Source organism: Haliotis rubra, unplaced genomic scaffold, assembly GCF_003918875.1.
Source record: "Haliotis rubra isolate DU_JTF1 unplaced genomic scaffold, ASM391887v1 Scf132, whole genome shotgun sequence".
Classification (NCBI taxonomy): domain Eukaryota; kingdom Metazoa; phylum Mollusca; class Gastropoda; order Lepetellida; family Haliotidae; genus Haliotis; species Haliotis rubra.
This window is the reverse complement of record NW_025765248.1, coordinates 569,724-713,902: the sequence shown is the minus strand read 5'-3', so window position 1 is coordinate 713,902 and position 144,179 is coordinate 569,724. Positions and strand designations below refer to the sequence as shown.

General features: G+C 39.5%; 3 protein-coding genes across 16 annotated transcripts in view; 1 reads left to right on the top strand and 2 right to left on the bottom strand.

The window, feature by feature from the left end:
• The window catches only part of LOC124267552 (probable tRNA(His) guanylyltransferase), a 41,691-nt gene extending 9,242 nt beyond the window's left edge, over positions 1-32,449 (bottom strand). The window contains exons 1-3 of the mRNA XM_046702492.1: positions 32,358-32,449; positions 9,371-10,112; positions 2,195-2,377 (exon numbers count right to left, since the gene is read on the bottom strand). Coding sequence (XP_046558448.1) covers positions 2,195-2,377; positions 9,371-10,032 — 845 coding nt within the window. The 5' untranslated portion in view covers positions 10,033-10,112; positions 32,358-32,449. The remainder of the gene's footprint in view (positions 1-2,194; positions 2,378-9,370; positions 10,113-32,357) is intronic.
• A 1,047-nt stretch (positions 32,450-33,496) lies between these two features.
• Positions 33,497-51,636, top strand: LOC124267551 (ras-related protein Rab-24-like). Of its 2 annotated transcripts, none has more exons than XM_046702491.1 (8): positions 33,497-33,585; positions 36,863-37,009; positions 39,254-39,322; positions 41,952-42,098; positions 42,637-42,736; positions 45,620-45,670; positions 46,745-46,807; positions 50,453-51,636. In XM_046702491.1, the coding sequence occupies exons 2-8, from the start codon at positions 36,887-36,889 to the stop codon at positions 50,515-50,517; spliced, it is 618 nt and encodes a 205-aa protein (XP_046558447.1). In that variant the 5' UTR covers positions 33,497-33,585; positions 36,863-36,886; the 3' UTR covers positions 50,518-51,636. The 2 variants fall into 2 exon arrangements, with proteins under 2 accessions (XP_046558447.1, XP_046558446.1); XM_046702490.1 differs by having other exon boundaries at positions 36,863-37,015.
• A 4,690-nt stretch (positions 51,637-56,326) lies between these two features.
• On the bottom strand, positions 56,327-115,924 carry LOC124267549 (protein hu-li tai shao-like). Of its 13 annotated transcripts, none has more exons than XM_046702476.1 (19): positions 115,793-115,924; positions 88,209-88,299; positions 77,277-77,528; positions 76,346-76,494; positions 73,701-73,931; positions 73,158-73,301; positions 72,606-72,704; positions 71,637-71,807; positions 71,006-71,148; positions 68,651-68,780; positions 67,884-68,003; positions 67,607-67,699; positions 67,187-67,373; positions 66,685-66,771; positions 65,458-65,547; positions 62,677-62,742; positions 62,111-62,170; positions 60,543-60,652; positions 56,327-59,386 (listed from the first exon to the last, which is right to left on the bottom strand). In XM_046702476.1, exons 2-19 carry the CDS (start codon positions 88,273-88,275, stop codon positions 59,273-59,275), a joined length of 2,313 nt encoding a protein of 770 aa, XP_046558432.1. In that variant the 5' UTR covers positions 88,276-88,299; positions 115,793-115,924; the 3' UTR covers positions 56,327-59,272. The 13 variants fall into 13 exon arrangements, with proteins under 13 accessions (XP_046558432.1, XP_046558436.1, XP_046558435.1 ...); XM_046702480.1 differs by having other exon boundaries at positions 60,543-60,649; XM_046702479.1 differs by having other exon boundaries at positions 67,187-67,370.
• Positions 115,925-144,179: the final 28,255 nt, after the last annotated feature.

The following is a 144,179-nucleotide window of genomic DNA, read 5'->3' as shown; positions in this document are numbered from 1 at the left end:
AGTTTATACCAATCTCCCGGAACACGTCCTTGATGCCATGGACTGCCTCCGCCCTCTGGCTCAATCCCAAGCTGCATTATACCAAAGCATTGAAAGATGGTAGGCTATTTTTTTGTTATCTTGCCTGGTGTTTGGCACTAAGGGACTAAAACAAATACTGGGGGCTCGGTTGGTTGGTTTGTTGTTCAACGCTGCACTCAGCAATATTCCAGCTATATGGCAGCAGTCTGTAAATAATAGAGTCTGGTCAAGACAATCCAGTGATCAACAGCATGAGCATCGATCAACGCAATTGGGATACGATGACATATGTCAACCAAGTCAGCAAGCCTGACCATCCGGATCCTATTAGTCACCTCTTACGACAAGCATGGGTTACTAAACCAGCTCTTCATGGTGCCGGGGGCTCGGAGTCAGCATACTTTGGATGGGTGTTTGATACTGTATCAACTGCAGCGTGGTGTATCACTGGTCCAGCAATATAAAACTGGCATTAGTCCTGAATTGTGCAAGCAGCCAGCCAGCGAAACCAATAAAACAAACATATGTAAGTGTTCCATCCTGCCACCTTCATCCACAGGCCCTCGTGTCCTTGCGAAGATTAACGATGAAAAAAATATTTTTGAGATGACCCCCGACTCATATGCTACACAGTACAATACATTATGACAAGGCTGGACACTTCGGTATACCCCACCCACTTGCTTTGCCGATCGCTACGCTACCATCGCATGTACTCGATTAAAACTTTATGTGAACATAATCATGGATGATTAGCCTATCGAGCACCAATCATGAAACCTAACAATTCTATATTGTTATTTCTGTAAGTCGATTGAAACCCGATTTTAACTCTTAACTAAACGATCTTGACACAAATGGATGAGGATATGTCCCCACAAAACGGGGGTGTGATCAAAGCAAGCCTTCTGATTGGTCAACGCTTGCAAATCTGCAATTCTTTATAAATTTGCGAGATTTTTTTCTTTCATTTACTGTTTAATGTAAGAATATTTTTTCAAACAATGGCTTCTCAAAAGAAAGCATCAGTTGTAAATGTCTCCTAAAGAAGGATCAACCAATCAGAGGGCTTGCTTTGACCACACCCCTGTTTTGTGCAGACAAAACGTCATCCATTTGTGTCAAGATCGTATTGTTGGGGGTCAAAATCGGGTTTCAATCGACTTGCAGAAATAACAATAAAAATTTGGTAGGTGCCATGAGCGGTGCTCGATAGGCCAATCATCCATGATTATGTCTACATTAAGTTTTAATCGATTGCATGTGAAGGTATCGTAGCAATCGGCAAAGCAAGCGTGTAGGGTACACCTAAGTGTCCGGCCTTGTCATGATGTATTGTACAGTGAAGCATTTCGAGTCGGGGGTCATCTCAAATGTCATATGTTTTGTTAACATCTTTAATCCTCGCAAAGACACGAGGGCTTGTGCCTTCATCCTAATCCTTCCATCCAAGCCTTCAGAAGCAGTGTCCCACTCCAGCCTCCCTGCTTTTCCATTCTACCCCCTCCACCAATACAGCCCTTCCATTCCAACCCAGCCTCCCAACTACAGGCCCGCTTTTCCATTCTACCCCCTCCACCAATACAGCCCTTCCATTCCAACCCAGCCTCCCAACTACAACCCCGCTTTTCCATTCTACCCCCTCCACCAATACAGCCCTTCCATTCCAACCCAGCCTCCCAACTACAACCCCGCTTTTCCATTCTACCCCTCCACCAATACAGTCCTTCCATTTCAACCCAGCCTCCCCTTACAGCCCCACACTTCTACCACACCCCTCATATACAGTTCCACACTGACGTCGGCCTACCAGGGCTGAAACGATGCATCGAACTATTGATGGATTGCAATTGTTGAGTCTCCGATAGCAATTAATCGATGGCAGAAACGAAAAACTATCGATGCAATGATAGTATGTGTGACTATTGATAGACTTCTGTTGATAAACATGCAGCGCAAAATACAGGAAGTACCGGAGTTATCCACCCCTGAAGACTTGCAGCTTCATTGAGTTCATGTTTTAACTGTTTACTTGATCTGCAATAGTTGGTCGCAATAGACTATGGTCATCACAATAGTATGTTGCAATAGGCTATCGCTAATCATATTTCTGTCATGTAGTACCAATAGTTGTTTCCCTGTCATCAATAATCACCCATAGCTACTTTAGAACCTACCTTCCTCGGTGCGGTTGTACATCGTGGTGTGTTTCTTGAAGACGAAGCTGTATTCATCACTCTGCCCGTACGCCATGACAATGTCCTTGAAGTCTTCCATCACAGCTAGGGCAGCTCGGGTCATCAGACCAAGCGACCTCTCATCATTTGGTTTGACAAAATGGTGAGTGTCAGAAAACCTGCAACATCAATGTTTCAAATCCTCCACTACTAAAGTTCAACCTCTTTTCTCAAATAAATTTCATACCCTGAGCAAATATTAGGGAAACTTCACCTGATATGTACTCAGTGTTGAGCAGTAGCCATTTGTACATCATGTATACTATTCACACTTTGCTAAGGATCAAATCATTGATTCAACAGAAAACTATGATGTGGGGTCTAATTTGGTTTAAGTATCTGAGCTTATTGTAAGCATGGATCCTAGGTTTCAGTATGTCACTGCATCTTGTGGATCCCATACCTGCTACTGACAGGTGTTGTGTACTTGTCAATGACTCATTCCATGATTTGCAAAATGGTTGATTGGTGCCATGAAAACCATTTTTATGGTTACTCATGTATCAGCTGCATAAGGTTAGATTAAAGTGGCTTTTTGTCTAAAGAAGGGTTACCATATCATTATTTATCCAGTTTTAAATGGATACAATTTCAAATTATAAATCTATGTTTAAGTAAAGTTAGCAAAGTTGTGATCCTTAGCAAAGTATGAGTAGTATATATATAGATATGCATGGCATGCATAGATATAAAGGATACAAAACAACGGTCCGTGTAATACCATTTTTATTAAACGAGTTGATGATTTGATATCAAATGAGCGAAATCTAAATCTTTCATGAGTTTAATAAAGATGGTACTAATAATTGGAAGCGAGTTTAGTATTCTGTTTATTACTCTACAACATAAATTGATAGAAACTGCTTACAGTGTGATGACTCTCAGCCTTCCGCGAGATCTAATACCATTGTGACAGAGGTATTAGCATTGTGACGTCATAACTGTAAACCATTATGATGTCATACATCTAGCGGCATTAGCGGCATTACACTAGTGTACTATTGCTGTACAAATATTACACTGCAGTATCTTCCGAGGGTGAGTAAAAACACTTTGTATGTAACAATATGCTGTACATTAAGCCTGCGAATGAATCCACTATGAGGAGAATAGGATACATATCATGAATACTGGCTAAAAAATATGAAATTTGGGTAACGAATATGACTGACTGACTGACTGACTGAGTTTGGTTTTTACGCCGCTTTTAGCAATATTCCAGCAACATCACGGAGGGGGACACCAGAAATGGGTTTCACACATTGTACCCATGTGGGGATTCGAACCCGGGTCTTCGGCGTGACGAGCCAATGCTTTAACCACTAGGATACCCCCACCGCCTGGTAACGAATATGAATATTGAGAAACAAATATGAATATTTGGTAACGAATACGTATATTGGGTAACATAAAAGTCAGCAGTTGATGCATTATTCAATACAGTCATCCCTTGCCATGACACGGATCTTGGGGTCCATGGATGACTCCCCGCGTTAATATACACCCGCGTTATAGTAACTTACACATAACACAGTAATAACGCCAAGTAAAATCGTATTTACCATGGACATAACAGAACTACTATTTTGTGTATTGTGCCCAGTCAAGGTACCTACACCAAATATAACCAGAAACCAAGCATCAGTCAAAACCGAAGCCAAACTCAAATCAATACACTTCAAACAAAATCACTATTCAAACATTTGATACTCAAATCAAAGGAATTCTGACTATGGTACCAGTGTACTTTAATCACATTGGTAGTCATAGTCTAAATACAGGCTTTCAATAACTCATTACAGCCAACCACTAATCTCATCAACAGTGTTTTCAAATCCACACACATGGATTTTATCGTAGCAGTGATACGAATGGTATTACCCAATAGCAGGGCAGTACGACTGATAGTAACCTCCTCCTGAAACGCTTCAGTGTCCCCGTCAATACTCTGCTATCAGCTTGTAACTCGAGCAGCGGTCCAAGTCTGGCCTTACGCCAAACACGCCACTTTATATTTATGAGAAACCTACAAACTTCAATGTTTGAATAATCTCTCCTCTAACCCACGGTGACAAAACATCCCCGCTAATTTCAGGCCAGATCAAGACTAGATTTGACCCATGTCTTGCACTAGATCTGCTCTACCACTTCAGAATACTGACTCAAACACTGGCTTCCTTAATCAGAGATCATATTTCAGTCTTACCTGCAATATTGCCAGACTTTCCTAAACATGAAATTTTTCATGGTGAAAAACGTCAATGCTGTACGCGAACTTCGGTATATCACCTGTCATATTGTTTACCTTGTTTACCTCTATGAATATTGATCAGCTTTGCGGATTTAAGGTCATGCCAACAAAAACTTGAACAATACTACTTCAAACGACGACATGCTGTATATATGTATATACTACAAAAAAGAAGTTAAGGGTCACCTGGTTCCTTCATATTGCTATAGTCAATCTGTCATACCAATCTGTCAGGTTCTGTTGAGTAAGATATATTGCTATCTTGCGATATTGGTCTAATGTGATCCTGTTGAACTAAGTACTTATGTCAGTTCAGTATATTTCTTCTCTTATTTCTCATTGTTGTTACAGAGTGAGTGAGTAAATATTGCTTAATGCTGCATCAGCAAATTTGTCGTTACAGATGAATGACTTTTCTAAAACTAACAGCTGTGGAATGTTTGTTTATTGCTGAACTGTTTCCGTGGGTTTTTAACATATTTCCATAACATTTCACACATGACTGCTTGGTTTAAATTGCTTTTATGACATCTAATGAATATTACCATAATGAATTCTTACTTAAACCATGACTTCATTATCACATGGTCCAAGACCACAGTTCAAATAGCTATTTACAATATAATCAATTCAATTTACAATCAAATCATTTAAGAGTGTTCAATGATTAAAGCACTCCTAGTTATCAGTTCACTTGTTATGAGATAACAATGCATTTTGAATTGTCCACAATTGTTTTCAACAAATACTGAAAACAATAAAAGATAAAAATAATGAAGCAGCATTTAACATTTGTTTAACTTACTCATGAAAAGATAAAAAGAACTAATAAAAATGTGACAATTTTCTGAATAAATTTTCTCAAAGTTATTAATCTTTTTCCTATCTCTAGATTACCTCAATGACAACTTCAAAATTGAAATGTGTTAATTTTTTAGTTGACAGTTGAAAGATCAAGTAAGTAACCCCATAATGACCATAATTACTCTGTCTCCCTTCCCTGCCCCAATGGATCTCTTTGTTCTTTACTCCTCACTGACCAAAAAATTAAAAAATTAAAAAAATAGTAAATATAGATATTCCATTCTTTAGTGGTGGGGGACATTGCAATATCAGTGGCAAACACTTGTTTAAAACAAAATCATAAATATTCGGTTCCAGTGGTCACAAATAGCGTATACGCGAGTGAATTATGTGGTGTAGTTTGATCACCTGATCATGTTGATAAAAGGGCAGAGGGAAGCCTAGTGGTTAAAGTGTTTGCTTGCCACACCGAAGACCTGGGTTTGATTCCCCACATGGGTACAATGTGTGAAGCCTTATTTCTAGTGTCCCCGCCGTGATATTGCTGGAATATTGCTAAAAGCGACGAAAAACTAAACTCACTCACTCCTCACCCACAACCCCCCACCCCTTAACTCAACCACCACCACCTATGGGAAAACCCTCTTATAAGATATCAGAATGGGCATCTTAAGGTATTGATGTATGTTGTCTGTAATCCACACACTGTAACCTGTATACATCAGTCATTGATCTCTTCATTCTATAACCCAAGCAGTCTTTATGTTATGAACTGGAATTTATATAAAGCATTACACTTAGGGAAGACATGTACAAGTCATGCCAGTAGTAACCCCATGTACACGCATCTAGAGCGACTTATCACCAGGTGTAAAGTATGTCGCTACTGTAGTATTCTATGTTGTACACATAGTAAATATGTTACAATGAACTTGTAGCTATTCACATGATTAACATGTTATCCACATGCAGTCATTCAGTTTATATATAATGTATGTTTAGAAGATCAATAGGGAACAAGCATGCACGTCTTTCATTCATTCCAATAGACTGCCCTAGTATTAGCCTTGACACAGTGACATTGTACAGCTGTTTAAATGTGAGCATAACTTTGGTAGGAAACTGGTAAAGGAAACTTCTATCATCTTGTATAAGGTTTTACACAACTTTCAGCAATATTCCAGCAATGTCATGATAGGGAACACCAGAAATGGGCTTCACAAGCCCCGTTTCTCAAAGCTCTCGTAAGCCTAAGATCTCGTAACTTTTCTCGTAGCATTAAGTAGTGAACCCCTATGTTACAGTATAGGAGATTCGAATGCTACAGCTGAAAAAAAAGTGGCGGTGATCTTAGGCTCTGAGCTTTTTTGAAAGGAGGCCCTGGTCTTCAGCATGATGAGCACTTTAACAGTTTAACTAGGTGATCAAACTACACCACATAATTCACTCGCGTACTCGCTATTCGTGACCACTAGAACCGAATATTTATGATTTTGTTTTAAACAAGTGTATGCCACTGATATGGCAATGTCCCCGACCACTAAAGAAAGGAATATCTATATTTACTATTTTTTTTACTTTTTTGCCTGAAATGATTGATGTCTGCATAATCATCAATGTAGGCTGTCAACATAACTGAAAACATTAGGCGCAATGTTGTATGAGATATCGCGTTTTTATTAAATAAGTTTGAAAAGTGGTCAAAGTGTCGTGGTGACCTTGAAGATAAGGTCAAGGTCACCCAAATCGACTGGTGTCTGGGTAATCCCCCAATGTAGGCTGTCACCAAATTTGAAGACATTGGGTACAACAGTTCATGAGATATCTAGTTAACAAGAATCAGGAAAGGGTCACGGACAGATGGTCAAGGACCCAAATCGATGAATGGGTAATCCCCATTGCTGTCTGAATACATTGTCCCCATTCAGCGATATCTCGCTAAAGGACCAAAATGGAGTGTTTTTACTTGAATTTGAGTGTTAGTTATCAAAGCGAAATATGGAAAATGGAATATATCTAAGCCAGTCAGTATAATAATCAACACTCATATATTTAATTTGACAGTAATGTGGTGACTGGTCATAAATTATGTAAAACAAAGTCAAATAAATTTTGGTCTTGTTTAACTGAATATACTAACAAAATGCATCGACTGCTGACATGTTACTGTATTACTTCTTTGATGGGCATCCTAGAAGTTGAAGAGATGAAGAATGAGGACAATTTTATGGATAAACAACTTCTATATTCTGTACAGGCGACTTTTCAACATAGATTCTAATGTCGCCACTTGCTTGACAACAACATTAGAATCAATGTTGAAACGTCGCCTGTACAGAATAGAGAAGTTGTATATCCACAAAATTGCCCTCATTCTTCATGTTAATGTATTGCCAATATTCATATTTGGTGCTAAGTAATCGTCATGTGTATCATATTCACCTCACAGTGGGTTCGTTACAGCCCAGCATGTAACTGATACCACCACACAGACATGACAGACACACACACAATCAGTAGCAGCTACTGAGCTCCTGACTTACATCTGAGACGTCAGTTTCAGTAATCCCTGTGGCGGCCATATGTCCTGATCATGCTTCCCCCCAAACATCTGCACAAAACCTACTTATATCAACTTCAACATTAGCCGGTGAAACCATGATCTTATTCTGATGCAACACTAACATCTACTCCAGGTATATCACTAACCCCTCCCTAATTACCTCACCCATACATATAAACTCACCTCAAGCCCATACCTGTTTATATAACACAGACCTTACCAGAACCCAACAATAATCCGCCTATGTAACTACAACCATACCAAACCCTCTCCCATTTCACTACCCCACCAAAGACCGCCTCTGTGGTGTAGTGGTTAGAGTGTCCGCCCAGAGAGCGGAAGGTCGCGGGTTCAATCCCCGACCACGTCACACCAAAAGACGCAAAAATATGGTACTTGTTGGTCCCTGCCTGGCGCTCTGCATTAATGGGTACAACAAGGACTGGTTGGCTCGGAGTCAGTATAATGTGTCTGAGTGGGGTATTCATGCTTCACTGCGGCATGGTATCTCAGTGGGCTAGCACTATAAAACCAGCTTAAGTATGGGCTAGTACAAGCAGCCGCACATACATATACACACTCATGCACATCGTCATATGAGCGAAATATTCTCAAGCACGACGTTAAACCCAATTTCACCTCACCTCACCCTACCAATAAAATAACCCTCCTACCCACAAAAAAAAATAACCCTCCTACCCCAACCAATAAATAACCCTCCTACCCCACCAATAAATAACCCTCCTACCCCACCAATAAATAACCCTCCTACCCCACCCCTCCTACCCCACCCAAAAATAACCCTCCTACCCACCAAAACCCATCCTATTTCACAACCTCACCAAAATAACCCTCACTCATATACAAACCAAACTCCACAAATACAAATAACAACTCCCATACCACTGCCCCACCCATACCACAATCCCAGCCAATTTATAATTACATCACAATCCACAAAATTATCCAACCCTGTAAACCCTTCCCATTCATAACCCTACTCACACCCATAATTCTACCCATTTCAATACTACCCCTCACATTCATGTGTGACCCACGTCAAACCCATCTATCTCTGATGAAGCCTGATCCCCATACCCCCATCCACCTCCAGTCACCCACACTAACACTGCCCATCAACACCCACAGGGCGGTGGGGTAGCCTAGTGGTTAAAGCGTCCGGTCGTCACGCCAAAGACCTGTGTTCAATTCCCCACATGGGTACAATGTGCGAAGCCCATTTCTGGTGTGATATTGCTGAAAGCGGTGTAAAACCATACTCACTCACTCACTTACCCACTTACCCAGGGCGGTGGGGTAGCCTAGTGGTTAAAGCGTTGGCTCGTCACGCATTAGACCCGGGTTCGATTCCCCACATGGGCATAATGTGTGAAGCCCATTTCTGGTGTACCCCGCCGTGATATTGCTGGAATATTGCTAAAAGCAGCGTAAAACCATACTCACTCACTCACTTACCCACAAGTGCCAACTCACCTGTGGAATCCCTTGCCGTCTATCCTGATCACAATCCAGCAGTTAGGCAAACACTTGTCCTCCTGCTCAAACTGCTTCACATACTCGAACTTGGATTTTGCCATTACTGCCGATGAGTGGAAACAGCTCCTTGACTTAAAAGTTTCACAATATCTCTTCCTTCCAGAACACACAAGAAATGACTGATCTTTACTTAAGAACTTTCGAACAAACTTGAGATTTCTAGTTTTAGTTAGTAGCTTTTCACCAGTTTGTGAATTCCGACTCTGTATCTCAATCTCCTCTACACCTACAGGCAAATCAGTCTGCTTTAAGTTTCTTCCATGGAAACAATCCCACTTTCTACAATGTCTCCTGCCTTGTCCACTAAAGCTGAAACAATCTGATAAACAACAACTCCGGTGCAAGTATCCATACAATATATCTAGTTTCTCTGTACAAGAATCAGATCCTAATGTCCATGTCGCCTGTAATCCCGCGTCTCGGAGTTGTAAAGCTGTTTGCTGACTGGTCCCAATCTCGCCGTCTGCTGCTCTAGTCACAGCCCTGACGTCTGCTCCTTCTACAATCCTGACGTCTGCTGCATGAGAGAGCTGACACAACTTGTCGGTCTTCCCTGTGTGTCTGATCAACACTGCCCACAGTCCCGGCCGCGGTCTCATGCCCCCATTGTCATGCGATCAACAAGGGGGTCCTATGGTCACAGTACGATTTAACACTTGTTATCTCAGCTCCTCTACACCTGAAAGAGGGGAAATAAGGAATGTCACACACAACACGACTTCCACTTGTCTCTGTCTGGGTTATGGTACTTATTCATATCTCACTCTCCTGTCAATGGAATTATAACAGTGCTCAAGTCAAACAGACTCTCTGAAGACAGACATTTATCTAAATTGACAAAATGATTGGGTGTAATGGCTTTCAGAGGTAAATAACACATCTATCCCAAATGCACATATTTCTTAACTGGATCAAAATAATCTCATTGAACATGCATTACCAATACTCGGAGGCATAACTTTAGTTAGCACAGACCTTTTTTTTGGTAACAGACACACATACACTAAGATAATTTGAATAAATTCAATCAAAGTAACTTTTGCCCTAAAACAAATATCAGCAGCCTGTCACATCTGATTACAATACTATTCTTTCTAGCACTGATGCTTGTTCGATGAATACTTTTTATTTAAGACACTGGTTATTACTGTTACATGTATACAGATGATCAGTAGAATCTCACCCTTGTTTCTTTTGACATGAGATATACCAACACTGTTCACTAAATATACAAGCAGTTTTAATCCGTTATGTTGTGTTGACATATGTGATACCAACAGTCTGGTGAGATTCCTTATAAGTTTGATTGAAGAGGCAGGAGCTCTATCTCAAATTCCATATTCCTTATCTGTTCCCTGAATATGTTTTCTTTAAATCTTCTAACCTGGATTTCAAAAGAAATGTCCTTGGAGTATCTTTCTGTACATAGAGACTGCAAATGGTCTAAATATGGCATGTGGGTGAGTGAGTGAGTTTAGTTTTACTGCAAACTCAGCAATATTCCAGCTATATGGCGGCAGTCTGTAAATAATCGAGTCTGGACCAGACAATCCAGTGATCAACACCATGAGCATCGATCTGCCCAATGGGGAACCGATGACATGTGTCAACCAAGTCAGCGAGCCTGACCACCCGATCCCATTAGTCACCTCTTACGACAAGCATGGGTTACTGAAGATCAATTCTCACCCGGGTTTCATGTCATTGTGGCACATATGGCATGTAATGATATAATTTGTCAGATGGGCAGCACAGACGGGTAATCAATTCTGCTTACTCCAAAGAAACTCTGCACCTAGAATCATTATGGATGTAGAAAATCAATACCTTCCAGGACCAAACTCACAGATCCACCACTGCTTGGAATAGGGGTGAAACGGTATGCTCTCAACATGGTACGGTACGTATTGTGGTACAAGGCTTTCTGTTCGGTCCATTTCGGTTCGGTATATTAGATATGATCATAATGCAGGTAACTGACAACAAAGCCAAACCTTACATTGTCTAATAAGGCCAGACCAATTTTATTTCTAGTTTTATGGATTTTTGTCCTCGGAAAACCTAAAGGCAGGAGGGAAAAAAATAAATAATAAAAATCACTAGTCAAAATAATTTTCTTTTTAAATACTAAAAGTATTTTATTTTTTTGAATTTATGAAGTTTATATAGGGCAAAAAACAATCAAAAACATTATTTTTGTAAGTTTACATTTTGGGCCAATAAAAACATGAGGATTTTATTTTTTGAGCTGGGACAATTCATTTTTTATTTTTTTCTTATTCTTGAAAAAAATACCATCGGCGGATCCGTAAAACAAGAAATAAACTTGGTCTGGCCTAACATGGTTAAAAATTATACATAAGCTTTGTTACTTTGAATGAACAAAACTGTCATTTTATGACTAGATAGAAATGTCAGTAAAAAAAACAAAAATATCGAATTTTTGGATTGCATTACGGTATACCGAACCAAAGGCAAAATACCACGGTTCTACTAATACCGCGGTATACCGTTTCACCCCAAACTTGGAAGCTGAGAATATACAGAGTTCTGCTGACCAGGATATATAATGTCAAGGTTTTGAGAAACCAATCTCTAAGAAAGGGAGACTATGTATTTTAAACAGACTATTAAAATTATTTATTATTTTTACATGAGCACAAGAACTGTTATATATATCACCACAGACAGTAATCTATTGTCCCCACAACAAGAGAGCAACCATTCACGAAGGTCATCCAGTGCTTCCATTACATAGGCCAACTGAGCACTCCCTCGTAACCTGGCAATGATAGACTCCCCACGTGCTTCTGCATGAGCACACCATTGTCACACACCTAATTAATGCAGACCTTTCCTTGACGGATATTTGGGTTTATATCTTCCAAGAAATGTAACAATAAGTGGTCACAGCTTTGGCTTAACAAACCCTCATTAATACTGAGCCAGCAGCCAAACAGGCCCCATCTGAACAAGGATATACAGATTATCCTATAGACTTATTTACCTCTTGAGAGACTCACCAACCAATCAGAATCTGTTGCTAAGCATAGTACAGCTATCAAGTATACAGATTTATAAACTATTTCTAAGTATGTTTTGGGTTTGTTGTTTTAATGCCGCACTCAGCAATATTACCGCTATATGACAGGTATATCTTCGGCAACCCATGCTTGTTGTGACTAACAGGATCAGTTGGCCAACCTGGTCAACCTGTTGATCCATGTCATCATATCCCATATGAGTAGACCGATGTTCATAATGTCGACCACTAAACTGTCTTGTCCATACTCAGGTATTGACAGACATCACACAGCCAGAATAATGTGTTGCCATGGAAATGCCAAAAATATTTTATTCAGAATTCCAAAACTACCAAAAGGCACCAGTACACCACCAGACCAATCTATGTGCCAAGTTTGGTGAAGAAATAGTGAGCGGTTTTAGAGTTCAGCTCCGAAAAAGTGTAATACCACCAATTTCAGGCTAAGTCGAACTTGTTGCCATGGAAACGCCAAAAATATTTTATTCAGAAAATTCCAAAACTACCAAAAGGCACCAGTACACCACCAGATCTATCTATGTGCCAAGTTTGGTAAAGAAATAGTGAGCGGTTTTAGAGTTCTGCTCCGGAAAAGTGTAATAACACCAATTTCAGGCTAAGTCGAACTTGTTGCCATGGAAACGCCAAAAATATTTTATTCAGAATTCCAAAACTACCAAAAGGCACCAGTACACCACCAGATCTATCTATGTGCCAAGTTTGGTGAAGAAATATTGAGCGGTTTTAGAGTTCTGCTCCGGAAAGACAAATGTGCACGGACAGGCGGACGCGATGCCACTGGCGAGTCCATTTAATACCCCATAAAACGCGTTGCGGGGGATAACAAACAAACAAACATCAGCACCTTAGGCCACTGTACTAGTGCACCAAATTCTAATTGGACCTTTAGAAATAATTCAATAAGGAATTCTGAAAGAGGTGAAACTTATTCCCTGTGCTCAGTCCACACAGCGATCTTAGCGCACAAACAAACACAACTCCCATACTCAACATAGGTTTATGGCAGATGTTGTACTAAGAAAGTTTAGTAGAACAGAACAGCTTGATGAGCCAGTGATTTAACCACTAGCCCAACATTACCTGAACAGCTTGATGAGCCTGTGATTTAACCACTAGCCCAACATTACCTAGAACAGCTTGATGAGCCAGTGATTTAACCACTAGCCCAACATCACCTGGAACAGCTTGATGAGCCAAACATCACCTGGAACAGCTTGATGAGCCAGTGATTTAACCACTAGCCCAACATTACCTGGAACAGCTTGATGAGCCAGTGATTTAACCACTAGCCCAACATTACCTGGAACAGCTTGATGAGCCAGTGATTTAACCACTAGCCCAACATTACCTGGAACAGTTGATGAGCCAGTGATTTAACCACTAGCCCAACATTACCTGGAACAGCTTGATGAGCCAGTGATTTAACCACTAGCCCAACATTACCTGGGACAGCTTGATGAGCCAGTGATTTAACCACTAGCCCAACATTACCTGGGACAGCTTGATGAGCCAGTGATTTAACCACTAGCCCAACATTACCTGGAAAAGCTTGATGAGCCAGTGATTTAACCACTAGCCCAACATTACCTGGAACAGGCTTGATGAGCCAGTGATTTAACCACTAGCCCAACATTACCTGGAAAAGCTTGATGAGCCAGTGATTTAACCACTAGCCCAACATTACCTGGAACAGCTTGATGAGCCAGTGATTTAACCACTAGCCCAACATCACCTGGAACAGCTTGATGAGCCAAACATCACCTGGAACAGCTTGATGAGCCAGTGATTTAACCACTAGCCCAACATTACCTGGAACAGCTTGATGAGCCAGTGATTTAACCACTAGCCCAACATTACCTGGAACAGCTTGATGAGCCAGTGATTTAACCACTAGCCCAACATTACCTGGAACAGTTGATGAGCCAGTGATTTAACCACTAGCCCAACATTACCTGGAACAGCTTGATGAGCCAGTGATTTAACCACTAGCCCAACATTACCTGGGACAGCTTGATGAGCCAGTGATTTAACCACTAGCCCAACATTACCTGGGACAGCTTGATGAGCCAGTGATTTAACCACTAGCCCAACATTACCTGGAACAGCTTGATGAGCCAGTGATTTAACCACTAGCCCAACATTACCTGGAACAGCTTGATGAGCCAGTGATTTAACCACTAGCCCAACATTACCTGGAAAGCTTGATGAGCCAGTGATTTAACCACTAGCCCAACATTACCTGGAACAGCTTGATGAGCCAGTGATTTAACCACTAGCCCAACATTACCTGGAACAGCTTGATGAGCCAGTGATTTAACCACTAGCCCAACATTACCTGGAACAGCTTGATGAGCCAGTGATTTAACCACTAGCCCAACATTACCTGGGACAGTTGATGAGCCAGTGATTTAACCACTAGCCCAACATTACCTGGGACAGCTTGATGAGCCAGTGATTTAACCACTAGCCCAACATTACCTGGAACAGCTTGATGAGCCAGTGATTTAACCACTAGCCCAACATTACCTGGAACAGCTTGATGAGCCAGTGATTTAACCACTAGCCCAACATTACCTGGGACAGTTGATGAGCCAGTGATTTAACCACTAGCCCAACATTACCTGGGACAGTTGATGAGCCAGTGATTTAACCACTAGCCCAACATTACCTGGAAAAGCTTGATGAGCCAGTGATTTAACCACTAGCCCAACATTACCTGGAACAGCTTGATGAGCCAGTGATTTAACCACTAGCCCAACATTACCTGGGACAGCTTGATGAGCCAGTGATTTAACCACTAGCCCAACATTACCTGGGACAGTTGATGAGCCTGTGATTTAACCACTAGCCCAACATTACCTGGAACAGCTTGATGAGCCAGTGATTTAACCACTAGCCCAACATTACCTGGAACAGCTTGATGAGCCAGTGATTTAACCACTAGCCCAACATTACCTGGAACAGCTTGATGAGCCAGTGATTTAACCACTAGCCCAACATTACCTGGAACAGCTTGATGAGCCAGTGATTTAACCACTAGCCCAACATTACCTGGAACAGCTTGATGAGCCAGTGATTTAACCACTAGCCCAACATTACCTGGGACAGCTTGATGAGCCAGTGATTTAACCACTAGCCCAACATTACCTGGGACAGCTTGATGAGCCAGTGATTTAACCACTAGCCCAACATTACCTGGAAAAGCTTGATGAGCCAGTGATTTAACCACTAGCCCAACATTACCTGGAACAGCTTGATGAGCCAGTGATTTAACCACTAGCCCAACATTACCTGGAACGGCTTGATTGAGCCAGTGATTTAACCACTAGCCCAACATTACCTGGAACAGTTTGATGAGCCAGTGATTTAACCACTAGCCCAACATTACCTGGAACAGCTTGATGAGCCAGTGAATTAACCACTAGCCCAACATTACCTGGGACAGTTGATGAGCCAGTGATTTAACCACTAGCCCAACATTACCTGGGACAGTTGATGAGCCAGTGATTTAACCACTAGCCCAACATTACCTGGAACAGCTTGATGAGCCAGTGATTTAACCACTAGCCCAACATTACCTGGAACAGCTTGATGAGCCAGTGATTTAACCACTAGCCCAACATTACCTGGGACAGCTTGATGAGCCAGTGATTTAACCACTAGCCCAACATTACCTGGGACAGTTGATGAGCCAGTGATTTAACCACTAGCCCAACATTACCTGGAAAAGCTTGATGAGCCAGTGATTTAACCACTAGCCCAACATTACCTGGAACAGCTTGATGAGCCAGTGATTTAACCACTAGCCCAACATTACCTGGAACAGCTTGATGAGCCAGTGATTTAACCACTAGCCCAACATTACCTGGGACAGTTGATGAGCCAGTGATTTAACCACTAGCCCAACATTACCTGGAACAGCTTGATGAGCCAGTGATTTAACCACTAGCCCAACATTACCTGGGACAGTTGATGAGCCAGTGATTTAACCACTAGCCCAACATTACCTGGAAAAGCTTGAGTTTCCAGTACAGGGCAATCTGCTCATACTCCAAGTCTCCCATAAACAAGATAAATACATTTGAAGCACACCCAGCAGTCACTCAGGACATAATGTCATGATTTCCCCAAACACTGTATGATCCACTTGGCAATCGCAAGTCTCATAAAGTCAACATAAATACCCAAGCACCGCACCTTACCTGACCAACAGTTTAAACTCAAGTGCCTTGCAAACAATCCCTTACGCAATACAGTGACCCCACACAACTGTCTGTTTGATCTACTCATTAGCTTGACTGAAAAAATATATTAGGTTTCCTTTTTTGTGCATGAACTAAGACTGATTGTCAATATTTCAGTTACATATAAGAAACAAAACAAACCAAACTGACTCGTTAACATGATGTATTTGTATGAACATTTAATCCAGTCCTAATTCTAGTTGAAACAGTGGGGTCTTGGGTTAATGTACAGGAGAACTATGTTTAGAACGAACATGCAAAGAACTGATTGAATGCATTTGTGGTCCCAGCCATTTGTTGAACATTTTAGTTGAAATGCAAACACTGAACTAGAGTCATAATGAACTAAAACTAGTGTCCCGTAGAGTTTGTTACAATTGCAGTTTACTGTATTTGATATTTTAGATTACTCTGGTCGCATTCTTTGAAACAGTTTGAATGAAAAAGCAGAAGCTGAATCACAAGTTTTATATCCCTCTTGCCTGTTCTCAAATATATGGCCTCTTTAATTGTACGTAGACAATATAATTGCTATTGACAGATTCTATCTCTTGTATCTTCTAAAGGATTTATGATATAGTTAACAGCACAGGAGAATGCAATCCATGAATTCACAACTGCTCTGTACAACATTGGGTAAGGTAATACTTCACTTTTGGGCTAGCTAATACAACCTTAGGAAACTGCTATCTAAAGACTACTGTAAACAACATTCCACTGACCTGAGTTTGTTGCTGGTTCTGCTTGAACAAGCAAAAATGTTTATTTATTTACATTTTCTGTCACTATTATTTACTTCCATTTTTCATATTTTCTGTTAATTTTACTTATTTCCAATTTATAGCAAAACTGAAGCACTGGTTCAGAATTATAATATTACTTATGATAATAATACATGCATTTATAAAGCGCTGCAATTCACTATTATGGCTATGGAATGCCATTACTCCACAGGGGCGGTGGGGTAGCCTAGTGGTTAGAGCGTTGGCTCGTCACGCCGAAGGCCCGGGTTCGATTCCCCACATGGGTCAAATGTGTGAAGCCCATTTCTGGTGTTCCCCCGCCGTGATATTGCTGTAATATTGCTAAAAGCGGCGTAAAACCCAACCCACTCACTCACTCATTACTCCACATGGAGAACCATCATTGGATTTCAGTTTTCAGTTGTTTGGGAAACTAAGAAGCTACATAAATATTTGTTATAAAGAAGGATTGTACTTTGTGCAGTGCAGGATAAGTAAGTAAGATTACACAAAAACAAACTCCCATCACATCAACAACCATTGATTAACAATACCTCTTCCTGATGGGCATGCATGTTGCTATGACAACACATTACAGGATTACAATCATGAGCCCTTTATAATAATTACCTGAGGTAAATCTATTGACAATTTGTACTTGAGAATATACTCAATATGCACTCCCCCAGGTCCTTGTCCATGACCTCCTCAAAAACCTCTAATTTGGTTGTTTTTTATGAATATACTTACACACTAAATTTGGTCACTATCAATCAACACTGGTTCAAAGGTAAAACTTAATGAACGAAAAGATATGAAATGAAACAGAGCACATTTGTTCAAATCAAGTACATATGCTGCACATATGAGAATCCATATGGAAACATGCAAAAATGTCTTCAACATGATCCAGGTTGGACTTCCAATATGGCAGCCATGAAATCATTATTGTTTGACGTTTAACCCCCTAGCGGTTTGAGAAATAGACACTGCTAAATGTTGTCCAAAGTTTGTTATGCGTTAAAAAACAGTAAATTTATCTGCTTTTTATCACGCACCGATAAAAGCACTGTGCTACAAATTTTTTAATGTGGCATCTTTACATATACATGTAGTGTGAGCGAAGAAAATACAGCCTGATATCTGAACGACATAAGTGTATATGAATTGGGTTTATGTGCTTGTGCATAACGTTATACACTCAACATTAAAAATGGCTCGCAATAAATGTCAAAAATGGATTTTCTTTTATGACGTCAAACGACGACAGAGAGGTCATACACGTATAATGGGGGCATAACTCCGTTATGCATAACACTAGGTCAATGTAACTCTGATCACTTGGAGAGAATTTGTTGTGGATACGGACGCTATATTTTCGTTATTTTATGTTCATGGTGAACCAAACTATTCCAATTCAACTTCCCCAATGTGAGCGGATGCAGTTTGGTAGTTTCACAATTTACAAGAAAAATGACAACGTATTACATGTGAAAGCACGTAATAGCGATTTGGATGGCCCTATCCGATATATAAGTTAGTTCTTTGATTCCCATATTCTCCTGTTTGTGTAGATGTAATTTGACTAATTTTGCATTGTTATTACCAGAATACTAGCCATATCTTCAAATGTAATGAAATTGCTGAAAATAATACAACATTTTAGTTGACGTCATTGCTTGTTTTATGCATTTTGCGACGTCGGAAAAAGACGACAATGGTATGCTGATGAGTATATATCTAAACTAATTTCCATTAATTGTATAAAAGGTCTCGGCTTCTACGTCAGAATTTAACACTCTTTAGACAAAACATAAAATGACTGATTTTTCCATTTAAATAGTGTCCTGAATATATCAACAATTAGATGGTTTGACAGCATATCTTATTGTGAACAACATGCACCTGTTTGGCATCAATTTAACGTAAATAAAAATAATATTTCACAACACCCGAATATTTTGTTTGGGATAAGAATTTTGTTTGTTTATGATTATGTAGCTATTTCTCTTCATATGTATGCAATGAAAGATGCAAAAAGATAGCTTTTCATATATGGAACTATATATTAGAATATGGATGTAAGATTTGTCCGAATTAACACATGAGATGGTATATATATTTTTCAACAATTTTCCTATAAATGTAGTTAGAGTTTGATATCCTGTCATCACAATATTATTTAATCGAATATGAATTGATTATATTATCGAAAACAATGATAGAGAATCATAAAACGTTTCCAACAAACGCGCACCTGGCCGATCAATATGCATCATTCTTTTGTCTAAAAAACGACACAAAATTATGCAATGAACAAGACAATTCCTTTAAATATGTGTGCATATACATTTCATACCATATATAAATCATTTTCATTACTATTATCAGTTTTACATATAAGGTTGAATTAAATCACCGTTCACTAACCTGTTCATATGAAATTGCAATATTAGTCCAAATAAATTGAATATTGTACATCATAGGAACTAAAGTAGTTGCAGTTATGGCTACGTTTGATCTTCTAACACTTGTGTAAAGGTTTAGAACATGGTGTATTGCACTAAATATGTCAATTTCTTATGTAAATATGATTCAAACAACCAAACACTTTCAAAGATTAAAACACCGTAAACCCTATATGCACGTATGATATGATATTGAACAAGGCTAAATGTACATACTGAAGTCAGTTTCATGAAAAAGTATCTGAACTATACGCAAAATATACACCATAATACTGACAGTGTAATTGGAAGGATTGGGCGATTGTGTTTACTCTCGTTCAACCGACCTTCACCTCAAAGAAATTGCCTAATATGTAGAACAATGTTGCAGTCTTTCAAGCACAGCGTTCGTTTTCACACCCAATATGTTTCGTCTCATTTTATCTGGACAGTTGGTATTGGTGACACAGAACAGTTGCAATTTGATTCTAAAATGTATGGGGAATTCAGTGATGCATTTTTCGAAGCTGAATATGAAATATAAATGATGTAATAGGCGTCTCAATACCGGCCTTCGCGAAACGTGATATTGTAAACACTATCCAATATGGCGGAAAGCGCTCTACGGCGCTCGTGTAAGTGCATTTTCGAAAACATCCCAACCGATTCTAGATTCATCGGCAACGGTTTAGAATTATCATTAGCGATTTCATGTAAAACTGATATCAGTGATCATTAATATGTTATTTTTTAGATTCAATACTCCCAGTAATTATCCAATTTTCACATTTCAAAACATGCAGCAAATAACGCTGTGAATCGCGATTTTGTACTGTGACAAAAATGGTGACATATTCGATGAAGCCTATTTTGAAAGGTCATTTTCAGCACTTGAGCTTTGTCTAAAATAATAGTGGATGGTATCAAGAAACAGGAAATTTCCCACAGAATTCGAAACTGTGAAGTGTATTTGTGTGCGTGGGATATTTTGATTTTTATTGGACTTGAAATTGAGGGTTGAAGGTGAAGGACATATATGTCCCTGTGGCATCCAGGGGGTTAAAGCCGCACTCAGCAATATTCCAGCAGAACAGAAAATCCAGTGATTGACATCATGAGCATTGATCTACACAACTGGGGTACAATGACATGCATTAACCAAGAAAACCTGACTACCTGAGTCTGTTAGTCTCCCCTCTTGTTAGTCTTACAATCTACTGAAATGCCAAGATAACCCTGCTGGAAGCAACCAAACAAACTGATCAGTTGAAATAATTGGTATCTATAAAACATGGCAACAGTAACAAATGGCAACATCAATAATGGCAATACATTTTTACCCAACATGGCAAAACCTACACAACACTATTAGGACAGAAATAGAATGTGTCACATGCAAGACCAAACCACAAACCAAACCTTGTTTATTCAACAATTTTCATTAAACTGAGATGTTTTGCTGATCTGATCTGATGATCCATAACGGGTCAAGAACACAACTAGCAAATCAATTTGAAATGAGTTCCATAATCAATTTGTATACATTTCAATTCTTCATGTCGGTATATTCCTGTATTATGGACCGTTCATATGTTATGTCTTGAGGGAGTGATTTTGACTTTTATGGAGAAGCATGTACAATGTAAATGCCCCCCAACCCCACCTGCATGTCATGTACAAAATCAATGACACCCCAATCTGCGAATTACATACACACCCACGGCCATAATTTTATGCATAATATTTTATATTTTTATGTGCAAAATTGCTATTTTTATACACATAAATTATGAACAGTCCCTTAGGTAAACAAGACAACCTGTAATTGCTGTTTTCACTTGTCACATACATATATATCCAAATGTTCCACCATTACACCAATCGACCCTCTCCCTGGGTTGACAACACAGACAGCTATAGACGTACAGATGCACCTTCAACCCCAGCACTATTACCAAAGATCGATAACACTGACACCCGACATTATCTCCCTCAATATCTCCAATACCAATATATTACAAGCCTTGCAAGTGATTACTGGTGGATCACATCACAGCGTACATTAGTTGATCAATGTTTTGTATGGTGGACATGATTGAAGGCTGGATCGCATACATGTCGTTGTTACCAACATGGCAAGGATGAACTGCTTCTAAAATGCACTTCATATTTCATAATATTAAAACACATTTGAAAGGGCATTGAATTCACAGAAAACTACCTGATCACAGTCTGCAATCAATTAAAGATAAAGAAATGCAAAATAGGTCATTTGAATGGCAAGAATTATTCAACAATTTAACCAATAATAGGTGGCAAATATACATTTTGATTTAGAATATGACAACAATGACTTTGAACTGACTAGGACTATTCAAAAACTATGTAGTTCAAACTATTTGCAATATCCCTCAGTTGACATTGTTCGATCTCGTGACTATGAAATAAGAAAACTAAAACCAGAATCCATTCTTAAATACAGACTGAGCAACCAAATTACCATGATCTGCACAAGATCAGATAAATGAATGTTTTATTTGTTTAACACAGCACTCAGAAATATTCCAGCTATATGGCAGCGGTCTGTAAATAATGGAGTCTGGACCAGACAATCCAGTGATCGACAGCATGGGCATTGATCTATGCATTTCGGATATGATGACACGTGTCAACCAAGTCAGCGCAAAAGGAATGTAGATATTGATGTTTGCCTGCAGTAGTAGCAGAGGATTTATTCCATCAAATATGATATACTTGCAATCTTAATTACTTTTTATATTTTATGTACTCCTTTGATATTAACAACATATGTTGGACTAATAAAGGCTATATGTTGTACATGACAAGTTTTGTATGACAGATAAAAGGTTAATAAATTTGATGAATGGAAAAATGTTGGAAGGGTACATGATAAGTACAATATAGTTAGTTGTATAGTCTCCTTTCTAATGCAAGCACTAAAACTCAACATTATGGTACTCGGGCCATATTTCCACAATATCTTCCTCTTACACTAACCCGTGAAGATCCGGATTAGAACTGATCTTCAGTAACCCATGCTTGTCGTAAGAGGTGACTAATGGGATCAGGTGGTCAGGCTTGCTGACTTGGTTGACACATGTCATCATAGCAAACTGGTGCACATCCTGTTGATCACTGGATTGTCTGGTCCAGACTTGATTATTTCCTCTTACCAGAACTGCTGCCATATAGCTGGAATATTGTTGAGTGCTGCATTAAACAACTCTTTAATTTCTCACAACAAGATCTACTTATTCCATGTCTAACCTTACATTTGTCATGCTTAAATCCAGTATGTACAACTGTTACAGTCAAACCACCACTACACAACCTTCTTGTATTACTATTGTACATAGCACCAAATATACCTCCTGACAAACTCACGGAAATGAAGGTGGCAATATCCAGCATTCAATCAACTGACAACTCATAAAAGACTGACTGACAGAATAACCTGTTTTGGAGAACATGACCCATATCTAATCTGAGGATAATCTGTGGATTAGCACAATAATCTCTGCTGTTTGTGTCTCCATACAACCAATCTTCTGTGATAGGCAAGTCTTGAGGTTATGACAGACGAGAGATCGGAACAAGAATCCTTTATGAGATACCGCCTCCGTGGTGTAGTGGTCAGAGCGTCTGCCCGGAGAGCGGAAGGTTGCGCGGGTCCGATCCCCGACCGCGTTAAACCAAAAGACGTTAAAATATGGTACTTGTTGGTCCCTGTCTGGCGCTCGGCATAAATGGGTACATCAAGGACTGGTCGTCTCGGAGTCAGTATAATGTGTCTGAGTGGGGTATTCATGCTTCACTGCGGCATGGTATCTCAGTGGGCTAGCACTATAAAACCAGCTTCAGTCTGGGCTAGTACAAACAGCCGCACATACACATACACACGCATGCACGTAGTTATATGAGCGAAATATTCTCAAGCACGACGTTAAACCCAATTTCACCTCACCTCACCTTTATGAGATATCCATATCCTGCTATTGATGAGTGAGTGAGTGAGTGAGTGAGTGAGTGAGTGAGTGAGTGAGTGCGTGAGTGAGTGAGTGATAGCCTATATATACTACAGCAATATGATGACAGAATACACATCACAGCCTCACACATAAAACCAAACATGGATTACAGCAAGTTCTTCTGCATAATGCAGTTACAATCCTTGCAACACAGCCACATAACCCCTTTGTGAGTGAATGAGTTTAGTTTTGCGCCGTACTCAGCAATATTCCAGCTATTTTGTGTCAGTCTGTAAATAATCGATTCTGGACCAGACAGTTCCGTGATCAACAGCATGAGCATCGACCTACGCAATCAGGAACCGATGACATGTGTCAACCAAGTCAGCAAGCCTGACCACCCGATCCTGTTAGTCGCCACTTCAAAGACACGAGTAGATAGGCTACATTTTTACACAGTATTTCAGTTATGTAGTGAAACACTGTTACGTCAAACTTTAACGAGCCAGAATTATTGTCTTGAAGTACAAGCTGGGTCCCTGCATATTCTTAATTTATTCACCAGTTTGCTGCTGTGTCGAACCTCAGATCACACACCATGAGTGAGGGAGTATAGATTTACACCCATTTTAGCAATATTCCAGGAACATTACAATGGAGAACACCAGAAATTGGCTTCACACATTGTACCCATTTGGAGAATTGAACCCGGGTTTTCGGCGTGACAAGCAAACGCTTTAACCACTAGGCTATCCTACCGCCAGATAACTCAAAGTATTTTCATTGGTTCCTTCAACTATGACACAACAGGTTTTGACTAGGTCACATGTGGGAGGCAGGCATGGAGTGAATCAGTGTTAGACAGCAGATACCCTGGTAAAACAGACCAAGGACCGGTTATGGCCCGGGAAAGCGAAATCTGGACTAAACCTCCTCAATTTAGGTTTTCGCTGCGAGGAACGGTCTCAAGCTACAGTTCACACTGAATTTCGCATTCCCGGGACTCTCAATACACAAGAAAAACAAAGAAGTGTGAGTCATCGTCTGATACCGTAGTCATGGTAGAAATTTAATACATAAATAACAATAAATGTTTGAGCCACAGACTGTTCACCCAGAAGTCACATGGATGGATCATGTGGAGGTGGAACTGAAAATATCGTGCATAGACAACTTACATCATTAATCATTCATCGACGTAATTTATGTTACCACAATGTAATTTACGTTTCTCATATATATAGGGCGATAACAACCTAAAACTACTTTCACTTGTCAAAGTTTGATTCACATTTGATATTTCGGTAATACCAGACAACAAAACACAAAAGTTTCGCGAAAAACATACCTTTAAATGCAAAGAATACGCACTACCGATATGGCTAAAATGCCACCATAGAACCAAATGTTTCTTCTGACGGTGCAATATAACTTACTGCAGTCTTAATGAAAGTTGATACTTATTGTAAATTTAGTGTTATTTAGAATACCTGCACAGATACACCTAGATTTAATATCAAATTTGAAACCACTGACAGACACAATGTTGGCGACGGCAATTGTCCCAGTTAACTGAGAATTAGCGACATCTGCTCGAACAACCATCTTTGCACGGTGGATTAAATAGAATAGTCAAATAAGTCAAACAACAAACACAGTTTACTACACAGCTCCAATACTTCTTTTCTCGGAGGGTTTTCCTACACTGATGCTTAAGCTTGTCATAGATCAAGTGCTGAAACTTGAAACAACTGAAACTTCATCTCAGTTAAGAGGATAACAGATCAAGTATTGGGGTCGCAGGCTTATCTGAAGTGAGGTGAGGTGAGGTGAAATTGGGTTTTACGTCGTGCTTGAGAATATTTCACTCATATGACGACGTGCATGCGTGTGTGTATGTGTATGTGCGGCTGCTTGTACTAGCCCAGACTGAAGCTGGTTTTATAGTGCTAGCCCACTGAGATACCATGTCGCAGTGAAGCATGAATACCACACTCAGACACATTATACTGACTCCGAGCCGACTAGTCCTTGTTGTACCCATTAATGCCGAGCGCCAGGCAGGGACCAACAAGTACCATATTTTAACGTCTTTTGGTTTAACGCGGTCGGGGATCGAACCCGCAACCTTCCGCTCTCCGGGCGGACGCTCTAACCACTACACCACGGAGGCGGTCCTTATCTGAAGTACGGTAATCCGATCTTTTCATAGCAATTCGCTTTCGCGGCACTTCTAGCACAACTTGGGTTTTCGCTTTACCGGGAATAGGGGGATATTGAAATTTCGCTTTCCCGGGCCGACACCCAAGGGCCATGTAATCAGGTTATCAGTCGGAATCAAGACTTGGTATGCTGACCTTGACATTCAGACTGAATCACATCAGGTTGGAGTCAACACGTTGCTGATGTGATCAAGCCTTTACAGGTGATCTTTCTTAATAATGTCAATCTTCTGTTCACAGGACGGTGCAGTTAAATATGACCAAACAATAATAAACATGGTTAGCTCAATAATATATTGTGTGAGTAACACTACACATTCAAAAATCAGAAGAAGTCTGCTAAGTCATGTCTGTAATGGGTTTCAGGAATAAAATATATATTAAAAAAAATAATAATAAATCAGGGGAAGAGCCAGAAAAATGTGGCTGTATGTATTTTTTTCTATAACACTTTAAATGGTCATCACAGGCCAAACACAATCAGTTCCATGCAATATATCTACACCAGAGATATCCCAAAGATATCACCAATGGAATCTAGTCAGAGTACACTGTGAGGACAATGTATCTGTTCAACAGCTTGATTGTTGTGATCAAATTCAGAAATCCTAAAAAAATTATGCAACAAGCTAACAACAATATAAACCAACTGTTCAACAATTTTCAAACTGGTTAATTTCCAAGAGCATGCCATTTTGTAACTACAAGCAATCAATACTACTGACAAAGGAACACACTGTATTACTTTCTTTTTAAAAAATATCAATTATATTTTCGTAACAGTTCCAAGCTGTTACCTCAAGCTTTGTGCACTGTAAATTAAGTTGAGTGAGGGAATCCTCTTTTACCTGATAGCAGACCATTCCACTCTTGAAAGGGGTATTTTAATCATTCCATGATACATAAAGTTTGTCCTCATATTATCAAGTATTTATATACCCTCAATATCTGTATACAAAATGATTTCAATCCTCTTTGCAAATTATTCTGTCAGGTCAATATCTGGCCCAAATTTTGCAGCAAATGTCAGCGAATACTCCCTCAAAAGAACTAAACAAGTCCCAAATAAGACATGTATACTGATATTATAGAACAATGCTTTTCAGAAAGTGCTCAAACTTAACATGCTATACAGGGATTATTCTTCCTTGGGAAAGAACAAATTCCACTATATTTGGATCCGAACCCAAACTTTCAGAGTGAGGGAGTGAGTTTAGTTTTATGCAGCATTCAGCAATACTTCAGCAGTATTTCAACTATGTGGCGGAGGTCTGTAAATAATCGAGTCTGGACCGGACAATCCAGCGATCAAAAGCATGAGCATCGATCTACGCAATTGGGATACAATGACATGTGTCAACCAAGACAGCGAGCCTGACCACCCGATCCCGTTAATCGCCTCTTACAACAAGCATGGGTTACTGAAGATCAATTGTAACCCGGATCTTCACGGGTCCCAAACTTTCAGAACACCTAATCAAAGCCAATACATAAAGTCAGCAACCATACCCTTTCAGCCACTGAGGCTTTCACAAAATGTTCAACAATTGGTAGTCTAGATCATGTACTTTGTGTACCCCAAATGTGGTAGGTATGCAAAGGTGACCTGTGTTTCAATGATAACATATCCAATAGAGGGGAAATCACTTTGACATGACATTCAGATAAGAATATAAGAAGTTCAAATTGGAAGAAGAAAAAAGCATGCTTTTTCAAAAAGTCTGTTCCCAACAGTTCTAAAATCCTACATAAGACAGAGCACTCCGTGGAGAAAGAAACAGGTCTGTGCTACTTCAAACAATGGCCTCGCACCTCGTAGCACCCTAGCGAGTGTCTAATTGAGTCCCTGATTACACAGGCATGATTGGAATAATGGCTGAGTAAAGTCTGCATAACACTCAGCAGATCAAAGAGTGCAGGTGACGACCTAAGTGGAACTAGTTGACATACACACTTGAAACGTGATCTTGTGTCACCGTTGCATTGCCTATCAGCTTATCAAGCATAGAGGTTCATGAAAACATGGTAAACGACTTGAAAATATCTTACAATTTGTACACAAAGACTTAATCTACATACTCTAAACACTGCAACTTGTCTATAGACATGCAGTTCGTGTCGACATGGTAGAACAGTTCACTAGGCAAGTTAAATTATAGAATTCTTTTGATGACACTGAGTTGTCATGTTAAATATAAGTAATTATTTTGACACTAATGCATTTGTGAACAAAGTGACAATCTAAGGACGTCATTCACATCTTCAAATATTGTATCATAGCATTCGTCTTCAAAAGACGACATTGGAAACGTGTATAATATATGGTACATTTTTTGTCAAAATACCAAACATGACAATTAAACAGAAGTCTGTCAAAATACAAAAGTATAAGACATTAATTAATTTCACGGTTAAACAGTTGATAATGACAACAATTCGTATAACATATGCTATATTTGCAATTACAGAGTCAAACGCAAATTCTAGAACTTCTGGGGTTGAGTCCCATGTGGGATTCAAACCCACACTCTAAAAAGGAGGCACAAAATCGCCAGCAAAGCCAACTCACTCACCAACTGAGGCTTCCACAAAATGAAAGTCTGTCAACTGGTAGTCTAGTTCACATACCAGTACTTTGTGTAGCCCTGTGACAAGAAAGAATTGTCACGCCTCCAATATCCGTAAGCATGAAATTTTCAAGTAAAATTGAAATTTTTATACTTATCCTGATTCATGATCTTTTGCTTGACCTCATGAGTCAGGATAAGTATAAAAATATGTACTTTTCAAGTAAAATTGATATTTTTATATCAGGATAAGACAAAAATTAAGAGTATACAATGCCTTTTAGAAAGTGCTCAATCAACTGATCATTACAATCTCACTAAAACTTGCAACAGTATCTTGACCACCTAAAGCTTCGGTCCTTGACAAATGTTAAGTACTATATAACATAAGGCAGATGCAGAGGATGAGCTAAGACATATTTTAGACAATCTGCCTCAGAAATTATTCTTTAAGTCTTCTCCAGAGAACTTGTGTACTGGTGTTTAGCTTGGTTTGGTTGTTGTTTAATGCCGCACTCAGCAATATTCCAGCGGCAGTCTGTAAATAAATGAGTCTGGACCAGACAATCCAGTGATCAACAGCATAAGCACCAATTGGGATGTGATGACATGTGTCAGCCATGTCAGTGATCCTGACCACCCAATCCTGTTAGTCACCTCTTACGACAAGCATAGATTGCTGAAGACCAATTTTGACACCTTCAACTCAATTAACCCTAATTAGTTTACATTACCGCATCCCTTTGATTCATGCCGCACCATGCGTAAACGTGTGGAAACAACCTCAGTTCAGAGGGATACTTGCCCATGAAAGGTAGATGAATATCGCGTTGCTTTGTAAATATTGAGTTAAAAGGGTAATTTTGCTTCTTGGGACCATGAAATTATGTCGAGATATCCGAAATATCGAGACATCCGTATCGAGTTAAAAGAGCTTGAATAATGATAAATTATGAAGGATTCTGCCAGGACCGAGATGTTATATCGAGACAACCGAGATATCGAGATATTGAGTTATCAGAGTTCGACACAACAGTGCTCGACTGTATTTGCAGATCTCTCTTTTTTCTCTCCCTACCAAGTCTCAATATTTTTTATTCATTAATACAATTCAAAGTAGGTAATGTGTAGGTGTAATCCTCTGATTTTCCGATAAAAATATTACTACTTTCAGATCAATTTTCTTATTCAATTTTTGGTTTAGATTGTTTTGAGTATCATTTCATTGAAGTTCAACGGTATCCTGGAAGTACAAAGGTTTCATTGACGTTAAAAGGTTTAAAATGGTTGCCACAAGAAGAAAGTGACGTGCATATGTTTGTCAGTTGATCAGTTTGATTGAATTTAATGCTGAATATTCAGCAGACTCTGGCAACTGAAGTTCACAACTCCATACAACACATCAAGGTGACCGTGACCAGGCAATTGTTACATACGTGTATACCCCCACATGCTGATTTCACCAAGTTCATGTCATGTCTCATTAAACATGTAAAGCAGAAAGAACATAGCATGGCAGTTTCTACTTGACACAGCAATCCAAGGTCTTTTCAAGGGTTTTCCAATGCAGGCATCCTTGACCTGTGTGAAAGTCGTGGTGGCTGAGCGGGTTAGGCGGCTGACTTTGTGACCTGGCGATTAGGTGCCTGATTCTGAGGGTGTGGGTTCGAATCCTGGATGCGACTCAACCCAAAAGTACTAGAATTTGTACTTTACTAAGAAGGTGTAATCCCAAATATAACATATGTTAATACAAGTGGAGTCACCATGATTGGTGTTGTTGTTTAACACCGCACTCAGCAGTATTCCAGCTATATGGCAGAAATCTGTAAGTAATCGAGTCTGGAGTAGACAATTCAGTGATCAACAGCATGAGCATTGATCTACGCAATTGGGATACAATGACATGTGTCAACCAAGTCAGTGGATCCTGTTACTCTTACGACAAGCATGGGTTACTGAAGACCAATTCTAACCTGGATCTTCATGGGTTGTAGTCACTATGAATTTTCTCAATGTTCCCAATCATGGCTTATTGAAAAGCAAATTCATTTTATATATATTGGGTTTAATGTAGTAAAATCTGTGTAAAACTGTTATCTTGCATTAATTCTGAAGTGGGACAAATAAACAAATAGAGGAATTCACCACCTATGTCAGATAGTTGACAAAGGTTTTTTAGTTAAACCTATTTTTCGCCATCTCCCAGTTCCAACAGGTGGCTTATGATTACACTATTTAAACTTAATTAAGATTCACCAATCATCGTCCATCACTACTTCCCAGTAAACTTGCTGGACAAGTAATAAGTCACAGTCTATTGCACCTGAGGTGAGGTGAAATTGGGTTTAACGTCGTGCTTGAGAATATTTCACTCATATGACGACGTACATGCGTGTGTATGTGTATGTGCGGCTGCTTGTACTAGCCCAGACTTAAGCTGGTTTTATAGTGCTAGCTCACTGAGATATCATGCCGCAGTGAAGCATGAATACCCCACTCAGACACAGTATACTGACTCCGAGCCAACCAGTCCTTGTTGTACCCATTAATGCTGAGCGCCAGGCAGGGACCAACAAGTACCATATCTTAACGTCTTTTGGTATGACGCGGTCGGGGGATCGAACCCGCGACCTTCCGCTCTGTTTGTTTGTGGATATACAGAATACAATAGGTACAGCTGCTTAGGATCCCATATTAGATGTTGAAAACCTAGTCATGCCTGACTGTTTCAGAATGTTCACATGGACCAATCAAACACTTTGAATATGTTCTATGAACATTATGAGGCTTTACTAATAGGAAATTGAAGAAATGTACCTAATAAAATCAATATTCTCAACAAATCTGAATATCTTTTTCAGTTACTAGACCTGTACAGCTTTACATTGTTTAGTCAATCTGGAGGTAAGAGTTCCGCCCGTAAGCCCCGCTTAAAATGAATTCTATTTAGGGACCATTCATAATTTATGGCTAGGGGAGTGATGATGATTTTTATGGAGAAGCATGTACAATGTGAATGACACCCCCTAAAATTTATGCACAAAATAAGTGAACCCCCGCCCCTGCATGTCATGTACAAGATCAATGACCCCCACTCCCCTTCCCATAATTTCTAAGCATAATTTTAAACATATATTTATGTACAAAATTGATTTCCATACGTGTTTACAAAATTGATGGACCCCACCCCCACCCCTAAATCCCCAGAACAAAATAGATGACCACACAACCACCACCAACCCCTTAAAATCATCATCACACCACACACCGCCTCCCCCACACCCCTACCCATAAATTATGAACGGTCCCTGATTATTTCAAGGGGTTACCGGTTAGGGTTCAGGTTTAGCATGATGTTAGGTTTAGGTTTAGGGTTACGGTAGGCTTTCTATTAAAAAAACCCCATCTATCTTACTATAAATCTTAGGCATAGAATGATAAAAACAGGGATTACGGGCGGAAATCTCTCCGCTACAACTCAACTTATTCTTTACACAACCAAAATGGGTGTACATTGGTGATCGAAATTAGAACAATTATTTACGATACAAAATTGGTGTGTTCATAAATTACTTCTGGGTCAATATTGGTCTTATTTAGGGCTATTTAATTGGGTAGATATGTATGTTTTGTCGTATAACTTACCACTCGTTAAGGGTGATGCATTGACAGTTAGATGTTCTTTGATGTTGCAATATGGAGAAAATTATTCACGTGTGCAAAGCTCTTTGCACTACTCAGTGCTTCCTTTTGCGTTCAAAAGATACCAACACCATGCACAGAGCTTGAATGTTATCCTGGTTATTACTAATATCCGCAATACATTTGAACTGAAAACGAATTCATAAATTAAACTTGTAATCAACGCACATATAGGCGCTCTGTTTATGAATTTATCTATAGAAATAAACCGTAATATCTGAAAACAAAACAGAAAGAACTGGATGATAAAGATGGAGGTAATGAAAGGCTTAATTTCCCCCAAAATGAGATTGCTGAGAACCTAAAACTTCAAAACGTTTAATACACCAGTATTCCTAGTGAATATATATTTGAGATATGACGATCGAAGTTTCTGTCAACCATGTTGTATTTTACTTTCATGAAAGACGTCTTTGCTTACATTAAAGGTCACATGAGCTCATTTGTTTTATACATAAGATAAAAGTAAACAATAAAGGTGATCTTGAAGTGTGCTTAAAAATATTTCGCTATTTTATCATTGATATATTTGCATTTTGCAAATTCTACAATCAAGCCCGTGTTTTACTTTTTAAAAACACTATATGTATGCCTTGTGGGAAAATAACATGTCCGGCCTAAGTCTTTAAAAGTATTTGAGCTTCTGAACATTAAAACTAAAATGATATGAAACCTATTTTCCCACCCTCCAATAAAATTAAATGTTGCCTTCACAATGACGCGTGCCAGCTGCCCTTGTGGCAATTGTTGTGCAATGAATTTTCTGTTATTCTTTTGTTACATAGATGTAACGTGTTACCTAATTTTCCTGAACACGTATTAATTACGTAACCTTATACCAAGCGTACAGCTGCAAATCTGGGCACGACCGACGCTCGGCTGGCAACATGTGGCTTGTCTTTTGAGCTGTCTTGGTAGATATTTTTTTATGTTGACTCGCCATATCATGGTCTTACATTCCAGCATAGCAATATCAAATATACGTTCGGACCCATTTTCGACTGGCCAATTGGAATCCGTTTTCATATTATTTTCAAGTATGCTTTTTCACGCTAAAATATCATAGGTGGAGCCTTTTCAAGGGGGGTTACTCTAACGGTTGTTCATTTGTGGAAAACACCCTTTCAGTTTTTCCGCAGTGGTTACATTGGCACAAGTCGACCTTTCTAGTGTGAGTAAATACTTTCGATTTATGTTTACATTGAATATCGAATGTCCGTTTACTTTTTTTTACAGTTTTCACGGTGATGTTGGTTTGTTTAAGATAATGAACCTAGATGGTGGTCATAAGTCATTTATATTAACAGTGATGAGTATAAATCAGGTTGTCCTAAATCGAAATTATTTCTATCGCCCCGAGACGTTGGCTTGTCAAACAGTCTAACAAGACCTTGGCTCATGACATGGATTTTGCCCAGCTTTTTGACCTATCGGAAAGATGACCCACCAAACAAGTTCTTCATAGGTCAACACCTCTCAAGACGGGAGGGGCATTTATGTTTTGTTTTATAATGTGCGATAAGAATTTTATAATGGTAATGTCAGCCAAATTGACTACTGTTTCAGACAAAGAGAATTCACTGATGGATGATGATCCCAAATAACTAAGTATAAGATATATACCATAACAGAGTATGTTTAGAAAGTGTCATTAGCTATGACACTTTCTGTGAATCACTTGTCTTTTAATTGTCCAAATTCTATTCGGTATCTATGTTTGTGTACTAAATTGATGTATTTATATCCTGATTATTTCATGATTACCAATTGCAATGTTATGTATGGCTGCTTTCTGAATGAAAAACTGGAGAACGTATGATGCAAAACAAATTTCCCTTGGGACAATAAAGAATTATCTTATCTTATCTTACCTTTGTGTCATGGGGTTTGAGGGACATCGTGAGTTCACTTCACAAAATGTGAGTTTACTCATACCACTGTATACATGGTATGCAAAATACATACAACTGATTATTGTCCTTCACTGTTTGAACATAACTGTATCATTCCATTTAATATTGTTACAGAAGTAAACTCTATGTTTACTCCTTAGCACTATTAGTCTTGCAGTTTGACAGGAAGTAATGTGCATTTAAGTTTTGTTGTTTTTCTGTGAGAAAGTCCAGATTCACTTCACTACACCACTTATGGCTTTGTTGTGCAAAGGGTTTGTTGCCCGACATTTGCACCGAATAAGGTTTATTACCTTGTAACACATGTAATATATATCATGATATATCCTTGTTGCAATATTTTTCATGAGTAGCCTACACTCCTCACTTGGCCATGGGGTATTGATTCCCCACATGGGTACAATGTGTGAAGCCATTTCTGGTGTCCCCCACCGTGATATTGCTGGAATATTGCTAAAAGCGGTGTAAAAACCATACTCATTCACTCACTTTGCCATGTCAGTCATGTGTGCAATCATCAGGGTTAGGTGCCAATTGTGTTGAAACATCTTTTACACTGGCTGCATGTTATTTTATGCCACAGATATCAATATTACAGTTGTGATGACATCCTGCAAAACAATGATAAATGCTGTGTATGGGAAAAACAAACAAGTGTTGGATGATGAATCTGCTTGAGCAATGCTTCATCATGTTCATAGCAGCAGGGCACTGTGGAACTTGGATGAATAGGTTTCTTATTCACCTTTGTCACTCATGGTGTCTTCAAGGTTATCATTCGAAATTAAACAGTTTGTACTCGCAAGCTTTCTGTCCTAGCACTCAGGTGAACCAGATTTGTATGATTATGGTTATCATAATGGCCTCCAGAGCTACAGATAACTTTTTGGGTCATTGAGTTATGTACTCAATTGTGTTCATCTCAATTGGGTATCCTAATTATCCTTTGAGTAAACAAATAAATTGTACTCACCTCACTCAAACTCAATTGGGTATTTTGCCATTTTCCATTAATTTTTAAAATATAATAAAGTTTAAGTGTTAGTGTTTGTTATTTATATTTGATCTGTAATATGAAAAACGATAAGAAAGACTGCAAGTTGTCAAGTTCATGTCCTGAAATAGAACCTCTCAGTATACCTCAGTTATTTCATCTATTCACCAGTATGCAAGCTAAGATTTGACATTTTTAGTGTACGCACATTTATTGAGTATTTACAAAAATTCAAGCATACTTGTACGCAATAGACTTGATAGAAATTGACTTTTCACATAAATATTTGCGTATTTTACGCAGATACGCAGCTTATCTGTACCTCTGTGCCTCCGTTATTATCACCAGCAACATCTGTTATCAGCACTGCATCTGTAGTTGTCATCGCTTCCTCAGTTATTATCACCAGCAGCATCTGTTATCACCACTGCATCTGTAATTGTCATCGCTGCCTCAGTTATTATCACCAGCAACATCTGTTATCACCACTGCATCTGTAATTGTCATCGCTGCCTCAGTTATTATCACCAGCAACATCTGTTATCGGCTCTGCATCTGTAATTGTCATCACTTCCTTTGTTATTATCACCAGCAACATCTGTTATCACCACTGCATCTGTAATTGTCATCGCTGCCTCAGTTATTGTCACCAGCAACATCTGTTATCGGCTCTGCATCTGTAATTATCATCACTTCCTTTGTTATTGTCACCAGCAACATCTGTTATTGGCTCTACATCTGTAATTGTCATCACTTCCTTTGTTATTATCACCAGCAACATCTGTTATCACCACTGCATTAGTAATTATCATCGCTTCCTTTGTTATTGTCACCAGCAACATCTGTTATCACCACTGTGTTAGTAATTGTCATCACTTCCTTTGTTATTGTCACCAGTAACATCTGTTATCACCACTGTGTTAGTAATTATCATCGCTTCCTTTGTTATTGTCATCAGCAACATTTGTTATCGGCTCTGCATCTGTAATTGTCATCACTTCCTTTGTTATTGTCACCAGCAACATCTGTTATCACCACTGTTAGTAATTATCATCGCTTCCTTTGTTATTGTCACCAGTAACATCTGTTATCACCACTGTGTTAGTAATTGTCATCACTTCCTTTGTTATTGTCACCAGTAACATCTGTTATCACCACTGTGTTAGTAATTGTCATCACTTCCTTTGTTATTGTCACCAGCAACATCTGTTATCGGCTCTGCATCTGTAATTGTCATCACTTCCTTTGTTATTGTCACCAGCAACATCTGTTATCGGCTCTGCATCTGTAATTGTCATCACTTCCTTTGTTATTGTCACCAGCAACATCTGTTATCACCACTGGATCTGTTAGGGCTTCGATTCCCCACATGGGTACAATGTGTGGAGCACATTTCTGGTGACCTCTGCTGTGATATTGCTGGAATATTGCTAAAAGTGGCGTAAGTCTGTACTAACTCACTAAATCACTGTAACTGTCATCACTGAGATTCATGCTTTCTTTATGCCTCTGTTACCATTGTCCACTATTTGTTATTTCAGTGCCTATGATGACCAAGAGTTCTGATGGCAGGAAGTAGAGTAGACATCAAAGTGGTTCTCTTGGGGAAGGCATACGCAGGAAAGACAAGTCTTGTTGAGCGCTACATCCATGACCGATTCAGTGGCGATGTGGTGCCATACCAGAATGTAATGGTTTGACGGTTTGCTGCACTCTTCAGTTGCCTGAATCCTTATCAGAGGGCTCTCTCTTAAGCAGAATAAGTGTCAGGGCTTTGTCTTACCCAAAAGAGAGGCATATATTTGGCCCAAATGTCATTAAGTTTCCCAATCTGGAATATAATATTTCCAGTTTTCTACCGATGGTACAGATGTTTTGAAGGGATTTATATTTTGTTTCAGGAGCAATAAATTAGGGAGGGGTTTTAATGCCTGGTTTATATTATTGCATTTAGTGCACTGTTGAAATACTATGTAGAAATTCCTCTGAATTTGGGAGCATAAAATCTTACTAGAAAATCCCAATTTTGACCAAAATTATTTGGAATTTGCCTGAGAAGAGCAAATAGTTTTGAATGAGAGAAATCCCCCTGAGATTGCCCGGCTTGCGTACTGTTATATGTCTCTGGTTCGTCAGTGTACTAATATGTTCATGATTTACTAACAACTGAATGTGTTGTATTGTTTACTTCTGAAATCATTGTGTTTGATTTAACAGAAATTCACTGACATTATTTTCTTGTACTCCTGGGTCCTGATCCACAAGGTTCGCCACGCCAAAGGCACGGGTTTGATTCCCCACATGGGTACAATTTGTGAAGCCCATTTCTGGTGTAAACCGCCGTGATGTGGCTAGAATATTGCTAAAAATGGCGTAAAACCAAACTCAGTCAGTCAGTCTTGTTACTTTACAGTTTACTACAGGTTTGCAAATGTGGATCGGGACATTGTATTTTCTATAAAGAAAAGCATGTTGTACTGCTATCATATCTCCCAGCTAAGCAGCCTGTCTCACAGTCACTGAACCACATTATTATTCCTACTGCCTAGCCCTCCCTGCAATGCTATAGCCCTAAATGAAGCACGTCTAGATCGCCCAGGTTCTGAATTTCCCATCTGACTAGGGATCCTTTTCAATTTATTTGTTAACAGTAAAAATAACAGTTACTATCAAAATTAAATATATTTAGGGACTAAGTTTAAGTCTAAGCTACACGCAAAGATTGTCCAACATAAGTCACTGGAAACTTCAGGAAACTATTGAAATCCAAGGAAAGAATCCAGCCTTTAACAGAGACCCAGGCATATACCTCCTCCACTGTGCTGTAATCACCCACCACAAACAGACATTGTTATTGTATTGTTGTTATTGTTGTCATTCTCAGTTATTACTTGTTATTACATCCAGCTCTATCACTACACCATCGCTGTACTGCTTCGGCTTATGTCTCATTAATTAGTTGGCTTTGTCGCTTGTTGTCTGTATAATGTTTTAACTTTGTCATTTTATTGTTATCTTTGTACATAAGCATGATAAATCCTACAGTGTGTTTACAAGTCATCGTGTACATTATAAACTGTAACCGCCTCCGTGGTGTAGTGGTTAGAGCGTCCGCCCGGAGAGCGGAAGGTCGCGGGTTCAATCCCAGACCGCGTCATACCAAAAGACGTTAAAATATGGTACTTGTTGGTCCCTGCCTGGCGCTCGGCATTAATGGGTACAACAAGGACTGGTTGGCTCGGAGTCAGTATAATGTGTCTGAGTGGGGTATTCAAGCTTCACTGCGGCATGGTGGGCTATAAAACCAGCTGCAGTCTGGGCTAGTACAAGCAGCCATACACATGCATGCACGTCGTCATATGAGCAAAATATTATCAAGCACGACGTTAAACCCAATTTCACCTCATCTCACCTATAAACTGTATGTGGATCCTCAGTAATCGACTGATAAAGGGGCAAAAGTAGCTCTGAAACATTGTTACAAAGGTTAAAAGAAGATGTTATTAATTAGAAAAGGTCATGCATTTATATTACTGCTATACTCAAATGTTTACTGTTAGCATATTAAATACCATTAATATATTGTTTATAATATACAAATTCTAAATGCTTTCTCAGTAGTCACAGGTGATGGGGTAGCCCAGTGGTTAAAGCGTTTGCTCATCACACCTAAGACCTGGGTTCGATTTCCCACACGTGGGTTCAATGTGCGAACCAATCTCTGGTGTCCCCCGCTGGGATATTGCTGGAATATTGCTAAAAGCAGAGAAAACCATTCTCACTCACTCACTCATTACAAAGAATAAATGAATGTGTTGTAATAAGAGCCCTGTATTGATGCCACTGGTGTGTTGAAATGTTTACTGGCTACTTAGTCTATTCAATATTCAATATTGTTATTCTATTATGTCTATTTTGTTTTGTTTCTCCAGACAATCGGGGCAGCTTTTGGTGCAAAGAAGATTGATGTTGATGGACAGTCCCTTGTGATGGGAATATGGGTTAGTATGATAGAATCCTGCACATGCTAAATGTGTATTGGCTGTTCTTATACCTTATTTACCTTTGAAGTTAACAACAGCAAGAAATGTTTGAACAACTAAAGAGCCAGATATCAATAGAGGTTGACTGGTCATTTTTTTGTTGACATTTAACTTCATCTTAAACTTTCATTACTTTATAAGTTTGATTTGATAATTTGCGGCGGGGGATTATGTCACCTTAGTGACAATGCTTGTTCTTTATCATTTCACACATGGAGTAAGGGCAGTGGGGTAGCCTAGAGGTTAAAGCATTCGCTCGTCAAGCCGAAGACCCGGGTTCAATTCCCTACATGGGTACAATGTGTGGAGCCCATTTTTCTGGTGTCCCCTGTCATGCTATTGCTGGAATATTGCTAAAAGCGGCGTAATACCATACTCACTCACTTGATACTCCTGTTTCATCTGAAATATAGTGTTGATTGAAATTAAGCATTTATGTTCTCAAAACATGAAGCATATTTTATGTTAAAAGTATTTATATCACATGAACAATATAGATTCAGTTGTGTTCAGGATAACAATGCATATTGTGTCGTGTATAGAATTTCACGATGCCTAGTACATGGTGCAATGAGAATCATACTGATAGTGGTATCGTGATGTTCTCAAGTAGCACTATTATTAAAGACACCTGATTTGCACTCATTTGATTCACATGTATGAAAAATATAGATTCAGTTGTGTTAAGGATAATGATGCATATTGTATAGTATGACCAGAAATTATTGAGAATTTGTGGAATATGTTTAATTGGATTTCTAGTATAAACAACCTTGACCAGCTAGCAAGTGCTTGGTTTCATTCAAGAGAGACAACTCCGTTAATCCTTTTTCATTAGTTTGTGAAGAGTTATCCCCTTTGTTTACTTGCTAGCAGACGACATTTTCAGTGATTCTCAGTATTTATGATTAAGAGAAGAGGAAGTTGATTTTAGAGTATTATAACAAGGACATCAGATCAGCTAAAGTGATTTCAAGTAGAACAGGCATCCCTTTGTCCACTGTTTATCGTGTTTTGAAAAATATTGCAAATGGATATGGCATTGAGCACCAGGGAGGCGCAGGTAGGCCCAGAAAATTGACTGTCGGTGACAGGAGGCGGCTTGGTATTCTTGTTTCTAAAACAAACGAAGGAGTTTAGAAAACTTAAGGCTGGATATGATTGATAGAGGAACTGTGGTTGTCTGTAAGGAGACAATTAGAACTGAGCTGCATGCAATGGGTTGGCAGAAAAGTCGAGGAATTCCATCACCGATCATGAAACCTGAACAAAAGGAGCGAAGGTTGAACTGGTGCTTACAGCTTGAAATTTTAACTGGGACAATGTGATTTTCTCAGATGAAAGTTCTGTGTGGCTGTTTCCTAATACACTGAAATTCTGGACCAAACAAACTGAAAAACCTTTGTATCAGCGCCCAAAGTACAGTCCGAAATTTAACGTGTGGGTGGCATATCTGTGTTAGGGGCAACGCCCATCTGTGTATTTGAAGGGAATATGAACAGTGAGCGATACACAGATATTCTCGAGGGACATTTACTTCCATCTGCTCACGTGTTCTATGAAATTTTTGATTTTCCAGCAGGACAACGACCCAAAACATCGTTCAAAGCGTTCACAGGCCTGGTTTCGGACCCAAAATATGACATTATTAGATAGGCCAAGCTATAGCCCTGACCTAAATCCAATAGAAAATGTTGGGGGACTTATGAAGGAAAGTGTCAATAAGAAAAATCTGATAAATATTGCTGAAATGAAAGAAGAGGTGGTCCGATATTGGGACAGCATGGACCACGACTTTCTAACTTCTTTGATCAGTAGTATGCCCCGCCGCATTGAAGCCTGCATTGCTGCCCATGGTGACTTGACAAAATACTAACTGTTCGCCTGTCTTTGAATCTGGAGTTATGTTCTGCTAATATTCACATTTAATACGTGAGTAATGAGTGAAAAATAAAAACATTTACAATCTTTAAATTCTCAATAATTTCTGGTTGTACTGTATCGTGTATAGAATTTCATGATGCCTAGTACATGGTGCAATGAGGATCATACTGATAGTGGTATCGTGATGTCCTCAAGTAGCACTATTATTAAAGACACCTGACTTGCACTCATTTGAGTTCAGAGTCAATGTCTTTGAAAATTCTGATTCAGCATGGTACTCCAGAGATGCCAACCCACACGATTTTATCGTATTTGTTACGAAAAAACAACACAAAATACGCGATACAATAGCAGTAAAAATATACATGTACGCATTTTTGAAAATAATACATTAAATTAAATTATCAAATAGCATACGTAGCATACACAATAAATATCAACCACATTTTATTCAGTATCAAGCTATATATGGATACTTACTACTGATTAAGGTGAGTACAATGTTAATAGCAAGGTCTTGGACAATATATTTACATACTTTATTTAATATTAAAATTCTTTGGAAAAGTTAATACTAATTTTGGCAAAAAAAACCCGAATTTTTGTGTCAGTTTTTGGCCAAAATACTATTTGGGCTAGAGTAGGGTTGGCATCTCTGGTACTCTGAGTGTTTGTGAGTAAAGATTGGTTTATGTTATTTCAGGACACAGCAGGAAGTGAAAGGTACGAAGCTATGAGCAGAATCTACTACCGTGGTGCTAGGGCAGCCATCTTGTGTTTTGACATGACAGACAAGTCCAGCTTTGACCGCTCTCGATTCTGGATAGGAGAACTCAGGACACATGAGGAGGTGTGTTCAGCTTGTGGCTCACGGTTGATCAATTTGCTCAATACCGATTTAATGGGAAGGAAAGCAAGAATCATTAAGTAGTTCAGGAAAGTAACAGGCTAATTAATAAAAATCTGACATTGAGCATCTTAAGAGCATATTGAGCCTTCATAACTTCATGTCAGAGAATACGAATTAATTTATAATTCATGTGTGTGTGATACATCTACTGACAATAATGACGTGAACTTTGTTGCTTGGATTCCAAATTTAGTGCCTTTCCCATGCAAACTAACAAAAATTGTGACAGTGTTCAAAACTAGTTTATGATAATATTCTTAATTTCAATAATTTTGAGGAATTTGGAACGTTTTAATTCAAGTTAGGAGTTTTACTCTCATTTGCTGTGGTCTCTGGGGCGATTATCAACATCTAAGTAGGTCTAGATAAATCTGTGGTAAGGGATAGAAATAACAGTTTGAAGATTCTCTCTCAGTTGAGTGAGATATTTAGCTTGTTGTTAAGAACTGGACTTAAAGGAGTTGTTTGTTTACTGCAGAGCTGCAAGATCTACCTGTGTGGTACGAAGAAGGACTTAGTGACCATTGATCCAGAGGCCAGGCGGGTAAACCAGAGAGCAGCGAAGGCATTGGCTGATGGTACGATTCTTGGATACATCCAGATACATATACTATGATACACCACCTTACTTCAGCCTTGAATACATCCAGATACATATCCTATGATACACCACCTTACTTCGCCTTGAATACATCCAGATACATATACTATGATACACCACCTTACTTCGCCTTGAATACATCCAGATACATATGCTATGATACACCACCTTACTTCGCCTTGAATACATCCAGATACATATCCCATAATACAGCACTTTCTTATTCCTTGGATACATCCAGATACATATGCTATGATACACCACCTTACTTCGCCTTGAATACATCCAGATATATATACTATGACACACCACCTTACTTCGCCTTGAATACATCCAGATACATATGCTATGATAAACCACCTTACTTCTCCTTGAATACATCCAGATACACATACTATAATACACCACCTTACTTCACCTTGGATACATCCAGATACATATCCCATAATACAGCACTTTCTTATTCCTTGAATACATCCAGATACATATCCTATGATACACCACCTTACTTCACCTTGGATACATCCAGATACATATGCTATGATACACCACCTTACTTCACCTTGGATACATCCAGATACATATACTATGATACACCACCTTACTTCGCCTTGAATACATCCAGATACATATGCTATGATACACCACCTTACTTTGATGATCCAGATACATCCAGATACATATGCTATGATATACATCCAGAATACATCCAGATACTATGCTATGATACACCACCTTACTTCACCTTGAATACATCCAGATACATATACTATGATACACCACCTTACTTCACCTTGAATACATCCAGATACATATACTATGATACACCACCTTACTTCACCTTGGATACATCCAGATACATATACTATGATACACCACCTTACTTCTTACATCCAGATGGATATGATCCAGATACATATACATATGATACACCACCTTACTTCACCTTGGATACATCCAGATACATATGCTATGATACACCACCTTACTTCACCTTGGATACATCCAGATACATATGCTATGATACACCACCTTACTTCACCTTGGATACATCCAGATACATATGCTATGATACACCACCTTTGGATACATCCAGCCTTGGATACATCCAGATACATATGCTATGATACACCACCTTACATCCAGATACATATCCTTGGGATATACATCCAGATACATATGCTATGATACACCACCTTACTTCATCCTTACATGATACATCCAGATACATATGCTATGATACACCACCTTACTTCACCTTGGATTGGATACATCCAGATACATATGCTATGATACACCACCTTACTTCACCTTGAATACATCCAGATACATATACTATGATACACCACCTTACTTCACCTTGAATACATCCATATACATGATACACCACCTTACTTCACCTTGGATACATCCAGATACATATGCTATGATACACCACCTTACTTCACCTTGGATACATCCAGATACATATACTATGATACACCACCTTACTTCACCTTGGATACATCCAGATACATATACTATGATACACCACCTTACATCACCTTGAATACATCCAGATACATATACATGATACACCACCTTACATCACCTTGGATACATCCAGATACATATCCCATAATACAGCACTTTCTTATTCCTTGAATACATCCAGATACATATCCTATGATACACCACCTTACTTCACCTTGGATACATCCAGATACATATCCCATAATACAGCACTTTCTTATTCCTTGGATACATCCAGATACATATGCTATGATACACCACCTTACTTCATCCAGATACCTATGAATACATCCAGATACATATCCTATGATACACCAGCTTTCCTTGGATACATCTTGCATATGCTATGATGCACCACCTTCACTGGATACATCCAGATACATATACTATGACACACCACCTTACTTGATGCCTTGAATACATCCAGATACATATGCTATGATACACCACCTTTCTTCGCCTTGAATACATCCAGATACATATGCTATGATAAACCACCTTACTTCGCATTGGATACAACCAGATACATATACTATGATACACCACCTTACTTCGCCTTGGATACATCCACATACATTACTATGATACACCACCTTACTTCGCCTTGAATACATCCAGATACATAACCTATGATACACCACCTTACTTCTCCTTGAATACATCCAGATACATATGCTATGATACACCACCTTACTTCACCTTGGATACATCCAGATACATATACTATGATACACCACCTTACTTCGCCTTGAATACATCCAGATACATATTCTATGATACACCACCTTACTTCACCTTGAATACATCCAGATACATATACATGATACACCACCTTACATCACCTTGGATACATCCAGATACATATGTTATGATACACCACCTTACTTCACCTTGATACATCCAGAAACATATCCTATGATACACCACCTTACTTCACCTTGGATACATCCAGATACATATGCTATGATACACCACCTAACTTCACCTTGGATACATCCAGATACATATGCTATGATACACCACCTTACTTCGCCTTGGATACATCCAGATACATATGCTATGATACACCACCTTACTTCACCTTGGATACATCCAGATACATATGCTATGATACATCACCTTACTTCGCCTTGAATACATCCAGATACATATGCTATGATACACCACCTTACTTCGCCTTGGATACATCCAGATACATATGCTATGATACATCACCTTACTTCACGCTGAGATGTGTTAAATCTTACTCACTCACTCTGTATTTAAATAATGAAACAGACTGTAATTCAAATACTATTCCTATTGCCGTGAGTCCACCTCACTCACTGACTGTCTTATATTTTCACAGATTGCATGTCTGATATATACGAGACATCCAGCAAGACTGGAGAAAACATCAGTAAGTGTGTCAAGTGTTTGATCGGCATTTTACAAGTTGATGACTAATAAGAAAGGTATGATGATACTTTATGGACAACGATATAACTATATTAGAACCAATACCAAAACGTAACATCGTTGATGTTATAAAGAACAGGGATTTACAGGACGTGAATTACTGCGTCCTATACGCATAACAATTGACAATGGACAGCAACAACATTTATTAGCGCGTCCACAGGGACTCAGAAAAGGTCCAAATACTTTTTGTACAAATTCCAATCAAGTGACAATTAGTTATCACTGAGTTTGCTACTAGCTGGGTTATGGTATTATTTGCAGTTTAATTACAGTAACAATGTGATGATCATGATACACAATACAATAACAGTATTAATAATATTATTTAAGTGTCTGGGACCCCCATTTTTTTGTCCAGGACCCCTGAAAGTTAAGAGTATGAGTCCCAGGGACCCTCAAATACAGGACTCCATGTAAATCCCTGAAAGAAGTTGTCATCCATAAAGTATCATACCTTTCTTGTGTCCCAAGTGTTGGTGTATATTGATGTGCTAGGTACTACATGTACCATACTAAGTGCACAAGTTTTACGGAGTAGTGGTGTAGCCTAGTGGTTAAAGCGTTCGCTCATCACACCGAAGACCCGGCTTCGATTCCCCACATGGATACAGTGTGAAACCGATTTCTGGTGTTCCCGTCGTGATATTGCTAAAAGCGGCATTAAACCTCACTCACTCACTCATTCACTCACATACGTTTTACTGTTTATTGTTGAGTTGGTCACACAAGACTGTCACTTTCACTGTACACTGACATGTTGGCCACAAAGTTTCACACTGACAGATTTTCCATCATCTTATTGCACTGAAAGATATTTCATGATTTGTACTGGAAAAAGCTTGATACTTTTTCCAGATTAAATTATCTCAAATGGTTAGATATTATTCCAGAATAGCTAGGAATATTATCTTGGGGTCGATTATAGATCCTAATCACTTATGATAGCATGTTGTTGTTTTTGTCAAATGTGATTCAAGAGTTTTAACAAGTTCGCTTTTCCCCTTTTTTCCAGAAGAGTTGTTTGAACAGATAGCCAAAGAGTACCTGGCATCCGTCAAACCAGAAACACCAGAGAGTAAGTATAAGTGTAACGGCAAGTTTCTTAGCGGTTGACAGTTTGATACATGGGAGTTAGCTCCCTTGTGTACGGATGCTTGAAGTGAGCGGAAAATATGAGTGCGATGTGGTTTGCGAATTTCCAAGTCATGGTGTACTCTGATACAGCATAATGTTGCACGTACTTTATAGTCAGTAGCAGCACTAACAGAGCCAGCACGAACGAGTCAAACGTTGAAGTCTGTGTCGTTACGATTGCGAGACTGTTTGCCCGTGAGGGGATTGAATCTTGGACTGCGAATGCGATGATATGTGCAAATGCGAAATACAAATTGACTGGAATCTGACCTCTCCTGTTGTTCTTCGATCTTGGAAACATTACAATAAGAACCATGTAATTCCTACACTTTTGTTGAATGAGATGCTGATTAGCATACATTCAGACTGCAGAGCTTGTCGTAAGTTTTCACTATTCCCAATGATCATTTAAAGCCAGGAAACAGATGCTTTTACTGTTTAGTCAGGTGTAAATATTTCAGTGAAGGGAATTCTTTGTCAGTGACCGTACATTGATGACTTCAGACACAATGTCACACATCTTCGACAATATTTTGGCCTATATTATATATATTGGGGTATATGCACTCACTTTAGCTTCCTATTGATGCAATAAAAGACTTATTATCCCTTACGACTTGCCTGAAATCGATAATTGAAACTTCGAGGCGAACAGCTTCCAAGCAGAGAACACTTGCCATGTATGGAATGTAACCAGTTGCTCCTTTCATCGAAAAACTGTCTCACACGGTGTTGTCGGTGTTTGCCTAACTGGTTTCAATCACAAGTTGTTTGTAGGATATTCGTAAAGTGGGCTCCAAGGGACATAACTGTATGGTGTTCACTTGAGATAATGTTTGGCCGGTAGAGGGCTCAAGAGTCGATTTAATGTAACGTTGCATTAATTCATTCGAACTTTTGGATTAAATATTTTAATCTAAACACGTAATATTTGGTATTTTAGTATATGGTAGCTTCCCTGAAGGCTGATAGTTAGTATTATTGAGAAAATTGCATTATTTATTTTTAGGTGAGGTGAGGTGAAATTGGGTTTATCGTCGTGCTTGAGAATATTTCGCTCATATGACGACGTGCATGCGTGTGTATGTGTATGTGCGGCTGCTTGTACTAGCCCAGACTGAAGCTGGTTTTATAGTGCTAGCCCACTGAGATACCATGCCGCAGTGAAGCATGAATACCCCACTCAGACACATTATACTGACTCCGAGCCAACCAGTCCTTGTTGTACCCATTAATGCTGAGCGCCAGGCAGGGACCAACAAGTACCATAGTACCATATTTTAACGTCTTTTGGTATGACGCGGTTGGGGTATTTATTTTTAGAGAAGTGTGGTGTGATATAGTTCCTTTATGTCAACATATAAGCATACTTTCAGCAGCTTTTGTTATCAGGGGCTCGTAACCCAAAGCAGATTGTCTTTAATTAAGATTGTCTCGTTAATTAAGTTCGATAATCACAATGTGTAAGCCCATTTCTTTATTTTATTGCGGAATATTGCTTAAAGCGGCGTCAAACTAGAAGCAATCTTTAAAGGATAAGACATACTTTCCTTAATCGTTGTGTAACTAGAAGCAATCTTTAAAGTTAAGACAATCCTTAAAAGGCAAGTTAGCGACTGTGTTTAAGGTGTACCCCTGACCAACCTTTAAGCAGTCATTAACTGGTCGTAATCCATATCAACCTATTAAATGACACTTTCCACTACGTGAGAAATGGGTTGAGGTTGAGTTGGGTTTTGTCACATCGGCATTATTCCAGCCATATAGTGACGAGAACAAGTTTGCATTAATAAACATTGTAAGTACATACTCGGAATGAGTTTTATTTCAAAAACATATATTCATTACATTGTCATTTAAAAGCAGAAAAAGTCATAGCATCAAATTTGAAGGCAGGCAATTTGTTAGTCACATTTCACAGTTACAATTTATGATAGTCACATTTCACAGTTACAATTTATGATACAGATCAACTTCCCTCAGGTAGTTCACTATCAGATGAGTGCTCACGCGGGAGAACAGATCTTTCAGGTTTGTTTCATCATAATGTGAGTCCCTTGCAGATGATAAGTCCACGCATTCAAGCAGAATACGTGAGAAATGGGAACAAACGAAGAATCCATAATGTCAACCGTGTATTCCGCGACAGAAATAATCCGTTAGACACATTGAATAATGATGAAATACAAGCAGGATTCAGACTCAACAGACCACAGAGTTTTTAACTGTGTCATTTAATCAAAGATGATGTTGCACATCCTACATGTTGGTCAAATGCTCTAAGTGTATGACTACAAATAGTGATAGCACTTTGTTATTATGCAACTGGGAGTTTCGTGACCGTTTGTGCAGATGTACAAGGTTTATCAAAAATGAAAGCTTCAACATGTCACCTCGGTGTCTCAACATCATTGTGCAAACATGCCAATGAGTATTATAATATTTCCAAAACACAAGTAACTGTTGAAAAACAGAAAATGAAAGCTGATTTCAACCAAATAGCTGATTTTCCAAATGTGCTTGGATCTATAGACGGTTCCATAATCCCAATCAAAGCGCCAACAAATGTTTATTTGATCAAGGCTTGGTGGGAGATGGTTGGTTGCTAGGAAACAGTGGGTATGCATGTGCTACATGGATGACGACTCCTATATTGAATCCTACCAGACCAAATGAACTACGGTATAACATCTCTCAGCGTAAAACTCGAAACTAAAGTGAAAGGACAATTGGTGTTTGGAAAATGAGATTTCATTGTTTTCACAAATCTGGAGAGTGCATGCTATTTGAATCTTCAAAATGTTGCCAAAGTAATAGTTGCAACAGCAAGGCTGCACAGTATTTGCATTGCAAATGGCCTCCCACTTCATGATGAACTTGATGAAAATAAAGACGATGACAACGAAGATGAGGATGATGATAACTTCTTAATTCGTGGAAATCAACAACAAAGAAATGGTTTTGGAGTTATAATATTTTCAAGGAAATGAAAGTTCAACAGAAAAAGAGCAACGTGTAAAACAAAATTCAACATGCATAATCTTTGTAAATATTGCGAAACGTCCAGCTTTCAAACTATTTCATTTGTCGATATATGGTTTTAACAGCTGAAAAATCTTTTCAAAACGGGGAATCCCATTGTCTTTAACCTTGCCTTAAGCTGTCTATATTTTGAGTTACGCTTTTTATGGAACGTCTAACAAACACTTAAGGATTGTTTAGCGAATGCTTTGTGATACACTACTTAATTTTTGTAATGACGTTACTAAAGCGTTTGTTAACCATGCTTTGGGAGCAAATTTAACGACTGCTTCGAGTTACGAGCCCCAGGTCACAAGGTTGTAAGGCCAGAGTTTGATGTGGTGAAGAAAATGGGTTTTAATCTGTACGTTCATCTCCATTCTCCATCTCATCATAACACATCAGGCTATGGTTTACCTAATAACCAACTCCAGTTGACAAGATTATTGCCAGCAATACATTTGTGTCCAAAGTCTGCTGGGTCTAACTGCATGGTTTGGGAAGCATATTTAGATGTTCTTATTCAACAAAACTCCTTGTATAATGGGTTGGGTTTTGTTTTCAGAAGTAAAAGATTCTTTTGTATTACGCGAATTCCGCAAGTCCGGATGTATTTGTAAAGGCAGCTGACCTATCCCATGATGCCATGATGCTGACGTGAAGGACGCTGTCATGCACGAAGGTCAAGTTCAACACAGTTGCCATGGGGATGGCAGTCTTGACTGACAAGGGGACGAGGCAGGAGAAGGAAGGACCATTCATTCTGGATATTTCTCCAGAAATCATTTTACAATTTAATCGATATCTGATATTGCCAAATCTCTGCTTGCTTGCAGCCCTCTTTAATGACTTGAATGGTACATTGGTACCTTCATTACCCCAGTTTTGTGAAAATGGGATTTTTAAAAGCTCATTTGTTGTGTTCGTGTGACAAGGAACTGTTGTCATTTGAAATACACAGCAGGATACTAAAGCATATTTCAGGTCTTGTGCTCAGTTGGGTCGGTGTCTGCCTGCCTGCCTGTCTGCATGTAGGGTGGCTTAGTGGATAAAGTGCTGGTCACATTCAATACCCAGGTTCAAATATAAACATGAAAGGAAGTCTAATATTTTTGCAGTTTGCAATATTTATTATTTTTTATATGAAACTCAATTTAAACCAATATTCAATAAAATCATAAAGTTGATGCATGCAGACAGGCAGACAAATTTCTATTTCCTAAGAGGATCAGGCAAACCACTTTCCTAAGAGGATCAGGCAAACCAATATGATTCTTATATTTTTCAGGGTCAATTTGAAGTTAATTTCCTATCTATCAGTTTTGCAAACTGACATGCAAACGATAACGAAAAACTTGATATATTTTTTTATGTTTTCATTTAATAAGCAAAAACAAATTGCTCTTTCCTGACCTTGAACCTAAAAATATTTTGAGATTTATGTTATAACCTTATTATAGTCCGTAAAATTATTCCATGTTGAATATGCTGAAAGCATTAAATGATATTATTCCTGCAACCCATGCTTGTTGTAAGAGGTGACCAATAAATCGTGAGGTGAGACTCGCTTCCTTGGTTAATGCATGTCAACAAATCCCAGTTGTGTCAATGTTCATAATGTCTATCACTGGGTAGTCTGGTCCAGACTCAGTTATTTACAGATGACATTTATATAGCTGGAATATTGCAGTGTATAGCACTAAACAACAAACAAACAAACAAATAGTACAATGCATGCAGGGGTTGAAATAACCCATTGCCCGACGTCCGAGTCAAGTGTTTTTTTCTGTCGGGCAAGCAAATTTGTATATCACACTGTACCAGTGTCCAGTTGACTTTCCACTGTTAATTATGTTGTTTATTTTAAAAAATCAACAAGAAAACGGCCGGTATAGTGGAAAAATTATCAGGGCAAGTGATTTTACATGTGCCACTGTACCGGAGTACACTAGCAATTTTAAAGTTATTTCCACCCCTGGCATGTTGGCGATATTATATTCAGTTTATAGCTTGTTATTGTCTTACTCTTTAAGCAGATGTGTTTTGTAGTGAAACTCCTTTTTAAAGAATCTTGTTTCCAATACAACAGAGATGTTACATGTTTTCTATCACAACTTTGTTATAGTTATTTGTTTTGTGTACAGTAATTGATTTTTCTCTGAAGGAAAACATTTTTATAGTGGGCATGCTCAGAAAAGAAATCTTAATAATCTTCAAGTTTGTTTTTAACAGACAATGTGATTGGGTGAATGATTGTGTCAATTTTTGTTTTCCAAAATACACACTATTGTGCCCCACTTACAGCAACAATCCTTGAAGATGTTTGTTTTACCAATCATCGCCAGGCATCCAGCATCAAATCTATATGTTTCATGTGATAACACTTTAAATTTATTGTGTTATTTCAAAGATTGAGATATGTTGAAATTACTTTATCCAGACAATTTTTGACTCAAATTGTCCAGATAAGTGAGATTATCGTTAAACATACAGGGTTATCTTGTACCTCAAATATGTAATGAGTACTTCTGTCTGTGATCGCCATGGATACTCACAATGGTGCACTAATGACTAATGAATAAATTCAAGGTTCCAGTACATTCACAGTGAATCAGTGGAGCAGCTGACAGCAGGGTACACTGGAGGTTGTCGTTCTTCAAACATCGGAATCAGTGTTAAAGCAGCACTAACTCTCTACTAACTCTCACTCACTCAAAATTAGAAAGAGATAGAGGCATTTTTTTTATGTTTTAAACATTTTACAGGAATTCAAGCTGCACTATAAGGTGAATGTAATTGTTCTCAAATAGCGTTTGGCAGTGCAGAGTTGCTTCCCTTTACTTCAAGAGCACATCAAAGGATCCAACCTTGCCCAACCAAGCATAGAAATTCAAATTAGATGGCTTGTAATATTTGGGGCTGCTTTGTATGGTGTGTCAAAGTAATGTTTTTTTGGTATATTGTCTCCACTTATTCATGGCTTTTTGTGGGCAGTGGGGTAGCCTAGTGCTTAAGGCGTATGCTCGTCACGTCGAAGACCCGGGTTCGATTTCCCACATGGGTTCAATGTGTGAAGCCCATTTCTGGTGTCCCCCACCATGAAATTGCTGGAATATTGCCAAAAGTGGCGTAAAACTGAACTTTTATGAAGAGGTTAATATTAACAAGCAGCATCACTGCGACATTCCTCAAACTAAAACAACTGAAACTGAATTCAACCCTTCACACTCACGTTTTCTGTATGTATGAAGGGTGCAGTTTATTTGGTGCTGAACAATCATGAGTTGTCATAGCTGACATATAGATTTCATGATGTTTTACTGTTATATTTCTGATCTACATACCTATGTCAACAGGCTATTTACTCCAGGAAGTGTGAAGAAATGTCCATATTAGTTTATGTGAAGACTCTCTCTTATTAAAATCAGATGTAAATATGTTGCAAGCACTGATATCTGATTTTAATGAGATTGATCTTGAGGTAGACTTTTTGAGAATAAATTTCTTATTCATATATCATATATAAATTGTTCTGTGAATATGTCTGTACATTATGAAAAACGTCCCCAGTGATTTTTGTATGTCAGGGTGATATTGTCATGTTCAAACAAATGAAATGCTGAAATGCTTAAATGTCTCATTACGCAAAGGGATGTTGGAACACATCATCACTGTCACGCCTATGAAGTGCAGGACTGGTTGGAGTGATCAACGTTTCTATGGTATTCTCAGGATGAGAATAACTGATTATGGTGGTCATGCTGATTTATTACAACTGTAACTTGATGTGGACTGTATAGCATGGTGAATCTATTGTTCTCAAAAAAGACCACTTGTCAAGACAGACTAGCATAGCTAGAATCCATAAATCCTGAGAATCTACTTCTACTTCAGTGTTCAACCATGTGAGTTGCTTCTTTGACTTAAACATGTGAAGGTCTGCTTAGAATTGGTTTTCAGCAGTCCATGTTTGTCGAAAGAGTTGACTAGCGTGTTCAGGTTCTGTGACTTGGGTCATGCATGTCATTGTATCACATTGGCATAGGTTAATGCTGATGATGTCAATCACTTGATTGTCTGGTCCAGACTCAAATCATGTAGACTGCTGTCGTAAATACGTTGAACATTAATGACTGCAGTGTTCAACAACAAACTTCTCTAACTCAAAGTATTTTTAGGCTGATAGTTTTTATACAGTTTTTGTAACATGACCTTTAAAATGACCTTCTTTTGACAAGCTCCTAATATCCAGTGAATTCTTGTAACAGCGACAACACTGGTGTATCATCATAATGGCTTAACTTTTATTTAGGGGAAACATAAAGCAACACTTTCTGTTTTTTACTGACATATCTTTCTATATATTTATGACGACCTACTTTTTTACCATTGCTTAAATAAGGACTCACAATTATCTGGGGGGAACTTGAATTAACTCTTTTTAACTTATTTTATTATTATTCATTAAAATATCATTTTTTCCCAGGTGCAATAAACCTTGAATGAAAAAAAAAATTGCATCGGGTGCTAACATTTTATTTTGTTATGAATTAGAACATGATCAGTTATTTTTGTCTGGAAGTGAATGTTGAAACAGGAACAAGAAAGTAAGAAAGTTTATGAAACAGGAACAGCTCACTTTCCATCAGCTGGGACATCTTCATCCTGAACACTCCTAGTTTCCATGTCTACCTGTACTTAAGATTGTGTTAACCACCAGATTTTTATTTCCATTCCACATAGAAATGTGATGCCACTATTACGAAACATCACTCAAACACACCTGGAAAAGGTTCAGCAGCACTCCCTGGTCATATAGTACGTCATTACTAAACTTCTTACATGAACAATTTCAGTTTCTGAAGCTCAATACAATTAATGTCATGATTGTTTTAAAGAGAAAAAATATACACCAATAAATTTCTGAAATTAATATATATGAAAAATATACCACAGAACTTTCAGGTCAGAACTCAGGTATATACTTCTTATTCACACGAATCAGTCTTGTGTTTCCTGGAGTAATTTCTGCAGGAGTTGGTGATGCCTAAGTTTTTCCAGGTGTATAATATATGTAACCATTCTTGAAAAAAGTCGTTATTTGACACCAAGTTTATTGAGTTTATATGTGAAGTTTATTAGACAACAAACCTGTGAACATCAGCTAATACTGTGATACGGTCTTATCAGGTTTCAAGTTTTTCTGTTGTTGACAATGTTCTTGCTTACTTTCTGTGAAATGTTTCTTACTGTTGACAGCTGTATGTGTATATCAAAACATGTTGTCTTGTCTCACAATAAAGTCTGTTTTAATAACAGTCGAGTCTTGTGATTCCTTGATCAGAAACATGGTACCATGTGCTTCCTTAACCACTTTGACTGCTTCTGTTAAACATGGGTCTGTCCTTTTTTACCTTCTATCCAGCCCTTTCTGCAAAGCCCCATATATAGCAGACAGAATCTCCCAGCTCACTTGGTCTCGTAATTTAAATGGAACTATTTGTCTGTCATATATTTTCAGAGACTAAGAGTGTCTGCTGATGTTGCTGAAACATTGCTACAGTAGCATAAAGCCTTTCTTGAGGCAACAAGATGTGTCTTGGTTGGTGTCAAGAAGCGAATTTATGGTATATTTTCAGAGACTAAGAGTGTCTGCTGATGTTGCTGAAACATTGCTACAAGTAGCATAAAGCCTCTTTCTTGAGGCAACAAGATGTGTTGGTGTCAAGAAGCGAATTTGTGGTATATTTTCAGAGACTAAGAGTGTCTGCTGATGTTGCTGAAACATTGCTACAAGTAGCATAAAGCCTCTTTCTTGAGGCATTGTTACAAGATGTGTTGGTGTCAAGAAGCAGATTTGTGGATTGTGTGATGTGACAAGTGCTTGAAGGTGTGTCATCATACCTAATCAGCATAGATCAATAATCATAGCTGTCACTGGATTGTCTGGATCAGATTTTGATTATTCAGACTGCAGGTGGAATATTGCTCAGTGCACAGAATGTGATTTGAATCACCAGTAAAGTTGGACTTTGTGTCGTTTGCTGCTCAGCTCCAGTCTGGTGGCCAACAAAAGCATATCATTTCATCATTCTTGGGAAAGTACCTTGTTATTAGCATTTTTGTTTAATGAGCACTCCACTTTACAAATACACATTATGTGCAGAGTTATTAATTCTTTTTGTGCTTAGTAGTGAGGATGGTTTTATGCCATTTTTAGCAACATCCCGGCAATATCATGGCGTGTGACACCAGAAATGTTGTGCTTAGTACACATCCTCGGTAAACTGTTGATTATGAAGAAGAATTTTTAAAACATTCATTTGGACAAGTGTATGGATCTATTTCCAATGTTCACTCGCACATTCTTATCCATACTTTTGACAAATGTCATTGTTCTTGAGCAGTATCTTGAAATGTGATCACAAAACACAAGGAGTAACTTTTACCATGTTTATTGCCACAGCAGTACAGGGTTACTACAAGCTGTTCATAACAAAAAGATGAGTGGACAGACACTAGCATCTTGTGTCATCAGCATCTGCGACCGTGGCAGAAACGGTCTCGGAACAGTCACTAAGAAGCAATGTGTTGCAACAGGTGAACTACACAATAAGTATTGGTTATTATTGTTGAGAAACAACTAGAATTGTAAAAAGCAAGTAATCCTACTTGAACACAGTATCCACTGGTAAACTTCACAACCACTTAGTGTCAGCAAATAAAATACTTAAAATTGTTCCTAAAACAGTTTTCATGTAAAAATTGCACCATCTAAAGTCAACAAAGCATTCTGATCAGCGTACGAACAGTCGCTTAAATACCAGGGGAGGGCACAGGTAGTATATATTCATGACATAGTAACAATTCACATAAATTAATCAAAGTTTGCTTGTATTTTTCATGCGAAGACTAACAATATATTTCAGCTCGTGCCTTCTCAGCAAGCTTTGTGACTTCCCTTTACTCAGCTACCTCTAATGGCCCCTGTTTGCATCTTGTCATGACTTGATGCCCATGACAAGGTGGTTGGGAATGTTTCCCTATCATAGCCAGTTCACAACTGTGTAGGAAATGATAGAAAAGTATTTCAAATTGTAAACAGAGAGCCATAAGTGACTACCTGTAAAGGGAGAGAACTCTTTATTTAAGACAGGAAGTGGTTTACAACCGTCTGCTTCCATCGCTGCTACATAACACTTGCCAGGAAAACAAAATGGCATTCATAACAAAACAAAAGCTTACATGATTGGTCAAATTTACACTGTACAGTCTTCAAGTGATTCCTCTGGTACCTACTCCTAGCAGCAAAAGACACGGCCACTTCCAACTAGTCCTAGCAACACCCGGCCACAGGCAGCTAACAGGACTCTTGTGGAACATCTAGCGCAATGCTCACTAGGATTGGCACCAAGTTATTTACAGGTTTAATATTTCTGCCCCGAGCTGGTTGAAACACAACCATGCCGCTATCTCTAGAATATGGACGTAACAGAATTATAAAAACACAAATGACGCTTAAAACTTGACAATCATAAAATAGAAAAAGCCTCAATTCCATGGTTAAGTAAGGCCATTGTATCGCTTTCAATTATACAATCAAATGTACATAAGATTCTACTAAGCTATGTCACCATGGTATTTTCTACGATTTATCAGCTCATGCATGGGTACAAAACAAGGTTAAAAAGCAATTCTGGTCACTTGTTGATGTATGATTTTACACTTATTTACAGATGAGAACTACAACTACGACAAACAGGCTGACAACTGCAAGCCTTAGATATAACAGGACACTTTCATAGCTGGGAAATCACATCAGAACCAACCAGTTTTATGCTTTAATGCTGCTATATCCATTATTACACCTGGTTATATACCTTTCATTAAACAAACAAATCAACTACCTTTCTCCTGTTCTACATCCCAACTGTTACATTTACATTTAATTTTTCCTCAATGTCATGAAACTTCTGAGACTTACTTGGGCACTGATGACTTACTCCGGAAAGGCATATGATCAGTACAATGGATACGAACATCAAGCACCCAACAATGTCGAGAGAGAGAACATAGACTTACAGGAGTGGAGACACAGCTGTACACATCACAAACAATACAAAATTGTACACGTCCTCGTGTCATGCCTCACAGACGGATCCATATCTGGTATATAAGTTACACAGGACTGTTGACATTGATACACACATCCAGAAAGGAAACAGCAGAGTAACCTCCCCTGACACCAAAATCCCCAATCCCAGACAATTCATGCTCTGCTACCTAAGTCCAAAACGAATCAAAACACATCTGTGAAATCCTCAAGCAAGTCTTGACATGGTTTCCAGCTCACTGAATATTGTGGTAACATGAAATATATCTAATGTTTGAAAATAGAAAGCAGGGTCCCCTGAATATACTTATTAGGTCATTCAAATGTTTTCAGCAGCAAACTGTGACATGAAATCAATGAAGTGGAAGCAAAGAGTTATCTGCCCTTAGTCTACGCAACCTCCACTACGACAGAAGATCTAGATAGGCGTACAAACACTACCATATGTGGTGTAATGCTTTAGAATATGACACGGCAGATGTCTGTGAGTTGCCATGGTAATACTACATCAAGAGGGCAGTGACACTATCAGTGCGGCACACTCAGACAGACTCTGCCTTGCTGGAACAGCTGTCTCCTTGATATGAGAGTATTCAGGAGGAACAGCACTATTGTTGGAGGAGCCAGTATCTGAACGATGGTACGAATACTTGTTGGATGAACATGAAACATTTGCACATAAATGCAATATTGTGATACATGTGCTAACATATATTTCAAAAAACATGATTAAAAGTGACTAAAATGCAAAATAACAGAAGAAAAACGGTCTAATTATCCCTCAGGAAGCACAATTTCCATGACAACAATTATCTGTAATGTAGCCTCCCGGACACTATTATCGTAAAAATGATGGTGATAAAACCTGCCAGATGTCCAAACTCCTCCTCGTTCACTAACCTAGCAGGGTACATGGTAAGCTGGACACATGGCCTCAAATGTCACAAATGGCAGCACTGATCTCGCAGTCTTCTCTCATTGGTACAAGGATGAAATGAGTGGCGAGAAAATGCATAGACTGTGACTACGACAGTAACAAGCAATAAACCAAGAGTTGCCTCCCTTCTTTCTCTCTTTCATGTATAAAAGCTAAATGAAACAAGGTTTCGCCGTCTGCTCCTCCGATCAACGCTGCAGCATGTCCCCAACAAAAGCAAATGTTGAAGTGGTAGAAGGACTGCTCAAAGCGCCCCTGTGAGGGGACGATGGAGTGAGTCGTGTAGCTAGTGAGAACATAGTTTGCTGCCGATGACATCATTGATCGGGGAACACTCAGATTGCACTTTCCTTGCTCTCCTTGTTCTTCTTCTTGGAGAAGGATGGCATGCGGAACTTTTTCTTCTTCTTCTCCTTCTTGGGAGATGGCTGTTCCTTGGTTGGGGAGCCCTGCAAAGGTGAATGAAATGTGTGCGAGATATGAACATTTGCAGACAATACCAGTCTTAAATATGTCAAAAATAACCAGATGGTCTTTGCACTGAGCAATCATCTGCTATGACTATCACATTAAATGTAGCAAATGTTATCAAGTGTAGATACTTATTACACCACTGGCTCATAGACAGTTGTGATGACATAGTTATACAACGAGACTCCACATTTTTATGTCTACTGTTATTTAAGTGTATGTGCTTCAAACAGAAACATGAAACATTTTTAAGCATATTTCATTAAATAAAATAGAAAGGGTCCCCATAAATGGATGATCTACAAGTGTTGTAGCAGGCTTCACACTAACATAGATATTAGATATTTCCACATCTACAAGACACACTGAACCTCAAATGAAGGTGAGGTGAGGTGAGGTGAAATTGGGTTTTACGTCGTGCTTGAGAATATTTCACTCATATGACGACGTGCATGCATGCATGTGTATGTGCGGCTGCTTGTACTAGTCCAGACTTAAGCTGGTTTTATAGTGCTAGCCCACTGAGATACCATGCCGCAGTGAAGCATGAATACCCCACTCAGACACATTATACTGACTCCGAGCCGACCAGTCCTTGTTGTACCCATTAATGCCGAGCGCCAGGCAGGGACCAACAAGTACCATATTTTAACGTCTTTTTGGTATGACGCAGGTCAGGGATCGAACCCACGACCTTCCGCTCTCCGGGCGGACGCTCTAACCACTACACCACGGAGGCGGTCCTCAAATGAAGGAGACAGTGTGGATTCTCAGTGTGACCATTAAATGCTGATAACAGTGACAGATATGCCAAGCTTTGTTCGTGGTTACTTTTTTGAGAGGTATAATTTCGAATTAATATATGTTCCTTGCTCTTAATTTTCAATTTGAAAAAGAAAATAATTTCTTATGGTAAATTCCAACTGTCAGAATTGTTTCTTTACACTTGTGATATTAATTCTCTTGCATTTTTAAGCCATGACTTAAAATGGTACAAAATGTTGCTCAAGCAGATCAAATCTGTAATTAAGCACACATTAAAAACATGCAGTCCCAGTCACTGAGTGGGTGTACTATGAGCATTTTACTGATTACTTGTCCACGGTCTACACAAATATTGAAGGTAAACCCTACCTCCTTGCTACTGCGCTCTTCTAGTGTGTCGCCTCCGCTTGCACTGTCTGTCGACCTCAGGGTGTCTGACTTGGCAGGGGAGCTTGGTTTCTCACCTTCACCACCTTCTTCTGACAGAAAAAACATTTCTGTAACTAACTCTCCAACAGAAGTCATACACAAGTCTTGCTGGAAAACTTACCATCTGAAGATCGTAACATGTAGAACTTACTCACAGCAAACACATAGATTCACAAACTTGCTCAAATGCGTTAGTTCAGTATGACAAGGGTTTTCAATTTTGCATTTAGCTCTAAGGGATACAAATACATGCTGGATATAAACAAATGCTCATACAAGACTTTGTTATATCATTCTGTAAAATAGCATCCTAAATACAAAGCTAATGAATGCAAAGACAATGAAGATCATTCAATGAAGCATTCGGCAGTTATAACTGATCAACCTGCACCTGTATACAGTGATGGAACAAGAAACCTTGACTTCTCAATCCTCTGCAGCACAGAAAAATTATTAAAATAGCAAGTTGTGTAAGGTAATATCAGACATTTTGTAGTAGCTACATCAAAGCAGCATGCAGCAGCTTGGATGTGGCAATACTGGGCCACTGCAATCTTCTAACTGCACTACAACTTGAGCAGGCTGGAATGGGCTTCCAGACCATGTCTACATCCTTGTCATATGGGCTGTAACGGTGCATCAAACTATTGATGGATTGCAATTGTTGAGTCTCCAATAGCAATTAATCGATGGTAGAACGAAACACTATCGATAGTATGTGTGACTATCGATAGTTAAGTAATTGACTTCTGTTGATAAATGTGCAGCTTAAAATACAGGCAGTACCAGATTCATTCACTTTGATTTAGTGTTAGCTCTTAAACAAACATGGCTGCAAACACGGCAAGCGGCTCGGAGTTTGAAAGTATGATAAACAATAACTTTATGTTTTAACTGTTTACTTGATCTGGGTTTCCAGTTTCTTGACAGTTATTAAAAGAGATTAAACCTTTTTATTTCATATAAACTATACATTCATTTGGGAAATGACTTCAAATGAGACAGTTCAATGAGAGAAAAAAACAATAGTATGTTGCAATAGACTATCGCTATCGTAATAGTTGTTTCCCCTTCAATAGTCACCCCTACTTGTCATGACAAAACAATGTTTCAACATCCCACGCCCTGAACACTATCAGTACAGTCAACATCTGCTTTAGAACTCAAGTGGTCAAAGAAACACTATTTGGCCGGCCACATCCTCCTACAAGAAGCCTAGAGCAGCTGTTTTGTTGTGACGTTGAGAGGCATTTGGTCAAAGCCAGAGCAGCTGTTTTGTTGTGACGTCAGAGGCATTTGGCCTGCCACATCCTGCTACAACTAGCCTGTCTTGTTGTGACTTCTGGGAAATAACCAATTGCCTGTTCAATATCTGTAAATCACATCAGGAATCAAACAACAAAAGTAATCTTGTCTAATTGACATCAAGTCACGGACATAGGTAGGAAGAAAAGAGTGCCATATTCAGACAGAAGAGGACATGAATCTGCACATGTACACCATCTCACCTCGGGGCTGTCTGTCAGATTTTGATCGCTCCAGATTCTTCTTCTCAAGTTCTCGAATCACTAACAAGGAAAAGACAAAATGCACAGCTAGGACACAAACAAAAGCTTAACAAAGTAGTATAGGCAGATAAACAAAACCACTAGTAGAAGGGAAGCCAATGTCACACATTCTCCACATGTCTCTGTTGAGCAGTGCTGACCAGTCAGTTCTGCAGAACTTGAGATGGGGAGACGGGTCAACCATGTTAAATACCACAGGGAGAGGCATGTGTGAGGAAACGTGTATTACGTTGAATCAGCAGAATATAAATCATTTAATGTGAAATGGAAAGTAGGTTTGGGAAATAAGGTGAAGAAAATACAGGTTATGAATAGTGAATGCATATTTAAAACGTATACGATCAGTTACAAAACAAATATATATATGAAAATCACATGTTTGTCTTCTCTTTTGAATTTGGACAGTTTATGTTACTGAGGGTTGAAACCGTAGACTGAGGTTAATATAAGCATTTCCCAGTTCCAGGTAAGTGCTGTCTGAATATGCCATGTGATGTGAAACTCACTCTCAGGACTTCTCATAGGTTGTCGCTCGGACTCGGACCTTTTAACCTGAGTAGTACGTTTTTCATCTGTGAACATGCAAGAATACACGTGCCAAGCATGCAACAACGTGCACAATACACACTACCGATGTGACATGCAACAGTGCCCAGGTTACAGGTATCTACAACACGAGGACATAAAGAACCACCACCTACTTATCTAACAACAACAGTTGGCAGAATACGTTTCTCAAATAACATTTTTTATCAGTTCCTTTATACTACTCAAATATTTGCTTTGCCTTCAGCAGAATTTAGTAGTCATGGGCTAGCAGTCAAGCATGAATTTTTATGGCAGCTCTTCATTCCATTTGCTCCCTACTACACCTAATTGTACTGTCTACACATAAGTAGGACAATAAACTCAGTAGCCACATCACAAGTTCAGTAGAAACTGTGTATTTTATTCAATCATACTGATTATGTCTACTGGGATTGATCTTTTCAACGGATATATTAATAACATGTGAGCGAAATATCAATATAGGTTATTAAAGTCCAAAACCCTGATTCCTTACAACCTTAGCACTAACATGATCCTCCTCACATTAACATAGGTTTAGACTGACTGAGTTTGGTTTTACGTCGCTTTTAGCAATATTCCAGCAACATCACGGCGGGGGACACCTGAAATGGGCTTCACACATTGTACCCATGTTGGGATTCGAACCCGGTCTTCGGCGTGACGAGCCAACGCTTTAACCACTAGGCTACCCCACAGGTTTAGAACAATGAAGCACAAATCTTATAAATAAGTAATAAACACAGCCTTAAGTGTTAGTTTGCAGCATGAAGAATTATTATGAGATGTAAAGTTAACACATACTACTTTCTATGAGTATATTATTTTGAGAAAATGATGAAATACCTAATTTGCACTTACAAACATTAGTTTATGAACATATGTATGATCCGTGAGTTCAAGTACACAGTTATGTTAGGACAATGTTTATGACAATGACTACAGTTGTCAGTATAGACACAGCCATGGCACCCAGCCTACAAGTCACATGACACACAGTCTGTCACCTGATTGGCCATGCTGAGGGGGATGATGCAAGTCATCGCCTGCCAGAAGCCCACCTCTAGGTCTGCCCTTTTTGGGTGGAACTGGTGGTACTAGAGTTGATTGACAATATGCATGAACAATCATTCAATGTTCTTTTATGCTACGTAGGCAATATTCACGCTACATTTATCACGCTGTACAATGTGATCTACGCAATCAGGGCATGACAATGTTATAAATCAGGTCAAGCATAGTAACCACCCATTCTTCACTAGTCTGCTCTTTTAACAGCCACGGGAGCTATTCTGTCTGGAATCCCCACTATGTGTATGTTAACAACTTGAACAGTCATGCACCTATGACTACAAATTTACATCAAGTTAGTAAGACGCTATCCCTAATGCTCAATTTATCTTAAATAGTATTCAAATATGGTGACCTATGATTTAAAGTGAAAAGCCTTACAAGTAAAATGCTACCGAGCAAAGCAGAGAAAGAGAAGAAATCATGCATGAATGTACAACCCCTCGGGTCGTCGTTTACATTCAGAGAAATAGAAGACTACAAGTATTCTACAAGCAAAGATATATCGATTAACATAAATTAGTATTAGAAGACCATCAACTCATCATCTGACATTGAAGTAGTACAAGGGATGTTTCAACATGCTGCTGACATATACTGCTTGAAGCAGTAGCCGCTATGACCACTGCCATGGCCCATGTTACAAGGAGATGGACAGGGAGATGAATGTAGTAGTACACTGTAGTGAAAGGATGATGTGTGACACAGGGATGATGAAACAGTTTAAAGATGATAATAATTTCAATACTAAACTGGTTAAAGAATTTTATAGATTGATATTGATCTATAGACCAATTTACTTAAGGTAGGATGGGTAGAGGTACTAGATGTTCACTACTGAATCATGAAAAGATGTAAGAGTTCAGACTGACTGACTGACTGAGTTTAGTTTTACGCCGCTTTTAGCAATATTCCAGCAATATCACAGCGGGGGACACCAAAAATGGGCTTAACACATTGTGCCCATGTGGGGAATCGAACCCGGGTCTTCGGCGTGACGAGCCAACGCTTTAACCACTAGGCTACCCCACCGCCCCTAAGAGTTCAGAAGTAAAAGCAGTCCTTCAGGTTTGATGCCAAAGTATAGGACTCTCAGTCTCAGGACTAATGGCATTTTTAAAGTTTAACATCACATTATGACGAGAACAACATTGTCTTTGGTTTGACTCATGACATCCAGGAGACCTATTTCATCATTACAAAGGACCTGTAAACATTCTAGTGAACGTTATAAAGTTGAAGTGTTCTTTTCATTAGGATATCATGTACCATTAGAGTACTCAGAAGAAAGGGAACAATGGCATCTGACAGCCATTAATTTGGTAGCCAAAGACTACAAATCCAGCGGGCTGATAATATTCAGAAAAATAGGAGAGAAAAAAAAAAGATAGGACAGATGGATGGATAACTGGAAGAAGGGATGAATGGAGGATTGATAGGTAAGTGGAAGAATGGACGGACGGATTGAGGAAGAATGACGGATAAGTGAGCGGAGGGATTGATGGATTGATTGTTGTGAAGAATTGAGGACTCAGGGTATTGTCCAATGTCAAACAATTCTAATGTCAGAGCATTGTTGAAGCATCATTCAGCAAGCACAGAAACAGCACCATTCCCTGGAGCAGCGGAGGCTAGATCTGTGTACGTACCTGATTCATTGTTGGATGGCAGCGACTCAGGCTGGCCATTCACACTCTCATCTAGGTTAGTTTCCTCAGGCAGTGGCTCAATGCCCGACTCTACATGAAACAACAAGGCTCCGTGCACAGAACAAACACACACACACACTATAGAGTAGAACAGGGTGCACACACCAACACAGTACAGCTTGGTAAGCTTCAATGTTAGAACTGCCAGCTCCTAGTTTCAGATACTTGGATACAACTGCAATAGGGTCTTATGGTAGAATACAGATAGATACTGACTGTGGCATATTGCAGCCATATATCAACAGGGACAACCGAGTGAGTATTCTGTTAGGTCACCCAATATATCACAGCTATCTGTAGTACATAGGATTGCTAATGATCAATGCTGTCATGGTACAACTGACACACAATCGGCAAGGTCACTCATAGCATTTTGAGTTGAGTTAAACACACTGAAGTTCCTAACCATTACTCTAGCATGTTGTTCAGAACTTAGTCTTACCATTCAAAACGTGTCAATCTCTAAAGAGCAATCTTAATCTTAATTTTAACATGTCATGCTCAAATTAAGAATGATATTTCAAAGACATATGGATTATTAAATAATTCAGTACCCACTCCGGTTAAAACATATTTCTTTCACCACTAAGCAGGACAAACTGACAGTCATGTCAACACAGTACTATGTACACTACAAAATCTTTCCTCAGATCAGGAATTACAAAATGAAGGATTGTACACTTCCTTAATGACTAGTCTAACATATGTTTAAGGCTGGACATGCAGGAGATTGATAGAGGAGTCACTATAGAGGACTACGAACAAAACAACTCATCGAAATATTGACAAACATTACAGGATATGCTCCTAGAAAGTATTTTCTTCATTTTGACTTTATAGGTTTCAAAATTACTGTTGTAATTCTCCAAAAGAAGCCAACATACACTTGCTTTTTCTTCTTTTCTTTTCTTTAATCATACAGTTAATTCTCACAATTCTCTGACAAACAAACTAAACTTTGCATTAAGGAACACCACATTTATACTGTATTGCAATTATGAAATGCTCTCCTGAACTTATATCAAAACATACGATCCTGTAGGTTTGTGGCATGCATTGTTTCTGGGTGTTGACAGTGGCAGGACCACAACATCTACAGCTAAAGAACAACAGAACAGGGAAACACTACACTCTTGGTACAAGGCAAATACTGAACACATATCTTACCTTCTGCAGATGTGGAGTTGAGCTGTTGCATACGCTCTTCTGAGGAGATGAGGCGGCCATCAGGACCTGGACTTAGGTCCTCTCCACCTGCACAGAAACATGGATTACCATCAATCCCAAAGTACAGTGCAAGTCTGGGTCAGTGAGGTACAAACATTAAGTAAGTGTGGGAGTGTGTATGGTTTTATGCCACTTTTAGCAATGTTCCAGCAACATCACGGCAGGGGACATCAGCACCCATGTGAGAATTCAAACTCGGTCTTCAGTGTGACGACCAAACATTTTAACCATTAGGCTACGCCACTCCCGACATTTAAATTCAGGTTGTAAACTAGTCCACATGACTAAGTTCAACTACTGCTTGAATGAGACAAATTTGTTAAGCATTTCCACAATTTCTGCTTGTTTCATTCAGTTCTATATTTTTGGCAATTTTTTTTAAAGCATTCAGAATTGCATAATGATGTATAATCAAGTATCCCTGTAATCATGCAATAGCTACCTTCCTGCTTGGTGAGCCCCTTCTGGTATTCCTCAAGTTCCTTCTCCGACATGTTTTCGAAGGGGTTGGCTGCGTAGTACGACCTGTACACTACAGCGTTGTGCTGGTGGTCGCGCTGGATTATGCCTTTAGATGCTGCTCCAACAACGATCACGTGGTCCGAGGCATTACTTAGGTTCCCATCCTGCTGTGGACAAACCGGAGCAGGAATTAGTACGATTTCAAAGTTTCAAAGAATTTCTTCAAAGGTTACTTATAACACAACTTGACATTCTAATCAGCTCTTAGCACACATTGCAGAAAGCACAAACTAAGTCTCTAAAATTTCACATCAGGATTAAGAAAAAGACACTTCTGTGCATAGATCTACAACTATTATTGTACAGAAGCAAGAAAGCAAGGTAAACACTTCCAACTCACTTTCATTTGCTGTGCTTCATCAAATGACATTCCTTCCAAGACTCTGGACTGGGGTCCAGCTGATACCTTGTCCTCATAGTAGTCTTTTCGGATCTGGAAAAATAACATAAAACATAAGACATGTTGTTTGTAGCCATAATGCAGCACTCCCCATTATTCCAACTACATGATGGTCTGTTAATAATCAAGTTTGGACCAGACAATTCACTCAGTGATATCATGAGCATCAAATTTGTATCACTGCATGCTTCATGACATCAGCATCATGGTTACATACCTGCTTCTGCTTCAGTTTAAGTTCTTTTGGGTTATCTCCCTGTGGTGCAAACTGATTTGGGCCATCCACCTTTATAGGGGTGCTGGTTTTAGAGGGCGAATCTGTCCCCTCGGGTACCCACTGAAACACAATGACAAGGGTTCAACAAGTTGCTCACTCTGGATATCATAAAGAAGATGTTCATTAAAAGTCTACAGTTTGTTGTTCAGCGCTGACCTCAGCAACTAGTCTCCTACATCATGTGATCCTACAAATATTCTACAATTGATATTATTATAGTAAAGACAGACAATACTGACACTGTGGATATCAATGATATTTCTATGACATACAGAGGGAAATGCTGATCATTTGGCTACACCAATTTTCAACAGTTATTGCCAACCTAAACTTTCTAAAAACGTTTAGAACCCCCAGTTATGGTGCTACAATGGCCAATGGTCCACATCAGGGTACGTTAAACCCACAATCAACAAATTCATCAACACTAAGAACACTTCCATTCAGGATATTACACTATTCTAATCTGGTCTGTAGATATGTATGTATGTACTCGATACAAATTGCCTGTTATATGTAACATGTATCTCTTGGAAATAATGATGTACTATTATTAATCAGATATTATCATTACTCAGATAATGATTACTGCACACTTCCATGATGACTGACTTGAAAGCTGGTTTGTATGTATGTATTTGATACAAATTGCCTGTTATATGTAACATGTATCTCTTGGAAATAAAAACTTCCAGAGTTCCACATACCTTTGTGTATTTCTTGGGGTTGGTTGTACCAATCTCCTCCAGTTCCTGTCTCTTGTATGTGTTGGGGGATGTGAGCCAGCCAGCCTTGTAAGCCTGTTTCTGTCTCTCCAAGGCTGTCTTCAAGGGAGACCTGACCAATACAAAGAGAAACACAATGTAAGTAAACAATACCTAACTCCACATGTTGAAGATGCCACTGAACAGCCAAAATGCAGTGATTTATCTAGACCTGCTCAGATATCAATATTGGCTCACAGGTAGGCTGCATAAGACAGAAAAAATTACTGATTTGAATCAAATATTTCAGATTAGTTTACTAAATTACGAACAAGTCATATCCAGTCATAACCAGTCCTTATCATTATCTGATATTGGCACTTGTCTTGTCTTGAACTATGGACACCTCCATACATTTATGATGGTTGCAGGAATTAGGTCTCACTGCAGCACATGGGGCTTGCTCTTAGCATGACTCACAACTAAACACTGACGCTTCTTGTTGAATAGGATACATGTGAATACATACATTTAAAAAATACATTTAAAAAAGGCAAGAACAGAACTGTGTTTCAGTCCATTGATTATTTCATACTGATGTTTCTTTAACATGTTTACAAGGAAAACATCTATGAATTAACAGATTTGCTCAGTTCTGACCAACAATAAATCAACAATGTAATAAAATGCAGCAAAGAAAAGAACACAACAACTTCATTTTTACTAATTACCTTTTAAATATACCAATAGGAAAAACAGTATTATGTTACAGGCATACACTGTGAACTGTATTTACGTATGAATATTCAGTAACACATTAATGTGACAAATATTTACATGACCGATTAAACAGTTACCATGGTTACCGTAAACAGTCATCAATACTTATTATCCAGGTCGTTAGTGGTATGGACACTGGTCACTGCAGGTATTATCAGGAGAGTGGAAGACAAAGCATGCAGGTATTGTGGTATATCATCACTACTGCTTCTGCAGAATCTGATAAAATCAGTTCTGTTACCTTGGTTATGAAGATCTCTAGCAAAGTTTCCACACCAGCCGTATTTCAACATGCATTTGCAGAACACAAATAAATCAAAGATAGGCTGTGAACATCTATTGTCAGTAACATTGGGAGATGAAAGCTTGGTGGCAAGAACTCAAGAAACAAGCTCAATAATCAATGGAAAATAGAACTGAAGTTAACAAGACAAGACCAAAAGCAGCCAAAATGGAGTTCTCTGGCACTGCATTTCACAAATAAAAATCCTATCCAACATTGTACTAAAGAATATTTACCCATTGTTTGCAATTAGAGATGAATGTCATGGTGTCCTTGTCATGGCCCTTATGTTAAATACTAACATTCTACAACATTTACTGAGGATCAAGTCACCTTCAGACAAATGTGTGGGCATCATCCATCATTCACACTGACTGAGTTTTGTTTTACGCCGCTTTTCGCAATATTCAAGCAGTATCATGGAGGGGAACACCAGAAATTAGCTTCCCACATTGTACCCATGTCGAACCTGGGTCTTCACCATGACAAGAGAAGGCCTTAACTATTAGGCTACCCCCAGTGTCCCCACCCCACCCACCCCACATACCATCATTGACAAGTATGTGTAGAGGGTCCATTTCATCTAAATACTACACTTATAAACTGTAAACACCACTTACTTCTAGTACTTTTAAAGCTGCTTATATTTTCTGATTAAAAAGGTAAAGTGCCTCCTAAATTTCTTTTTAAGTTCAAGACTAAAAACAACAGGATAGAAATCAACATCCCACACTTTTATTTCTGAACATCAAAGGTGATATATGAGCAAGTCTTGGGTATCTGCACCAAACCTTCCGAATACCAGAGTTTAATAGGCTCAAGAAAAAGGGTTTTACATTTTAAAGATGCTTCAATCTGCAATCAGAAACATGTTAGTAGTGTTGTTAATTACAGCGGAGTCGTCAAAACTGAGCAAATCATTCTACAATTATTACATGCAAGGATATGTAATTCTACAGGAGAGTATGTTAGTTTTGTAGCAGCCATTCTGACAAACCAATCTCTCCAGCAAATAAAAATGTCACAGGCACAACACTTCTACAACAGTCTGGCTTGTAATGCAACAGGTGAGCATCTTAATTTTCCCCTTGCTTTAACCCAAATATGATAACTGCCATTTTGGTTAATGAAAAATGACTGAAAATGCCAACCCATTCCATTACTAGTGATACAAAATTGCAAAAGACCAGGTGTCACAATTTCAAAAACTTTAATACCCTTAACTGTGTCAATAGCAACACAATGTCACATTCAGTGCAGAACTTGGGAAATATGTGGAGAAATGCTTTACTCACGCATATTTCGAATGTTCGATGTCGCCATCAAAAACATATGTGAAGGAGCTGGAGGATGGGGGAACCTCGACGTCACTGTTAGACCTCTCTTTCTTCTCCTGCTTCAGTATAGGCATCTTGTAAACATGGCCTGTGCGGTAACCCTGGAAATACCAACAGAATGTTCATCTCTATGATTTCAAATATTAAACGCTTAGTCCCTGCTATAGTACAGTGACCTTGAATATGCCTGTGTTCATGTTAGTGTTATGTCTAGGAGCCGTGACTTCTATCCTTAATTTCAAATGATGTGGAAAGGATGCCTATCAATACTAACTTACAATGTTAATGATAATACTACTCAAGAGATGTTTTCACGCATGGGAGATTAACTGGCAGTTAATAAATAAAGAATAAAGAAACAGTTATTCTTGAACTTTTTCCATAGTGTATTATTCTTGAAATGTTTTACCATTTCTGCTCCCCATCTACCTTGGCCCTGAACATGATGGTTTGAGAGAAGGATTTAACATGTGTTTCAGCACTGCAATAATTGGTGACAGACACTAGGATTTGAACCTTATCTTCAGCATGACAAACACTATCCAACTGTCTCACCCTTCAAACAAAGGGTGATTGAAGGGAGACTTACTGCATTATCTAACTGCCTCATGAGGGCCTCGAACTCCAGCTCTCCTGTCTTCCATTTGCGTCCAGTGACGTCCACCCCTCCTCCACCCTGGCTGGCCACCTTGAATGTCTCTTTCCGGGTCTCATCATCGACCAGGATCAGGTTGTCTAGCCCTGCTGGTACTGCTCTCATCTGTACATAACACATCCAGGGGAGTTACAGAAAGCACTCTCACAATATAGTCCTTGAAACACCGTTGTAACAGCAATTAAGTATTAATAGTTACTCCGAAAATATGTGATATTGTTATGTTTGAAAATACCTAAAGAAGAGGGACAAACAGGCGGGGTTAATCTTAAGTTCACGACCTACAGCGTCCTGACAAAAGTATTCGCGATTTGGCATATATAGCCGTTAAGTCTGTGTATTTTGTCACAATCAGAAAATGAAAGCGGTCCAACTAAATTAGATAAATGTGTTCAGAATGTCATTAAGCTATCTAAATGACTGTGAAATGTGCAAATAATTAGTGTTTATATACCTGTGGTGAATTTCAACCCGCATTTCACGAGTTGAAAACAACGATTCTGGGACACATGCTTGACAGCGGTCCACAATAACATTGTCAAAAAGCAAATAGCGATGTTTAGAATTCATTAAATAAATTGAATAAACTAATGAATAAAATCAACAACATTCATAAAAGTTGTACATATAAAATTACTATCTTCCATGTTTTGTCGCGATCATGTAATGTAAGTCAAGTCACTGACAACTGACATCTCGGCTCTCGCAGCCTCAATCTTCACGCCGGACCACGATGTTTAATCGCGAAAATATATACATGAAGCATTTTTGTCTGGGGCGGCAGCTACCGGTGACAGTTGAAAATACCGGATTCAAAGGAATGGACACAAAGGGATAGATACCATGGTCAGGAATTGGATTGAACTCGGTTACATCACTTCAGTAGTTAAAAGTAAAACTTACTTGTGTATCACAGGCAGCGACCAGATTGAATGCGTAATGATACGCCTCCTCCATAGATTCTCCACAGGCTACCATTCCATGGTTCCTCAACAGCATCACCTAAAACATCCATGCAGGTTTGAAAAATAAACATTTGTTGCGTTTGGATACTGTCACAATGTGCGCAAATTCAGTTCTAACCAGTGTTTACCCCATCCATTTCATTTATTTGTTCACCATTACCTATGACTCAGTTCTAGATCATTCCAATCCTCATCTGTATAAAATACATAATCTGTGTCTTCAAAAAAAGCACTTCAAAAACAGATATAGCTAGGATTCAAAACTAAGTGCATTTGGCAGACAGACACAAATAAAATAGATCAATATTGTTATCCTTAAACATAACATTTTCATAATTTCAGTGCTGTCATAGCATTTTATTTAAAGCAAATGTTACTTACTTAAACCAGTTCTCTTCATTGGTCTGTTATATCACATCAGTTCTTCCTATAGATAATAAATTCAATATTGGCATATCAAATGGATATATAATCCTGGAGGACCACCTACTTTATTTGTGGGCCCGAGATTGCGAGCAAGTTTGTCTCGCTCTTCCTGGTCCACCAGTATTCCAGTGTATTCATGAGTACTCAGACTCCCACAGATAAGAGACTCCTGTGAAAGGGGGAGTAATCCACACTTCATTGCCGATACCTGGAAAAAACAATTAGGGATGTGACTGACTGATATACTGACAGAAAAATGTCAAGAAATATCTGTGAAAATATGAAGGCTGATGATCAATTGCAGACTTCGATGCCTGCGATAAACTTAATAACAATGGTCAATCTAATTATTGTGTGATCATTAACAGCATAATCATAACCTAATAAATAATCCACCCTAATAATAGAGTTACTCTAAGAAAAAACAAGCAGGAACATACGTTGCCAACTTTCCTTAATTACAATCTTCTGATCAGGAAATTTAGGAATCTAAAGTATGGTGGCAACAAGTCGCTCCCCATCCCTCTCATGGTTTTTACTTGATTGTGACCCTATGATCTTTAGCATGCATACTGAAATTCAACTAGGCCTTAGACTGTTAACTTACTGAAACAACATTGGGTGTGTGAAGATGAATGATGCACTTGATGTCCGGGCGGGCTTGGTGGATGGCCGAGTGGAGAACGAAGCCAGCTTTGTTTACACCAAACGTCGTGGATCCTGGGTCTACGAGATTACCTTTCATGTCTACCTTTACGAGCGTTGAGGCCGTCACCTCGGGGTACAGCAAACCAAACGGGTTGAGCAGGAAGTGCTCCGATTCCTGACTTACACGCACCTGCAGACAGAAAGACAAGAAATTAGAGTGGGCAAAAACTGGAAAACAATACCCCACCAAACACTCATGGTAGGGAGGGTAAAGTGTAGGCCACTCCCACAAAGCTGAAACACAGACTCCCATTTCAGAATAGCTATTATGGTGTTGTGACATGCAGAGAGGCATCTGTAAATTCACGTAAGACGGGTTAATAGCATATGACTGGAGTCTGGACGTAGACAATCCGAGTGATCAACAGTATGAGCATCAAGACGGCAACCTGAGTACGACGATCTCGTGTCAAGTTTGGTAATGGCGAATGAAGGCGTTCTGCTGGCTCAAGAAGCGACAGAACCGATCTCTTCATTGAGCAGTGCGCTGTGTATTGTCAACAAAAGCGGCATCTGCCCTACAGTCTGCCTTCAACCCCTCGAGTGGTAAACCGATATCATTGTAACCATACAATTACGAAACAAGCCAATGAGATAAAGTCGCGGCTTATTGGCAGACTCTCTTAGTTCTTCGGGCCACCAAACAGCACACATGGGTACCCGTGACGGATCCCTTTTGTTCGCTAAGCTCGCGGATACAGGGACGGGCGTGAGCAATCGAGAAAGATTGGTCCCCAGTCGCGAGCTGGAGTAAGGTAGTGGAAGTCACGATATGAGCAGTCCGCGCGGAAAGCAATATCGACTGGAGAGTGGTAGGTATCCGGGAGTCGTATCACGGACATGACTGCGGTATAAAATAGCCAGTGTCGGGTCAGTGGGGTCAGTGGGAATCGCATGGATGGCGCAATTCTCTTCTACCAGAGTTCACCACAACAAAGTAAAGTCAGTCTTCCATCGCCAACGCGAAGCGGAGAGAGGCGATGATAATTCGAAAAAATTAGGGCCAGACAGCCATTTGTGAATAAGCGGCAATTTTGGCGGTGGGCTGGAGTCGCCGACGAAGCGGTCAACCCCTGCTCATGCCAGCTATACGACGCGATACGAGAGACGCTGCCTTAGGCGGAGAGCACCATCGGACGAGGTGTGAAACGCGGAAAATAGCCATGGAGCCAATCCGCAATGGTGGAGGTCATAAGGTTCTCAACCAAAACGTAGGTTATAGTAACTCCAATATCCGAACTAAGTCCGCAGAATAGGGATTATGAACTCCCCTTTCTGCCACACCAGTAGCTTCCCACCTATCCAACACACCGAACGGGATTTAATGCGAGATCCCAGGCAGAGAATTGTATCCGCAGCGGTTGCAGGAATCGTGTGTTATACCCGACAGAGGCCAAGCCACCCAGTGAATCCGGTGATTCGTGTGGCTCGTGCAAGTGAGAATGTTCGGTCGAAGAGGTAATTCAGATCCTCGGCGATGCGGATCGAGACACCAACCCTGACTGTTGTCAAATCCAGCACATTGATGTGCAGGTTTGTGACTTAAGCCTCAAGAGGCTGCAGATCACCCAGAACATCGCCTCTAACCCGCAGGGATGTATCTGGCTGGACCGAGAGAGCCGCACGTGTCTCCAGGGTGGGGACTCCTCGGAGAGACGCCTGACGTCACCATCCATCTGACTGGCGCGGAGGTTGAAGCAATTCCGCCCAGTTTCAGTAACTGATCGCGGAGGTCCCCGGTGACTCAACAGAAGCATCTGAAAACCACGATGAGTCAATTAAGCCTATGTAATGGGTGAGGACAACACCGGGCACTGGCGATCTGGCTATCTGAGCTATAATAAACCTCAATTTGCGAACACCCTTGGCACCGTGAATAGCCTAAGGAGAGCACACACAGAGCCGGTAGCACGTCCCCGCCAAACAAGAAACCCGAAGGTAAAATATTCAAGCACCAAAAATAAATATAATCTTTGCATTAAAATAAAGTGGAATGGACAACACCTCGCGGCAACACAGCAGCGATTAGGTTTTCAAAAGAACGGGCGATTGAAGTTTACCAATGAACACAGAGAATATTTGTTAATCTGTTGTGTCAGCAAATACCAAACTTTTGTCGCCCGGCGCCAGGCTCACCAAATAAAGTGGAATGTTTTAGGTTTTCAGTTGAGTGAGTAGTGAGTGAAGTTTACGCAGCACTCAGCAATATTTCAGCTATATGGCAGCAGTCTGTAAATAATCGAGTCTGGACTAGACAATCCAGTGATCAACAGTATGAGCATCAAGCTGCGCAGTTGGAATATAATGACATGTGTCAACTGTGTCAGCGAGCCTGACACCAGATCCCGTTAGTCGCCTCTTACAACAAACATGGGTTACTGAAGACTAGTTCTAACCCGGATCTTCACCGGATGTTCAGTTGAGGTAGTTATATGTTATTTGACAAGAAAGTACATCATAAAATGTGTGATTTGAACAGTATTTCAGTTATATCAGGTTAATGTAGAATCGATGCCCTTAGTGGGTGAATACAGGTCTACATACGCTAATGTGGTTGTAGATTCCATGTGTCCAGCCGTTCATATCAACAAGTCTGTATAACGATGCCAGCTTACATCGCAGGACCTTCTCCCCTTTAGTGTAGTTCATTGAATCCACCCCTCGGATATCATTTACTGGAATGACTGGTGAGGCTGCAACACAACACAAGGGATTAATAAGTGAGTACGTGAGTATGGTACCCCACCGCCCTAATAAGAGTAGAATGAGTGACATTAATGAGTACTCCACTATCAACTATTGTAAATCCATGATTTAGTATAGGAGTTAACTTACAATCACCTTAGTAATAAGATTGCTTTGTTGAACAGGCACAAGAAAACCTGCAGGCATGAAATGGTGCTGGCAGACCAAAGATCAAACTCTGGGTTTCAACCCATGACAAAGAGGCTAAAGTAACTAAACTACACAGCCAGTTGTGGTGCCTTAGATTAAAGGTCCAAGTGCCAGTTTAGGTCAAGCAGTGTCGGAAACAAAGGAGTGTCCTTGAAATGTTCGGCAACATGTTAGCAAGGTGAGTGAGTTGGGTTTTATTCCACTTTTAGCAATTTTCAAGCAATATCACGGCGGGGGACACCAGAAATGGGCTTCACACATTGTACCCATGTGTTGAGTCGAACCCGGGTCTTCAGCGTGACGAGCCAACGCTTTAACCACTAGGCTGCTCCACTGCCCCAGCAAGGTGAGAGAGTGAGGGAGTTTATGTCGCTTTTAGCAATATTCCAACAATATCACAGCGGGGGACGCCAGGAATGGGCTTCACACATGGACAGAATCGAGCCCAGGCATGACAAGCAAACGTTTTTAAAAACTTGACCACTCCATTTTAGCAAGGGATTCCCTTGGGCTCAGGACTGGGGCTCATGACGTTGATCTTCAGTTTTAATGCCTGTCAATACTTGGTTGTGTTACCTACCCCCTCTGGCCATGGATCCTAGGTTGGATCGTGTGTGTGGGAGGAGAAGGTCGGAGATCTGTTGCAGGGCAATGAGCGACGCAGGATGCGACCCTGAGGCAAGCTGCTCCTCCACAATCTGCTCCAGCTCCTCCCGAAACGCCTGGCTGTTGAGGATGACGGAGACTCGGCTGCGGTTCTCCATCTGCTTCACGTCTTCCTTCACCTCTGCCGGCCGCCGCATCTGTCGCTGATACTCCGGGTCTTCCGGGTCTGCAACAACAAGTGTATGTGTAACACTACTGTGTTTCCTGCAGAGGCTGACCACTGATTCATCTGGTCACTCTTTACAACCAGACTAAATTGAAGTCACCCAAATTCTTACCCTGAATTCCCTCAAGGTATAGCAAAAATTGACAAATACTTGCAGATTACGAAAATCTATTTAATTTTCTTACAACTAACATATACAAAATTTACGAAAACTAAGAAAGTTCTTACAAACTTGATACCAGCTCCATTTAGCAGACTTATTTGAGTTAGGGCCTAATGATATTACTACAGTGCCTTATCATTAAAAGTGCTGGTGGACTTGTATACAGTGTTCCTGTGATTTGATGAACGACGTAATGTCAGTGGAAACAAGCACAAGTAATATCTAGACCAACCATTAACATAACACTTCTAATCTAATCCACATTCATTTGGATCTTTCGTCAAATTAAGAAAATTTCCTATTATGAGAGATTTAGGATTTAATCACCCAGAAATGACTAGTCAGGCCTCAGTAATGGTTGTGTTGACTTGCTCAATGCCTGGCAGAAGCAGTACACGTTAAGCAAACACACCACCGGTAACGGTCATACAACACACGGGGCTGGCGCACACATGCCACCTGACACAGCATGTAGTACAAATAGATACCAGTTGGCTTATCATATTGTAGAAGTGCATCCTTTCACAAACTCTAACATTCCTTCATTCAGGATTTATGATAACAGCCGTGACAAGTATGTATCACTTAAGATTCCAGATAGAATCTACCATCACCATACCCTCAGAAAAAGTGATCAACATTAAGTGTTGGATCGACCCAATGTGTACATATGACCCAATGATGACATTCTATAAGGTCACGATAACCTTTCTATATAAAGCTAAATACTGCTTGCAGACAACCTAATGAATGAAACAGTTATTTGCAATACAGAATCAATGACACGAGATTGGGCCTGGGCTTGGTGCTCCGATAGCGATGACTTTCTACTTTGGGTCTGACTGTTGAACGAGGGACTGTTTCCCAATGCATCTGTGATACATGTTATCTCGCAGCCATGTTGTTGTTTACCCTTGCTAGAAACAAACTTCCAGAGAGCAGGTTTTTCAACAAGATCACTACAAACATTCACTTCAAAACCACACTGTTTTGAGGATATCATACAGCATAGCTTTCCCTTTTACCTCACACTTATCATGTAAATAAAATCTAAATATACCTGTGTTTATTGCAACACATTTACGGCTATACAGGCACAAAATCCTATCAGGGGCACTTAGGTTTGAAGTTTGGCTATGTATGAGTGATTTCATGTCTGAAGAACAACAAACCCGACTACAAACATCTGACAGCAACATTAATCTCTTCAACTCTAATATAAGCAATAACCTCCAGTGACATAACAACGGCAAATTCACACAATACCATGGTCTGTCCCCTTATTTAATAATTATTTATGAACAATGAAATGTATAGAATTCATCTAGACACTTAATACAAGCCATAAATGTAATTTTTGGAGTAAAATTGATATTTTATACTTATCCTGACTCATGCTCTTTTTGCTTGTCTTCTTCTTCTTGCGAACATAGTGGAACACTTGTATCTCCCTAATTGAAGCTCCCTTCAATTTAAAATCACTAATTAGTATTCACCACGAGTTACCTCCTTTCCACAAGCGCGGGAACGAGGGCGCCACCTCTACCCATGTGCCTCACTCTCTCCTCATATACTGAGCCCAACATTTGAATTTACAGGGAATCCAAAGTGTTATTTGGGGAGGATGGGAGGAGCTGACCTCATGAGTCAGGATAAGTATAAAATATCAATTTTACTCCAAAAATTACATATTTTTCCTTATCCTGACTCATCTCTTTTGCTTGTAGCATCCCCGCACGGAACGGAGGTGGGAATACTAATACTTTGGATTTTTAATAATTAGTGATTTGAACTGTGATGATTGTAATAACCCTATGGGAACTTCATAAAAAGGCACTGAACTGATGAATTCCTGCTGCTAACTTATCAGCTGCCATATAAAAAAGGTTATTACCATGTACTTATTATGATAAAGTATATATAACATTAATACAATGCTTAAGACTAATAGACTTAAGCTTGTTAATATGCTAGTATAAACTCCTTAGAGTTTGTTAGCTAAAATACTTTTAAGATATAACATAGTACTAAGCTTAAGATATGATTAAACTTAAGCTAATTATATAATAGCAAACTCTTTTAGAGTTTGTTGAGTTAATATACTTATATGATATAGATATAATGCTGAGCTTAAGATATGAATAAGCTTTAGCTATATATATAATAGCAAAAACTCTGTAGAGTTTGTTAGCTAATATATTTTTTATAATATGAGTATAGTACTGTGTGCTTAAGCTATAATTAACTTAAGCTACATATATAATAGCCAAACTCTGTAGAGTTTGTTAGCTAATATATATTATAATATTAGTATAATTACTGAGCTTAAGATATAATTAACTTAAGCTACATATATATAACAAAACTCTGTAGGGTTTTGTTAGCTAATATATTTTACAATATGAGTATAGTAGTGTGCTTAAGATATAATTAACTTAAGCTACATATATAATAGCAAAACTCCGTGAGAGTTAGTTAGCTAATATATTTTACAATATGAGTATAGTAGTGTGCTTAAGATATAATGAACTTAAGCTACATATATAATAGCAGAACTCCGTAGAGTTTGTTAGCTAACATATTTTACAATATGAGTATAGTATTGTGCTTAAGATATTATTAACTTAAGCTACATATGTAATAGCCAAAAAAAAACTCTGTAGAGTTTATTAGCTAATATGTTTATAGTGTAACCATAGTACTAAGCTTAAGATAAGATTAGACTTAAGCTAAATGTATATAGCAAAATAAACTCCTTAGAGTTTATTAACTAATATACTTTTTTTTTTTTTTTTTTTTTTTTTTAAAAACATAGTACTGAGCTTAAGTTATGATGAAACTTAAGCTATATATATATAATAACAAAACTCCGTCGAGTTTTGTTAGCTATCTGCTATAATGTAAACATACTGCTTAAGATATGATGAAAACTTAAAGCTAATTGTATAATAGCTTAAACAACCCTTTAGAGTTTGTTAGCTATGATATAAACCTAGTATTGAGCTTATGAAGGAAAACTTAAGCTACATATATATTAGCAAGAACTCCGTAGAGTTTGTTAGCTAATACATGTTATAATGTAACCATAAAGCTTAAAATATGATGAAACTTAAGCGAAATATATAATAGCAAAACCCTCTTTTAGAGTTTTGATAGCTAATATACCTATATGATATAAACATAGTACTGTGCTTAAGATATGAATAAGCTTAAGTTACATATATAATAGCTAAAACTCTGTAGAGTTTGTTAGCTAATACATGTTATAATATAACCATATTGCTTAGAAATATGATGATACTTAAGCCAAATAGCAAAAAACTCTTTAGAGTTTGTTAGCTAATCTACTTATATGATATAAACATAGTACTAAGCTTAAGATATGAATAAGCTTAAGCTACCTATATAATAGCAAAACTCCTTAGAGTTTGTTAGCCAATATATTTTAATAATATGAGTATAGTACTATGCTTAAGGTATAATTAGCTTAAGTTACCTATATAATAGTAAAACTCCGTAGAGTTTGTTAGCTTAATTAACTTAAGCTATGTATAAAATAATAAAACTCTGTAGAGTTTGTTTGCTAATGCATTTATCATGTAACCATAGTATTACTCTTAAGATATGAATAACTTAAAGGTAAATATATATAATAACAAACTCTGTAGAGTTGTTAACTTATATATTGTATGATGTAATAATCATAGTACTGTGATGATAAAAGGAACTTAAGTAAATTATATATAGCATGAAGCTATTTAGTATTGTTATAAGATAAGTAAAAATCTGTTAGATTGACTTATCTTCTCCGTGAGGAACTGTCAGCTGTTGTCTGCGAGGACCATGGGATCGAATTGGTGTATACCTGAGACGCCCTCGTGGTGATATTCTCTCAGATAATGGTTTGCAACCACCATATCGGATTTCCAGAAATAAACCCTCCATTATTTCAATCACATTTGTGTAGAACAATTTTAGAAGTTAGCTATAATATCATGAGTATTAAGCTCATGGAGGGTCGAATAGGTCCATCCGCGACATGCACTTAGTATGACAGTTCTGATCCAAATGGAGATATAGTACATGAGACTTCACTCTGGCGGCGTAGTTGATGATAGAGGAAATAATCTGTTGCATTTTTCCTCCTATTTGAATTTGGTGGAGATAAATTTACAGTGCTCTTGCTGGCCATCTTGATAGAATCATCGTATCATGGGGTCCAAGTATGTCATCCAGGCGTTGTTCATAAACCTCCACTTGTGAGGTGTTGGAGCACTATATTCATATCCTCAGGTTGGGCGTGAAATTTCCGTTTTATTCTCCAAACAGAAGTTTAGTAGGTTTACTAACCATCTAGTTGTGTTAGTCGCTTGATGAAATTCAGCTGTAGTTCTGAAACGCCAGGATTTAGATCCACTTGTATCTTTCGTCGCCTAATTAAATTCAGCGAAGTCCTTGACGATGTAGGTGCACAACCAGGTGTGTCTGTCCTCGTTGAACTTTATGTAAAATCGCCTGACTGCCGATCCCTCGCCTTAACTTGACAGGGGAGGTCTCTAACTTGAAGAAAGGCAGTCTAATCATGAATGTTCAGGTTAACTGGACTGTAATGAGGCTTGCTCGCTTCACTGATATATAGTTGTCACTTGTGACGTAAGTCTTGAACTGTGAATAGAGATCGACCTCTGTGTAGATGCTTGTCCCTCGCGGTCCAATCAGAACAAGGCATTTTGATTCTGTATAAATACCCAGCTGTGATGTCACCGTGTAGCGGAAAACCCACCTTGAATAAATTCTTGTCGTCGTTGATATTAGCATAAACGCCGGTCTTCACCGTAACTTCCTCGGTTATCCGAGTGACCACGCATGTTCGAGGGTTAATGGTAACCGCTGAAACCTCCGGCCAAATATCTCGCTCTGTAATTTTATGCTGGGTAGGTTATTTTCCTGGTTGTCGTGAAAAATAATTTCAGTTTTGAATATAATTCACTTCCTTATATATAAGGGTATAAACAATTTGCAAGTTGTGAGCTTGTAGACTGTATACATGAATGTATCGCCATAATTGTAGAATTAACGCTGAACTTGTTGTACATATTTCTTCTCAGAAACTTTGACGATTAAGAGTTATACTTCGCTGTAACAAGGCTGCTGTTCAATTTCGATATTGAATTGTCGTCTGCAGATATGCGTAATGGTCACGCATGTAGATAATCGTATCGTCGTCCGGGATTGTATATATTAGCAATTTATAACGAATAGTTGATTTCTGTGAAGATCTATGAAATGCCGTTGACTAATAATACAGCGATCGTTCTGTGTTGTAAATAGCCTGAGCAATTATCTTCGCAGAGGGTTTATAGACGGCATCTGGCATACAGCTGATAATCAACTTATGCGACGCCTTGAACGGACTGGACGAAGTAGCTATATATGACGAAGTGGCTACTATATGGAAACCTTGGAGGAGACTTCCTCGGTGAACGCTGAGACTTCGCCAAGTTCTCAAGCATCCTTCTAGATCTTCTGGGTGAAGTAGACTTGAGCCACTTAGCCTTCACACCATCACGAAGGTGTCGAGTCAAAGCCGATTAGTATATATATATATATATATATATATAAATATATATATGAGCTTTGCTTCCGTGGAACAGCCTCTGTGTTTAACAGGATGTGGGATCGTGGCGCTTGCCTAAAATGGGCCGCGATGGATCATCTTATCATATTCAGAAGTCGCGTGTTACGAGAAGTCTGGTGATAAGTGTCTAATTGATCGATCTAGATCTATTTAGGCCAGCTTCTAACATACGCCTCATTACATGGATTCAACAGAACCAATATACGATTGTAGTTCTTATACTTGATATCGATGATCAACTTGTCTATGGGTTGATCTTCTCGGAGACTTGTGAGGGGAACGTTGATAGTTTCGCAATAGCTCTTGTATAGTCCCTCGATGTCCTTCTAGATGATGATGATCTGGATTCAGGTGTCGCCAGCGCGCATGCCTTCGCTGGCTTCCTCGCGCCCGTCCGGGAACGATCGATATGACCTTCGCCAAGGCTTCCGTGATGTCTGATGGTCCGAGTCCACATCTAGGGATGAAACCGCATAAGGTGATGATCTATCCTGCCTTCGCGAAGTCCTTCGCCGGGCTGTACATCTAGGTTCTTTCATAGCCTTCGCTGCTGTACATCTAGGTCCTTCGCCGTCAAGGTGGTCCGTGCGGACTTCCTTCGCGGCAGCGTGACATCGCCCTGGCTGCTACGCTGGACGGGGGTGTGCCTCTGGGGTGTTGTCTACGTTGGAGCCTTCGTGGTTGCTGGACTCCTGCTACCGCCAGATATTGGTCCTCCATGATGTTCATAATTTGTCGCATCATGTCTTCTGGGATGGTCTGCGACGAGGTCGCCGGTGCTTTATCTGCGCGTGTTAATGGAGGGTCCACCGGAAAATCGTCCGACATCAGTGTAGAGGCATCAGGCTGCATGGTGATCTCTGCTGATGTCGTTGCAGCTGTCACCGGGTCGCTTCTTGTTGTATGCAGATTCGGGGATGATGATCAGCTGATCATCGTGAGAGGTCCAGGTCATCGGCTGGAACAATCTCGGCTTGAGAAAGTCCTAGTAGACTTCGTTGATTTTCCTCAGAGGTTCGACGCTGCCCTGGGTGTCGCGACGTCTCATGCTGGAGTTGTTGTAATGATGGGACCCTCAGGACGCATCATCGCATATCTGCGCTTGGTACATCAGGCTGCATGCTGATCTGTGCCGACATCGGTCAATCTTTTGATGTACAACCCGGTATGATGACCGGCTGATCATCATACAGGCCCAAACTTCGGCGATGGGAACGGTCTCCGGTTGTTGAGATGTAGTAGAAAACCCTCTAGTCTTCTGCTGCGACGATGGGATGTCTGGGGAAGCAGGATGCTTCTTGGAGATGGCGGACTACGCCCCACACCTCTCCACCACTCTAGCGGAACACCACACGGAGGGGAGTCGGCCAACAGCAGTAGACTGGCGAGGGGTTCCGTATCAGTCATACTAGACTCTGCATACAGCGACCTATCTGCTGTGCGTGCCAAACGCAAAGTAAATATTAATAAAAGGTAGAATTGGATAAATTAGTACCGCAACTGCAGTGTGAATATAATAAACATGGCGCATTACATCATATTAAAGTATGGATCAGCAGCAGCATAAAAAGCGTAATCTGCAATAGTAGAATTTTCATCAACGTAATCCACTGAAACAAACACGGCCCCGTGAATAAACTGTAGAAAAGCGACTAAATATCAATATATAATCGTTGAAGGATACTAGCTAAACCTCTATAGATGTCTATACGAGGTAACTAACTAAATATAAATCAAAGGATATAGTGTGTAATGGGAGACAGGCGCTCACGCCCAGCTCACTGGGCTTAAGAAGGAGAGTGAGGCACATGGGTAGAGGGCTCTCGCCGTTCAGCCAGGAAAGGAGGTAACTTCGTGGTGAATACTAATTAGTGATTTTAAATTGAAGGGAGCTTCAATTAGGGAGATACAAGTGTTCCACTATGTTCGCAAGAAGAAGAAGACAAGCAAAAAGAGCATGAGTCAGGATAAGGAAAAATAATGTTACTCAGTCCACTAAATGAAAGATACATGCATAATGCATGTAGGATTTAGTCAAAATCTCATGATTTCAGATCCCCATTAACTATAATTTGGAGCCTAAATTCTCTGAGACACACTTGTTTTGGTGATTACTTCTGTTGGCTGCTACAGAGTGAGTGAATGTAGTTTTATGTCACAGCCAGACTATTCCAAGGGTCGTAGTAACCAAATCCCTATCTGTGCATGAAACCATGGGTTGACTGACTGACTGAGTTTGGTTTTACGCCGCTTTTAGCAATATTCCAGCAACATCACGGCAGGGGACACCAGAAATGGGCTTCACACAATGTACCCATGTGGGGATTTGAACCCGGGTCTTCGGCGTGACGAGCCAACGCTTTAACCATTAGGCTACCCCATCGCCCCACCATGGGTTGAAAGCATGAGCAAGCATCCACAACGATCAGGGTACAAGGATGACCTCACAACCTCACAACGTAACATCCCTGTCTTCATCAATCCACATTTACAACTAGGATGTGTTAACAACATGTCCTGCTGCTTCAAATCCACACTGGGCCTTTCGAGTTAGATGTATGTCTGTTGTTTAATGCCAAAGTCAGCAAAATCCCAGCTGTATGACTGTGGATTAGATAATCCAGTGATTGATACTGTGAGCAAAGATCTGCACCATCAGGGCACCGTCATCAACCAAGACAACCAATCCACTAAAACAATCTAAGGGGACCAATTCTAAACCAATATACCACAACTGATCTCGCATAATCATTATCATAGCGTTGAGTACGATGCTGATTTGAATAAGTACAAACACTGACCATGTTGATTCTCGTCATTGGGCATCAAAGCACCAACTAAGCCAACTATAATCATATTTATGCACACAAATTAATCAACTTCACTCTTGCAATTCCATCAGCACGGAATTGAGGCATCAGCCACTCTCACAGACAGTAGCTTTTTAGTTGCCATGGTTACACTCAACATAAGCATAAGCACCATGCGAGCCAGGTAACACAACATAAATAGATTCTTGTCTTTGTAATTATCCTCCCATTGATTTTCTTGTTCAGGGTCTGTACTGATGTCACTGTAAGTATGGCAAGTGACTAATTTGGAAAATAACATACTGTTTTTTCCATAAACATTAATCTTGGAGATGCAGCAGAGCTTAAGATTAATAGGACCACTTGACACCCTACCAAGAGGAAACTTTGGGGTGGCATCAGAGCTCAAGAACCCATTTTACTGAGTAACAGAGGAGAATTTTAGTTTTATGGAGGTCTATGACATGGGCCAAATGAACTCTGAAGGATACTGTTACAAATATATTCAGCAGTTAATACTAGAAGCAAATATGTACAGCTGCATAAGATCGTGAGTGAGTGATTTGGTTTGCAAATATAATTAGAGCAGCTGGACAACAGAAACAAGCTTCAGACATTGTACCACAGTAGAGAACTGAACCCAGACTAATCGCATCCCAAGCAAGTGCTTTCATAATCTACTATTCATAATCTACTATTCATCAAAAAGCTAACTACCGCGTTGATATTTCTAATAATTCAAACACAGTGGTCTGCTGGCTGGTAATCACACATTCTTTCAGTAATTCTTGTCATCAAAGCTCTTATTACGCCAAGCCTTACAAGAGGAATGTAATTTATTATCTCTATGTCAAGTAGATTTAAAGATACCCCTTAGCCATACACCAACGATGTGATTTGCCCTTCATTTCTTCACGAAATCACCCTCAATCAAGCATAATAAAATTAAGGAACTGATTCCATGCCCAGTTTACTCGGAAGACTGCCAAATTTCAATCAAGAAGTATTAATTTCACAGCACTCTAGTTCAAGCCAGAGGCAATGCAGGAGATAATGTGTTGTTGGTAAGTACTGAAGTAGGGACTCTGCAATGATTGACACCCCGTCACAATAATTACATCCCCTTTTGCCCTGCTGCTTTGACTCCAGGGGAACTAGGAGCTGCTTCTGAAGCTACCTCGACACTTCCTACTTCAACTTACCCAAGAAATGCATGGAGTTCTGCCAAGTGGGACTAGGTTTGTTGCCCATGAGAAAATGCTGATATACATCAGAAGAAAAATGAAACTAGCTGTTAAAGAAACATTCTTACATTCCCACTTAATCTTTCAAACATTGTACCTTTTGAAGCAAGCACGAAATCAGTAATCTAGTGAGTAATCTGGGTTTGTGCTCACACTTGTTGGTTATCTATTCAAATTCCAAACTTCCACTTTTGAGATTAAACAGCAATCAAAGTAGTTTCTAGCGTGTTTGCAACCTGCCTGAATTAAACCTCCTGCCCAAATCCTATCTCCATAAGTGCAACTCATTTAAATTATCCCTTGCAAGCCAGAACCTTGTAAAACCATATTCACTGTGTTAAGCACCCTACTCAAACTGCCTTCTGAACAACTTCTAAGCACAGAAGGACTAATAAATTGCCGAGTAACTATTATCAAAATTATTTTAGCTTCTTCAACAAGCTGCTATTGTCCACTACCAATACCTCATAGTGTATGCCCAGAGCATTTACTACAGAAAACATGGTATTCCAGTGTATGTTCAAAATGGACAAGACAATTAAGTAATTCCTCAATACTGTGTTTAGTGTCAAGAAATCTATGAAGGTATGGGGAGATGTTGGTGATCTGGAGTTAACTGGTAATCATAATGTGTGTCAGATGTTTAATTTAAAATGCTTCTTCTCAACACACCCCAACAATGCTTTATACCAATGACCACAATTCATTTTAGAGGAATTGCGGCTGTAACCACAGTTTGAGAATAATGATTTGTCAGAAAGTCAGAACATTTTATTAGCGATGGTCATGTTGAACCCAAACCTGTCTGTTGAAGGGAATACTGACCTATTGTGTCTATGTACTTCCCCGTGGGGCTGGTTGGCCCGTTAACCTGGGCACTTCCGTCGCTCATCCCGTGTTACTGGCCAGCCACGCCCTGCAAACAAAACAAACATTTCATTAAATTAATTTCAGTGACAAATTTCAACTATTTTTTAACTATATACAATCAAATCGTAAAATGGTACACAACACTTCCCTAAAAACACTTATATTAGTCAATGCTGGGTTGGGGGATGCTTGCACTGATTATTGAATTTCTTGAAGTACTAGTCGATTATGAAATCAAAACTTACTTCAATCAACTTAACATATTGTCCAAGCAATAACAGTCATCAAACCAAAGGAATATAATACATGGTACTTGTTACCTTGGCATTTATCATTAACGGTATAATACACTGACTGATCAGATCATAGCCAGTTTACAGTTTCAGAATGGGATATCCTTATGCTGCATAACATTTCAGTGGACTAGCACAAACAACTGACATCAGTTCCTTTATGGATGTTCATGCTAACGCATGCACACACCCACACACACAAACACAAGGCCATGTCAGTACAATAACCTTGAATACAACCTTAAACGCCATTTCACCTAACCTTAAGTGATGAAACTCCCAACAGTCAGTGAGTCATGACTTCTCGCTCTACTGCCCTATGGCAACCACTTGAGCCTAAGACACACCACCACTGACACAAGCAGGCACAGTGGAAGATGAAGCATGAGAGACGATCAATGTTCCAAGATCAGGAAACCTGACATAACTCACAGGGAAGGACTGTGACTATCCGTTTAGTCATTAATGTCATGAGTGAGTCACTGCTTTTAAGTACCACCATGGTACTGTGCTAACTGAAACCAGCTTCCATCATGTTACCTGCTCAACATGGTGTCTTAGACAAACTGTATTGATGTAAGAGTGACACAGCATGTGATAGGACAACCTGACCTTGGAGTGCCCCAGACGGTAGCCAATTCTGTTTCAAGATACAAATAATTCTCCATCCTGGCCTGGTGTTAATATCTGAAGTCAACCAGATAACACTAAACATGCTTGTTATTTGGTTTGCTTGTTCAAAATGGTTTCCTTCATTGGAAAAAATTAACTGGAAATAAACACGTTTTTTTTTTCAGACATAAATAATCAGTTACTTCCTTGTACTACAATGATGTTCCACAACAAGCCTAAATTAATCTGATATTCTCCACAGTCCAAGCTCAATTGCAGATCAGTATCAGACTGGACATGGTACTACAATACAAGAGCCTCTGTAATCAAATAAACAATGCTGAATGCTGACAAATTGCAAAGTTTGAAACTAGAGCACGGAATCCCAGGAATGTTGTCTGTGTATCTACGGCTGTCAGTGACATATGCTCCAGCCCCGCCTACATCCCACACTTCACACCACAAGCTTTCCCATCTTCCTCCTGTGGGCTATCTCACAACCATCATCTGTTAAACGGAGAACCAGATCTAGTTCCCCATGTGAACCTTCAATTATTCCCCTTAGCCATACTGAATGAACGTACAGCTTGATCTTGTCTCCTCTATCACTCAACTTATTCCTTCCCCTCTCAAAATCAAACCCTTCAATTCAACAAGCTTTCGCACTATCCATGGCCTTACCTTGTGCCTTACTGTGTGAACACAACTGAATTAACATGTTTAAGCCAAATTCATATAATAATAACAGGTCTTTGATTTGTCTCAAGCCCACAATTCTGAACTAGACCAATATCGTTTCAGCCAGGATGTGAAAAGAAAACAAGCTACTTTTCTCAGCACTGCCCTGAATAATGATGACATAAAAGCAAACATTATTCGCCTGAGAGAAACCTTTAAGATAGGTCAGATCTCTCTCGGGGAGTAGTGGCTATCCATCCAATTATCTTCAATAACCCATCTCCCTCAAGAACTGAAGTAGATGGGTCCGCCCTTTATAATCTCTCTCCCATCCAATATCACATTCAATAGCCACAGTATGAAGAGGAGACAGATCAGACCTCACCAACATCGCTCTAAAAGTTCAAGGTCACTGTGCAGATTATGCTGACACTAACATATTCATGATAAAATCCCATAAAGCATCTGACAGCTCAACGTGACACAAGATTATTTGCAGCGCCATAATCTTTCAAAATACTGCATATTTAAGGCTACTTCGAAGTGTAGCTGTGTCTTTCTTCCCTGGACGAAGCTCAGCAATGACACAGACAATACTTAACCTACCCAGTTGTTGACACAGCCTTGGGTTGTTACCACACACTGCTACTTCACAAGTACTGTCCACTTGTCACAACGTGTGTCCAGCTGCCTAATAAACAACAGGTCAACCAAACACACCTGGTCAAGGATTGTACTCACTGGCTGTATGATGTCTGACAATCTCCTATTTTAATCACTTGTCATTTGATAGCTTAGGGAACATAATCTTACATATCATATTTCAATTACAATCACAGCAGAAGGTATGTCATTTCCTACCCTATTCATCACTGACCTGCAGCACATATTACCTCTGAGGCATTTGCCATCTCCATTCCATGTTAAAAAATATTCATAACTGAGAAGTTAAATACACCTGTGTGAAAGGATCTACTTCACAACTCTTACATTTCTGGTAATTTGTGTTATGACTCCCTGACACTCATGAAAAAACTATCATGACAATGAACACAAAAATGTGTCCCAGTACGGTGTCCATCAGTGTAGCTGCATTCATGCAAATTTAATGTCATTTAACTTGATGCAAATTATCAAAATATGAAAAAAGAAAACATAACATTAACAGTCAATATAATACTTAGTGAAATGACTAACTGCTCTAACAAAGGCTTTTTCTAAAAAAAATGTTCATATAATGCATAAATACCCCAGTATCCAGCCAGGTAAATTCAGCACTAGACAGATCGTCTGACGTATAGCAGGTGCTTTCAATAGAATTATTCTCATTCACACCGACGCTGGGTGTAGAAGGTGAAACCAACACTAGAGTCTTTTCATGCTAGGCTGGACTTGACACCAATAGACCTCTACTCCTCCACACACAGGTGCCCCCAAGCCAGCCAGTTTACACTGTAAAGGATTCTATTGGCAGATTCAAATCTGGCAGCAATCAAACATGTCATATTGACTTTATTACACTAGTCGGTGTCAATAGTCTGGGGCCGAGCTGCACTTTCTATTCTGCTCAGTTTATGACCAACATTTTCCTCATGAAACCAACTATACAGGTATTCAGGTTGCCCTTCAATGACCTAGATTTGCTGGAGGCTTCCAGAAAAAGCCCACAGGTACACTCAAGGATTAGTTGTTTGTGAAACAATCTCCTCCTTTAATTCACACAATTCTTTCGACCAACGGGACCTAATACGCAGATCTACAATCCCAGTTGGATACAAAGCATGACAGTCAGGGGGTCCTTGTCATTAAAACTAAAGCTCATAAGAAAAGACAGAACAAAATGTACTAGACATCTATATCAGACACTGACAAAACAACTTATCATGAGAAGTCCAGCAAACTAAACATGTGACATGTACTTCCAATCATAGGTATTATTATTATAGGATATTTACATAGCGCACATATCCACGCAACTAGTACATGCTCAAGGCTGGTATTGAGCAAAGAATTAGCATATCAATAACTAAAATATTTATACAGTGACTGGATAAATGATCAATCCGAGTGTGTCATTCAGTAATCACATGTGGCATACTGCAATGGGTAGTAATATAGTTGCAATGTAATTAGACCATTACCACCTAATGAGATGATTACACAAGCAGAGGCCACTCACGTCACTTCTCTACAAGCTTTCAATTAGACAGATCATATATTAATTTGCTTGGCACATGTCTGCTGATTTGCTATGATGTATCATCATTATGTGATTAACAACAGAAATGACAGTGTGATATATTTGATCCCTGTATGCATGTCAATACAGGCTGACATGATCAGTGATAAGCTGAACAATTATACATGATTACTGTAAACAGGACATCTGTTATGAATTAAAACGTAACAAGACCTATGAGTAAGTGCTTGTTAAGTTACACCTCAAACAAATGAGTGGGTATTGTATACCTGACATTACGTCATGGCAACACATTTGTAAATTCATACATACCACAGTTATAATATCAACATAATCAAATGTTTAATACTGATAGCTTTCATGAAGCTAGTAGTACTGACTGACTGAGTTTGGTTTTACGCCGCTTTTAGCAATATTCCAGCAACATCACGACAGGGGGACACCAGAAATGGGCTTCACACATTGTACCCATGTGGGGATTCGAACCCGGGTCTTCGGCATGGCGAGCCAACACTTTAACCACTAGGCTACCCCACCGCCCCGAAGCTAGTAGTAAGTTACAAGTACTGACTAGTTGGGACCAGACAATCCAGGGACCAGTAGTATGAGCAAAGGCCAACATGTTACCAATATGAGTAACCAATCCATTTGGCAGATGCTAGTGACCAATTCTAGCCAGTAATCTCCACTCTAGTGTTGATGAAGTATTTGTACCAGATATATAACATGTTTACATTCAACATGAGTTGACGCCACTGCGCTGACTCGGACAACAATAGGATGCATGAACCCCACATGATAACCCAGTATTGACATCTGAACTGCCAGCTCCCTAGAAATAATTCAATAACTCTCAAACAAATTATGTAAATCTGACAACTTGGTAACAAGTTTTCAAAAACCAGTGGCACTTGACCATGTATTATGTAAACACAAAGAGCTTTGATACCATACCAATCAGACAAGAAGCATATTAAGCTGCTCTGACACAGTACCTTGCACTGCATGCCATACAGATGGGTTCTTGATGCAAGTGCAATGATGGCAGTCTGATCATATACATATTTAAACTAACTGAACTTGAGAGCATTCTCTATAATAAAGAACTCATTACAGCATAAGTTTTAGAATGTTGCCATAAATAGTGAAGAATGTTTGTAACAAACAACAAAGGAATACCAACAGGGTGAGTATCAGTACTGTGCAAAGTTGAATCAATCAATCTCAGGCCTATTTCTCACGTCCAACAAGAAAAGACATATTTGCCTTTCAAACTATGACAATAAAAACAAAATTAAAACATGTTTTCTTTTCATCACTAAAAATATGCATGCTATCCATTCATTCACTACAAAAGAGTTTAACATGTTTGGTGAAACCACATGGTATAGTGCAGAAACACCTTGAAGCAGATTAATATAAGCCAGGATTCAAACCCCAAATCATAGGTTATATATGGCCTACCTTCAAAAAGGTTACTGCCCAAGTTCCAGGGTGTATGGACAAACATATCAGAAAACACAACACACAGGAGGTAGAAAATTGATTCCTCACAATACTTCACAGGTCCCTGCTTTTCTGCCTATTCTTTATGTTTAACAAACAAGTCATTGACTGAGTAATGATGCAAAAAACTGGAGCAGGAAAATGTGGTTGCGTTCTACCTCCGAATCACCCTGGAAACCAAAATAACCTTCCTAGACAGTTGCTTTTCTTGGTATGCATCAGTGTCTTGGTGTGTCTCACTGGAAGCAATCTTATGCATAATTTCCATCCAAAACAAGCATGAACACCATGCTGGGGGAGAAATGACCTAGATAATGAGTCCATATGATGGGCACTAGAACTTCTACTGCAGCACCTGGTATTGGAAGAAGAGTAAATACACATAGCTGTTGGAGATACAGGGTACATGGTCCAGGATCTCAGTGTCCTGTTACTGAGGCAGCAATAGGTGAAGTGCGAGATCAGGGAGGGAGGAGTCAGAGGGGTTTACACAGCTTTCAGTATAACACCATGTAAACTTAGTGTGGAAGGAAAGCTGAAATCATGGGTTGTAATAGACACACTACAAAAGGTAGGATGCTCACAGGGAAAGGATCATGGAATGGGCAATTTGGTATTCAGCACATCCTTGCATATTCAAGGGACACAACTCCAGTCAAGAAAATTTGGCCTCAGATCACCAATGTTGCAGATCAGAAACAGCTTTAAAATGTTAACAGTTCCTTGTAAGAATCAAGAATCCTAACAAGAATCTTAGTAGTGAAGGATGAAGGAATATAATCTGAAAGGTTGTGCTTAAAATATTACAAAAGCTGATATCTATAAAAAATCTCATGCCCCCACCCACAACAGAAAAGTTGAAAAAAAATATCATAAATAGAAACAGTTGTTCAGGAATCAAGAAGCTCACTGTTTTAATCCACCTAAAAGATCAGTTTCTTCTGCAATGTCATCCTATCAGTGTAACAACCTACCAGCTGATACTGTAGTGGGGCATCTAAACATACCTTGAGAACACTGTTTACATTGAAAATGTCATTCTTTACAAAGCCCTGCCTGCTATCTGAATATACAATAGGCACACTGTGGTAAAGCCTCTTCAATTACAACCTGCTCACTGTTAATACAGTTAGGCCTTTGAGCATACATTAGACACATTATCAGTCACACTCTAAGCATATTTATTACTTCAGGCTGTTCTATCTCAGTAGCATATTCTCAATATTGATTTCAAAACTGTATCCTTTAATAGTATTACTGATTGAGTTAGATGGGTAGGAAGGTGAGTGAATGAGTGAGTGAGTTGCAGATAGCTTTACTTCTATTGTAAGGAAGCCAGTCCAAAACTGTTAGCTCTTATACAGGATATATGGGCTAACATATACAGGACAATCATGGAAACCAATCTGCCTAAGAATCATGACAAGGTGTTAGTTGTGAAAAGTACAATGACCGTCAATTAGCCAAATACTTTGAAAGAGTGATGACATGCATGTACACTTCCCTTATATTTGAGTGAGTGAGTGAGTTAAGATTTAAAGTCACATCGGCAATATTTCAGCCATATCGTGACTAAAACTAGTTTTAAATTTATAATACATACATATAATATATAAAACTCTGTCAACGAAGGACAGTAAAATAACTAGAGTATCACAGATGGAGTCTAAAACTAGCATGAACATGTAAAATTATTTTAATTCACGAAAACAATACAATATAAAATTCTACCCGGCGGGCATAGATTAGATAACCAACAACTGAAGGTAGATCACCATACTAAGGCCCATGGGGACTTACATTACTTTTGCAACCTGCATGGACCCTAGCTGGATTTACATCATCCCTTCAGCCATTGGCGTTGATGCTCAGATTTTGCCATACATTAAAAACACAAAAATACTACGATTAAAAACCTGGTACACTTAAATTGACTGGAAATGTTCTGGGACTTACGTACCCTCTCAGGAGGACCCCTTATATTTGAGGTTTCTATTAGCCACCAAGACACTTTTAAACAAACATGGGAAGTGAATTAGAAATTATACAGTTTGTCCAACATTGACATACTATTGGCATGAACATGGCACCATTCTAAAGCTACAAATAAATGTTACTAGCCACATGGTTCAGCAGACTGAATTTCAACCCTGAATAGTACAGTTCTGTTGAAGTGAAACATCAACATAACCAATAATAACTTTTTTGGAATCTCACTTACACTACACAAAAAACATTGGGGGTTTGGAAAGCAGAACCCAATTTAGCACAGCAGGATATTTATAGCATAGAATATACATTCATGCATATCACATTTACTTTGTACTTTACTCCGTACTTTACTCCCCACAATCAGCTGTCAGACAAGAAAACAGCGGAAACAGTTAGTCATTGTCTTGCTGGCCGTGATATTGAAATCATTATCAGTCCATGTTTAACTACTCCCTCACAACACAGTAAGTACTTGTGACTTTGCCTCTTGACAAAATTGATCTATGTATTAAAGGTATCATTACAGCCACATGAACAGTAATACTTAACAATTTAACTGTTATAAAGATTGACATGATTGACACATTTCAGAGATGTGAAAAAATTATGTTTCACTAGAGACGAGTCAGACAAGGTTCCTTGTCATAACCCTAAACCTCAGACACTGACACAAAGCCTGAATAGGCCAGCTCTTGATTCACAAACTCCAGCACACACATAAGAACCCTTACTATTTCTGAGTGCTGGCATGACATAATGTAGACCAATCTGAGTTCACAGTGAAGAATTACCCCAGGCTAAATAACTATTTGTAAAATGACTACTGTAGATTTGAAAAAAACTAGTTATTGTGGCATAGAAATGTGGAAGCCTGCTTCTGTTTACACTGGTATTGCATTCCTTCAGCCACTGTGTATTTTGGTCCTATAACAATGGTTTGTTTCTATTACTGGGTCTGTTCCTTTAGAACTGATGAAGATGACACTTAATCCATCAGGTGCACCTGGTGTAAGAACACAGGTCAACAACAAATATGTTCTAGACAAGATGTTGGTGTATCTGTCACATGACCCTAATCAATCCCCTGTGAACACATACTTCATTCTAAAAGCATAGTTTCACTACCTTCCCACCCACAGAGTCCATCTGGAAACAACAGCGACCTTAATTGTTTCAGGTCATATTTGAGAACTGCAAATAAACTTCCAAAAAAACATTACTGAAAATTAACTATGAAGGTCAATGTGTCCTTTTCATAGCAATGATGTTAAAAGTTTTCAAACATATTTTAAAACAGATATGGGAAATCCTCAAATATTGTATGATAAAAGGAAGCACAGGGACTCCAGAATGACTTCAATCACTTCAAAACCAACAGTTTATCAATACAAAATGCAGTCTTCTCATTACTTTTGCATATGGATTGATGAAAATTCGTATTGCCTGACATTATCTTCATGAATCTGACAATGGTTATCATTGAACTCTTACTGATCTGGAATGAATTTCAGCATAATAGGTGAATTCAGTATAATATCGACTTTACAAAAGGTCAACCCTCTACCTACACTGCAAACAATGTTTCCCATGAGGATTCAAGAAGGTCTCCGATACCCAGGATTCTCATCAACGTCAACTAATAAGGACTGGGTTGTAAACAAATTATCCAACGAGATTGTGTGTCATCATGCAATGGGTACACATTTGTGTATATGTTCTTTTCAGCCTAATAGTAAATATATTTGTAATTTTTATATCAATTCAATCACAAGACATTCGTTCATTCATATATGATGTTATACATGTATACCAAATGTATTGTAAAGTTTGTACGCTGTCCGAAGAGGGGGGATTTAGCCTTGCTCCAAGGCTGTACTGAAAGCTGAGTCCATGGAAGAATAGTAATTCTATCCTTCAAAGAGGAAAGTCTAGATAAGCGGACAGTACAAGGACCCCAGTCTGTTTATTATTTTTTTTAGAACTTATCATTTAACTATATTTTTTTACCTTAGAGACTTGTGCAAGTCTAAGAGGGTTGTGCAACAATCTATTTCTTCACAGACATTGAGTGAGTGAGTGAGTGAGTGAGTTTAGTTTTACGCCACTCAGCAATATTCCAGCTATATGGCGGCGGTCTGTAAATAATCGAATCTGGACCAGACAATCCAGTGATCAACAGCATGAGCATCGGTCTCAGACATTAAGAATTGGTGCTATGTGGCAACCACTGTTTTGGGAGTTGATTAATGCCACAGGCCTCAGTGATATAGCTGGTAATGAGTTGAACACTGGTGACTGCAGCGTGGAACACTCTTCAGGTGTCCCGACACACATTCTCATAAAGACTGACAAGTGGTGACAAACCACTGATGCAATCTTCAAGAAAGTCTGCCCTCCTGATGTCACTGATCGCCCTGTATCCCTGATCTATACCGCCACAGATGTATTACCACCTCATTAATTCACACTACAGTGATTCACACCAGCTTAACATCTGCACTATTTCTTCACTACCGATAACCCAATATCTGAACTTGTTATTGCACTCAACTCATGCTTAGAAAGCAAGCTTATGGCCAATGCCATGACACATATGTATTTTGTGTAGTATCTGCTATCACTACTACCAGAAAAAGTTCCACTTCCGTGGAGATAATGAATGCTGTGGATTCAGCTAGACCTGTTCCTATCTGTTGCCGATTCATTGCCTGCTTGTGTTGGCAGATCAACAACATCAGCCAGACAGTTCACCCAAGCTGCAGCACGCCAAGTGCAGAAACATGCCTCCCCAACCAAACTCATCATTAATCCCACTTCATTGCAAGGAACACCGCAGAAAGGTATCACCTGATAACTCTCTATAGTCTTGTATTTATTACTAGCTGGTTTACAAAATCTTTTTCCTAAAATTCACTGTAGGTGGGCGAGGAAAATATTACTAGTTTTAAAATACCTGGTTAGAGCTGCTACATTACTGAATGATAAAACAAGAATTTACAAGGCTAGACAAAAAAAATACATAATAGATATATATTTTAGCAGTTTGAATTAATGATTTTAAAGAATAATTATATATTTATTACATGATTCTATATCATACAGGGCTGCAACGACTCCACTATGAAGCTAATATGATATGTAACATAATCACTAAAGAATATAATAACAAGTGAGCAGTTGATGTATTATTGAGTGAGTGAGTTTAGTTTTACACCACACTCAGCAATATTCCAGCTTTATAGCGGCGGTCTGTAAATAATTGAGTCTGGACAAGACAACCCAGTGATCAACAGCTTGAGCATCGACCTGCGCAATTGGGAACCGATGACATGTGTCAACCAAGACAGCGAGCCTGACCACCCGATGCCGTCACTGTAGATCAATATTCTAACCTGGACCTTCATGGGTTGATGTGTTATTGAACATATTTAGTGAAACAATGATAAAATCCTTGTTTTGCCCATGCTGACAGTGTTAATGTATTACTAAAATGACCAGTGACAACATTACAGTCAAATTAAATACTAGTATATCAGAGTGCTACCAAGCCTGGATATATTTTCCATATGTCATGGAAATTCATGAATGTTTGGTTGATCATGAACAACTAATTGAATTCATGAAGGGATACAGTTTGATTCATCAAATACATAGTGAATCCCAACAACCCAAATATTGTATTATGTCTCCATTCTATTATGAGACATTGCGTGGATACATTTGCCACTAAAACTTTGTTTCACTATCTGGAACACTCTGAGTACATACTTTATCCTGACAGTAACTTATTGTGCGGTGGGGTAGCCATGTCACTTGTCACTCCTAAGACCGAGGATGAATTCCCCACATGGGTACAATGTATAAATCCCACTTCTGGTATCCGAACCATGATATCACTGGAATATTGCTAAAGTGGCGTAAAACTAAATTCATTCACTTATTATGCTGTGCCATTCAAAACAGACTAAATACAATGCTATGCAGATGATACCCAATGCATAAGTGAGGTATGTCTTTATTGTGCTTGAAAGACAAGATTTCTGAATTCAGTCTTGGCTGACATCCATTTGAACCAAGAAGATTACTATGAAGAAAATGAGCGTATGGCATTAACAAAAAGGAGATATAGCATATACTACATTACACCTGATAATTGAGAATGACTAGTCATCTGTCCATTTTACCAATTAGTGATCTATTACCATAATTAGATTTCAAGAGGAAAGTACTCCAACCTGATTGTAACTGTCTAGGAACAAGCAAAACCAGTGGCAATGTTCAACCTATAATGTTAAAAGAAACATCAATATACTTTTCCTAACCTCAGTGACTAGTGTTTCCATATAGATTCTATATACAACAGTTTTAAGTAAGGACCCCGATGGCAGGATGCCAATAATCATCTTACAACATGGTGAGTAGAGAATGTCTTCCTTCACCCACTAGAGAAGATGCTTACAGAATTTCTCCACTTACTACCACACCACACAACCTACTTTACACTTCACAGTGCAGTTTGGAGTCAGTAGTCTACATCAAACAATGTCAAAATGAAACTTTAGCTGGGTATATTCCATGTACTTTACATATTTTTCGTAATTACAGGACAGAAATGCATTTTTCGAAGGGTGCCACTGGGCACCAGACAGATAATTATGTGTGCCTTAAAACGTCACAATTACGTCATTTTCATTTATTGTTCAATAAATCAGTAAAAAGAACTGTTAACTTGAAAGCTGGATTTCCTTAATACTATGACACCAAGAATAGTTCAGCTTCATTTGTCCTGGACCCATAAACTCACCCTCAAACTATGTTATCATCCAAAACAGGATTTCCTGTTATGTGCACTGGCATTCAAAATGGCCAAGCCCAATGTTAAGCTGTAAAAGTGAGAGTGCCACTAATAAGACAGTTGGTCAGTTTTATTACATTTTCCATGAAAAAATGATAGTGTGTAATATTTTCATAATAATAGCCATGCTGGCAGGGCACATTCAAAATATTTCACATGTGCCATTGCAATGTTTACCATGCCATGGCATGCAAATAAAGCACTAGATCCATGCTGTCATGACACAGATCCTACCAAATTACACACCTCAACACTTTATCCGGGCTGTCACTGTGTTTTTTCATCAACTTTGACCCACAACCAGCAACATCAACATGCACATGTCATGGACCATTTGTGTTTATTCAGCAAACTTGAAAATGCTTTTTAGTTGCCAACATGTTCAGGCATATGAATGGCAATCTAATACTTCAGAATGCTCAACATTTCGGAATTCAACTCTGAAGCTATTTCTGTAATATTTTCCTTTTACTATGTTCAAGCAATAAAATAAAGTCATTTCATCTCCAGAAAGCCAATATCAAATATTGCAATCAATTATTATCCCATCCAATCGCAAGTATGGCATACAAACCGTATACACTTATTTGTAACACAATTATGCTTGCTCATCTGTTTTCCTTTTAGCAACTCAACAAATTATTTAGAACAGTGCTGTCTTCTGAATAAGGCATGAGATGAAAAAATATCAAAATGTCACAATAACAAAAAGTGTGGGACATATTACAAATAAGCAATTCAAATATCAATGTTATTGCCAACATATGTATTAGAAAACCTTCCTCTAAATGACAGATAGAGATCTAATTCTGACTGCAATATTCAGAGCATGAAATTTTGTTTCATCATGGTCATATCATTACTCTTACATTGAGAGCATACGGTTGAAAAATGCTGATGCATCATTGAATTAATACTCACTCTTTATGATTACATTGGAATAAAACAGAGTTATTTTGATACATGCATTTGGCCATTTTAGATGTACCCATCACAGAATGTTAAATGAAAGCTTTCAGAGATGCAACTGAAGCTTTTCAAACTGAACTAAAATAGAATGTCCAGGTCCTAAGAGACATCTTAACCCAACTTCTAAAAGCATGTGATGCACAAATGAATTCTTTTGTGTGCTTGAAAGACAGGTTTTCTCTAGTAGCTTCTCTTCAATCAGAGCAGAGAATACTCAAAAATTAAAAAAAGTGGACACAAGGTTGTTTCCAGGCATGAAATGTTCATTTGACATTTTATGGGTTGAAATTAACTAAGATGTCTTTCAAGTTGCTGAAGCTGATTATTTCAGTGAATAGAATTAATGATACTTTGACTCATTCTTCCTCTGTTGCAGGAGTTGTAGGCTCAGGTTTGACGTTTGTTACTCATGTCAAGTCAAAGTTGGATACATTAGGACATTTAATAGCTCAAAGATGGGAATTACATTTAAAGGTTATGGCATGATACTTGAATAGTCCCATCATGCTTCACTCAAAGGGACGAAGGGTAACTGATTCATTTGCTACAATTGTGAGAACAAGACTTTTCTCATCTTCCAGAACAATGTGACTGTTACAAGTAGAAACACTATAGAGATTATTTTGGGCACAAACACATTTTCTCCAGTAACCAAGTACTTGAAAAAGGAAATCAACATGTTACCTTTCACCACATAAAGGATCATAACCTAAGCACTAATGGTCATGTGAAAACACATCTTTTACATAGTTTATCATCTGAGAAATACAATGGACTAGAGTCACCACTGTCCCTGAATGATATCTGCTACAGAGAATCAATAAATCAGAAAAATATGTCTATACTCAAGTAACAGTATAAATGTCACACAAACACTTCACTTGGCCTGAGTCCAGACCAACTCTGTATAATCATGTCAATGAAATTGTAGAGAAAGGAAGGTTTCCTCAATTACAGTGTTCAGTATGAGGAATACATGTGCAAATGGACTTTTAGAAATGACAGGGTGAGATTACAAGCATCCAACAATTTGCCTCTGCAGCTCAGTAGACAAATTACAGCTGTAAGTGCATACAAGGAGACAGGACCGGGAAAACACTTGTGACATCCGACAGTCCTGCTAATTAATGGCTTTCAGGGCCTTCCATGAAGTTTTCCTCGTAATTAGACATTTGCTGTAGATATTTTCAAGGAAGAAACCACCTTCTGGAATGTTCAACATGTTTCAGGTAATTTACATAATAAGTAAAGTGAACATAATGAAAATCCTTGCACATTTTGCAATCAAGCCACCTTGAAGCCAAGACTCATAAATTTGCTTACACTTCTCACCTGCATAACAGATGGACAAGTGATATCTCAAAACAGTTCATCTTTCTGGCAACTAAAGCCAATCTTCAGTTACATTTTACAAATACACCAACAACACAATAATGGGGGCCCAGGGTACTGACAAGATGGATGGTGGCAGACTGCAGGAAATGAGATCAGTACTTGCAACTTCCAATGTAATTGGTGACCCAAAACAGCTGACCTAGACTCTTCCAAGCTCCATAACCACCCAGTCTAATAAGCTTCTGAATAGTCCAAACTGCAGCATGTCAAACTGGATGCTCAGACTGAGGTCCTCCCCACTTACTACTGACTACATCCTGACCCTGCTCCCCAGCCTGAGTCTGCCTGCTGTCAGTGATCCCAGCTCTCCTGTGGGTAAGGCTATCAGATAATGGAATGATGGTAATGGGAAGAATGTTCTGTCTTGCTGTTAGGTGAAAGCTATAGTCTGTTCTAAATAAAGAATTCAAGAGGAACTATTTTGCAAATTGTGTGTGCTTGTCTGTTTGCTTTTGTCATGCATAAAGATGGGTACCGGTAGCATCATACAAGCAGATAGTTCTAAACCACTTCTAGCAATATACAAAAATAATAATATAACCATGGGCTCCAAACATTGTATCAATTTGGAAATTCAACAAAGTCTGTCAGCATGACAAGGGAATACTTCAATCATTGATTCCATCAATCTATCTATGCCATAATCCCACCACTATGACACAAGGAACATCTTGGCAAAAGAAACATGCATACACAATACAAAATCACTTTTATTAAGAGAATTCACCTTCCATTTCTGTAACCATTAGTGTATGTCACAATAAAAGCTCAAAGACAAACCAATGAAACGCCGCCCAGTTATGTACCTATATATATCTACTACAAGGTATATTCTGTTTCAAGAAATACTGTTCATCAAAATATATCCAGTGCAACAATTCTGAATACTGTGACAGAAAACAGAAGGGTCGGGTTACCATACCAATGTTCTGACATCAATAACACAAATCATATAGTAACTGTAAATCCATGCTGATGATTAACTCCTGTCATCAAACGCAGAGGCTGATTAAACAGTGGGCTAGATGGTCCCAGGTGGCTGGTAGTAACGATCTGAACCCTACATGCTATACATGCCAGAACAAGAGACAACAGTACATTCCAGGAAACCCCATCTCTGTAGAGGTGGCAGGTCACAGTAACAGATTGTTGTACAGCATTCTCATGTACAGGCATTGAAGTCCCAGATATTACGTGGATCTAGTTTCCTTTCCAACAACCTTAAACAGACATCTATCTTTTTCTAGATTTAAATGGCCCATCAGTGACAAAAAACCTATCCCAGTAAATACATTTTGATTTGAAGATTTCCATTTGGAGAAGCATTCAAGATCTGACACAGACATACAATGCACCAATTGAAACCATGAGTAGTCGTAATGAAAAATCAAAAACTTAACTTTAGAGACAGACTGTTAAAATGACAAAACCTAAAATACACTCTGCAGGTGTATTCATTTGTGTTGAAGTGATAACTAAATCTTGTTGTGTATTACTGCTTCACACCACATTACTCAGCACTCATGTTTCTTATGTTCATTTTCTTTGTGGACAACCTGACAAGTGACAATACCCATTTTTCCATATATGGGCTCAATTTAACTTCTTAAAACGTGCATCAGCACAGCCTATTACTGAAGTGTGCTACCTAATAATTATGTGTACATGCACTTAGTGCATGTCAAAACCTTTACTTCTTCTCACAATGATCTTTGAAAACACACAATACATCTTAAGTGCCACGTACCATTGATATCACTGGTAATAGCGTTGCATAATTTGTCATGCTTTCTTGAGCTAGACATGAGACAGTCGGTACTTGAAGATTATGTGCACACATTCATGTTGCTCTTTACAGCAATACATCATTTATTTATGTAAAATTATGAAAGGTCAGAGATAGTATTTATTCAAACTAGCTTATGCATCTGTTTTTGAACTTCAGTATATTTATGGGACAAGAGTGCAACTTGGTTTTGTCAACCACCTGTGAGGAAAACTAAGAAGTTTTCATACTTCCTCTTTCCCACTTCAACTGACTTTTCCTTATTATTCACTAACATGTCCAGTTGGTGGGGAAAACTAACAATGCTTTTTATTCTGTTTATAGCTTGTTTGCATTATGGACAATACTCACTATTTCCGATTGTGTCCAGTTTGTGAACATTTACAACCATATTTTCTTATTACTTTCAATTTTCATACACAATTAAGCATGTTACATTTAGATATTAATTAATATTTTCGGGACACACTGACATTTAAAATAGTGTAGGAAATCTATGTTAAGCCTTAACTTTGAGGATAGGCATTCAGGTATTATCCTGTCTGCTCGAGGCAGTCGATAACCTGATCTATGGAGCATGTTTTATCAGCAGAGACAACCATGGCAGAGAGTTACGCCACAGTCACTCCTTGTGCTGTTGGGTCACACCTGCTTCCATGCCCAAGGCTGCAGCTATTGTAATAGATGTGTCATGCTCCATCGAACTGTCGTGTGACCTCCAGCAACAAGGTAGCAGTGATGGAGGACCTTCTCCTGAATTTAAGGACCTCATATCATATATCAACATTTGACATTAAGTTGATCAAGTTAGCTGTCATCTTCTAAATGTAGTTTAATTCAAACAGTGTACAATGGGACTTGTAAAAAGATCTGTAATTTAAGATGTAATCAGTGGGAAATTCTAGTGGAGACTTTCACAATGTGACCTGAGATAAATATGAGTGGATAGTTCTATCCTTGTACACCTACTGGTACTATCAAACTCAGAATCACAAACCTGGGTGTATGATAAATATTCTAATGTACCCTAAGGACAACATTATGAATCATCAAATCCAGTCAGCTTCAAATGATTTGAAATGCCCAGGTTTTCCATTTACTTGACAGTCTGCCATAATTTCAATCTATTTAACTTATTGGGGCTGCTAATAAGACTTTCAATGCTATGACAGTAGTCTACCTCCAGCAATGGATAAATGAATGCTTTGTTTAATATCCTGGTTTGCGCAATAACACTTACGCTCCACCTATATTCAGATCACAGAGGATGATCTTACCCGGGCATCATACCATCACTGGTATGACGACAAAATCAAACTATTTAGTGACGCTTTGAACAGTATCCGACTCCTATCAAGGTGTGTCTATCAAGGTGTGTCTATCTATTGTGCAAGGAGGAACAGAAGAGATGCAGGTCATGGACGCTGACCATGTTTTGCATAGTGAATCGCAGCATTAGATCACCAGGCCACCTTGCCTTCCCTGACACGTTGAGGCTGTCGCCCAATGAGTCAGGATACTATCAAGTGTACATCAAACATCATGTCCCTGTACTCCATTAATGTCCAGGATCTACTTATAACAACTGATAATGTCTTTCCAGTGTCAAGATAAACATCCAAGCCCTTCAGAGGTAACAATTCACCTTTATTGGTATAGAGATAAATTAACTGCCAGTCAACCCACAAACAGTGCTGGTCAGCTTAACCTGTCTGAAGACATTACTGCCTCTGACATATATTGACATATATCAGCTTAAAACAGTCATCCGGATAAATTTCATCATGTATACGTCTTACTGACACGGACTGACCACAATTGTTTCAGATTGCCATCACAATCAGCAACACAGAAAATTACAAGTTTTACAAAACCTCAAGACGATTCAAAACAGGTTTTCAGACATATACAGTGTAATAATGCACATTTACTGCTGATGAAACTATAGTTTCAAATGACTATTCCTATTATGCTAATTGCTAAAATTGGTGGTGTTGTAGTGGTTCAAATGGTTCAAGTGTTAAAATTGGCTAAAATTCAACTCACCCTCATTGTTAAAAACACTTATTCATCATTTTAACCAAACTTTCACAAAATTAGTTAGCTGTTCTAGACATGCTGGTAGTTGTATTTGTAATACATTACTCGAATGAGTCATTGAAGTTTAGGTGTACACTGTACTGAAGCCTATAGTAGTATGAACTACTCCAAACACTCACATTGCTTATTCAAATATCTTATTTTCACACTACACTTGACCCCATCTTGAGTGAAAATCACAGGCTTGATGTTTAAATAGGAATGCCATCTTACACTTGATTACAAAACTAGATCAATATATGTGAACAAACATACTAAATGTAGAATGTAGAATAAGAGCTGATAGTTATCTTTATCAGCTATTACCTCCAGTCATGTTTGTAAGACAATGATAAATATAATCAGCCCAAGCCTACATAGCTGAAATAACTCTCAACGAAGCAATCTCACATACATCAGCAGCACAGCAATTATTACACTCCTACATAGACACTATCACTCAAACCGATAAAACAATCTGATTCACGGATAGCTAATATCAGTGGGAGACATTTCCACAATGTGACCGAGAAGCATTTCCCGTTTTGAAATCAAATTCCACGAAACATCCGCAACACAAGTTCAGCCAATTCTCTAATACGAACATTTCCTACAATATAGCAGGTCCATTGTTTCCTTAATAAAACCACTGTGCACATTTCCTCCATAGCAGTATCCTGTTTCATCAACAATAAAGCCATCATTCCCATATGCCCAACTCCAGATGTTCAATACATTGCCAAATCTTGTTATTCTGGAGCAATATCCAAACTGATAACTACATGGATTAAAGATAATCAATCTACCACCGACACAACTCCTAGTTAAGGAAATATCTGCAAAGCAAGAAATGGGTGAATTATCTTTGAGTGGTTGATTCTGATAAGTCTGCCAAAGGCCAGCTGGAGCTGACCTTCCATATGTTCAGGAGAACCAGCCTTTTACAGAACTCACAGAACTTGACCACTCCCTTTAACAGGAATGAAATGAAAATAAACACAGTAACACACGGAATTAGATTTTGAATGATGAATTAAATACAAACCAGTTTTATCACAAAATATGCATGTGGTTTTCAAGTCCAGTGTTATCCAAAGGTAGTGTCCTGTAGCTTAGTGCAGTGTTAGAGCACATCCATGTGAAGAGTCAAGTGAGAGGCACAGGGTGGTGTGGTACCTATGACAAGGCGTAGGACAGCGAGAGTGAGTCACCAACACTCCACACAGACAGCCTGAACTCTCAGATACCGCTGCACAATACACACATTCCAGCCAGCCCAGCACAATCAATTACAACCCAGGTCACCAATCAATATGCACAGATGCACTTCTCTTGCCTCCCCATGTCTCAAGTCTCCCTCAGACTCTCTCACACCCTAGGAGGCTGATCGGTCAGGGGCTGCATTCCTTGTGGTTTTAGAGCATTAGATCATAAGTGTTGTCTTTACACAATATTATTATACTGCAACGGATATAGCACTAAAAGGAAAGCCCTTGAAATATACTTCACTATATTTTCCACAGCCGTTTATGTGTGAATTTACTGACCAACAACCTGACAGATCTGCTATCAGGTTATTAAATTATGATGATAGATGTCACTGGTGATGCAATATTTCTGACATTCAAATTGAAAACGATGTTAGACAAGAAACTGTATCAACTCACTGTAAATCCAATAAGTTCAATAGACAGATTTATGATACTAATATACAACCAGATGGATCACCAGACAACTAAGAGCATTATGCATGGAAATCCCATGACATATTCCTGCACATGTACTTGGTGAGTCACATGGCTACCACGTCTATGCTTCATGTATTGATTTCTTTCTGTTCAGACTATTTCAGGATAATGGTAACGTACCAAGGTTGTGGACAATTCAAGTTTAGATCAATGTCTATGTAACCATGGAGTGAAACACTGACCTAAATAGGCAGACCTGAAACAGTAGCTAATTCACCCTCAAGATAAATGGGGTAGTCGTTTCATGGATGGTCAATAATGAGAAGAAGATTTAATGTAGCTTTTAGCTGCAATAGAGGATCATAACAGTGGTTGCATGCTTGGCTTTGTAAATTGTATTCATGTCATGTAGTCACAATGTGATGACAATGTCTTCTTCAGTTTGATGAGCCAGCACAATAATCATTAGGGGACCACACAAACCATTGCTTGTTTCACAAATTGAATCAACTGCTATACCACAACAACAGCTACTAACTTGCCTAAAACCATTTTTCCAAATGTGTAAGTGCAAAGAAAATCAATCTCTTTTCTAGCAGAATTGCAACATACATAGTTTATGTTGTTCCAACAAAAACAGGAAAAGAGGTTTATACATAACAGAGCTTAAAAAATGAGTTTGGAGGACTGAAATTTCTTACCTAGGTACCCAACCCACTAGTTACCAACCCTATCCAGATACACACTGGAGATTTTAAGAGTAGAGAACAAATTATCAGCTTGTGAACTGGTTTTACTAGAATCCTGGCAAAAGGTATTCAGATGCACATAGAAAATGATTTGGTCAAAGTTGACGCACACTGAATATTTATTCAAACAAGTAAAAGTCAGAATGCAAGTCTGCATAGACATAACAAACACTGGTGACCTGTAGTTAAACTGTTACGGAGAACGTTTATCATTTAACAATAAATCACATGACTAACCACATGCCAGGGTAGACTTGTCAATACCTGGATCCTATTCAGTACCCACCCAGCCCAAAAACACGAGTTACTCATCCAAAGTCAGGAACTTCATAATTCTTTTATTAATGAAATCTACATTTCTCCAGATTCAGAAAAGCTACATGATAAACTCAGTTGATGTTTGGACTTGATCTAGGTCTTGATTCTTATGTTGAAATTAGAAGATTTAACAGGTCCTGGTCACGACCCTAATCTTGAAGTTGGGGTATCCCAAAACAGAGGCCTCTGTAACCCCCAAAACTGCTGTTGCTGCTAATCCTATACAGTTAAATCTTTCACATATCACATTCAGTTCTTCAACAAGGAGTTAAACACCACTCCTTCATGAATAATCTATCATGGATAGACATTCATTTTCTTGACGTTTATCTAAAGTTCACATACATGGCCAATATATTCAATTAACTTACCTGACTAGCCAAAGGGTGAATGCGTAGTTCATGAGATAATCATCTGGCATTAAGACCAAGCTTCTACTTACCTTGCTGATCTTGCATTAACCCAATAGAAATGACTTAAGTTAACTGACCCTAACTTTCTGATTACAGCAAATTGTTTCTGAACAGTGCACAGCTAACTTATGACTTGTCACATTCACTCTTCATATTGTTATATATTCTGATTGATTTTTTTCAAAATGAAATATAGGCATGGTGCTTATGATAATAATGCTTCCTTTATATATTTACCTTTGAAGTACTATCATGCTGACTTAATATCAATGCTTACACTATTCACACTGATAGGAACAAAAGACACAATGGCTGTTTACTTCCTTATGTCTGTTTATTTAATCATTTTGAAGTAAATATTATCATCTCTACAAACCTGCTTATTTAATATGACATTATAAAAATATCAACTGATGGTAGATCTGAGACACACTGCTTTGAAGCACCTCAAAGCATGAGAGCTTTATCTAGTGAAAATCAGGAATGCTTTCAGCCTTGAACCAGCTGGAGCATTTTGTGAAACCCTATCCTCTGTTTTGTCCCAAACAAATGTAGCAAGCCAGACAAGGCCTCAGCCAAGGTGGACCATGGGATGTGGACCATTAAATTTCACTAACCATTACATAACAGCATTAACCTCAGGCCATCTGCAGTCCAATAACCTTTGGTGCGGCTGACCAGATCGACCAGGCCAGCCTGGAATGTCCACTACCTGGGGCAGAGATTATACCTGGAGCTGATAACAAGCATACCATGAAGTAACATTGAGAAACATCTTGATAACACTTGCTTAATGTGTGATCTTGCCTAAGGCTGCAGCATCAGTATGATTGTTATGAGTGCTTACTGTAATGCACACAGTATTTTACAGTTGAGTGTAAAATAACACATTTTAGATGTAACATCATAAAAATAGAGCAGCTATATTTATTCAGATAAGAATATTTTGAGCAAATTGAGAATTGTGTGACGGAAATCACCATAGCAAGATTACTCTGAGGAGAAGTTTCAAGTTTACAGCACATTACAGCTCAACTCTTTATTGACCTTCCAAACAAACAAATTTCCAATTTTAGCTGTACTGATCTAAAATGATATTCTGCCCACCAAAGAATCAACATTATTTTTTAAAAACACATCTCCTCAGCCTTACAGCGATTGAAAAATTGGTGCACAGGAAAAATGACGCCAGTGGGAACTTTTTGTAATACTAACCAAAGGATCAAGTCTTCCAAAACAAGAACATGTCCACAGGAGTTAATATCCTCATATTATATAAATAGGGGCATTATTTAATTAAAGCAGTCTTGGACCTGAGTCTCTGGTCTCTGAAGCCAAAGTGTAGTATGTTTTCCATTGATCTAGCAAACTTAGCTAATAGTCCACACAAAAACCAAGGACTGATTGGTAGACAGCCATGACTGTGGACAAGGGGGACCAACTACACTGTTTACAGTTGTCATCCTTCTCATAAACTTTGTAAATTGCTGTCCTGAGAATGATTGGTGACACTTTACTGCAGGTAAACTCTGAGCAGGACTGAAGTGATCATAAATCACTATCTACAATATCATAACATTGTTAAATATAAAAGGTCCAATGGAAGATGAACATGTTCTCCCTGCCTTAAACTGTATGTACAATACTCCGTTACCAACACACAATGACACTAATCAGTAAATTGAAAAGTTGTGTTATAACACTAACAGTACATGTATGAGCAAGTCTAAGGACACCATGAACTTGCTGCCGCTGACACCACTACAGCATAGTGTGATGGGACCCGGCCACAGTATAGCTGTGTGTCGTGATAGCAGATAATGTGCTGTAATAGGCATGACAACAGGATGTCAGATATTGAGAGAAATGTCAGGAGGCAATCAGGTCTCGCAAAACTTACACCTTCTGAAGTTGGTCATGGATGTCAGGTTCAGGAATAAAAAAACTTGGCAACAATAGACTGCAGATCAGGAGTGGATAGGAAGAACGATTTTCCATCTAGACCATGATATATAGACCAGTGATTCAGAATGTCAAGCACTGGCCCATCTCACAATATGAGTAAAGCAACCTGTCCATGTTAAGAGGTAGCCTTTGGGCAAGTGAGACCTTCAACTGTTGACAAGTATCCTGTTTATTATAATCAACAATCAAGTCTGTTTCCTGCATGGCCAGAATAACAGGATTCACCAATAGTGGGATTGATCAAAAGGTCTATGGATCAGTAACACTTTCCGAAAGGTCATAATGTTAATTATCATTAGTTTCTAAATTAAATGAGGACTAACAGGAACAAGCTCATGTCAAGCTCTGCATACCATCATAAATGTATTGTCCCCGCTTAACCAGAAATGGAATCAAACCCAGAATTTCAGTAGGGCCTTGCTTCCCACCTTAGGAGAGCATATGGACAGTGACATCTGTGCTACACTCCACAACTCCAGTCTGTACCCTGTAATTGGGGCTGTCATATCTGTAATACTATCAAGGTCAGGTCATGTAGATAAATGACTACACCCTGCCGGGAGAAGCTACAGCAAACAAGAAACTACTTTCCTGAGAACTATTCTGTGTAGATTATCATTCACAGCCAGTACCGATCAGTTTACACTGGCAGCAAAAAGAAGAAAACTCAACCGAAAGACGATCCAATACTGGGTGTCAATATCACCATTGAGAAGATATCCCACAGAATATGCTGCTGGAGTTGATTCCCTAGCCACATGTGATATCTGACCGAATACACTGACTGTAGATAGCTACAGGACATATACAATGGTGTACACTGACAAAGTTGTTACAGGCTGCATACAGAGATGTACACACACAGGAAAGGCACTCATTTCCCTCTCCAAACAGCTGTGCGGTATTACATTTTGTTTGTCAAGAAAATCAATGAATACAGGTTTCATCACAATGTGATGTAATTCATTGTTTTGTCACATGTTGGGAATAACTTTAAGTGAAAGAAATTATCAGCCAGGGACAAATCAATACCACATTCTTGTCATAGTTGGGTGTCTGGAAACATGAATAATATGGAACATGTCACCAAACAGAACAGAGTCATTGATGAAGAAATGTTTCTTAGTATACACCAAAATATTACTTTGTAAGATCACAATTGTGAACATAACCTGTTCAATACATCACATTTTTCATATTGACCATGTCAACATTTGAAAATGGTTTTGACTTATTAACATGGATAATAATGATCATTAATTTTTGTTATAAAAACATGTTGCCCAGCATCCAGTTTCAAACAGGGCACAACAAGAACGACAAGAAGTCTACACATAATTAGAATGCTAATGAGACCCACATTGAAGAATGACTGAGGTGAAGTTGGGCGTATTGACATGCTGTCTCACAAATAACAAGAATAATACTCGAAAACAAGTACCTTTTGTTGTATCCCAGTCAAAACTACAATCGTTTCTTGTTTAAGTATCTCACTCAGTGAATTCTAATGAACTTTAGATTGGGCTGCATATATTCATGATGGTCCACAAACATGACGGTAAATGAGCTGAGAACATGCTCCTTCAATCAGGATTTCAGTCTGACACGACAGAACCTAACTATTGATTATCAATATGCTGAAGCCAACATTTATTGCTGATCTTGCAATAATGCCCAAACCTCTTCACTGGCTGGCTGCCATTTGTCTACAGTGACTTGAATGACCCAAGCATAGCATTTGTGTAGTGTATTGATGGTGCAACAATGTGTTGTGACTGGTAATTGCTGCGTACTGCCTGTATGAATCAACCGCACTTGAACTCAGCAACACATATCCTGAAATTAATTACAGGGTGTGGGACATGATCTGCAGGATATGCTTTAGAAGTAAGTCCCAGGCAGCTGTAGAACTACCACCATGGTAACAAGTAGAAAATGTAGTTGTATGCCACTGACCTGTTCCAATTAAAAGGTATTCATTTTCTTTATTACACAGGTTTATGGATGTGTTCATCAAACTAATCTTGACGTTCTATACATTAACATACAAATGCTATTACTATTTCTGTGTGGTAGGAAACAGTGTAATGGCATGATCAATATATTCAAGAAATAATTAGACTGTGAAATCTACATCAAACCATCACCTTTGCTGTTAAGGAAGTGTATGCTGACAGACAAATTGAAAAAGGAACAAATAATATACATCACCACAGACTAAAGATATTGTACCAGGCAGTATATTAAGCAAAGGGATTTTTTATTCTTAAGCATGGCAGGTTGGGGAACAGCTTTTAAATCACCGGAAGCACAAAATGTTATTGTTAACAAAAGGTTATACACTTGTATTTTATACTGACAATGATCGTGAGTAATGCACTTTACCGGGCACACTTTTTCAGATTAATTAGCGCTGCTGGGGTTCCCTAACCCTAAGGATCGTAAAGGGTGCCTAACCCTAAGGATCGTAAAGGGTGGCATACCCTAACCCTAAGGATCGTAAAGGGAGCAGCGAGGGCTGCGCCCGGTAAAGTGCATTCTAGCCCAATGATCCACTGTATTCTGTTTAGGCTTTCCACTTACTGAAATTCAGCATACATATTAAATGTCATCTTGTGCTTACTCAAAAAGGATTTCATTCAAATAACTAAATTCAGCAAATTTCCATCATTACAAAACCAAAACATGTTCATTGGTTGCAGGATGTTCAGGTATTTGCCTGAAACAACAGGTGAACTAAACATGCTGTTCCTTGACCTCAGCTGACCTCAAACAACAATACCTCCCACCCACAATTGGTCATGACAAGATAGTCCCCATTCATTGATTTGCTCTCCGTGAAGCCCCGCTTGAACCAGCCGTCCCCAGACGCCAGCGGGCATGACCAAGCATATGTAGGAGATGTTGCACGTTGACCTCAGCCGTATCAAAATTTATTGCAGAAGTAACAAGATTAGATAAACATTAACCAGCATATTACTATTAGTAACATGGGCTGACACATTTGCTTTACTACAATGGGCTTGACATTTGCTTCACAGTTTTATGTGAACTTATTTGATAGTAGGTTTATGGCTCAGACATACGAAAAGGTAACTAAATATCAACCTAAAGCAGGATTTAACACTTCAAAAAATATCGAAAAAATATAAAGGAAGCCAATTTCAGGAATAACTTTACATATGTATTGAATATTTAGTAAAAACCAATGTCTTGATCTGAATCATTGAAAGTTTGTTACACTTCTGACTGGTGCACATAGTCTATGTGTAATGATCAAAGATCAAACAATGCTATGATCACTGTGAATCACGATATGATTCATGTCATCATGCTCAACCATATGAATAATGTGCACACTGAGTGAAAATACCAAATGAAACCCATTTCATTGGATTTTGTAAGGTAAAACATTTAAATTCGAATGTTGAGTATAGCAATACAGGTAACACACTATTCAAACAATTGTGTTGAATTGAATGAAGCGCAACAGCGAATAATGAAGTCAAGTTACAAGGTGAACAGAGGATGGATGCACCGGCCGGCGTCAGCCATCAGCTACAAATACCTTACCCTAATAACAACATTTGCTGAAACAGACATTATTCACACATTCAGCTATAGTTGTGTGGAGATACTAAGCGTTGATCTCCGCAAGTGAAAAGGAATATTTTGTACCCCGACACACCTGAACGAAGGCTACTGCCAATGGCCGACTCATATGCTTCACTATCCAAAATGGCGGCTTACTTCATGATCGGAACATTTTACACATAGCTGTACTAAATCCTTCAAATCAACCGATACGATACGTTTTCATTTTTCAGTCTTAGATCATACAACAGTAATTCTGCATTTCATAACTATTACGCTATTGCAATTAGCTTTGGAAGGTACCGAAATACCGGTCCCGAGTTCACTTGCAAATGTGTTGGCTTCACGCGATATAAGTGAAGGGCTGCAATCACTCTTTTCAAGCATCCACTAGCTTTCTTTTCCGATCACAAACGCGCAGATATTATTCAGCAATATATTTCTTACCTGAAAATCAAACAACGAAAATCCTTGGGCAGTAAAAGCGCCGCCGTATGACCCAGATCCACAAACCAGGCTTCCTAATATGCAAATACACAGGGATAAGCGTACAGAAATAACCACGGCGGCTGTTCCATCAATAAAACGCGTACCTCGTATAATGTACGTGATTTCGGTTAACAATTTGTTGAACTATTTAGTCTATTCTAAATCTACTGAATACACTCCAACACAGTATGTACACTTCTCATGCAAACATAAGGTCAGCCATAGACTTAGGTTTAGATTTCTAACCTTGTAAGACGCCTTCTTACCGAGGGAGGATAAATACCGGAAGTGGACTGTCAAGGCGGTGACATCAAACTCGCATACAATAATGAGCTATCGCACAGGTGACACAATACACTGAAGGTTCAGGTCCCTTTTGAAGGTTACGCAAAAGCAACCGTGACAAGAAAGAGTCTTATTCAAAAGCTGCTATAATATCTCTTTGAAACTTATGGTTTTGTACCGTTATACTACAGCAATGAAATCCGTCAACCAGGTGCAATCAACATCTAAATTTTATACTTTTCTGTCAATATCAATACTGGCTTCAATGATTTAGATTTTAAGCATGTCTTTTTTTTTATCGAACTCTGTGCGTGTTGAATTTTCTGCATGTTTGTTAAAGACATCCATTATTCATGTGTTTTCTAAACCATGTTGGCTTCAAAAAAACGTTAGCATAACACATACACTCGAGATGTTAGTTAGTGAAATAAATATCATGTTAAGAATATTTAAAAGTTAACAACGCCCCTTAACGCATGTAAACATTTCCACATACCCTCTTTTACAAAATTCACATAACTGCCCTGGCCTAGACTAACGCTTAGTTTCTGAACATATATAGTTTTGATTGTAACAAACATTTTAATAGTTATTGAAAAGGAGCCCCAGTGAAATGGGAAATTCAGAGGCAATCTAGACTTGCTTCATTTATGGCTTTAGCATTGCAGAGAGGGCAAGGCATCAGGGATTATAATGTGGTCCAGGGACCGTGAGGCAGATTAGACCTGGCCCTATAATATACAGACGTAATTTTTAAGTTCAGCTTGGAATCGGTGAGCCGATAACGTCATACAACCAAGCGTCAACAGGACGGTACATTTGATTTTTTAATAAGATAAGCAGCAGTTCTTTGAAATGTCCTCATAATAAATAAGACACAATAAAACAGGAAGCAGAAGTGTTTCCACCCAATTCAAGATCTACTCGAAAGGTAAGTAAATTCATATAGGGACGTGAAACTTCGGGGTCTTCCCACCTCAACCCCTATTGTTATTGCTCAATTTATTGTTAATCATTCAAATATTAATCTAACATATACTGCTGTCCCCATCTTCAAAAAGCAACACATATATATTTTCTTTGTGGTTTTGTTCTCTATTATTGCGTACATACCATGCTTTATATTTGCAATAGTCAATGAATCAGTAATACGTATTGCCCATATGAAGCCGACGGAATAAGAGTATACAGTTACATATATAAATGCAAAGATATGCAAATTGTTTAGACGTCCTCATTTCATATATATTGTACTGAGTTATTCTTATCTGGCATTATTGTTAATATACAATAGGGGCGGTGGGGTAGCCTAGTGGTTAAAGCGTTGGCTCGTCACGCCGAGGACCCGGGTTCGAATTCCCACATGGGTACAATGTGTGAAGCCCATTTGTGGTGTCCCCCGCCGTGGTGTTGCTGGAATATTGCTAAAAGCGGCGTAAAACCAAAACTCAGTCAGTCAGTCAGTCAGTCAGTTAATATACAATAAGAAGCTGCATTTCTCAAATAAGGCATGTAAAACCTGCGATTATCACATATCACAACGTACAGTTATTGAGACCTAAGATATTTCTTTTAAAGACAACATTTGAAGAAAGTTGTATCGTCGTCGCCGTCATCATCGGCATCATCATAATCGTCGTCGTCGTCATCATCATGGTGGTTGTCGTCGCCCTTGTTGTTGATATTGTTATTGTTGTTCTGATTATTATATGACATTTGCGACCCTATACATATTTGTGTGATGCATGAAACGTGCCGTGTGTCACAGACGTGCAGTTGTCTAGGATATGATTGTTATTATGATTCGAAACTCAGCATTTCGGATAAAAAACATCAGCACACGACAGCAATCGGAAATATACACTGTCAACTTTGTCAAACAATGCATAAAACATTAACACGGAAAGTAAATGTTTTTTTAACTACTTGAAATTAAGCCTCTCTTCCTCGTATCACTATAATTATTTAACTATCACCTAGCTCTGAAAATTAGCACTGCCCAATACCGACTGTCTGCTCTTACGCTACTAATACTGTGGCAAGAATGAACATTTTCGATTTATCTGCCGACTATCAAAGTTTACTCTCAGTGTTTGGCAGAAGATAGCAGTTGTTTGTTGTTGGGCCCTTGAGATTGCGGGAACAAACTTAAGAATAAATAGCAATAGCAATTTTCCGCTCCGATCGGAGATAGGCGGCAGCCTGAATAATACTCGTCTCATGGACATTCTCGCCTGCTGTGACAGGTTAAATATATTAGTATTAACTAATCAATTCATTTCCGTTGTTAAAATCTGTTTGAATGGTCTGGTAAGGTTTGTTGCCTTAATTATACTCCCTACAGGAATGTATACCAACGGGAGTTAAAGTGATAGCCAAACACTCATTACATCTGAATTCCAATCCTAACTAAATTTTATGAAAATATGTAGGAACTCAAACAATATCGAAGTTATCAACCGCCGTGATGTTGCTGGAATATTGCTAAAAGCGGCGTAAAACCAAAACTCAGTCAGTCAGTCGAAGTTATCAAAACGTTAATAGGTTGAATACGTTAACCGCAACACACTTGCACCCATCTAATACAATGTAATCACTTCTTGTTGAATAGCAGGTCATCTCTTTATGCATGTTCAGAATGTGTGTGATTTAATTCCACTATTTCGTGAAGAAATTCGGCTTCACACATTTAACCATGCATCAGGAATCGAACCCGGGTTGACGGCATGGCGTATGTACGTATATACCACAGGGGTACCACATAACGCTATGCAGTGAAAATAACAAACCGAACTCAATACTGTCCTATTGAAACGAAAAGGGGAGATAACTCCCACTGAAAGGGATACGCGAGGTGAATGGTTGGTCGAAGGAAGGTCGGACATTTAAATCTCAACAAATTGGCAACGTAAATATCGCGAGATTTCATAAATAGACGGACATTCTCGCGTCATTGCAAACAGTGACCTGTTGCTCAAATGTAATGTGCATATTGATGTTTTGTATTTCTGAACACACATTTCGTCAACTCAGAAACAACTACTCCCGTGAGGTCGGAGAATCATTTTCTTTGTACACATCTTTTATCGCTAAGACCAAAATTAAAATGACCCTACCGTTGGATAGGCATTCATGAGAATCTAACGGATGATAAAGTAGACTAAGGTTTATGAATAATAACTTTATTAAAGCGACATTTTGGTATCGATCCTTTTACCATTGTCATGCACGGCAAAGTATTTCTCATGAGTCACGTGAATAATATTCCCACAAACACATCCAAGGTATAGCGTTCTCATTTTAATCATTGCACTGTGTTTTGAGTATATATTCGGTTAAAGGTATATATTTTCCTATTTGATTACACTTATAAAATCTCATTTAAATATATTGCGCCACGAGAGGTATTTATATTTATTTGCACGTGTTTACATTCTATATAAACTGTTATCCCTTTCATTACGTCTGTGAGCTACGCCTCGAAGTTCCTATCAATTAATGGTACAGCGTTCAGCATCCCTACTGACTGACAGCTCCCTGTTGATATAACGTTTAAACTGCGACCCCGCCTCAACGCTGAACCTGGTCAACAGTACAGCCATTGTTCAGTAAATAGCCATCACTCATCGAAATCGGACCATGACATTCTGATGTTGGCGGACATGCTATGTTTCCAAATTCATGTAAACACGATAGATACAGTAATATGAAACTATTGTCCCTTTCCCCACTGTTTTGCGTGACACGGACATTGGTACGTGATCATTTATAGCCTTCGAAATTCGCACTAGACTGTTTGCCCGAGACTACTAAATTGTTCCGAGGACGATAGAAATATCCTAAACAAAAATAGTAGTCTTCTATTACTAGTAGAATCTGAGGGCGTAAGTGTAAACAATTTCTCAATGCATCAGCTTTGCTACAAAACGTAGCTGAATAATACCAACGTCAAATGTAAACATGGTAACCTTTCTTGCCTCGTTCATTTTCTAAGTTTGTCAGCTCCTTTAACTTGCTCATGTACTAAACTCCTCCCTCACTCACTCACTCACTCGACCGCCTTCGTGGTGTAGTGGTTAGAGCGTCCGCCCGGAGAGCGGAAGGTCGCGGGTTCGATCCCCGACCGCGTCATACCAAAAGACGTTAAAATATGGTATACTTGTGGGTCCCTGCCTGGCGCTCGGCATTAATGGGTACAACAAGGACTGGTCGGCTCGGAGTCAGCATAATGTGTCTGAGGGGTATTCATGCTTAACTGCGGCATGGCATATCAGTGAGTTAGCACTATAAAACCAGCTTAGGTGTTGGCTAGTACAAGCAGCCACACATACCCACATGCACGTCGTCATATGAGCGAAATATTCTTAAGTGCGACGTTAAACCACATTTCACCTCACTCACTCACTGTAGTACATCCACTATATTGTAGATAGAGCTGTGGTTGTTAAACACACGCAGCATGTCTGTATACAGCTATGGATACCAACCTATACAAGAGTGAGGAGGGGTAGTGTAGCTTCGTGGTTCAAGCGTTCGTTTGTCGCGCCGAGGGCTCGAGTTCGAGTCCCCACATGGGTATACTGTGTAAAGTCCATTTCTGGTATCCACAGAGGTGATATTGCTGGAATATTGCTGAAATGGCGTAAAACTATACTCATTCACTGTAAACAAAGTACTCAGATCTAGACGAATCTTGTTCGTCAATCTATGCTTAAGATTATTTCAGTAAATACGGTACTGGTACTGATTGTCTCTTGATGCGTGTAATTACAAGTTATACTAACCTCACACCCTGTGCGGTAATCATACATGTACTTTTCATAATTGTATAATTTATTCACAGCTTGAAGACACACATTATACCCTTTCTCGACCTCCAAATGTCACATCGTTCTGGAGATTTTTAATAGTCACCGCGTATAATACATAACGGTTAACGTGCAATAATGGCTTATGCATATCATCATTAATAATTGGTATTTATAGCAGATCACGGGGAAATGTCATTGTCATTATGATAAACGAGAGCAAGGCTAAACCGCCGTGTGGCCCACGTTATTAACCACGTGGTCGATGGCGAATTATCATCAACGACGAGGATGTAACCGCTAAATATCACCTTCTTCGACCAGTGTGTCTAGGAACATTTAGGGTTAACTTATAAATCAAGCGTATAAAGTGAATGAAATAAGTTGTACCATGAAATTGTATTGTGTGATAATGATTCATAAACACCTGTTTATGACTTAGTTGGACTCCTTCAGTGGACTCTGGGCCCCGTTGCACAAAGAGATCATAACAGTAAGACCATCGTAAGCCGATAGAGTAGAAGAGTTAACATAGTTTTGTGCATCTGAGCCCTGGTCTTTGCCGATATTTCCTGGTTATGGAAAGGAATTGTGGCCCTTGTATGTAATAACCCGAATTTGATTAGTATTTCAGTTATATCACGGTATGTCAACTTTATGTAGGAGGAAAATTCGATCTGAGACAAATAGGGCTGTGTACCACTTTGGTCACACATATGGCAGGAAGGCGGCTTTGGCGACGACAGACCAACAGTCACAATTCAAGCGAATTGGATTCGAACGAACGACCCCGACACGGAAATCTACGAGAGAGTGCTAAATCATTCCAGACTAGACATGAACCCCAACTGAATTTAATCTCTAAGGAGAATGACTAGCACTTTCACTGTCAAATACAGGGTTATGAGTTATAAAAAAGAAAGGGGGTTAATTCTACACATTACGGCTTTTGTTGTTCTGACACAACGAAAAGAACGTAACATGGTATGTATCTATTAGGTTACAAAAACAGGCCTTTGTTACGTGATGATCTGTATGTATAAGACGTTGATACCTATCTGTAGTTCTTTACTCTCAGGGGCGGTGAGGTAGCCTAGTGGTTAAAGCGTTCGCTCGTCACGCCGAAGACCCGTGTTCGATTCCTTACATGAGCATAATGTGGTGTCCCCCTCCGTGATGTTGCTGGAATATTGCTAAAAGCGGCGCAAAACCAAAGTCACTCACTCACTCTTTACCTTCAGGTAGACTAACGTTCAGTCTCTGAACATGTATAGTTTTGATAGAAGCGCATAACACTATCTAAATATGAAAGGAGTGTCAGTCCGCGGCCCATTTTGGGCTAGTGGCACCATCCTAGATTTCTGGCAACAACCATTTCGTCCTTCTATATGTCCACTAGACGACTAGTAGCAGAGTATGAATGAACAGAGACACAGCTTGAGGGTATGGTCCACATTTCAAGCTCAAGTAGAGTCATTTCAGAAAATTGCATTAACTTCAGGATTAGTCCGCTTGAGGCGGCAGGCAAACAAACTGCAACGCAGCCCCTTTTCGAAAACGAGCTATATGCTTGAAGTGCCTTTGTATACCGTGGTCTCGTGTTATAGTAGGCTATCATATCGTGCCAGTGAGTAGGTAGGGTTTTGTATTTAACCGTATATCAGTAATATTTATCAGTACGGATGACACTAGAAATCGGATTTACACATGGCACACCATGGGAAATCGAACTCGGACCTTAGGCTTGACTGCACAATGTAACCACTGGGCTACCCCGTATCTATAAACCTGTATCATTGTAGGATAATGTCTGTATAAACGTTCATGCTTCCGGAAATCCCAATCATATTTGTGATGCCAAGGCTTCTTTGAAGAGTTAATTCAGCTTTACTAAAATCCCAAAGTAACCTTTCTTCCAACATGTTCGATAAACATTCAGACAGCAAACACAATGGCCAGCTGTTTATAATAGCAACTGTAGATGCTATGTATCGACCCCCGGGCCTAGCCTAGAAAAGCGTCGACCCCGACATAATAATGGCAGAAAAGCCACGCTGAGTGTTTTTATTCCCATCGGTAAAACATCACGCCACATAAAAGTAAATCCCAGTAATGATTTGTTAAGCAAATGGCCATAGGCAGTCGGTCAAATATCTCTTCATGTTCCTGCCAATAATGGCACACTATTAGACAGTCCCATGCACCGCCTTGATGTCGTCTGCTTGAGTTTACCAAAGTGTGCTGACGTTTACATCCGGGAATCTTCGGTTCCTACTGTCGGCTCGCGATGATGTTCCACGTGCATTCTGCACATACCACTCCATACTCCTATACTCGGGAAGCCGGCGTGTACGATGTGTAGTCAGGCGTCGGGAAGCTTGCGGCGACGCCATTTTACATAGCAGACGATACGGCGTCCTGTTCCGGATGATCAGTCATTTAGAACACACGCGCGTACTGGAGTAGATTTGGATAGTTCAGGTTGAGGAGGAGATTCACTTAATTCTCAGCGCATGTGTTTGTGATTGTTGCCACCAACCGTTACACATTTCATAAACAACTTACATAATAGGGAACCGAAAGCGCTCCTATTGGATGTATTCTATCTCGCGATGCACATGACGTTTTAAAGAAATCCATTGCCCCAATAACACGGCATTGAAGGGTGTTTGATCAGGAATATGAATATTTTTTACTGAAAAGTCACGCTCTATGGTTTTCATCTCTGATATCATTATTATACTCTTTATTACCGTTTTTTATTATCGGCACGTGTCAGTTTAATATTACCTTCTATAATGTCAAGGTTGTTGAAACACGGGAATTCTTTGAACTTAATAAGAGCAAGGTAAGTGCATACGCGAGGTGCTTCTACAGGATGTCCTACTGGCGTTTCCTTGCTGTAATAGAATTACCCCAAACCCGATGTATTTGCCATTTGTTTGTCAAAAGTCTATTTCCTCATTCAACGGGGAAAGACATTTTTGGCATCCGATCCCAGTCAGGTGTAGGGAAGTGTTTCCAGCAGACCTGCAAGGTACACTCACGAGGGTGTCTTGGAATGGGTAATAAATAGTTTATATCACGTATGTGATAAGCGGTAGACCGTGTTACGTCAGGGTACATCCCCAGAGGCGGGAGATAACGTTTGTATCAGCCCACATTGGATATATTCTGCTAACGTTGCAACATATTAGTCAACAACATGTGGACACAACACGTATGGTTGTAATAATAATCCATCATTGTGACAATCCCCTGTTTGTATAAAAGATTTAATCTAGTGGCATACACTGGGGAGCATGGTTGTGCATGCATATTGCAAGATGTGCATGTAGTAGTCTAAAGATTTCAGGTGTGTCAAGCGAACGTAACCCACGCAGGTTTAGGGAAGGGCTTGATATTGTACATTTCTTATTATTATGAAAATGAATTTCCACCACAGACGATAGTTTGAGCACGAATTAAGAAATACAGTTCGCTCTACCCCCATGTACATTTGGGCCGACTTTATAATGAAGAACGGTGGGTAGGTATGTGTTTGGACGTTATTTCTGACGGAGAAGATCGATGCTCATACTATTGCCCACTGGTTGGACTCTCCTTCACATAGATTACATATATCTACCGTGATATATATATATATATATATATATATATATTATATATATATATGTGTGTGTGTGTGTGTGTGTGTGTGTGTGTGTGTGTGTGTGTGTGTGTGTGTGTGTGTGTGTGTGTTTCAGCTGAATGTATACGGTTGTAAAATACCATGCCCTCTCTACAGATACAAACTGTAATGGCGCACTCAGTCTGTATGAGAGCCCCGTGTATAGCAGTGGTCCTCCTAAGCAACCCATGCTTGTCGTAAGAGGCGATTAATAGTACCGAACCGGATGGTCAAACTCGCTTACTTGGTTGATGCAAACCGTCGCATCGAAAACGGAAAGCCAAGGCAAACGAGATAACAATCACTGGATTGTCTGGTCCAGAGCCGTCCATGTACGGACTGCCACTATATAACTGGAACAGTGTAAAATAACAATCAGTTAATGGAAATATTCAAACATCTTGGCGGTGGGCACCATTACACACATCTGTTTTCGTTTATGTCCTACTCGATAGACCGCACGCGCCTCCTGTATTTGACCCTACTCGTGGCAGTGCTCGAGAAACATTTGTTTGTTTGTTTAACGCCGCACTCGGCAATATTCCAGCTATATGGCGGCGGTTTGTAAATAATCGAGTCTGGACCAGACAATCTAGTGATCAACATCATGAACATCGATCTACGCAATTGAGATACGATGACATGTGTCAACCAAGTCAGCGAGACTGACCACCCGATCCCGTTAGTCGTCTCTTACGACAAGCATGGGTTGCTGTAGACCAATTCTAACCCGGATCTTCACGGATAACTCGAGAAACGAATGAGAGGGGAACAAACTGACGGTTAGGACAATACCTGCCGCAGTCATTGAATTAGGAAGATGGCGATAACGTTCTGTAAATAATGATGATGATGATGATGATATGGAGAAGGAACACGGTGAATACATCCGACATATTGTTTATAACTACACTTATGCATGCGTGAGTGAGTTGGGTTTAAGGCCGCTTTGTGCAACTGTAAGATTCATGTCGTATATAGACGTGTCCCAAACTTAAGTCATTACATCGCAATAGCAGGTGATGAAACAACATGAATACATCGGTGATTCCTACTATTCGAGTGAGTGAGTGAGTATGATTTTACGCCGCTTTTAGTAATATTACAGCAATATCACGGCGAGGGACATCAGAAATGGGCTTTACACATTGTACCCATGTAGCTATCGAATCCAAGCGAACGCTTTAACCACTAGGCACTGTCCTCTTGCTATTCGAATCGCGTATATACCCACAGTAGACTGCAAGGCCGGTGATAGTATCGTTATCGCTGTTATGCTACCCACACCCATCTCCAGTAGAAAGTACGAATGTATGTTTTGTAATCTAGCCCGATAGTAACTGAATAGACTAACAACTAGTCTCTGAAATGAACATATTTTGCAGATAAAACAGTTCATAATAAAATTTATCACCCAAAACGGTGTTCCACAGGAGATATCGCTTGTGTGAGATCATATGATATCTCCTAGGAGATATCCTTTTGACAGTAGATTTTGTACAATGCTATGACGTCATCAACTTGATGACGTCACAATGCTATGACATCACTGCACTGCAAATCTAATTGGTAGTAAAGTGTTGAGAGATGTACATTTGTCATAGAAAACTAATGAAGAATGATTTTTGATGATAAATAGAATCTCCCCCTCGTGTCTACTGATATCAATTACATCAACACTCGTTGATAAAGGTAAAAATATCCTCGGCAAGCCTCGGATATTTGTAACTTTATCAACTCATGTTGATATAATTGATAGCAGTAGACACTTGGGTGAGATTCTCTATTTAAGAAATACACTTCGCTCTACCACCATGTATAGTGTAATAAAACACACTTTTGCCCTGAACTATTATAGTTAAAGCACGAGGACGCTTTCTTTTCTAAGATGCCAAATTTAATACTTTCTAAAGATAATTACGATTAATTTAAGGCAGAAAACAAACGACGGTGTCGGTGACCTAAATTAAGAATCCTCGCACAGGGCTAACTGGCGCGCTGTTCTATTGATGTGTCTGCCCCCTACGTTAAGACGAACGTTACCAGAAAAAAACAAATGATAACAGTTTGATGACGGTTTACATTCGGATTAAATATCTTCTCTGAATTATTTTAATTACATCTGTCATTAACGTAAACCATATGGGGCAATATGAACGTTGCATTTCTACTACCAGCGTAAGTTTAGATCAGTACATCCAGAGGAAGTTGAGTAGTCAAGCGACATTCCACAATTGCATTGTGGGAATGTAAACATTACGAACGTTACCGTGTCGCTGAAAACTTGTGAGTCGAAATGACACATTTTAACCGTCGTAAAACATAAACGTAATGTTTCCACCAGTGATGTTAGCTGCGTGAAGCAACAGCAAACCAAGAAACTGGATGCAACGGTGTAGTTTACTGTAGGAGGCCGTACGAGGCGATGACAACTGACATGCATCGTGACGTCGCTTACATTGTGACGTAATGTAAAATGGTTCGATTACGAGGGGGCACACTAGAATGGCGCAGTGCCGGGAAAACGTCATTCAATTGTTACGTCATCAAAAAACTATACCGTTATTGTCTGATAATGTAGGTTTTTTTCGATTGTTCTAACCGCTAGGCATCTTAGAAATATATCTATATAATGAAAAGGAGCCCTGAGACTTCTTCATTTTCATTTTTCCTGAAACTGTGAAAATCTAGAATTGCCACATATTCTAGACCTTCATGGGCTTTCTTGGATATGTTTGTTTCAGGGTATGTATGACAGACTAGTAACTGATACGCAAGATGAGTATCACTACACAGTAGGTTGTAAGATATGACGACGAGTACCGTTATCGCTGTTATACTGCATGTAAGTAGCCCACGGACCTGTTGCAAACCAGCTCGCCTAGGCTAATGCTTAATCTATGAATATGTATAATTTTTGATAAAAACGAATAATCCCATTTAAATTAAAAAGGATCCCCAAGGGGATGTGAGATCCAGAAGCTGAGGATAACTAGACTTGCTTCATTTAGGACTTTAGCATTGCAGGGATGGTTGGAGAATAGGGAAAATAATGCGGTTTAGGGACTGTGAGACAGACTACAGCTCGCTCTTCATATCACCTTATGCTACCAAGACACTAGACTAACAGTTAGTCTCTGAAATGAACAACATATATTACAGAAAAACGGGTCCTAAAGTATACTAAAAAATATAATAAATAGGAGGCGAGAGACTTTCTTCTTTTTCAGAAACTGAGGTTATCGAGACTTGCCACATATTCTAGACTTCCATGTGCTGCATTGGGTGTATTTGTTTCAGGGACTGTATGAAAGACTTCCCAAACATGGCCCCCCTCCAGAACACAGGCAAACTGTAGCGCAAAGATATAGGAAGACTGGTCATTTTTCTCTTTGTTGCGCAACCCTATATTTGCGCTACAGTTTGCCTGTGTCCAGAAGTATATATGATTATATGGCCAGTGGTGTTTAGCATTTTAATCTATAGGCAAATGTGTCCTGTTTTCGTTCGCCTTTTGTATTTATTATTAAACATAGCTAATATTTGGTTGAGTAATAGTTATAAAGGTATGAGTAAGTGAAGAATGGCCCATTGCCTTCTCAATATGACGGTGACCTCTACAGTATTCTCGTCAACGAACAAACCGTTTACTGAGCGCTAGATTTTAATGATACCAGCCAGGCATTGTTTCCACCCAATCCCCACATAAACCGTCTCTTACTCTCGACCTGTTCTCACCCAAAATTACCACAAAGGGTCAATACAGAGGAGCGTCCATTCTGTTTATCCAGTCTCGAGTATCGATGGCGGAAGGATCTGACAAGTGAAGTGATGAAGATGACCAAGTCAGTGATGCGGACGCGGAAGTATACATGAACACAGATCCATAGAAATCTGCCATTATGGGAGTATCGGTGAACGAGACTCCAGTCAATCTGCCGTGTCTACAGATGTGATGGATCTCAAGCTTCATGGATCAATTACTTCATGATGAAATCCTTGATGGAGTAGGGCTCCACGATGCTCACTATACAGACTATTGATTAAGTCGAATAGTCGACGTTTTGTACATGCATGTTTAAATTCCTCGTCTTCAGATCTTCACTTTTGACTAACGATTGGGGGATATGAGGTCATCTCACAACGGTCAAGTTATTAATGTGCACATTGATTGAAATTCAGAAGTGACTAAAGTCAGAAGACACAGAAGTTTACCATTTTGTGGAGAATTCCGCGCGAACGGAGAGACTGGCTTTCTATGTTACTATATATGCTATCATTCATGTATTATTTACACCCACTACTAAATATATTGTCTGACAATATATATATACCACATTTTGTTGCTAAAAGTGTAAATAAATAAAACTGGCGTTGCATTAGATACGGATTCATCACTGTGTTTTGGACCTTTAGTGTTCCTGCGAAACGTTTTGATAACGTTTAAACACCTGTTTTACATTGAAGACAACGTTTTAGAGAGAGAGAGTGAGAGGTAGAGATAGAGAGAGAGAGAGAGAGAGAGAGAGAGAGAGAGAGTGAGAGAGAGAGATAGAGTGAGAGAGAGACAGACAGAGAGAGAGAGTGAGAGAGAGAGAGAGAGAGAGAGAGAGAGAGAGAGAGAGAGACAGGGAGAGAGAGAGAGAGAGAGAGAGAGCGATCTATTTGCATACAAAAACCTACAGTACAAAAACGTTTTGCTCGGTAGTGTATGCCACGAGCCAGACGGGACATTAAGGGAGGTAAAAGTGACTAGACACCCGTGTGGTCACAAATTCCATATACGGAGTTGCGTCCCTTAACCGTGGTAAGATCCGCCGGTTTCGGTTCCATTCCCAGATTCTCCCTGATTTCGACCATTACAAACCCTCTGTCTGCGGGAAACATTCCATTGCTTATGGGTCATCCAAGTGATAAAATTAATGAAGAAGATTTGTTTTCCTTTGAGCTCTCCTCATACACATTAATCTACCCACTGTGATGTTACTTGAAGGTCATAAAAATCATCAAGTAAATAAAACCGTGTCAGCAAATTATTTTTGTAGACTAGTACTTAATTGGTGAAAATACTAGTGTGTGGTTGTCAAGCCATAGATCATAACCAACTAAACGAATCAATAATTCAAACGAATAACCAATTTGTTCAAGTTTCCCCAAATCATAGTACCTGCAGCTGTCAACCGCCTCCGCGATGTAGTGGTTAGAGCGTCCGCCCGGAGTGCGGAAGGTCGTGGGTTCGATCCCCGACTGCGTCATACCAAAAGACGTTAAAATCTGGTACTTGTTGGTCCCTGTCTGGCGCTCGGCATTAATGGGTACATCAAGGACTGGTCGGCTCGGAGTCAGTATAATGTGTCTGAGTGGGGTATTCATGCTTCACTGCGGCATGGTATCTCAGTGGGGTAGCACTATAAAACCAGCTTCAGTCTGGGCTAGTACAAGCAGCCGCACATACACATACACACGCATGCACGTCGTCATATGAGCGAAATATTCTCAAGCACGACGTTAAACCCAATTCCACCACCACCTGCAGCTGTCCAACTTTTTGTCATTTGTTAAACCATGTTAGACAGCACATCGGTAACACAACGTTGTGAAAACTCCGTGCTGATTCTTGGTTACAAGTGAGTTTAGTTTTTACGCCGCTTTTAGCAATATTCCAGCAATATCACGGCGGGTGACACCAGAAATGGACTTCACACATCGTACCCATGTGGGGAATCGAACCCGGGTCTTCCGCGTGATGAAAGAACGCCACTAGTCTACCCCACCGTTCCCTCTTTGTTAGAAGCGGTCCCCAATCAAACCTGTTGTATGAGATGATTTGGCTGAATACAGGACAACCCCCACACGACGTAAGGCGTTGCTCTTGATATCAATCACACGCCGTCGTTCTATAGCTACGCATTTTTCATAAATATACTGTTATTGTTGATGCACGTCATACACAAATGGCGGGGCAACCAATCTGTCCTTTGGTTAATTATCTTATCGACACCAAAGGTCCTACAAAGTGACATAAACAGATTGCCCTGGATTGTTGCAATGAAAGGATATTTCTGAATTACATTTGAGTGCGATTTGTAGCTGGGAAACCGGAGAAAAACTGCTGCCTGAGAAATACTTGATGCAGCAGAGAGTGTTATAACGCTAACCATCTTATCGGCATCAAAGGTTCTTAAGTGCCATAAAACAGATGGCCTTGAATGCCGCTGGAGATAAGTGAGTGAGTCGAGTTTATCGCCGCATTGAGCAATATTCCAGTTATATCACAGCGTATTTGCTTGGAAACCCCAAGTGATGCAGGTCTCAGCTGTTTATCACCTTGTGAATCTAACGGACGAACCTAGAACCATAATCGGGGAAATCGCGATTCGAACTATCAGTGATAAGTTACTGGGGGGCCCTAAGGGACACAACTCTGTACAGGGCCGCCTGTACGGGCTCCCTAAGGGACGCAACTCTGTACAGGGCGTCGCTGTGCCTAAACGACCGCCATTCAGCTCTACCACCCTGCAGAGCCCTACAACCAAGTACACATGTATAATGCAACCTGTGCTTGTCCTGAGGCGACTAGTGAGTGAGTGAGTTTATCTTTTGCAATATTTCAGCAATATCACGGCGAGGGACACCAGAAATGGGCTTCACATATTTCACTCGTGTGGGGAATCGAACCCGGATCTCCAGCGTGGCTACTCTGCCGCCTCGTGAGGCAACTAACAGGAGCATTTGAAACTAGCATGTGCAATACATTTTGTGTGTTTGTTGTTTAACGCCGCACTCAGCAATACTCCAGCTAAATGAGCGGTCAGGCCTGACTTGACTGATGCATGATCGATGCTCATGATGTCAATCACTGGTGGCTTGTCGGAAACTGATGTTTACAGACCGCTGTCATATATTGTTGAGTGCGATATTAAAGTACAAACAGACAGACAGTCAGTCACCCACATATACTCATGCCAATAATGGTTGTCAACCCTCCCCACCCCAACCCACCTCACACCCCACCCCACACCCCTCTCCAATTAAATAAATTGAAGGGGTGACAACCATTATTGGCATGGTAGTATATTTCTGTGGCCGCGATTTGCTTGCTAAAACAAACCTTTGGTCTAATGGTAAATTATCTTATCGACACGGTGGGGTAGACCAGTGGTTAAAGCGTTCGCTCGTCACACTGAAGGCCCGGGTTCGATTCCGCACATGGGTACAATGTGTGAAGCCCATTTCTGGTGTCCCCCGCCGCGATATTGCTTGAATATTGCGGACAAACAGACAGACAGACAACAATTACCCACAGATGTTATTTAAGATGCTAAAACAAACCTTTGGTCTAATGGAGATTGGCAAATGGGGTAGACCAGTGGTTAAAGCGTTCGCTCGTCACGCCGAAGCCCGGGTTCGATTCCCCACATGAGTACAATGTGTGTGTCTGGTGTGCCCCGCCGCGATATTGCTGGAATATTGCTAAAGGCGTAAAACCCAACTCACTCACTCACACTATCTTATCGACACCAATGGTTCTGCTAGCATCATTAAACAGATGGTTGTTGAGGCTGCCACAGTTGGATATAGATTCGAGGTTTACATTTGACTGCAATACGTACCTAGGGAACCTAAGAAAAACAACTGTGCTAGGGAAATGTTTGATGGAACAGAAAGCTTTATAAACGTTTGTCTAATAAACCGTGCCAACACTGCAACCAGAATCCTTCAATAAGCTAACACGAGTATTGGTTGCACTCCAAGACCAGAAGAAACAAACTACAAACTGCAAAACACGAACCTCACGTACACTATAAACAACCGCACGGAAACTGGGGCGGCGGGCGTGTCGTTTTAAGAGAATGGATTTAGTTCAACGAATGAAAACGTATGAAAAAGATTGTTGATCGTGCCTGTTATGAACATTAAATAACACCAAGTCGACAACAGTTATCTCGTTCAACGAGATAATAAACAATTCAGAAAATAACATGGTTTCAAATTTAACCGTCTCACAACACCTCTAGACTAATGCTTAGTCTCTGAATATATATAATTTTGATAGTAACAAACAAGCCCATTTAAATTGAAAAGGAGCCCCAGGTAGACCAGAGATTCAGACACCAGAACCTGAGGAAATCTAGACTTGCTTTATTGAGGGCTTTAGCACTGCAGAGAGGGCAAGGCAGTAGGGAAATTAATGTGGTTCAGGGACTGTGAGACAGACTACAACACCTCCAGCATTGAGAGTTATACGAGATCGAAATTCACAACCGGAAGATCAAATTTGATCCTAAATTTTCATCTTGGGGATAACCCTAGATCTAAACGTCATATGTTGAAAATAACTCTCCGTACAATTCGTATATCAAAGTGTACTCATGTACACTTAACCTCACATCCCAAATACAAGGGGGTAGGGCTACCTAGTGGTTAAAGCGTTCGCTCGTCACGCCAAAGATCTGGGTTCGATTCCCAACATGGTTATAGTGTGTGAAGCCCATTTCTGGAGATACTGCTCAAATATTGCTAAAAGAGGCGTAAAACCATCCTCCCTCGCGAATACAAGGTTTCATGTATCAAAGATACCTGTCCAAATTAACCCTTCCTGAGTAGAGGCCTTTGACAAGAAATGTCTCCATCTACCAGTGTCGGTGGTTGTCCCCGACACGGCGTCAAGGCTGATAATGACTTTGGGATTTGATGCCCAACATATCACACACGATCGTGCAAAGATCAATGAACTAAATCATCTGTCGAAAAGTCCCTAATTTCGACTCTAAATGCCAAGGAAATGATCATTTGTCTGCTTCTACTGTTGACACTGCGGACCAAACACGTCGTTTCCCTGGATTCTGAAACTCGCAACTAGTGGCAGAGCGAGATCGATATTCCCCTTCCAAATATGGCAATGACCCACAAGAGACTGGTAGACGACATAACCGCGCGTGTTCCATCTGGCGGTCAGTGAACTCCACGGGTGTCGGCAGGAGATAAGCAATGCTAATCGATTATCGATTATGATAATCTGACATGGCAGCAGATGGCACAGGTTGCAGGAATTGCTCAATACTTTACCTCGTGTTGAATAACACTATGTAACATGTCGATGGATAAAGAGAAATTCTCAGATGTGTTTACTGACAACAGATCTATCCTGTATCTAATGGAGCATCTGCAATACATTTTGTTTCCTTGCTTGTTTATTGGTTAACGCCGCACTCGACAATGTACCATCTATATGGCGACGGTCTGTAAATAATCGAGTTTGGACCAGACAATCCAGTGATCAACAGCATGAGCATCGTAATACACAATGGGGATACGATGACATGTGTCAACCTTGGCAGCGAGCCTGACCACCCAATCCCGTTAGTCGCCCCTAAAGACAAGCATGGGTTACTGAAGACCAATTCTGACTCGGATCTTCAGTTTTCATACATACTTATAATATACATTGGTTGGTGTTTGCTGCGGTCTGTAAATAATCGAGTCTGGACCAGATAATCCAATGATCAACAGGCTGAACATTGATCTACGCAATTGGGATACAATGACAATCAAGTCAGCATGCCGATAACGTTAGTCGCCTGTTAGGACAAGCATGGGCTGATGAAGACCAATTCTAACCCGCATCTGCGTCTGCAATAAAACGGACAACAATCCATAATGGATGCCAACAAAACAGGCCAAATCCGACTATCAGGGTAGAGCTATCACGGAGGTCAACTATTTTAAGTCAGTCGTTGTAAATAATTCCCCAGGAATTCTCGCCAGAGATAAACCAACGAGATAAAACAAGTCAACGCTTATGTCATCAACTGACTGAAGGTAAACTGATAGATCTATTTCTGGATCTTTTACACGATCTAGTTGGCACACATTGTGAGACACACAGACAAGAAGGAAAGAGGGTTATTCGAATTCGTCCCTTTTCAATCACAACAAATAATGCACCTAAGTCATCGACTACATTACACTGCGTCATGGCACCGCACGTCATCGCCAACACAACACTGTGTCATCGCCTACACCGCACCATGTATTTGACAGCACAGCTACGTTTTTGCAGACAGCATGTGACATTAATGTATCGTAATACTTCTTAGCGTGAAGACATTTTACTCCGTTTGATTGCATGAATGATTATCTGGGGTATTGTGATAATGAAATTGATGATCCAGGATCAGTATGGACGGACTTACATTATATGAATGATACTATGAGGGATTGAAACCAGATATTCTGTCAGATAAGCAAGTTACCGCCAACTCGTCACTGCTTTTGTCACGATTCTCTCCAAAATAAGTGAGAGATCAGCCTGAGATACCCGTTGTATTTGTTTGTTTGTTTGTTGTTTAACGCCGCACATAATCCATGCAGTAGACGCTGTGCCAACGTTTGTAGATTAGGGGATTAGGGATTAAGAGGGTAAAGTTGGCATGGGGTCTGGTGTATATTTAAAAGGACATAAGCAAATGTGACTTTTTGTGGTTTTATTTTTCACCATTTTACAATATTTTTCAAACTTGTCAACTGCTATTTTGTGTGGGTTAGCAGCATGGTAACATTGGTTGTGGATTCTGGTGTGCTTGGTATAGGCGGATCCTGGAATTTGTGGGTTGGTGGGTGGGTTGGTGGGTTCAGGGGGTTCGAACCCCTTGAACCATACCTTGGCTCCGTCAATGCAAAACATTAACTTCAATGTGGTCTTTAGTCATTTTTTTTTTTAAGGGATGGGGTTGGGTGGGGGGTGGAGGTGTCCGAGCCCCTGAACACCCCCCCACCCTCCCACCCCTTCTCTGGATCTGCCAATGCTTGGTGATGAGTCCATGATGGGTGTTCAGTGTTGTTGCACAGCCTCTTATACTACACCTCCAATATACATGGTCTGCATTCATTGTCCTCACTCGGAATGTGTATCTTCCATATTTTCTCCAGCCTGAGAATTGGAAATGTACTAAACATCTACCTGAAGGTTTGCCAGGATTGAAATATGCCAGAAGGACAAGGCTTTGTCTCTGAGAATATATAGTTTTCATGGAAGCAAAGAAATCCATTTCAGCTGGAAGCATCCCCAGTTAAATGAGAGATTCCGAGCCTGTGGAAAATCTAATTTTACTTGCATTAAGGCTGTAACATTACATACATTGCTGTAACAAAAAACAACACATGTGAAAAATATGTGACTAAAATAACGGTGATATGGGGCCTGTTTGTGAATTGACGAGAATGGACCAGACGATCCAGTGATCCACGCCGTCTACCAAGACGTCGAGTCGGACCACCGTTTGGTGAAAGCGGATATGAACTCATAGCGAACTTAGGTGACTGGTGTTACGCCTCTTTCAGCAATATTCCAGCAATATCACGGCGAGGGACACCAGAAATGGGCTTGACACATTGTACCCATGTGTGAAACCGAACCCGGGTCTTCGGCGCGAAAAACACTTGGTTACCCCACCGCCCCATAACGAACGTAATATATGAACTTCATGCAACAGCCGATGTATTGAGGCGAGTGTCATGTCAAACACATGAACATAACCACCAAAGCGTTAATGAAACATGTTTATTCACATTCTGCTGGGATCGATATTCAGTCTGGGTTGAGTCAGCACAGACTGCAACACGACGGCACAACGCAGTGAACGTCCTCAACGAGCGTGTACACATGTCGCCAAACAATACATATTGCATCGTCAGTACAGTACATGAATTCAGTAGCTTCCCCAGCTTCGTCTTGTTTTCAATAAGGCGGAAATCAATAAAAAGAACATTTTGGCAGAAGAAACCCGTGGAACACTCAGTTGAACACTGAAACCGATCATTAATACTGACCTATATTGAACTCACCGGCCTTTATACATAAGTAGCTATGTAGGAAACTGGTTAATTAAACTGATATATATTATTCAAACATGTTAATACCTTTCTGCTTGTCGGCTCAAAATCCCGCGGGATGGTGCGGATAGCCGAGTGGTTAACGCGTTCGTCGTAACACTGAAGGATCGGGTTCGATTCCCCCAAGGGTATAATGTTTGAAACCATTTTCAGGAGTCACCCGTCGTTCATTCTCTTCCCACAGAGGTTACTCCAGTCATATCTTCCTACGTAACCTCTGTTCTAATACGGCCCTTTCATGGTGTGAGCGTTCAAGACTCGTGATTGGAGGCAATCAGATTTAGTTGTGCAATCAGCGACGTTGTTTCAAAAGTGATCATTCGCAAGGCCTCGGTAATTTCCGTATACTTCGAGAAAACTAAACCTCTTCCCCTGCGCGATGCGCAAACGTTTCTTCTAGACAGAACTCAGTCATGTTATGGCGGATCAGTGGCGTCTCCATCGCCCTCGTTGACAACGGACAAGCTAGCCATTAAACGTCTTGTGTGTAACATCAACACAAGTCACCGGCAGATGGGGGATATTTGTGGCCTCACATTTGCTTGTGTTAGTCAAGTTGAATCTAAGTCGATGTAACACGTGTTCTGATTGGATAGAAAGAAGGGAGATCATTCGTCTTGCGATCTTTTGCCGCTAGGGGATTTTACGAGAACCGGGAAATATGGCCGTATTAGAACAGAGGTTACGTAGGAAGATATGACAGGAGTAACTTCTGTGGGAAGAGAATGCCCGTCGTTATACTTCTGGAATATTTTTGAAAGAGGCGTCACACCATTCTCAGTGACTCAATTTATTCACTCACTTTACTGACTTACAAACCACAAATTTCATCACCAAGACAAGGCTTGGCACCTCATGCTGTACAACTTGAGTGGATGCTGGTCAAACAGTGTTTCTATCAAGATACTGTCGCACCTAGTTTTGTGATGTTAACATCGCAATTTATGTACACACATGTAATAGAGTTTCTGAAAATCAACAAAAATGACATTCTCAGCTGCAAACCAATGGATTGAAATTCAAGGTCCACTTGCACAAAGCGATCTTAGCACAACGACTATCGTAAGCTCGTGTTAATGTATGACAGCTACGATCGCAGTAGTGCTGAGGGCGTTTTGTTCAAGTGAACATATCCCTCCTCACTGAAGTAATGTTTAGCCAGGTAATGTGCTTAAGCTCACTCACTGTATAATATTAGTAGTAGTGAAAGGTGACTTTTGGGGGGTCAGTAGGAATACCGATTTGGAATTGGTCATATAACCAACTTGTCGGAAGTGATGACACAATGGATCATGTGATCAGGCACGGTGCCTTGGTTGATATAGTTTGTTTCACACTCCCTAAACCACATTATTTTCCTTTCTGCAATGCTTAAAGCCCTAAATGAAGCAAGTCGACATTTCGCCAGGTTCTGAATCTCCCATCTCGCTGGTTATTTGTTTCTATCAAAATTATATATTATATATTATTATTATTCAGAGACTAAGTGTCAGTCAGAGACTAATGTTGTTGTACCAACGTATCCGAAAATGCCGTTCCGCTTCTGTAATCGATATCCGAATGCTAACACAGCGTAGAGCAAAGGTGTTACGTTTTACACTTCGTGAATTGACACACAAATTATTGTTGGGAAAAATGCCCCGTCAGATTCAAGATCGCATTAATCTAATTTTCAATTAACATTTCACCTCTGGGACAATATTTTAAGCCACGCACTGACACTAAACTATTTTATTAAAATTTATTTTAACACCCTCCGGATTCAATTTAAACTTACGACCTGGTTTCGGGTTGTATATAGTCAATAATGACGTTGGTTTCACCTGGGCCAGGTCAGATCATGTGACCCAACTCTAACTTAGAGGAATGTAATTTCAAGCGGTTAGCCTCCCATGACGCTTGGTATGTGGTGGACTGAATACATTTGAATGAATGCACTGCTCTTGGTCTCAGGTCACGTGACTTGTATTTATCGAATGATTACACAGATGTTCACGGCAGTTGTAGAGACTGGTGAAATATTCAAGATACCTAAAATAAATATAATATATGAGTGAATACTGTTTCACACCAACCTTCAGCTATATCCCCGGTGTCGGTGGTCTATAGTATGGGCGGGGAATTACGCCGCCGGCATGACACGAGACTTTGTAAATCAACCAAACCAACCATATACTTAGCAAAACACTTGCTCTGTCTGAGAGTAGATAAAAGGGATGAGTGAGCGAGTTTAGTTTTACTCAGATTTTAGCAATATTCCTGCAATATCACGGCCGGGTACATGGGTTTCACACATAGAGACCAGATGCGAAAGAAAGCAGTGCTTCACCTGCAGAGAAAGGCAGCGCTTCCCCTCCAGATGAAAATAGTGCTTCGCTTCCAGATGAAAGCAGTGCTTCCCCTCCAGATAAAGGCAGTGCTTCCCCTCCAGATGAAAACAGTGCTTCGTTTCCACATGAAACCAGTGCTTCCCCTCCAGATGAAGCAATGCTTCGCTTCCAGATAAAATCAGTGCTTTGCTTCCAGATCAAAGCATTGCTTCGCTTCCAGATGAAGTCAGTGCTTCCCCTCCAAATGAATGCAGTGCTTCGCTTCAAGATGAATGCATTGTTCCGCCAGATGAATGCAGTGCTTCGCTTCAAGATGAAAGCAGTGTTACGCTTACAGGTGAATGCAGTGCTTTGCTTCCAGATAAAAACAGTGCTTTGCTTCCAGATGAATGCAGTGCTTCGCTTCCAGATGAATGCAGTGTTTCACTTGCAGATAAATTCAGTGCTTCCCATCCAGGTGAAAGCAGTACTTCACTTCCAGATACAAGTATAGTGCTTCACCTCCAGGTAAAAGCAGTGCTTCACCTCCAGATTAAAGCAGTGCTTCACCCTCACATGAAACCAGTGCTTCACTCCAGTGATCAAGATTGGGTTCGTCATAGGCGATATAATATTTGTCAAATGCAACATGTGTTAGGCTATACTTGGGATTACACATTCTCAGTGCACAGGGATAGATACAGCTTTTTGAGGAAGGGGAGGTGCACACTTTAGAAGGGGCGGGGGGGTTGGGTGTGTGTGCACACACCGTGTCACTTCACCTCGCTGACTTTGTGTGCTAGCGATTAAGTAGTTGCTCTGAAAATGAGCATAAAAACGGTTAAACGACAGTTTTCTGAAGCTAATAGAAACCAACAATTCTGTTTCAAGTCGAAAAGTCCCAGAATACAAAATGGCCTGTGATTTTTATGTAAAGCTGAAAGCGGTCACTGCGCAGCGTGGTGTGCTATCCACTTTAGAACTGACTGCCCTTCTCGGAGCAATATGACACTGCAAGGAGAGTGTATTAGCCCCTTCCTGAGAGCCACAATACCATTCCTGGGCGAGGTCTGCTGTCGACATGAGATGGCATCGTGTAACATCGCCCTCGCCCTCTATTGTTTTCCCGAGGTGGAGGCAAGCAGACGACACTGGTGTTACAGTTTGAAATAACGCATCTACTTGAAACTGGAAACGTTTCCGAATTAAATTATATCATTGTTGATATACATATTACTGTAATCATACAAAAGATTTTCGCCGATAATAATTTTCGTTTTAATAATTAGCTAAACGGGCTATAACGGGCTAACGGGCTAACGAGCTAACGGGATTGTTTTATTAGGCTCGCCCTCTTGGATGATGCATGTCTTCTCATCTCAACTGAGTGAGTGATTGAGTTGAGTTTTACGCCGCACTCAGCAATATTCCAGCTATATGGCAGCGGTCTGTAAATAATCGAGTCTGGACCAGACAATCCAGTGATCAACAGCATGATCATCGATCTGCGCAGTTGGGAACCGATGACATGTGTCAACCAAGTCAGCGAGCCTGACCACCCGATTCCGTTAGTCGCGTTTTACGACAAGCATGGGTTACTGAAGATCAATATTCTAACCCGGACCTTCACAGGTCGCATCTCAACTGAGAAGATTGATGCTCTTAATGTCAATCACTGCATCGTGTGGTCCAGACTCGAACTTCTACAGATCACCATCATATAGCTGGAATATTCCTTAGTGTGGTAATGATGGAGGAAAATATTTGAATATCTAAATAATAATAATGAATAATTGCGCAAGCGTTAAACACATGCGTTTTGAAACATAAAACAACGCATGCCAGTTATTTTGCTCTGAATAGAATCTAAAAAGGATTACATCGTGAAAGCATTCACCACATACTTTCAATGAAATAACACTGTGACGTCACGTCAAATATTGATTTATTCCGCGGGAAACGTGATATGCAATATTTATAAATTGGAAGCGGTCGATGGCAGATTTTGTGCAATTGAATGTTTCAAACGTTCTTTGTTTCTGAGAGTGACACTTAGTGCAGGTGCGTGCTGAACGTGCATTGTGCATGATGACAGTCGCGGTGCGTGACGAGCCGGGGCAAGAGGTCACATGGCATGCAGCACAGGGGCAATACGAACATATTATGTGTAATTACCGTATATAACGTATAACATGTTCTGAAAGTTTACAAACAGTCCGCTTGATTTTTACGAAATTTATCGTGTTTACTTCGTAGTACTGGGTGCGTATTTAACCTTTATTCGTGTTTAATCGTCTGCTAAACGAATACAAATCAAAACGAAATTGTTCTCTGAGAAATGTTGGCAAGCATTTTCTTATACATGAGATACCCGTGAAGATCGGGGTTCAGAAGATCTTCAGCAACCCATGCTTGTCGTAAGGGGGACGACGAACGGGATCGGGTGGTTAGACTGGCTGGCTTGGTTGACACATGTCATTGTATCCCAATTGCGTAGATCGATGCTCATGCTGTTGATCACTGGATTGTTTGGTCCTGACTCGATTATTTACAGACCACATAGCTGGAATATTGCTGAGTGCGGCGTTAAACAACAAACCAGCCAGCCAATCAACATATTATGAGACATTCAGGTTGCGTTAATATGCACTGTGAAGATCCGAGTTTGATTTCCCACATAAGTACAATGCTTGAAGATCAATACAATGCTTGAAGATCAATACAATGCTTGAAGATCATCAATACAATGCTTGAAGATCAATGCAATGCTTGAAGATCAATACAATGCTTGGAGATCAATACAATGCTTGAAGACGATATTTTCTCCCCCTCCCGTGATACAATTGAGCACTGCCAAATGCGGTGTCAAACGCTACGACTCACCCAGAGTGCATCTTTCACTCCTCGCTTCCAACCAACCTGGATGTATGTTTCGTGTCTAGTTCACTAGAAGTTCACTTTAAGATATTAATCGAAGTACAGGGTTGCATCATGCATTGCAGTTTCAGGAACTCCGTCAACATATGTGTCATCCCGTTCAATACATTAAACACTGTCTTAAATAATGTAATTTACTTTAAAATATACGTTGCAATTGTGTGTCCCAAATGACTGGACATCAGGAAGCAATGGTGTTTGGTCTGGTGATCCTTTTACCGTACTGTGCTTATTTGAATCACATAAGTCAAAGGTTATAAAATATATTTACAAATGCACGAAACTTGACACTCGCCATCATGATAGAAAATACATGATACGTTTCCATAAATACACAAGATTGTTTAAATATGCGTCACAGAAAGTAATTATCAATTTTAACCACATTTACCCACATTAGTGAGACTACTAACTTCACGTGACGTGCCATCGCGTGCGTAACGTTCCCGTAATCCACATTCCTAATCCAAGGATACACTCGCTGTTTCCGGGTATAGCTGCCATTGTGTTGTTGGTGGCCCATATATTCATGAGTCAGAGCGACCCGATTGCAGCTTACGATAACACACAGTCTGTGATATATAAATTGTTAATTTCCTCGCGATCAATAGCAGCGTGGAATTATTCATACTCGCGTAGACAGCTCCCAGTTTCAGTCGACTGGAACTCCGGAACACCGCGTGCAGCTGTCGGGATACAACCATTGTCTGTAGCCATTGTCTTCAAAATGAACTTTGTATTTGTCGTACTCCGGGGGAGATCTAAGCTACTGCTATCTCTTTGAGGCTGGATGTGTTTGATCATATCAATCAAACACATGTTTTCCATTGTTGTTGTATTTTTATGTACGTAACACCTGTCGCCGTTTAGACGTGCTTGATTGGTTTGAATGGTTTGAACTGCTTGTGTTTATGTTAAAATACTTTATATTTGTAGCATCTTGTTTTCACAGGTTGTACACGCATTTATTAGCTTAGGAATACTTTTTAAAGTCGCCATTTTGGAACTAAATCGGCGTCAGGAATATTATTTAATACATTATTGCTTGCTACAACCTCAGAGGACCTCTTAAACATCTTGTTTTATCATCGTAGGTCCAATTTATGATAATGTAACCCCGTGAAGATATTGATTAGAATTTATCACACAAACAAACAATAATGATTAGTATGGGTATCACATCATACTCACATTGAACTGACTAATTATGTTCATGTCTAGGCTCCCATATAAGAAACCCGTGGGTTATTCCGCGGGAGAGATGTGCCCACCACTTGCTGTAAAAACCTATCGGGTGGACACACCCGGTGGTTAGGTGAAGATCCCGGTTAGAATTGGTCTTAGCCATGCTTGTCGTAAGAGGCGACTAACGGGATCATCATCATCATCATCATCATCATCATCATCATCATCATGAATTTTTACAGAACGTTATCACCATCTTCCTAATTCAATGACTGCGGCAGGTTTATTGTCCTAACCATCAGTTTGTTCTCCTCTCATTCGTTTCTCGAGTTATCCGTGAAGATCCGGGTTAGAATTGGTCTACAGCAACCCATGCTTGTCGTAAGAGACGACCAACGGGATCGGGTGGTCAGGCTCGCTGACTTAGTTGACACATGTCATCGTATCACAACTACCTAGTTCGAGGTGAAGGTGAGGTGAGGTGAGGTGAAATTTGGTTTAACGTCGGGCTGGAGAATATTTCGCTCATATGACAACGTGCATGCGTGTGTATGTGTATGTGCGGCTGCTTGTACTAGCCCAGACTGAAGCTGGTTTTATAGTGCTAGCCCACTGAGATACCATGCTGCAGTGAAGCATGAATACCCCACTCACATTATACTGACTCCGAGCCAACCAGTCCTTGTTGTACCCATTAATGCCGAGCGTCAGCCAGGGACCAACAAGTACCAGATTTTAGCGTCTTTTAGTATGACGTGGTTGGGGATCGAACCCGTGACCTTTCGCTCTCCGGGCGGACGCTCTAACCACTACACCACGGAAGCGGTCTGCATAGTTCGAAGATCGTGCTGTCCATCAGTGGGTTGTCTGGTCCAGATTCGATTATTTACAGATCGCCGCCACATAGCTTGAAGACTGCAGCGTTAAACAAGAAACAAACAGACAAAGGTCTTTGAATGGCGTTTAATTTACTGAACCAAAGCCTCTCTACAACATGTACGGCCTTTATCTAAATACGTTGTTTTTCAAAATTGCAAACCAATGCAATTTGTTTCATTCACAAAATGTTTCTACAAGCTCGATATTGCGAAAACATTTTATGCAAATAACTACTACAGCGTTAGCTCATAAAACTGTCTGTACGGATTACTCGATCTCAATGCAATCTTTCACTGCACGGTGGTTGTGCAAGCAGTTGATTTGCACTGAGGGGCGAAAAAAAAAAGCTGTGTTCGTTTCTGAGTTTCTGTCACTGT

Coding starts and splice junctions, on each gene's coding strand:
- LOC124267551 (XM_046702490.1), top strand. CDS start 36,887: ATGGCAGGAAGTAGAGTAGACATCAAAGTGGTTCTCTTGGGGAAGGCA. Junction 39,323..41,951: donor CCCTTGTGATGGGAATATGG/GTTAGTATGATA, acceptor ATGTTATTTCAG/GACACAGCAGGAAGTGAAAG. Junction 45,671..46,744: donor CAAGACTGGAGAAAACATCA/GTAAGTGTGTCA, acceptor CCTTTTTTCCAG/AAGAGTTGTTTGAACAGATA.
- LOC124267549 (XM_046702476.1), bottom strand. CDS start 88,275: ATGAGCGACGGAAGTGCCCAGGTTAACGGGCCAACCAGCCCCACGGGG. Junction 66,772..67,186: donor GGGGCTCACCAAGCAGGAAG/GTAGCTATTGCA, acceptor GTTTCTGTGCAG/GTGGAGAGGACCTAAGTCCA. Junction 65,548..66,684: donor CAACTCCACATCTGCAGAAG/GTAAGATATGTG, acceptor TGTTTCATGTAG/AGTCGGGCATTGAGCCACTG.